The 144,179-nt window shown below is 43.1% G+C and overlaps 1 protein-coding gene across 3 annotated transcripts; it reads left to right on the top strand.

Moving 5' to 3' along the window:
- Positions 1–76,877: 76,877 nt before the first annotated feature.
- On the top strand, positions 76,878–125,980 carry SPATA13 (spermatogenesis associated 13). Of its 3 annotated transcripts, XM_075266031.1 has the most exons (13): positions 76,878–77,169; positions 78,898–80,610; positions 96,093–96,458; positions 99,487–99,631; positions 109,701–109,837; positions 110,682–110,861; positions 110,952–111,137; positions 111,480–111,659; positions 113,131–113,363; positions 116,285–116,414; positions 117,804–118,176; positions 123,055–123,129; positions 124,829–125,980. In XM_075266031.1, the coding sequence occupies exons 2-13, from the start codon at positions 79,030–79,032 to the stop codon at positions 125,008–125,010; spliced, it is 3,768 nt and encodes a 1,255-aa protein (XP_075122132.1). In that variant the 5' UTR covers positions 76,878–77,169; positions 78,898–79,029; the 3' UTR covers positions 125,011–125,980. The 3 variants fall into 3 exon arrangements, with proteins under 3 accessions (XP_075122132.1, XP_075122133.1, XP_075122134.1); XM_075266032.1 differs by lacking the exon at positions 96,093–96,458 and having other exon boundaries at positions 76,880–77,169; XM_075266033.1 differs by lacking the exons at positions 76,878–77,169; positions 78,898–80,610; positions 96,093–96,458; positions 99,487–99,631 and adding an exon at positions 102,999–103,065 and having other exon boundaries at positions 124,829–125,649.
- Positions 125,981–144,179: the final 18,199 nt, after the last annotated feature.

Genomic DNA, 144,179 nt, shown 5'->3' with positions numbered 1-144,179 from the left:
ACAGACACCTGATGGTCTCTTGACTCCATTGGTGTCCAGTATTTTAGCAGTCCATTCGTCCAATACGTTCCAAAACAGACACTAACTGCATATGTGAACTAAGTGTAAATAATATGGTTCAAGTAAATGGGGCTTAACCTCACTGACCTCCAACATTAAAAAATCTGCACCGTATTCTAGGCATGCTACAGATTTTTTTAATCTGAACGTCTCTCGAACTGGACCAATGGCGATCTACTGATCACTGTGATCGCTATCTGGTTAAAGGTAAGTGGGGTTGTCCATAACAGACAATCCCTTTAATATGATTTATATGTATGTACGTATATGTTCACACGTGGAGGTTCACAAAACAGGGAAAACAGGTGAAAACAGGGTCCGCACGGTGGCTTAGTGGTTAGAACTGTAGCCTTGCAGCACTGGAGTCCTGGTGTTCAAATCCCACCAAGGGCAAAAAACCATTTGCAAGGAGTTTGCATGTTCTCCCCATGTTTGCATGGATTTCCATCCCATATTCCAAAAAAGACACATTGATAGGGAAAAAATGTATATTGTGAGCTCTATGTGGGGCTCACAATCTACATTAAACAAAATAGGGAAAACAGTCGTGTGAAAAAGTAATGAAACCCCATGTCATAGCATAAGAGTTTTTTCTGCCCATGCAATTTTTTTTTATTATAAAGCTATGAAACGTATAAAACATATTAGTTATGCACTTAAAAGGCTTTTCCAGGACTTTTTAATTCAGGATAGGTCATCAATTGAAAATCCATGGGGCTCTGTTACCTGTGAACCTTGAAAAAAAGGTAAATTAGATGCAAGACATTAAAAAATAGAGCAAGCGATTAATAAATTAGGGAAAACATTCCAGAATTTTATCGAACAAAAACAATTATAAATTGTCCCCTCTTTGTTCTACATAGCTAACAGTTTTACCTTAAGAACATACAGCAAGACCTCATACAGAAATGTAAGTGGAAAAAAAAAATATGGCGCTTGGAGTAGAACAAGGGGAAAAATATGGTGTGGGCTTAAGGGGTTAATGCGTAGCGTTACTGATTCAGGACTGTGGGTTAGAACTGAACAGAGTTGCGACATCACCGTGGACATGGAGAACAGTAGGTGTGTTGAGTACAATGTTGTTATTTTGAGGTCACCGCATTCCCCTCCATGTGTCCAGGTAACTACAGCATTTTCACACCATTTATCATCGCAACGACTGGATCAACATTCACGTCCCTAAAACACTGGCCTGAGTCAAAGGCATTAATTGTACTTTGTGAAAGGTGAAGACGTGCGCCAGCTGGCACTGTATACGCTATTCCTAATGTCCTGCTTGTGGCATTTGTAAACCAGCTGCTTGTGGGGTCCACACTCAAGGAAACGTTACTTAATGGGTGACATCAGAATACGCCATGTAATTCCATCCATTATGTTTCCTATAGGTGAACGTCACAGCGAAGAGATCATGTACATGCTAAAATTATGAATGCATCTTGTTCGGATCACATGACATCCATATTGTACCACTGTGGAGCCATTGAACCTCAATATTCCTCCATATTTTTACATGGAAAGTAAATCTGAGTATACGGCATCCCATTGTAGTATAAAATTATATTCCCATACACCAGTGAGATTTGCCCACCCTTCCAGGACGTCAGGAGATTACTCAGTTTTGCAGATGGCAAGTATAACATGACAAATCTATAACGCCGCCATATTTACAACCACAATTGAAATATTTGTCATCTAATTTACCTAATTTGTCACTCAAATTTACCTCTCTGACCCAAAAATTACTTTCCTGCCATCCAGAATTCCATAGTCTCTATGAACAATATTCTTCTTCTTGTCTTCCCGTTTTCTAGAACCTGGAGAGAACTGAATCCATCCCCCCCTTCATCAGACCCCCTACCTGACCGATCAGTCACTGTTAATGAGTCCACGCTTTCTACAGTCTCACAAGTCTGATGCCTCGGGGTAACCTTTGGTTCAAACAGCATATCCAAGCCTGTAACACCTCCTGCCGCCTCCATCTATTCTCAAATCTGTTCTTTCCTCAGCCTCGAGCTCTACAAGCCCCACACACCCAGATTTTGCTTGACAAAGGTCGTAATTGGACAGAAACATTGCCTATTGATCTAGATACTGGTTTTCTGAATTATCTCCCATATGTCAGATGCTTACATCCTATGGAACATTGCATGATATCTGCCTTACACAATATATGTGAGTTATCCCATACATCAGACTGATAATTTGCATTTGCTAAAGAGTGTTTGCTGTGGTTTCTTCTCTTGGTTGCATTGGTTTGGTGAACCCTACTACACCAGCACTGCACCCCCAGAATAGTACCATCGATATTTTACTTCCTTTTTAGGATGTGACTGGCACATAGAGTGCATTAGTTGCCTATAAAATGACTGCAAGCCCAGGAGATTTGCTGTTTCGGGGAGGTCACCCATTTTTTCCAGGAGCCTCCTGGATGTTCCAGGAGAGTTGGCAAGTATGGCCTGGACGCTGGAGTCATCAACATGATCTAAGTGTCTTTTATAGCAGACCTAAAGTGTCACTCTGCTCCTCCATAGATTCCAACTGGATCCCGGGGATTCTGGATTTTTTTTAATGCTAAAAATTTAGAAGGTTGCTTAGAGGGGTTGTTCAGTCTAATACCAATATTAAGAGATAAGCGGGGGCAACACGGCGGCTCAGTGGTCAGCACTGCAGCGATGGAGTCCTGGGTTTGAATCCTGCCAGGAACAACATCTCCAAGGAGTTTGTATGTTCTCCATGTGTTTGTGTGGGTTTCCTCCCAAAGACATACTGATAGGGAAAAATATACATTGTGACCCCTATATGGGGCTCACAATCCACATTAATAATAAAAAAAATATTAAGGGATGAATGTTATTATTTCCATTAGATAAAATTCTACAATTTTCCAGTATACTTCCTGTATCAATTCCTCAGTTTTCTAGATCTCTGCTTGCTGTCAGTTATTCTGCTTACTTCTAATGGATAAAAATCAGCCGATGGTCATGGGATGTACAGTCCACGTTCATGTGATGTATAGTCCATGGTCATGGGATGTACAGTCCACGGTCATGTGATGTATAGTCCATGGTCATGCGATGTACAATTCATGGTCATGTGATGTACTGTTCATGGTCATGTGATATACAGTCCATGGTCATGTGATGTATAGTTCATGGTCATGCAATATACAGTCCATGGGCATGCGATATACAGTCCATGGTCATGTGATGGGCACAGGTGAATAGCTTGTTACAGTCACAGCACAGTGATCAAACATCTGTCTGGTAACAAGCTACGTACCTGTGTTCATCACATGACCATGGACTGTATATCACATAACCATGGACTGTACATCACATGACCATGGACTGTATATCACATGACCATGGGCTGTATACCACATGAACATGGACTGTACATCACATGACCATGGACTGTATATCACATAACCATGGACTGTACATCACATGACCATGGACTGTACATCACATGACCATGGGCTGTATACCACATGAACATGGACTGTACATCACATGACCATGGACTGTATATCACATAACCATGGACTGTACATCACATGACCATGGGCTGTATATCACATAACCATGGACTGTATACCACAAGAATATGGACTGTACATCACATGACCATGGGCTGTATATCACATGACCATGGACTGTACATCACATGACCATGGACTGTATATCACATGAACATGGACTGTACATCACATGACCATGGACTGTATACCACATGAACATGGACTAATTTTTATCCACTAGAAATAAGCAGAATGAATGAAAACAAGCAGAGATCTAGCGAGGGATTGGAAAACTGTACAACTTTCATCAAAAAAATAATAAAATTTGTCTCTTAAAGGGGTTTCCCCATCTTCTTGTTTCAGCTTTGCCTGCAGTATCTGCTTCTTACTTCCTGTATTCTCCCCTCCTCCCTTCCTGCTGAACAGGACACACAATCCTTCTGCAGATCAGATAATATGCAGATGCTTGTACAGAACAGACTCAGTATTATCTGTGTGTTTACATAGAGAGATAAAAAGACCAGTCTATATCAGCAAGGTGCAATTAGCTGAATGGACTACTCTGCCCAGTAAGTGACGTCACTTGTCCTATCTCCCAGGTCCATGGTTATGGCAATGCAGTGTAAACAATGGAAGGAATAAGGTCACATAGCAGGCAAACAAAGCAGCATTTCTAAAGCAATATATTTAGGAAAAGTCTTCCATTTACATAAACTACCAGTATAGATAGGATCCTTGAGATGGGACAACCCCTTTAATATTGGTCTGAAACTGGACAACCCCTTTTAGATACAAACCCTGAAACTGGACAACCCCTTTTCTGTGATGGTAACAATTTTTCCATAAATATCCAAGTCTTTATGACATCTTTCATGCTTTGCTCTGCTTTGGAAATTCCGACAGTATGACCGCCTGCTGAGAGGCATAGAGCACAGAATAGATGTTCCAGCTGATGGAGCAGATTGTTTTGTTACCATAGACGCATTGATTATCATGTATTATGCGTTGACATTCTCATTACTAAATGCTTTCCATGTAGAACATTTTCACTTTCTTGTTTTTGCATTTGCATCTGAATAATAATGATTGATTTATTATATCAGGCTCTTCACTAGGCAGGGTCGATGCGCATTTAGCTGCAAAGACTGTAACAATGACGCGCTGGCGATCTTCAGATGATGAAATCTACAGTGATCATCTCTTATCATCAGGGAAAGTTGTAGACAGCCAAACATTTCTCCTACAATGGTCACAGCAGGAGACGTGTTATTATATTGAGCTCATTTACGCCAGGCTCACACCAGCATTCACGCGAATCTGCATGAGACTTCGCTTAAGGCTAGATTCACACCTGTGCTGTGCTCTCTGTCATTGGTATACGCCGTGGGACCCGAATGACAAACAGCCTATCCGCTAAAACAGCGATTACATGCGGACACCATTACAGTCTATGGGGTTCATAGGTTTCGGTGGCTAACTGCATCTTTAGGCAGACAGGGTTTCCATCCTTCGGGCCCCTATGTGGGCGAGCGCTAGTGTGAACGTTCCTAATTTGCATCATTGTGCCGAATCCTCCAGAGAGGTATTTGCTCTTTTTGTTAATAGACAAAAGTCCATGCTCCAATTCAGAAAATGGACAAAGGTTATACTATAAGGAAAATCCCTTTAAATATAATTTAGTTTATTATTTTACCCATAATGCATGGTGTTCCTGCAGCGCAGTCCATTGGATCTTCTAGGTTGTTGTCAAAGTCAATCAATGGACACTGAGATACAGTATTGGCCCCCAGCCACGATACAGGGCATGGAGCCAACTGCTTCTGTTTCCATGCAGTGTATAGTATGGGTGTTGTATGTGAGATGGAATGGTGAAGCCATATTTGTTTAATACCTTATCAATAGGGTTGGTGGTGCATCCAAGATTTATGTATCTATGTCACTCATAGGAGAACTAAAAGGAACAGATGTGCAGTATATAACAAATATTGTGTCCTCAATAGCCATACATCCTGAAATCAGGACTTAAAGGGGCTGTCTAGTCTTGAAAAAGACTGGACAACCCCTGTAAAATAGGAACATGTAAGATCCAAGTCTGGTTGCAACCTCAGACTACCTAGTTCTGTCACTAAAATTAGTTTAGAATTAGACGTTTTTTTGGCTAGGGCAATCCATTTTTTCTGTGACCGCTTCAGTAAATTTGGGACAGTTGGCAACTTTACACAAATCTAACACAACCCTTTCCAACTATGGTGAATTAGAATCCCAGCAGGGGTGGTGTGACACTCCAATGGTAAAATGGGAATATGTATCAATGTCAGCTCTGTCTGTATTTTCCTGTCCACCATTGAGGCTGCAGCTAGTGTTATGTGTGCCACAGTAAGAAAAGGAGAAGAGCTGCAAAGAGCTCAGTGTAAGTATAACTTTTTATTGGCATGGCCCAACTTGTGTGGGGGGGGGGGGGGAGAAAGGGAACGTGTTCTCCAGTGGCCTCACAGTATAGGTTTCAACTTTGGCCCTCATACAGCATTATGGATATATGGAGAATGATACTTTGTGGGGGCAACTGAGAGGGCATTATACTGTGTTGTGGCAACTAAGTGGTCATATATAGAGATGAGTGAGTAGTACTCGATCGAGTGGTTATTCGATCGAATACTACGGTATTCGAAATACTCGTACTCAATCGAGTACCACTCTCTGTTCGAATGTAAAAGTTCGATGCAGAACCAGCATTGATTGGCCGAATGCTATACAGTCGGACAATCAACGCTGGTTCTTCTCCTACCTTTAGAAGTCTTCTCCGTGCAGCTTCCCCGCGGCATCTTCCGGCTCTTCATTCACTCTGCCAGGCATCGGGCCTGGGCAGAGTCGACTGCACATGTCTGCTTGTAGTGCGGGCATGCGCAGTCGGCTCTGCCCAGGCCCGATGCCTGGCAGAGTGAATTCAGAGCCAGAAGACGCCGCGGGGACGCTGCACGGAGAAGACTTCTCGGAGGATCCAGCCCGACCCTCACTCGTGGACTTGGTAAGTATAATTTGATCGAACGTTGCCTACCCCTGAAACAAGCATTTCCCCCCATAGACTATAATAGGGTTCGATATTCGATTCGAGTAGTCGAATATTGAGGGGCTACTCGAAACGAATATCGAACCTCGGACATTTTACTGTTCGCTCATCTCTAGTCATATAGTGTGTAGGGGACACTAAGAGAGCATGGCTATGGCACATTTACTGTGAGTGAGGGTGAAAGATGAATTTTGATATGTATTGGGTGGGTATAGGATGATAGGAGAGGTATAGTGCAGAAGTATAGTTTGGAATTATTTGATAAGGGTGCCCCAAATCTCATAAGGTTGGGATCTACTGATCTAAGACATGAGATGAAATCTGTAGACATGCTCTGTCACTTTAGCTCTATTAACATCAAGAGCCTCGCCATGCTTCAGCATAAAATCTAGAACAAGTGGCCGTTGTCTTCCAGTAAGTGGTGATACACAGTCATTCATTTTCGAGAACGACCACAACTCTGAACGAGTCTTACAGATTCCTTAAAGATATAAGTCTGAAATGCTGGCTAGGACTTGTCCCAATTACACTTACATCATATATAATGGGTCTTCCTAAGACGACTTCTTCAGTTCTATAATGAATATAGGGCAATGGCCTTGGATAACTCAATGTCATTTTCAGTAATATAACCTTTGAACTGTATTTCCTCTCAAAAATATTTATAGACAGATCCAAATATCGTCTTGTCCTGAATGTTGTTACTGTGGAATGGTCCCAAGACTAGACTTAATATAATTCATCCAAGTGACTCAAGCTACACTGAGGTTACTATATGGACCCATGTAGAGCCATCTGGCAGTGGGGAGAGGCAGTATGGCTTCTAAATATAGTATAATATATAATGTAATATAATATAATATGGCTTATAGAATCGTAAAGATTTGATATGCTGATACATATATACTGGGGGAAAGTTATTAAGACTGGAGATTCTTACGCTAGTCTTAATCACCAGGTGCACAACTTGCTAGATTTGTGGATTCCTGGCATCGGTTAAAGTAAATCTGGCAGATCGGTGTCACCTACATTACCATCCCACTCTGCCCACTAGCACAGAGGTCAAAATCCAAGATGCCAGGTTGAGGCACATTTTTGGCCACTTTCGAGGTACATAGTAAACGCAGGCCACTGTATTCAAAACTTTCATACGGCATCTAATGGAACATACCGCAACATTTTTTCTATTGGATATATACAGAATACTCTCCACATCTTCACAACCATGGTGGCCCTATTACACCCTGTACCAATAAAGCTGTACCGTCTGAATGAGGTCTAATACTGCAGCCCAGACCAGACCCTTTAAAGGTATTGTCCAGGTTAGAAAGATAGCTCTGCGTTTTTGTCCAGGAACGGCGCTACATAACCATTGGCAGTGACTGGTATTATATCTGATTGGTGATGGTCGAGAAAACTGGCACAAGCCATGGACAAAAGTGGCACTCCTTATTCATGCAAAAAAAGGAAGACCCTCTTCTCCAAAACCTGGATGACCCCTTTGAAGGAACACTAAATATCAAAATGAATGATAACAGTAAACAGGACATAAGTTCTCAGTTTGTCTGCCTGTTCCTGAAAGTGGTAGATACTCTACAGAGAACACAAGGATTACCGGCTGACCTGTGTCCTTACTGGCTGGAGAACAGCTGGGGTAGGGCCTAGGTAGGCAGGGTTTAACAATCTTTGTGGAGAGAGAGCAGAGGGGGGAGGCTCCTGCTGCAGCCAGTTATTTTTCAGCCAGACATAGGACAGTTAGGAGGTGTGCTTGAGTTCCAGGTACACAAGGAGAAATTTTTTTTATTGAACATACCTTTTTGTGTCAAAATGCTGACGAGAAAATCAACTTTTCTATATCAGATCAGCTTTTTGGCGTTTGGGGTGTGGCCACACCTGCCAAAGCATGTTTTTTGTTCGGACCTGTTAATGGAAGGGGGGGGGGATGTTCCTTAGGTCACTAACTTCCCTTAGAGCAGCATATAGGTTTAGAAGAGATTTTGGTGAAGGGCCCATGTGTGAAAACTACAGCAACCAGTTAGATTACGTCTTCCACTTGCAAAAAATTCTGTGCGATTGTTTATCTGAAACGGGGCTCTTTAAATGTCCCTATTTTTAGTAGTTTTTAATAATGCCATAGTGTCATGAATTACCCTTGGTTTGTGGAGCATTTTCTAGCTTGCACAAGATTAGGTTGCACAGGGAGTTGCTGCCATTAGGGATGAGTTCAGCACCGTCCAGCTGGTCAGCCTTCCTGTTTACAATAGACGCGGCCACATATTGCTGAGAAATATGCGTCGCTCCCTCATAAACCAGTCCACAATTTGGTCTGTGTATTATGATTTGTTTTCTTTCATGAAGCACCCATTGGGCACCCTCACTTATTAAAGGAGGGATGACTGTAAGGTTATCTATTCAAAACCAAGTCGGGAACATTCCATCATGACAAGTGCTTCTAGTTACAGAATAGGATGTCTTGGGAAAACATATCCGATAAGTGCACATCATACATATTCCCCTACAAGGACATGGCGATGTCATTCATTCAGTGCATTCACTAAATATCTTTATTTATGAGACCATAGACAAGGGATTACTTTGGCTGAGTCAGTTCAGCCATTTAGTGGTTTGAGAACCAGAATCAATCAGAGCTGTATTTCGGCGTACAAACAAGGGCTGATGCAGATATTTAAAGGGAACCTTTCACCGCCAACCCCAATTCTAGTTATTAACATCTGTTAATTGTCGCTGCTCCACTGATTCCAGCACAGTTGGAATTTTCTCTCTAGCCCCCACCGTTCCTGAGCAACAAGCGCAGTTATTTGGAGTCTAAATTGTGCTATTCAGACTCTGTACTGTCAAGTGGGTGGTGTCAGGCAGGGGGTGTGACTCAGAGCTCCAATCAGAGGCAGCCATTGTCAGCACAGAATCACACCCATTGTCTGCTCCTGCCTGATACCGCCCTTCAGGGTCGTTTTAACACATTGGTGGACCCTGTGCATGGGTTTCATAAGTGGCCCCCACCCCCATCACCACCACCACCTAGAAATATCTGACATGCAAAAATTCTAGTGCTCCCCCCCATGGCCATCACATAGTATAATGTGGCCAATGCCTCGCTGGTGGCCCCATAATGCCCCTCATAATGTCCTCCTTGAGACTGCCCAACAGATTTATTTCCCCCATCCTCCTGGTTGCCACCACAGAGTCATGTAAACCACAGCAGGTTTTCCTAACAGTATCTTGTCTCCCCAGGTTGCTCCCACAGTATCATGTCCCCCCAACTCCCAGGTTGACCCCACAGTATGCTTACCCACACTGTCATGTACCCCTCAGGTAGCCCCCAGTATTAGGTCCCCCCACCCCTCAGATTGCCCCCACAGTATGTCCCCTACAGTGTCATGTCACCTTTCCAAAAATTTCTTCCACAGTTTCATGTCCCCACTGTATATAATCAAATTAAAAAAAAAAAAAAAAACCTTATCACTAGGGTTGAGCCGATCTTGAAATTTCAGGATCGTTTTTAAAATCTGATTTCCGATCATTTTCCATTCGAACCCAATCCCGATCCCATTTACGATCCCAATGCAAGTCAATGGGATTTTTTAATAATCGAAGATCGGATTTTAAAAACAATCCTATTCACTACACAGCATGTAGTCCAAAAATTGAAACAATTTTTGGACTCCACGCTGTGTAGTGATTAAAAAAAATCCCCCCTGGTGTCTGCTTACCTGCACAGATCCGCTGCCGCTCCCAGTTCTTCTTAGTCTGGTCCGGCCTTGGTCTCTCCTTCACAGGCCTTCAGGGTGCCGCCACCTCCCTAGGCTAGTGTTAAAGATGATGGGAGTAGGCAGGGCTTGTTGTGGCTTAGGAGAGTGTGGGCGGTGAGATGTGAGTGCATCACTCACGTCTCCCGTCCTAGTACCCGCCCACACTCTCCTAAACCACAAGCCCTGCCTTCTACCAGCATCTCTATAATACTAGTTTAGGGAGGCGGGGGGGCACAGGGTGCTCTGAAGGCATGTGAAGAAGAGAGGACCGGATCAGAAGAGGGCAGCGGCAGCACTTCTGTGCAGGTAGGTTGAGCGAAGTTCGCTAGTAAATAGATACTACTACTAGTAGATAGACAAGTCAATGTACAGTAGTATGTATCTACTCGTGAACTTGCCTCGTCATCCTCACAGCAGCGCAGCACACAGTGTTTTACCGCAGCCTGCCACTCTTCTGCTTCGTCCCTGTTTTACCGTTTATTCAGCTGAGTATACAGTATACAGGGACGAAGCAGAAGAGTGGCAGGCTGCGGCAAATCCATAGGAATGAATGGACGCAGCCAGTACGCAAGGGGTTAAGCGGCCGGTCGCTTCCATTCATTCCTATGGGTGCTAAGCTTTTCCCACAATGATTGGCCAGTAGCTAAGCATTGTGGGAAATAACCTCCGATCTCGATCCCGCCCGAAAAGATTAGGATAGTGATTCTGATCACAATCATGAAATTTACTCAATCGTCGATCGGAATCCGAACATTTGCGATCGCTCAACCCTACTTATTACTCACCTTTTCTCGTTCCCCCATTTACTCTTGTCTCTGGTTCCAGAGTCTTCAAGGAGCAACATTTGCTTCCAGGACACCGGTAGGAAAGACAGAGGCTGGGTGGTGAAGCAGGGTGCAGACCACCACCTCCAGACGTCGATGAATTGGTGCAGACTGGACCTACTGCCCTGGACAGTGGGACAGAAAATTCAGGACTGTGCCGCTGTCCAAAGGGGGCCTCCGTGACCTTAGGGCCTGGTGCAAGTGCTCAGCTTCTACTTCCTAGGCCATGTAACATCACATACACAGGTCATATGGCCTGATCATAGATCAGTCCTATCCAAGTGAAAACACAGCCGATATACAAATGTACGGCACTGTGATTGGTAGATACTGAAGACACTGCAGGGCTAACCCAAATGCTGCAGCCTCTCCAAATAGCTGATCGTTCAGAGCCCCAAATGTTGGACCTCTGACAATATTTAATTGACACGAATAGCCTAAGGAAAACCCCTTTATGCTAAGGCCCCACGTAGTCAATCGTAGCTAAGAATGCACTGCATTTTTTTTGTGCAACATTAAAAAAATTTTCATTATTTTTCTCTGCTTTTTTTCTTCCCTTCAATATTTAGGGAAAACACTTCCCATTCTGCTGCTGACATTAACATGCTGCGATTTATAAAGATGCAGCTCTTTTTTACCACGATGGATAAGATTAACAAAATCTCATTCATTTTGCTTTTATTGTAAATCGCAGCATTTTTTTCTGCTGCATTTCTGCTACGTGCGGCCATAGCCTTAACATGCAGAGGCTGAAAACCTTCACGAACCTAAAAGTAGCTATATACCTTCAATAGCTGTCGCCAGAATAGCTATTCCTTCCATACACGCGCACACTCGGCTCAGTAGGGAGAGGAGAATAAGCTACTGCCAGACATCTGGTAGAGACAAAGAACAAAGAATCAGACTATAAGGAATACATTACAAAGGTGGACATACCCTTTAAATCTTCAGTCCTAAGATATTAACTCTGACTGTGCTGGAGGATTCCTGCCTGGCATCATGTCTGGGTATAATTACAATAGCACAGTTATTTCTGACCTTACATATGTTTACTAAGAGTGCAAAATATTCACATAAAAGAATTTTCATTGAAGTTAAGATCCATGAAAGTGGAATACACAAAAGCCATCTGCCGCATGACAAGAGGAGAATCCATGGCTTATTATGTGCAGTCCCCAAGTCACCCGCTCCTCACCACATTTGTACAGCATATGTACGGTGACACATGGCGGTAGATGTCTTCTACAGCAAAGGTGATGGTTCCCAGATATGTATGTTCATATACATAATACTGAATGTTTATACTCAATGTTGAGTCAGGGTCTAGTCAGGGGTGGTGGAATCTCCTGAGCAAAATTAAGATGATCTTGCATATAAATGGTTAAAGCTGGCCATGCACTTGAGATAGTGGTCACCCTTCTTGGCCAACAATTATTCCTTTCTGCTCCTTTGACCAAAGTGAGCATGCATGTGTTCTCAACAGGGAGAAGAGAATTGTTAGGATAACAGATGCAGTTCTGAGCTAATAGTGAGATCCAGTACTACAAGTACCAGATACACTGATCACACGATAAATACGACGCTGTGTGTCCAACCCCCCCCCGGGGGGCTGTATCAACTCCAACCACTCAGTGGTGTTCAGCACAGTCCCAGATGGTGGGGATGGACTTGGCTACACTGCTGGGCAGAGCGGTACGGGTCGGGAACCGCCAAACACACAAATCACAGTAGAATCTGACACTGAGATCTCTTACCAGCAGATGTTTTGGGTAGCGGTGCAAGTCCAAGGATCCAGAAGGCAGCAGCAGGTGGTCAAAAGGTGGCCGAATAAAGTCAAAGCGTAGTCATAAGGTCTGGGTCATCAACAAGAGGGCAACGCAGTACAGTGGGAAATCCAAAGGGAAGGTCAGGCAGACCGAGTGGGTAACAGGAGAGCAGTAGTAAATCGGTGTTCAGGAAACAGAGGTCTAAAGGCAAGCAGGGGTCATAAACAGGAGCAGGCACGGTACACAATCAAGAGGCAAAAGGCAAGGTCAGAGGTCTAAGTAAGGTGTCAGAGCACAGGTGGAACGCTTACTATCAGGATCACGAGGAAACACTGAATAGCCAGCGGCAGTCTGGAGCCAGAGCCATCATTAAATAGGCTCTGGCCCACTGCTAGGCCGAAAATCACAAGTCTCCTGTCCAGCATTGGAAGAGACCTGCAACCCCCGCACATCGCTGCCAAAGGTCCAGCCTGCCTCGCGAGACCAGGAAGCAGAGGGCTGGCAGTCTTCGCACAGCGCTGTGGATACTCCTAACAAGAATAAGGTATATAAGGGGAATCATGGTGGCTCAGTGGTTAGCAATGCAGCCTTATAGTGCTGGAGTCCTGGGTTCAAATCCTGCCAGGAACAACATCTGCAAGGGGTTTGTATGTTCTCCCCGTGTTTGCATAGATTTCCTCCCATTCTACTAAGACATACTGATAGGAAATAAAAAAATGTACATTGTGATCCCTATATGGGGCTCACAATACACATTTAAAAAAAAAGCCATTGAGAGGCCCTTTTGGTGGCAGCTTATGACCCTGGAGAACGAGAAAGTCAGGCGTATTTCAATCTGGTTGCACAATCCTTCTGTCCTCTTATATCTGCCATTGGAAAAAAGACAAGAATCCTTCATATTCATCAGATAGTTGATCGTTGTTGACCATTCTCATCACACCATTCAACTAATGTGCATGGACACCTAATAGGGGTTGTCCGTTACAGATCCCTATCCACATTGTCAGATTTCTGGGTGTCCAATCACTGGGACCCCCAGTGATCAGGGGAACAAGGGCCCAAAAGTTCTCCTGAAACCTTCTTGTGACTGCACTTGCATGGATGACACTCCATTCATTTCTGGGGAGTTTTCAGGACTGCAATATCCGGCAGCCCCATTACAGAGAATGGAATTCTGATCTTGCAAGTACATTGGGGTTTCATCTACAAGGAGGCGTCAGGAGTCCATGTTCTCCTGGTTGCTGGGGATCCTATTGGTCAGACCTCCAGCAATCTGACACTTACCCCCTACCTTGTGGATATGGCACAATCACTCCTCACCTTCTATTGTAACAGGTGAGGCCACACATAATCGAAATGTCGTGTCCATCCAAAAAAAAAAAATGTTTCCCCACGGTAAGGCCACAGACGGATACCGGCGGTTTGCTTTCCTTTCAACTAAATTGGTTTTTAAAACTGACCGCTGGGAAGCCGTCCCCTATCCAGTTTCCCCAGGGAATAGGAAGGAGACCCAGTGGGCGGACAGGGTCGCAAGTGTGAACAGACAATGTCTAGGGTAGATACAACTGTAGCAAACCTTCAGCTGTGAGAAGTATTAGGTCAGTACCGGTAACGCATATTCTATTATAATCTCCATTGAACCAATGCCATACATATTGGACGGCAGCACTACTGTGACGACGGCTGCAGATTTCCTGTATCTTATTATGTACACTAAAGACCAATTATTACAGGTCCCGGCGGTTCCTCTGGAATCTCGCAGACTACTTATTTGAATGAAGACTTCTTCCTTCTTGTATTATGACAGCTGTCCGGGGCTTGGCAGCTGACACACCAGAAGTCAGTGGCCCAGGATTCAGGTCTTGTTCACACAGCAGGTTTTTCTCAGCATGATCATATTTGATATTCTCACTTCATCTGTTCATGTATTTTCCTGATATAAACATATGGCAACTTCTTGTCCGCCTTATTTTATCCTTCCAGAGTTCTCGCTGTGTATGTAGTGTAACACTACCGCAGGCTGGCAGTGAGGCGGCTGGCAAAAAAGTGGCATCAGACTCTATGGGCATCCATAGTATGAGCATTATATTGTGTATGGGGAGCTTAGTCGCCCCCTCTCTGATAAAGTCAGTCTTGGAAAAATCCTACATACCCCCCTGCTTTCCCAATTAAAGAAAACAATGGTTAATGGGGGTCTCTCATAAATACAATCATCCCTGGAACCAGCTGGCTTTTCTCCGGTAACAGATGTCAGGGATAATGGCGGAACTATGGCTGCTATGGGGCCCACAACCTTAGGGGGCCTGGTGGGCCCTCACTGCTTTTTTTGTTTAATAGGCCGTTACTTGCTAGTTTACTCCAACAGATAACAGCACCTATTTTCTTACCGATCCCTGATACTGCCCATGGCTCCTGCATGTGTAGGCGCGATGTGATGACGTCACATTGGGCCTATAACTATGTGAGTGGAGTGAGAGAGCGGCGGGGGAGCATTGGAAGGTGAGTATAAGTATTTGTTTGTGTTAAACATTCAGGGGAACATAATGTAGGGGGCAATGCATGAAACTGGGGGAAGATGAGGGGGGGGGGGCAGCATGACACCGGGGCAGATGAAGGGGGGAATGGCATGACACCGGGGCAGATGAAGGGGGGAATGGCATGACACTGGGGCAGGTGAAGGGGGGGAATGGCATGACACTGGGGGTAGAGATGGGGGACATGAAACTGGGGACACAGATGGGGAGGACATGAAACTGTGGTCAGAGATGGGGGGACATGAAACTGGGAGCAGATGAAGGGGTTATATGAACTGGGGGAGAGATGGAGGGGGGGAATAGAATTTACAGGTGACTGTAGAAGGATTATACTGTGTGGGGGCACATAAAAAAATGAATGAGAATGGGCGGAGTCCACATAAATGTGGGCGGAGCTAAGTTTGCTGCGGCGTGCGCCGCATATTTTGTCCCTCTTTCATCTCTTCGAAAGTTGGGAGGTATGCACCACGCACAATGTTGTCGGCATAACACATCTGATTGCAGAGGCCGAATTATAGGCCTCAGCAGTCTGTAGTTTTATTTAAGAGGCTAAAGACCCTCGCTGGAGCCCAGGAGAGGTGAGTAACACAATTTTTTATGTTTGATCACCGCCCCTGTGCCTTCACTCTAAAGAGCTCCCAGAGTATAATAATAGTGGTGGTGAACCCCAAAAATTATGGGTTCAAACTTGAAAATTTTGCAAAATTTGTAAAGAACACCATAGGGGCCACTAGGAACATTATATTGTATGGGTCATTATACTTTGTAAAGATGCCCGTATGGGACATTATATTGTATGGAGGCCACTATGGGACATTATACTGTGTAAAGGGGCCACTATGGGACCTTATACTTAGGGAAGGGGCCACTATGAGACATTATACTTGGGGAAGGGGCCACTATGGGACCTTATACTTAGGGAAGGGGCCACTATGGGACATTATACTTGGTATAAGGGGCCACTATGGGACATTATACTTGGTATAAGGGGCCACTATGGGACATTATACTGTGTAAAGGGGCCATTATGGGACCTTATACTTAGGGAAGGGGCCACTATGGGACATTATACTTGGTATAAGAGGCCCCTATGGGACATTATACTTGGTATAAGGGGCCACTATGGGACATTATACTGTGTAAAGGGGCCACTATGGGACATTATACTGTGTAAAGGGGCCACTATGGGACATTATACTTGGTATAAGGGGCCACTATGGGACATTGTACTTAGGGAAAGGGGCACTATGGGACATTATACTGTGTAAAGGGGCCACTATGGGACATTATACTTAGGGAAAGGTGCACTATTGGACATTATACTTGGTGAAGGGGCCACTATGGGACATTATACTTGGTATAAGGGGCCACTATGGGACATTATACTTGGTGAAGGGGCCACTGTGGGACACTGTTCCCCATAAAATCTGTAGGGAATTAAAGTGATCGTCTTGGTAAGAAGACCCTATAAAATTAATCATACCATAGCCATGTTTCTAAGGTGAGTGAGAAAATGACATTGTGAGCCCCAACAGACCTGCCATGAATATATTACAGCCAAGATGTCAGACTACAGACTTGCCATGAATACATTACAGCTGACATGACAGCTTACAGACCTGCCGTGAATATATTACAACTCTGCAGACTATGTCGGTGCTATTTATGTATATAACAGTCATCCTGGTTCACTTTGTAATTCTAGTCTTTATATGAGTTCAAGATGCGGTTTTCATAGTCCGGCCACCATTACACATAGAAGGTCACATGTATATTAAGATTCCTAACACTTCACCTTCAAAGCCTCTGCAGTTGTTTTATCTGCCAACAGATTTTCGGAAACAGCAGAGGACTATTATTATCCAAACTGGGTTCAAAGGGAAGGAAATGCTTCTTTCTCAATGAATTTCCCAGTGACTGTCTTTCATTTATGGATCACAGAGATGGCATCAGGAGTTTCTGAACTGAAAACATATTTTGTGATCAAAGTGGAAGACAAAGGGGTCTCCTAACATTCATATGAGCCGTGACTGAAGAAGGGCATCCACCTCCAGGTCTACAGTGAAAGTTCACCCTTCAATCATTAACTTTCCCAGGGCTCGCATGTAACAGTATTAGCACAGGACCTTGCTTTTGTTGGGCACCATCAGTCACTCTGTAAATAATGTCCTTTCATGAGTTTCATAGGTTACAATGTTTGCAACGGAGAGAAGAAAAGAAGAACATTGTCCATGCTGTTCAATGCAAGCTATAATATTGAGTGTTTGTATGCGGACAATGACAACTTGGCTGATGTGCCATATACTGTAACAAATAAAATCGCTGCATTATATTAGTATAAAGTGTCATAATAAGATGTCTGAGTGAGCGCTTTGTGTTGGCACATTCCATAGTCAAGTCATTTAGAGGTGTTTTCCAAACCCTGACAGTAAACACTGTACATAGATAAGAAGGAGTTAAAATTAGGGGTAGTTCACACAGCGGAATCATAGGCTGATTTTAAGGTGGATTCTGTGACAAAATCAGCATTAGATTCTATCCTGATTCTGCCTCCCATTGTTTTTAGTGAGAGGCAGAGACCGACATAGGATGCTGAAAAAATAAACGTCCTACTCAATGCCATGGATGGTGTCTGATTCAGATGTAGAGTCCGCGGCACGAGACTCCCTTCTAATTAGGCTCAGAAAGACACTGAGTGGTCCCCCACTCACCCCATTATATGCTCCACAGTGGCCCCTCCACCCGTGTTATATACTCCTCAGTGGCCCCCGCACAGTATTATATGCTCCACAGTGGCCCTCCCACACACACACAATATTATATGCGCCACAGTAGGCCCCACACACAGTATTATATTCTCCACAGTAGCCCCACATACAGTATTATATGCTTCACAGTAGGAAAAACCTGGATAGCACACTGACTCACTTCTAATTAGGCCCAGAAAGACACTGAGTGACCTCCACACAGTATTATATACTCCACAGTAGACCCCCACACAGTATTATCTGCTCCACAGTAGACCCCCACATAGTATTATATGCTCCACAGTGGCCCCCACACACAATATTATATGCTCCACACACAGTATTATATTCTCCACAGTAGGAAAAAACTGGATAGCACACTGACTCACTTCTAATTAGGTCCAGAAAGACACTGAGTGGCCCCCACACAGTATTATATACTCCACAGTAGACCCCCACACAGTATTATCTGCTCCACAGTAGACCCCCACATAGTATTATATGCTCCACAGTGGCCCCCCACACAATATTATATGCTCCACACACAGTATTATATTCTCCACAGTAGCTCCACACACAGTATTATATTCTCCACAGTAGGAAAAACCTGGATAGCACACTGACTCACTTCTAATTAGGCCCAGAAAGACACTGAGTGGCCCCCAAACAGTATTATATGCTCCACAGTAGACCCCCGCACAATATAAAGTTGTATAACATTTAAATTTTATGCCTGGTTCATATCTGCGTTCGGTATTCGGTTCAGGGAGTCCGCATGGGGATCCCCCGAATGGAATACCGAACGCATTGACAAGCGGTGGGCAGATGTGAATCGGGTCTTAGGCTAAGGCTGAGCCCACATGTTGCAGAAAATCTGTTTTTTGTTACCAATTTGGTTCCACATTTTTCAGTCCAAGAATATATAAGAAATATAAAGGAAGTTCTTATACTTCTCCCTTCAGGCTTTGGCTCAAAAACTTTGTTGAATGCTACAATACATAGAATATGTATTTCTCATGCGTAGAAAATGTATTCAAACATTTCTCGGAGGAATAATAGAGGAACGGGACAACGAAGACCTATAAATAAAGATATTCCAGAATTGTTGTGCCATGAGGAATACAAGTAATTAGTTAACCAGACATGTCAGGAGAGGGGACAGATTTAAATTTTGATCCACAAATTATTCCTAAGTCTTTGCATATATTAGTCAGCACTAGGGGGCAGTATTTAATATGGTTGTCATTTGCTAATTCATTAATGTTAATGCAGCCCCAGTGACTTATACACAAGCTATGACAATGTCTCTGCTCCCAGCTCACGTGCACATGGTTTCACAACCTTACCACAACTACATAAAGCTTCCATTATAACACATGGTTGCGGCGAGCTTGTTGTGGCATCTTCTGGCATTACTACATTCTGTTGCCATGGCTCAGAACCGCTTATCATGGCATTAGATACTGTGTGAAACTGGATCCATTTCAGACCTAGTTGGACAAGTTCCAGCTGTGGGACACATTCTAGTTTGTCAAGAGGCTTCAATCAATCATTACACAGGTCAACAAAAAAAAAAAATTTACTGGTGTCCAAAATATTTTAATGAATTTGGGGTATTTTTGGGGTGCTGATTCTGAATATGCTATCAGTTTTGCCAGATTGGCTCAAGTTTTTGAGATTTTTGGTATCTTATTTATAGCACTTGTTGGTAAATGCGACGCATCATCTCATTAATTTCTTTGGATTAGTACTTGAACTGAGCAGTTCTCAATATAGTTTTTTGTTAATTAGTGTTCTAAAAGTTTGTTCATAGCTTGATTTTTGCACTAACTTTATGTTGTTGTCTGTTTTCCAGTGAAAAGCATGAGCTCATCAAGAAGAAGTTGTCTTAACGATCCAGACTCATTCTGTTACATTTGTGGTGAATATACACTGCAAAAACATAGAAGAAACATAACAGACTTCATAAAAAAAGTGTATTTGGCCTATTTTGAGGTTATGCTTGGGGACCAAGACAAGTCTTGGGCACCACACATAGTGTGCAAAGCATGTATCGAATTATTACGAAAATGGAGCAAAGGACAAAGAAAAAGCTTCAAATTTGGTGTTCCAATGGTGTGGAGAGAGCAAAAAAATCATCATGATGACTGTTATTTCTGTGCAGTGCAAGTGCAAGGATTCAATAAGCATAAGAAACGAAAATGGGAGTATCCTAACATGGAATCTCAAATCTCAAAAACTTGAGCCAATCTGGCAAAACTGATGACATATTCAGAATCAGCACCCCAAAGTTACCCTAAATTCGTTGAAATATCTTTGGCCCCAAAAATGCTGTTGACCTGTGTTATCTTCACAATATAGAAGTAATATTAACCCTTAAGTACTATCATGGTGTCTATCATAATGATATGTGCATGGTAGTGGGGTATGATAGACACCATGATAGTACTTAAGGGTTAACGCCACAATAGGAACAGATAAGTCCAAGGGCAGACACTGAATTTTCCATAGTGGATTTACTGGGAGCACAGTACAAAGCCCCCTCGATGTTCCACATATAATAATACCCCCTCGGTGGCCTCCACATATAAATCAACTGTTCTCAGTAGTCGATATGTACAGAAAATGGAGCAGAAAGCAGGCAGCTCTGTTATCTTTGTAGTGGCCAAACCAACATGGGAAGAATATGCAAATCGGACTTCCATGATGTAATTAGGATGTCAGTGCCTCAGGCATGCACACCAATAGAGGGCGCTGACTGAGAATGTGCAAGTCTATCTTCCATGATGTAATTAGGAAGACAGAGTCTCAGTCAAGCAAACCAATAGAGCATCATGCCGACCTTCTCAGAGGCCTTTGTTTGCAATGATGTTGGGATTATACCAGATCCAGTCTTCTCAGCCAAGGACAGCTGTTTCAATGTATTTGCATCTCGTCAGCTTGGTGCAGAGAGGACTGATCTAGCAGAGATGAGAGGCTTAGACAGGGTTAAGGGGATATCGTCACTCCATAAGGAGAGACCACCATATAGGCGTGTGGAGTCTTATTAAGCCATGAGCGCTCCACTGCATACTTGAGGCACTGGCATCCTAATTACATCATGGAAGTCAGATTTGCATATTCTTCCCATGTTCCTTTGCAGTAGAGCGCTCATGGCTTAATAAGACTCCACACACCTCTATGGTGGTCTCTTCCTATGGAGTGACGATATCCCCTTAACCGTGGCCAAACCAAGTCAGTGCAGCTTAGCTGCTATTCAAGTGAAGGGAGCTGGAGTGCAATATCCTGGTCTGGCCACTACACATAGAACAGCGCTGTCTGCTTCCTGCTCCATTCTCTCTATATTGACTGCTGAGAACAGCTGTGGTGGGGGCTCTGAATGTCTGATTTTCACTGATCTGATATTGATGACCTATGTTTAATGATCCAGGGCCATCAGCCTAAATGATTTTCTTCTTGGACAAGGAGTAACTCAAGCATCTTATGCGCACAGCTCCATCTCCTTCCTGTGAATAAATATTAATTGACTTGTCACATGAGATTTCAATAATCCTACCCGGAATAAATCATTAACTAAATCTCTGGACGTGAGCGACAGACACTGCTGAGAGCTGGAGCCGTATAAAGTGAAATAATCTGTCCACACGATCAGAAAGTACAATGATAGTGTAAGCGGAGCACGTTCCTGACTATCGGCGGACACAATAAATCTAGATCTCTGCCAGCTATTACACAAGTTACTACAACACAAAGTATACAAAGAGTCATGGTCATGTAATATCCCACAAATTCATAACAAATCGTGTGGTGTTTGCTGCGGATCGTAATGGCGACTTCACTATTGTCCCAACTACACCACATGTGAGGTGCATGCAAGAGACTGTAAGGAGTCACGTGGAGTTCTGCAGAGTAACCTGAAGTTCCCACGCACCAATGCCAAATCTGTAAAAGGACCCCCTCTACCAATTTCTGGTTTCTTATTGAGCAGGGGGCCCCCTTCAGGCACAACGGAAAGGTACGACTGCTACATCTGCTATGGGTTTTGGAGATTCTGTTGCAGATTCCATCAAAACAGATTGGAAAATTTTGCAGGCATGGGCACCATAGTAGATACCTTACAGATCCCACTATAATCAATGGGGTCCGTAGGGATTCGCTTGTATCCATCAGTAGCATCATTTTATAAGGGGTTATGTATTTGTCCTCCATACTGTGCCTGGTGGTCCAAAAGACTATGAACAATACTCCAGGAGAAGGTTGGCAATGCCTTACGTATTTATGAAATGGATTGTCCCTATTAATATGCATGGATGTAATAGAGAAGCTAGCCCCCTATTTGGAATCAGTGGTGAACCTAGCCCCTCTGCTGCCTGAGGCAGGTGATCAAAAGACGCCCACTCCGAGGGAAAGAGGGGGTTGGCATGATATGGTTTTTCTTTTGATCGTCCGCAACAGGCAGCGGGGGGAGGGAGGTGCTAGCGGTAACATTAAAGTGAATACAGTGCAATAATATGTATTTTGTTACTTACAGGAGATGTCTTATAGCAGAAGGAGAAGCGGGGAGCGGCCCTGAGCAGGCCTGGGGAGGTAGGTACCATATATACTCGAGTATAAGCCGAATTTTTCAGACAGACAACCAAAACACCCTCTCCCCTTCCCCAGCACCCAGCAACTACTGCAACTACTACCCCCCCCCCACCCACCCTCGGCTTATACTCGAGTCAGTAAGTTTTCCCAGTTTTTTGTGGTAAAATTAGGGGTCTCGGCTTATATTCGGGTCGGCTTATACTCGAGTATATACGGTAAATAGGTCGCCTCTCTTTGCCTCATTAGAGGTGCGGGCCTGCTTACCATGATGAAAGTTCTCTTTGCATGTGCTAATGATTGATATCTGTTATATGACACACACACCATGGGATCCAATAGTCACTAGACATAAGATGCCATGAACCAGCAAGGCTACACTGAGGGCTTCTCAGGAATGTCTTCTCTCCTCCGCTTTTACAGCTGGCTTGCATTCTCTTATCTTTTAGATGAGGTTGTAACTATTCCTGAAATTGATTCTGATCTGGAACACAGGTCATTGCCTTTTGGAATTGTGATGCTTGACTTGCGAGAGTCAGTAACATCTGGGTACTGCGCTTATAAATAGAGTCTATGTGATAGGAGGATCTGGTCCTATTACGAGAGTTTATAATGTACTGGCCAAATGAATTAAAATGTAACTCCAGTAAAGCCTATGTGTCATTTCACTTGACTGTCCTGGATAAGGTGCCATGTGTGTTTACATGAGGAGTTACGCTATTTCTGGCTTAGACTTTGCACTATTTAGCAGTTGTCCCCTATGTAGGCTCTGTCTGTTTGAAGTTCTCCCTGAGCTGGTGGATGGATACTATCTGCCATAGTATATACAGTACACAGATAAGAATCTGCTCCATGATTGCCTCTCTCTTACTGAGTAACTGCCCCAGGACCATGCAGGACATATATGGAGAAGTACTGACTGACTAAAATACTTTGAAAGAATCCCCTGTTTAGCTCCCGTGTTTTTGCCTCTATCTCTCTATCCCACTCCTCCCTCTCTCCTCTCCATAGACTTTTAGAATAATGCACTATAAGTCATGTGACCTGCAGTACATCTGGACTCAGAGAACGCAGAGATTTTCAGAGTGCAAATCAGTTTATCAGTAGAATTTTTCCCTTCATGGCATTGGAACTGATACCAGTATTAAAAGTGAAGTCATTTTCTGGGTTCCAATTAGGTAACGGACTGATCTTTTGTTACAGGAAGGTAGCAGGAAACTAAAAATTAGGAGTTAAATGAGTTCTCTGCTTTGGACAATCCATACTTATTAGAAGGGTCCTTTGACATCCAGGCATTGGCGCGAGACAGAATGGGCACTGGAGGTAGGCAACAGAGTCCCTGGGACAGGTGAGTGGGCTTTTTTAAATGTATTTTTGTAGCTATTATGCTGAGGCCCCACATTGCAGAAATGCAGCCTTTTTTTGTTGTTGCAGATTTTGCTACTTTTTTTTTGAGCCGAGGTCAGGAGTGGATTGAGTAGCAGAGAAAAGTATCAGAACTTTCTATATATTTTCCATTTCTTTTGTAGCCATTTTTGGCTTTGGCTCAAAAAAATGCAGCAAAATCTGCAACAACAAAAAAAAGCTGCATTTCTGCAACGTATGGCCTCAGCCTTGAACCAGGTATCAGTATTTTTGGCAGTGTGGGCAGTTGCCAAGTCCTGCTGGAAGGGAGCATGAAGTGCTCTATAATGTCCTGGTAGACCGTGACGGCTGTGCCGACTTTGGACTTTGGATATAACACAGTGGACCAAAATCAGCAGATGACATGGCTCCCCAAACCAGAAACTTCACACTGGAACTCCAACAACTTGGATTTTGTGTCTTCTCTCTCCTCCAGACTCAGGGATTTTCTATAAAAAATAAAAAATAAACACGGACAACCCCTTTAATTTCCAAATGAAATTTAAAATTTAATTTAATCTTAAAACAGGATATTGGACCACATTTCTCCTCAGCCCAGATAAGAAACCTGCTGAAGCACCGTGACCTCTTCATATACCATATGTTTTATATATCAGCTGCATATGGTTTCATTATTTTTTTTATTTATTATGCTTACTTATATAGCGCCATCATATTCCACAGTGTTTTACAGACATTATCAGTCACTGTCCCATATAGGGATCACAATCTACATTCCCTATCAGTATAGAATACCTGGAAAAAACCCAAGGAGAACATACAAACTCCTTGCAGATGTTGTCCTTGGCTGGATTTGAACCCAGGACTCCAGCATTGTAAGGCTACAGTGCTAACCACTGTAATTACTGCCTTGTCCTATGCAAGTAAACAGGTTGTAATCACATTGCACAGTCATCCTAACACAGATGGTGTGTAGGACAGCATGGTGGGTCAGTGGTTAGCACTGTAGCATTGCAGTGCTAGAGTCCTGGATTTGAATCCTGCCTAGGGCAACATCTGAAAGCAGTTTGTATGTTCTACCTATGTTTGTGTGGATTTCCTGCCACACTCCAAGGACATACTAATAGGGGGGAAACAGGTAGTGTGAATAGGGTCACAGTGCTTGTGCAAATTCTGCAGTTCCTTCAGCTGATCAGCAGGGCTCCTGGGTGCTGTACCACCACTGATCGCTTACTGATGACCTATCCTGATACTAGATCTTTAATAGTGAGGTATTAAGAATACCCCCTTTAAGGGGTCATCCAACTCTTAAAATTGAAGATAGGCTATCAAACTTAGATCCTGGCTGTCAGGAGCCCTGCTGTTTGCCTGTTCCCCAGAGCCTGCAGTTCCCAGTATTGTTGTGAGTACTATGGATTTACGTCTTTCAAGTCTATGGGACACCGCTATAGCACCCATAACCATCACTAGTAGAGATGAGCGAGTACTGTTTGGATCAGCCAATCCGAACAGCACGCTCGCATAGAAATGAATGGACGTAGCCGGCACGCGGGGCGTTAAGCGGCCGGCCGCCGTCAAAGCGGAAGTACCAGGTGCATCCATTCATTTCTATGGAGCGTGCTGTTCGGATCGGCTGATCCGAACAGTACTCGCTCATCTCTAATCACTAGCAATAATAAGCTATAGGGATGGGGTAAGGAGCCCCAGGAGAAGTTTGCAGCAAGATTTTAGCTATGTCACTGAATAAATGTCTAAAGATGCCCAAATTTATCATATAGGGCGACCAACTGATACATTTGCCTAATTTGTCTAGTTTTAAGGTGTCTAAATGTGAGACAATATTAATATACTGTATCTGCCCCATTGAATATAAACTGTGTGATCCCTCTTGACCCTGTTGTCACATGTATCCCGGACCTCGTTCACATCATCAGGTCAATGCTCCTATATAGTCAGCACATTTATGTCCTCCTGTTATGTCCATTCCAATGATGGTACAAAAAAACAGATAACTGGTAAAAACATAAGTGTGTCCCAGTGCAAATGTTATACAAGGGCACTATGTACAAACCAGTGACTGTAGGTGTCACTCATACACAGGAGATCATTGCATGGTGGTTGTTTGTCATTGCCATCATATTTGATAAGGTTCTGGGGATATTATCACTAGAGATGAGCGAGTACTGTTCGGATCAGCCGATCCGAACAGCACGCTCGCATAGAAATGAATGGACGTAGCCGGCACGCGGGGGGTTAAGCGGCCGGCCGCCGTCAAAGTGGAAGTACCAGGTGCATCCATTCATTTCTATGGAGCGTGCTGTTCGGATCGGCTGATCCGAACAGTACTCGCTCATCTCTAATTATCACTAGATCACCTTCACAGGCGTATGGAGACTTACAAAAGCCTTTTTTGCTCCTTTGGGGGAATTATGGGAAAAGTATTTTGCATATTTTTCTCATATGTGATTTTGATACTACCATGTGCATGATGATAACTGGCACAGAGACTTTAAGTATATAGACGTCTGCCCAGGAAAACGGGTGAGTCTGGCAATCCTCAAGTTGAACTAATAGTTTGCAGCTTGGTATTTTTACAATATCCCACAAATCACTTAGTGGCCTTGGGAACCCAATGGTTTATAATGGAGCGTCACAAGCCAGGGGTGAATACCAGGAATCTCCAGACACAAGGTCTAAGGTCACTTGCAAACTGTAAACACTCATATAGATTAAGCCAATGGCTTATATTATAGAGTAAATGTATATACGTACAACAATAGTAAATATTTAGGTAGATGACAGCGATTAGGACGGCGAATGTCATTACCATAAACAGCGCTGCAGTTATCTACCATAAAGCAGTGTTTATTGGAAAACTATTCATAGTAACTAGAGATGAGCGAACACTATTCGGAACAGCCGTTCCGAATAGCACGCTCCCATAGAGATGAATAGAAGCGGCCGGTATGCAGACTTTGCCAGTGGCCGGTTGCTTAACCCCCCGCGTGCCGCCCACATCCATTCATTTCTATGGGAGCGTGCTATTCGGAATGGCTGTTTCGAATAGTGTTCGCTCATCTCTAATAGTAACCCCTTTAAGGATCAAGCAATATTTCATTTTTCCTCCTCGTACTGTCATCTTTTACATTGTAGTTTTTAAAGTGAAGGTGTTAGCAGTAAAAAAAACTATTGCTTAAAGGGGTTTACGGGATAATCTATATCTATCTATCTATCTATCTATCTATCTATGAGCTGGAGATACATTGAAGACAACCTGCCTTGACACAAAAATTTCCTGCCTGGGTCCGAGTGTTCCCGACCATCAGCCTCTTACTGTAGATCACTAGAGATGAGCGAACAGTGTTCTATCGAACACATGTTCGATCGGATATCAGGGTGTTCGCCATGTTCGAATCGAACACCGCGTGGTAAAGTGCGCCAAAATTCAATTCCCCTCCCACCTTCCCTGGCGCCTTTTTTGCACCAATAACAGTGCAGGGGAGGTGGGACAGGAACTACGACACCGGGGCATTGAAAAAAATTGGAAAAAGTCATTGGCTGCCGAAATCAGGTGACCTCCATTTTAGACGAATAGTGGATTTCAAATCCAGGTCATATGAGAATGTGAACTTTGTGACTATGAGACAGGGATAGCTGTACAGGCAGGGATAGCTAGGGATAACCTTTATTTAGGGGGGAATGTTATTAAAAATAACTTTTTGGGGCTCTATCGGGTGTGTAATTGTGATTTTTGTGAGATAAACTTTTTCCCATAGGGATGCATTGGCCAGCGCTGATTGGCCAGAGTACGGAACTCGACCAATCAGCGCTGGCTCTGCTGGAGGAGGCGGAGTCTAAGATCGCTCCACACCAGTCTCCATTCAGGTCCGACCTTAGACTCCGCCTCCTCCAGCAGAGCCAGCGCTGATTGGCCGAATTCCGTACTCTGGCCAATCAGCACTGGCTAATGCATTGTATTGGCGTGATGAAGTAGAGCTGAATGTGTGTGCTTAGCACACACATTCAGCTCTACTTCATCGGGCTAATAGAATGCATTGGCCAATGAGCGCTGGCCAATGCATTCTATTAGCTTGATGAAGCAGAGTGTGCACAAGGGTTCAAGCGCACCCTCAGCTCTGATGTAGCAGAGCCGAGGCTGCACAAGGGTTCAAGCGCACCCTCGTACTCTGGCCAATCAGCGCTGGCCAATGCATTCTATTAGCCCGATGAAGTAGAGCTGAATGTGTGTGCTTAGCACACACATTCAGCTCTACTTCATCGGGCTAATAGAATGCATTGGCCAATCAGCGCTGGCCAATGCATTCTATTAGCGTGAACTGAGTTTGCACAGGGGTTCTAGTGCACCCTCGGCTCTGCTACATCAGATTGCTACATCTGATGTAGCAGTGCCGAGTGTGCATCAGATGTGTAGTTGAGCAAAACTGACTCAGCACTGCTAAGTCTCTGCATTCGCATAGGAATGCATTGGCCAGCCTTCGGCCAATCAGCGCTGGCTCTGCCGGAGGAGGCGGAGTCTAAGGTCGGACCTGAATGGAGACTGGTGTGGAGCGATCTTAGACTCCGCCTCCTCCAGCAGAGCCAGCGCTGATTGGTCGAGTTCCGTACTCTGGCCAATCAGCACTGGCCAATGCATTTCTATGGGGAAAAGTTAGCTTGCGAAAATCGCAAACTGACAGGGATTTCCATGAAATAAAGTGACTTTTATGCCCCCAGACATGCTTCCCCTGCTGTCCCAGTGTCATTCCAGGGTGTTGGTATCATTTCCTGGGGTGTCATAGTGGACTTGGTGACCCTCCAGACACGAATTTGGGTTTCCCCCTTAACGAGTTTATGTTCCCCATAGACTATAATGGGGTTCGAAACCCATTCGAACACTCGAACAGTGAGCGGCTGTTCGAATCGAATTTCGAACCTCGAACATTTTAGTGTTCGCTCATCTCTATAGATCACGTGTCTGTGTGTAGGTGGCCGTCAGTCTAATCCTGGCTGTCAGAATTAGTATTCTACACATTATAGACCAAGTTTGTCCTTGTCACTTATTAACCAATTACTCAAAGTTAGAGCACAAAACAAGTCAGAGTGACTCAAGTGCAGACTAAAGTTCAATGTTGTGACTGTTCTGTTTCTGAAGGGGGATTGTTCGTGAGCCAGAATTAGATAGTAAGCATGGTAACATAGCGTCATCCTGAGAGCTATGCTGTGGCCATAGGATTAGGATAGTTATTGAGAAAACTGGTGCAAAAAGTTGCTGTTAGCAGTAAACGTGTCCTCTATAGACACCACCATGTGTATGGACCCCTAGTAGTGTTGTAGTACTTTTGGACTCCTGAGGCTCTGGCAATTATTACCTCTGTACCCCCTATAGCTACACCCCTGGTCATAACTGTTAAAGAGGACCTTTCATGGATTTGGGCACATGCGGTGTTATATACCACTGGAAGCCGACAGTGCGCTGAATTCAGCGCACTGTTGGCTTTCCCGATCTGTGCCACGGGTGAAGAGCTATTGGTACCGGAACCGAAGGGCGTTTCTGACACTCTGTCAGGAACGTCTTTCTCCATAGCAGCGCCAATAGCGCTGTACTGTGTGAGCGGGGAGGAACGCCCCCTACCCCTGCTCACAGTGCTCGTCCATAGACGAGTATTATCAGGAGAGGAGGGGGGGCGTTCCTCCCCGCTCACACTGTACAGCGTGATAGGCGCTGCTGTGCAGAAAGATGTTCCTGACAGACTGTCGGAAACACCCTTCTAACTGTGAAGAGCAACGGTACCAGGACCGCTAGCTCTTCACCCGGGGCACAGATCGGGAAAGCCGACAGTGTGCTGAATTCAGTCTTTCCAGCTGCATATAACACTGCATGTGCCCAGATCCATGAAAGGTCCTCTTTAAGACTCCTCTCCTCTGTGCAGAGAAGTAATTTGAAGCTCCGGGGCCCCACAATGCAAAATCTGGAATGGGGCCCCTACTTACCATGTGTTGATGTTTTCGTATATTCTGCACAGAGAACTAAATGATCCTGAAGTCTTCCTTCCTTCTTTCTTCTCTTCCTTAGCTGCTATGGACTCCTAGTATATCTTCTCTTCTCAGCATATGTGTGTCTACTTCTGTAATATATTACTGTGTATTATCCTGTATCTGTATTACTATGCTGCTGTAACTATGCTGCTGGGACTATTAAAAGATTATCTTATCTTATTGTAAGGGCTACCTCTGCATCCCCTATAGCTATGTCCCTGCTTCTATAATAGATAATCAGATGGTCGCCATATTATATCTCTATGTATATTAATAGATCACAGAGAACAAGCGCTTTGCTGATCCTTTCTGACTTTGAGGCTGACCCATAACAGCCCTGATGTCAGCATACACTATATGAAAATATCGCTATAAGAAAGCGAGGGAAGAATGAATATACACAGTAACGTCTAGTTCTGTGCATTGACATGAGGATGACATCTCATCTGATGGGAATCAGCTGCATAACTTCTGGGAAAATCGTGACCTCTGAGATCGAAGACAATTCACTGCCCCGACTCCTTCCAGAAATGTCTTGATATCTCACTTGTGTAATGATCCCTTATATGTAGACTGCTTGGTCAGCCAGAAAAATCACAACACACAATAAAGAACAGATCCGAGGTTACGAAGATATAGTGTGGGGTTTCTACTAAATTGCACCATGTCCTATTTGTGGCCATTTGTGTCCTTTGCCATTGCCCATTCAAAGGAATTTTAGGAACATTTCCTAAAACCGCTTATTAAAGAACAAGCCATAAAATCGCCACCAAACCACAGAATGAGTCTTATGGTTAACCCATTCATACATGTAATAAGTGATACTGAAGAGACCTTGTATGTGTTACTATAATAGACCCCCTTAAGAGTGCTTAAGGGTCCTAAAACCGACAACCAGCTAGTATTACCGCAACAATTGAGTGGCCGCCCTCTGGTTTGCTGATGGACCCATTGGCCACATCCACTGCTCCTTTTACAACATTAAAAGTTTATTGAAAATTTTTCATTAACACATATGTGGGGATACATCAGCAGAGGAAGGGGGGGCAGGGGAAGGGCATAACCTGGAACAGGAGATAAGAGAGGGGAATCGGCAAAACGGAGCTGCAGGGGAGATAAAGGGAACAACACAATACACTGAGGCAGCAGAGTCAAAATACAATCATGAATATAACAGGTAGGTATCAAATGAACCAAAAAGAAAAAACCTTGGTGAAAGAGAAGACTCCAAGTGAAAGAACAAAGTCAGGGAGACACAGAAGGGAAGAAGGAATGGAAATCAGCGGAGTAGTAGAAGTGACACCACAGGAGCCATGACTGTTGGTGCACTCTATCGTCCTGGTGAAGCTCAGCCATCATGCTTTCCATAGAATGTAAGATAAGGATTTCCTTAAGCCAAGATAGAAGTAGGGGGGGGGGTTGGGGACTTCCATAACCTAGTGATGACCGTACTAGCTGCGACTAGCATGAACCCTATAAGTCTACGGGTGGCTTTCCTGAACTCACGGGAGAAGATGGAAAGGAGCAACAGAACGGGATCGTCCCGCAAATCGACCCCCGTAACCTGTAGGATAATTTGACAAACTCCAGACCAGAAGGGGAGAAGGAGGGGGCATCCCCACCAGATGTGAGCCATCGTATTGCGTTCAGTGTGACACCTCTAACACCTATCAGAAGTGGAAGGGTAAATCTCATGGAGGACAGCCAGAACTCTGTACCAACTAGAGAGTATTTTATAGTTAGTCTCTTGTGCCTTGCACGATATGGAAAACTTGTGGCACGCTCGGAAGGCAGAGAACCATGCTTAGTGGGAGCGAGACCCCCAACTCTCTGTGAACATAGGCAACGCACCATCAGAATCCTCCACCAACCAACTGTACAGAAGGGAGACAGTGGGGGTGAGAGGTAGAGAGGAAAGACAAAGATGTTCAAAAGGGAGTAGAGCCCACTGCTCCTTTTAAGACCACTTTCAGATGACCCAAATGCCTGGCCCATAATCGTCTCTCACTCACTGGCCACATAAGTAATAAGCCCCTAATCCCTGGGTGGTCCACCTCTGGGACCCCCATGGATCATGAGAATGGGGTCCCTTGTTTGAATGGAGTGATAGATGTGCACGAGCTCTGTTGACCCATTAAAAGTCTATGAGCCTGATGTAACTTGTAATGTGTTTTTTTGGGGATCCTATTCAGTGGTTACATTTAGTGGGTCTCTCATGGTTATAGATGACCTTTAAAGGGGTTTGCCCACTAAAGCAATATGATAGGGGATAACTTGGCATCCCATCACTTACACCCCTCACTGATTAGGAGAACGTGGAACTTTTATCCCTATTCTGAATGAAGTCATTTTAATTGGAACAGTTGAAGTACAGCGCTCACCATCTCCTGCGCTCCCAATTAAATAAATGGAGTGGTGCATGTGCCGCCCGCCCACTGCTTTCTTCAGAATAGGGAACAAAAGCTCCGTGTTTTCCTGATCTGACTGTTCAGACCCCCACTGATCTGCAAGAAAATGCGTTTCAGGATTTTTCATTGCGTTTTTTCTTTCTCTATTAAATCTATAAGCAAAATGCAAATGTTTCCGCAGGAGTAATTGACATGTTGCATTTTTTGAAAACCCAGTTCTTCGCAGTGTGTGAATGAACTTTAAAACACAGCATTTTTTTTAGCTGTGTTTTCCTCAGAGATAGTGCAAAAACAAAACCCATACTCCCCTGTCCCCGCTGCTCCGCCGTCTCCCAACACAGTCCTGTCCTTTTGATCCTTCGACTTGTTTTGGTGGAAATCCTCACCCCGGGGACAGGTGAGTATGGACAGGACAAAACATCGGGGACAAGTGCAAATGTTTTTCTCCAGCTTCCTTTTAAGTTAGGTAAGGGTTTAGATTCTAGAAATGGGCGAAACACCCAAAATTTGTTTCAACAAATATTCATGAAGTTTAGGGTTCCAGTTTGTTTTGCACCAAACCTGTTTGCATAGAACTGGAAATGCTATTATTATACTATAGGTTCTCCGCAGATCCCTGAGTATAAGTGAAGGCCCAGAGGAGGTGAGGAAGGATAACACTTATCTTCACCTTGCCTCACTTCTTCTGGGTATCCTTGTAGTGTTTAGCGGACTCCCTTCATCTTCTTCAGGCCTCTTCCAGGCTCAGGCTGATGTTCCAGGTCTGGGACTGGGCCTCAGTGGTAAACGTGATGGCAACCAAAGGTTGAAAGGGGCCTGCAGAGGACGCCATGGAACCGCTGGATACCCAGGAGAGGTGAGACAAGTGGGTATAAGTGTTTGTTATCTTCTCTAACCTCCATACATTATAATAAGTGGATCTCTACTTATATTGTGGGTTGTGAGGAGTCCTCAGAGTATAATAGTGTTGTATTTGTGATGAATGCCAAAGGTTTTTGTCAAATCTGTTTGCAAAAACTTTTGTAAATTGCGGGTCGATTCCAGTTTTTTAAAAAAATGGATTTACTGATCCCTACTAGATTCAAAGAACTGAGTCTCACCCGTAGTATAATCCTTATGGGACAATATGTCTCTGGGCGGCAGGGACTCCTAGCAGCGTAGATGAGTTTTATGCTCGGAGTCCCATGACTGAGTGCGCAGGCTGAGGCTCTACCAATGGGGGGTCCTGGGATGCTGCAGGTCCTATCCTGCTCCATGAAAGAATAGAACCCCACACTGAAATCAATGGGGGATGAAGGTTCATGGATGACACTCATGGATGAGTAGAAGAAGAGGACTTAAATGGGACTGAGCTTTAATACCAGGCGCAGCACACAAACAAGAATGGCACTGTTTCTAGGGGCAAAATATAGATAAAAAACATTTTTTTCTAGATTGAATGCTAAGAATGGGAACAAGGTAGGGTACACATTAATAAACTTTACATAAAAGGAGAATTCCCCTGTAACATCTTCCAGATGATACTGAAATGCGTGGTATTTGTTACATTCCCCCGCCATGCTGATCATGTTAGTTACATATAAATTTCAAGAACTTTTCTGACTATTTCCACTCTTTCCACGGAAGCTACTTCATTCACAAGATTCTGGCCGTCGATCATTCATTTCATGTCGTCACACTCCTTAGTCAGGTTGTTTCTAGGCAGCGATTTACGACCGCGACTCTCCCGTATGAACAGTAATGTGTCTGGAGTCTTTATTGGAAGCCATGCACTTTGCCTTTAACTAGTAAGGTCTTATGGGGTCACATGTGGCGAACATAAAATTTTAAGGTCTGTAAATTCCATGTTGTATATTAGAGGATACAGAATGCCATAAAGCGCTAATGGTCCGCATATAGCCTGGAGGGAGTACGATCTAAAAGACTATGATGAAGGCAACACAGATGAAGCAGAGCTAGATTTGTAAGAGGTAACTGCGCAAAAGATAATGGGGTAGATTTATTATTGAATTTATGCCAGATATCACGTTACAACAATAAATGTGCATTTTCGTGCCTCCCACGCCACTATTGCCCACACGCTTCACCAGCTACCAGCACAGGTGTACGGCCCGGTGGGAAAGCCGCTATAGTTACGTAGAGGCGTGCGTCTACTCATTAATGACAAGGTTCTTCCATCAGCGCCGGGGATATAAATACTGGAGTTCAATAGGACAGACCTCCTAAATATGCCCCAATGGCTGATTTTCTACAAAAAGTATTACACCTGTCCACGGGTTGTATGTGGCATTACAGTAGAGCCCAAATCACTTTAAAGGCAAGAATGGAGGACCGTTTTTCCCCACAAGATGAATGTGCCGCAAAGGAAAAGGACCCCAGTTCTCAGGATTAGTGGATAGAAGACAAATACTTTTCGTGGCATAACCCTTAACTGAGCAGAGCTGCAATACCAAACATTACCAATGGACAAAGTGTGGCGCTGTTTCTAGAAGAAAGCAGACATGTTTTTCTAATCCCGTACAACCTCTTTGGAATCCCATAAGTGATGATTATAGGGTTCAACTGTCTATGGTCCTACAAATTTCTGCAATATGGGCAAGGCATTAAAATAATACACAATGTATACAGGATATTAGGATATGTCTGTATAATAAAGGCCAACACAAACATTACATTGTTGATAGTTAGAAATTGTAACGATTTTGGGGAGAAGTGTGAACCATCACTACCTAATACTTACAGGGCTTTTCTAGGAGTGAAGACTTAATGGTTTATCTATAGAATAGGTCATCGATTGAAAATCTGTTGAGGTCTGACCCCCGGTACCTCTGCAGATCAGCTGTTTGGAGTGACAGTGGCACTCCCTGAGTGCTGCTTCCGCTTTACAGGCTATATTCACATTCATTGGTCACATCGCCTGATTGAAGATCAGTCTAATTCAAGTATACAGGCTGAGCTGACAAGCACACAACAGTGTACAGTGATCTGCTTGGTGAGTACTGAAGAGGCAGCAGCACTCCCCTGAAACTTGCAGCCTCCCCAAACATCTGATCAGCTGGGGCCTGGGTGTCAGACCCTGCTGACCTTTAATTGATGATCTAATCGAATGATAGGTCAGCAATTATTTAGCCTGGAAAACCCTTTAACCCCTTAAGGACCAGGCCATTTTTTGGTTTCGCATTTTCGTTTTTCCCTCCTCACATTTCAAGAGCCATAACTTTTTCATTTTTCAGTTCACAGAGTCACATGATGGCTTATTGTTTGCGGGACAAATTGTACTTTGTAATGGCATCATTCAATATGCTGTGCAATGTACTGGGAAGCTGGAAAAAAATTCAGAATGAGGTGCAATTGGAGAAAAAATGCATTTGCGCCATTTTCTTATGGGTTTAATTTTTACAGCGTTCACTGTTTGGTACAAATGACATGTTACCTGTGTTCTACGTGTCAGTACGAACGCGGTGATACCAAATTTATATAGTATTTGAAATGTTTTGATACTTTTAAAAAAATGATAAACTTTGCAAAATAGAAAAAAAATTTTGTGTCATCATGTTCTAACACCTGTAACTTTTTCATATTTCCATGTATGGAGCTGGTTGTGGTGTCTTTTTATGCGGGACAAGATGACGTTTCTATTGATACCATTTGGGGAAAGATCTGATGGTTTGATCACTTTTTATTCAATTTTTTATAGGAGGCAAAGTGTTGAAAAAAAACGCTTTTTGGCTGTTTTTATTTTTTTTTGCCGCTACGCCGTTCGCAGTACGGGATAAATGTTTTAATATTCTAATATTTCGGGCATTTTGGAGCGCGGGGATACCTAATATGTTTATGTTTAATGTTCTTTAATTACTTTTATAGCTAATCTAGGGAAAGGGGGGTGATTTGAACTTTTATATTTTTTTTATTTTTTTAATACTTTTAAAAACTTTTTTTTTTCTTCTGTTACATTTATGATCAGACCCCTTAGGTACCTTGAAACCTAGGGGGTCTGATCGCTCATACTATTCACTGCAATACTACAGTACTGCAGTGAATAGCAGAATCCCAGCACTTCTATTAGAGGCTGCCTCTGGCATCGTCTAATAGATCTAGTGCAGAGACAAGCCTGGAAGCCTTCAATAGGCATCCGGCTGTCATAGCAACCGATCACCGCCCTCATGTGACGTTCAGGAGGGCGGCGATCGGGGAAACATGGCGGCGCCCATGCCGCCTGCGCTGATTACACGCTGCGGTCGCGTTTGACCGCAGTGTGTAAAGGGTTAACAACAGCGATCGGCTCGGGCACCGACCGCTGCTGTTATTGGCAGGTCCTGGCTGTATTATACAGCCGGCATCTGCCGTGTATGGAGCGAGCTCAGCGTGTGAGCTCGCTCTATACATCCCCATGCGACCCATGACGTACAGTTACGTCAAGGGTCGCTAAGGGGTTAAAGGGCTGTGGCACTGCAGTGAGTGCTAAGTCCCTTCATTGTTTACATATGTATGGGTACCAGTATTTGGCTGACAGCTATTCCTTCCAATGCCATCATACACATGCATGCTCAACTCAACCTGAAATCTGCCACTGGGGTAAAGTCACAACACCCCCATACACCTTAAACTGTCCATTATACTGTCCTATTGGTATACATTAGGAAAAAATGAAATACGTGTAACCTAATAACATTGTACTAAGAGTGACTATTACCAAACCCCCATTAGTTGGCCAGAAAGGGAAAGATAAGAAACATCAGCAATGGTCTCCAGTGTGGATAGCGTATGTAAAAGAGCATATAGGGAGGATGAACCTCAATTGCCATGTGGTTACTTGGTTAACTGTTGCAGATAGCCCTTGGGAGTGCTGACCGAAAGCACAGAGCAGCTGTTGAGATCCCTTTGCAGGAACCTTATAGAGTAGAGTTGGGATACCCAGCAGGATGTTGCTGCAAAAGATGCTTATGAGCATGACCACTATTGAAGACATGATTTCATCCCCACTTTGTTTGGCAAGAACATGTAGTCTCCAAAGTCATCATGAAAATAGGATGTGGGAACAAGGGCCACCTGGGGAAGGTAGCTTGATAGCAGCATTGGTGTGGACCTAACCGGTCAGAGACAGGGACACAATATCTGGTGCAAACAGCAAAATAAATTAACCTTCACTTCAGGTACAGAATAAGCAAAAAAAAAAATACAGCCTTAACTTCAGGCAAAAAACATCAAACAAAACCCTACTTGTCCGAGCACTAACTAAACAGTAAAAAACTAACTATACGTGTGGCTTACTACCAATCACAGGAACAAACAAAGTAGCACAGTACAGTCTCACCAGACTCACAGTGTCAGGACAGACCCAGGCGCCTCCTCTCTCTCCCAGGATCTGCCCTGAAGTGCAGGCTCTGCACCATTTTATGGCCAGTAATGAACCTGGGACATGGGCTGAGGCCTACTCAAGACCCACCCTGGACCACACATAGATCAGAAACCTGGGGGAGATATAACCATGATTCCAGTACTTTCTCACAGTGGTTAGGAGTATGTTGGTGTCAAGTATCTCCTAAAAGTGGTCTTATTTTCACCTTTGCTATAGGCTCATGCTCTCATGTACCATGTTTAGCTGATGTTTGATACAATCTAACATACTAGAAAATATGGTGAATATATTGAACAATAACATATTGGTCCACACAACTCTATCTGAAGTGCTTGGGCTTAGCTGTCCTGTAAATCACTGTTACTGCTCCATGCCCCGCAGATGTCCTCTGATAGATTGACAGGCTCATATATTAAGAATGAACGGCTATTGTCCATTATTAACTTTCCCTTTTACAAGACACCATCTCCATAGATATAGCAAAAATAGATCAGACCAACAAAAGGCTTTTCTTGCCCAGTGTTCTGCACAGACAAGTAACATGGGATGGAAGAACGGATGAATGCTCCATTTATGAGGACAAGATGCCATATCCGACCATGGCTGGAACTGAGGTCATTGCCGCTCTATGGACTTGTGTTTTGGTTTGTTTATTGCCATGATCTCCCATTAATAGGCCGTGATGAATAGGATAGATTATTATTTCTTCCACTGCCACGGCCTATAACATCATTCCCAATGGTCGCTAGAACCGGAAAAAAAACTTACGTCTCCGATTTATGACACATTTTAGTAAGTGGATTTTATATGACATTACAGGAAAGAACAGCTTAATGTTACTAATGTGTTCCATTCCACTGGAGCGAATATCGCTGAGCGGGGACGTAAATCTTACCACGTATTTATTAAGCATCTCAGATGCTGCCCACACAGGCTGGTTGTTCATTGCTTGTGGCACGATACCAGAAAGATGTCAGATGTTTTCCATAATGCTTTGCAGAGAAAAATGAATGTTTTCGATATATTTGCACAGCTATGAGCCCCATTTCATAGTTTATATATAGAATGAATTTATATAAAAACTTGAGTCGCTTTCTAAATACATAATTTCTACCACTTCACCGTTATAGCCTGTATGATCATCCAGAGCTGCGCTCGCAATTCTGCTGGTTACTAGTGGTAACAGTCAAAGAGACGGTCAATAGACACACCCATATTATTGTTATTATTAGCATTATTATTAGCATTAATGCTTTGGGGCAGTTCTTACTGTTGGAGAAATCACTACTATTAATAATAATATTTTTTTATTTAGTATATAACGCCAAAATATTCAGTATCCACTTTACAAATCGTAGTGTTCATGTACGAAATGAAACATTACAGGGTAATAGAGCTATTCACACAATAGGAGTGAGGAATGTTTCAATCTGATTGTCCGGGGTAGAACATTCCAGAGAACTGGTGCAACCTAAGAGAAGGTTGGATTATAGAAGATGATAGCATTATATCACTAGTAGAATGGAGAGCATGGTTTGGGTGGTAGACAGAGATAAGGGAGGAAAGGTAGGTAGGTGCAGAGCTCTGGAGAGCTTTGTGGTGAAGGTGATATTGTATTATATAGTGGACAGTGAGCCAATGCAGTGACTAGCAGAGAACGTAGGCATCGGTATAGCATATAGGCATAAGGGCAAAATAGATTATATCCTGAGGCCTGCAACTACAAAGGAGGGCAAGTAATTTCCCATTTCTTTTCCTTATAATCTGACCTTATAATGAATTGTATTGGCATGGGAATCTACTGGAGGACCACTATACTTTGTGAAGAGGCCCCTATGAGACCATTATACTGTGTGAAGAGGCCACTATGGGGCATTATACTGTGTGAAGGGGCCATTATGCGGCATTATACTGTAGGAAGAGGCCATTATGGGGCATTATACTGTGTGAAGGGGCCATTATGGGGCATTATACTGTGCGAAGGGGCAATTATGCGGCATTATACTGTGTGAAGAGGCCATTATGAGACATTATACTGTGTGGAGGGGACACTATGGGGCATTATACTATATGAAGGGACCACCATGGGGCATTATACTGTATGAAGGGGCCATTATGGGGCATTATACTGTGTGAAGAGGCCACTATGGGGCATTATACTGTGAAGAGGCCACTATGGGGCATTATACTGTGAAGAGGCCAATATGGGTCATTATACTGCATGAATAGCATTTTTCTGTCACAAGGCTCTTTGGTGTGAATTTTGAGGGTGTGCTTTCTGAACAGCCCAGGGCCCATAGTACTCGTAACCTGCCCCTATGTCCTCTGCTATGTGCAGAGGCAGTTTAAGAGCAGATCTCCTACATATCGTAGCTCAATAGGGCAAATATCATTAGAACAATAATCTCATGAGAAGGAAATGATATCAGAGCAATTACTGATTTCCTTAATTGTACTTGAATATGTTCTCCAGAAACCTGTCCAAGCAAGTTATTGGCATGTGAAGGGATCACGTCAACTGTTTATTCTACCCTGATGATAAGAATGTGTCAAAATTAAACCTGCAATGTATTAATGATTAGTCATTCATTATAGTCATTCATGGAAAAAATATTTGCATTTTACAAACATAGATGTGCAGGCATGTATAAGTAAATGAGGAACAGGAGTTACAATGTAGACGTAGAACCAGCATTACTAACATAGAAACATTCTAATCAAGTCCAGAGATGTAGCTAGGGGCTGAGCACAGGGGGGCGAACACATCTGAGTGTGCCCCTTTAATTAATAATACTCCCTTAAATTAATAGTGCCCCTCAAATAACAATGCCCCACATGTGCCCACTTTTTAATAATGCCCCCTAATTAAAGGAGTTGTCTATGTCTTATTTATTAATGACCTATTAGATCAATGGGGGCGCAAGAGAGAGTGCTGTGCCATCTGTTTTATAGTGACCGTGTGATGTATTTACTGCCTTGTCATAGAAGGTAATGCGACGAGGCTGTGATACGATTGCCTTCCTGTCCCCTTAAATCAGTAATGACTAAGTACCACCTTAAAGTAACTTTGCCCAATTCCCTCTAATACCCCCTTATATTATCCCCTTGATGCCCACTTACATAATTACTGCCCTCCTACTCGCCACCTTATACAGTTAGGGCCAGAAATATTTGGACAGTGACACAAGTTTTGTTATTTTAGCTGTTTACTAAAACATGTTCAGAAATACAATTATATATATAATATGGGCTGAAAGTGCACACTCCCAGCTGCAATATGAGAGTTTCCACATCCAAATCGGAGAAAGGGTTTAGGAATCATAGCTCTGTAATGCATAGCCTCCTCTTTTTCAAGGGACCAAAAGTAATTGGACAATGGACTCTAAGGGCTGCAATTAACTCTGAAGGCGTCTCCCTCGTAAACCTGCAATCAATGAAGTAGTTAAAAGGTCTGGGGTTGATTCCAGGTGTGTGCTTTTGCATTTGGAAGCTGTTGCTGTGACCAGACAACATGCGGTCAAAGGAACTCTCAATTGAGGTGAAGCAGAACATCCTGAGGCTGAAAAAAAAGAAAAAAATCCATCAGAGAGATAGCAGACATGCTTGGAGTAGCAAAATCAACAGTCGGGTACATTCTAAGAAAAAAGGAATTGACTGGTGAGCTTGGGAACTCAAAAAGGCCTGGGTGTCCACAGATAACAACAGTGGTGGATGATCGCTGCATACTTTCTTTGGTCAAGAAGAACCCATTCACAACATCAACTGAAGTCCAGAACACTCTCAGTGAAGTAGGTGTATCTGTCTCTAAGTCAACAGTAAAGAGAAGACTCCATGAAAGTAAATACAAAGGGTTCACATCTAGATGCAAACCATTCATCAATTCCAAAAATAGACAGGCCAGAGTTAAATTTGCTGAAAAACACCTCAAGAAGCCAGCTCAGTTCTGGAAAAGTATTCTATGGACAGATGAGACAAAGATCAACCTGTACCAGAATGATGGGAAGAAAAAAGTTTGGAGAAGAAAGGGAACGGCACATGATCCAAGGCATACCACATCCTCTGTAAAACATGGTGGAGGCAACGTGATGGCATGGGCATGCATGGCTTTCAATGGCACTGGGTCACTTGTGTTTATTGATGACATAACAGCAGACAAGAGTAGCCGGATGAATTCTGAAGTGTACCGGGATATACTTTCAGCCCAGATTCAGCCAAATGCTGCCAAGTTGATCGGACGGCGCTTCATAGTACAGATGGACAATGACCCCAAGCATACAGCCAAAGCTACCCAGGAGTTCATGAGTGCAAAAAAGTGGAACATTCTGCAATGGCCAAGTCAATCACCAGATCTTAACCCAATTGAGCATGCATTTCACTTGCTCAAATCCAGACTTAAGGCGGAAAGACCCACAAACAAGCAAGACCTGAAGGCTGCGGCTGTAAAGGCCTGGCAAAGCATTAAAGAAGGAGGAAACCCAGCGTTTGGTGATGTCCATGGGTTCCAGACTTAAGGCAGTGATTGCCTCCAAAGGATTCGCAACAAAATATTGAAAATAAAAATATTTTGTTTGGGTTATGTTTATTTGTCCAATTACTTTTGAGCTCCTAAAATGTGGAGTGTTTGTAAAGAAATGTGTACAATTCCTACATTTTCTATCAGATATTTTTGTTCAACCCTTCAAATTAAACGTTACAATCTGCACTTGAATTCTGTTGTAGAGGTTTCATTTCAAAACCAATGTGGTGGCATGCAGAGCCCAACTCGCGAAAATTGTGTCACTGTCCAAATATTTCTGGCCCTAACTGTATCAATAATGCCCACTAATGACCCTTTTGTATTTTGTACCATTACTATTGCCCCCTTATATAAGTGATCCCTATTTATATTGTTCTGTATAAACAGTCCAGTCACATTAATGTGGTCACCTGTCAAAATCCAGAATAACCAGTACTCCCTTGGCCAGCAAATTCCCCGGACTTGGACCCAATCCAGAATCTGTGGGGCCACCTGGATCGGGTTGTTCACACCATGGATGCTCAACCGCGTAACCTAGCGCAGCCGGCCACGGCACTGGAGTCGGCATGACCCAACATCCCAGTGACCATCATCACCACATCCCCTCTCTTCCTGCAAGTCTCGCAGCGGTCTGCTCTCCCAAAGGGGGTTATTCTGGATTTTGACAGGGTGACCACCGCTCTTCCTGCCCCCTACTACCACTGATCAGGACTGTCTACAAAGTTGACTCATTTTTCATTATAGCTATATAGGGACATGCAAATTCTTACATTTTCTATAATCGTTGCCAATTTGGTATTTTCCATTCGCTTGCCTGAGATTTATCTCTTTTCAGTGATAACATATTACATCTCAGAGAAATCCTTCTGTCCGTTTACAGAACGTTGGATTATAATTAGAGAATAAGACATCTCAGGCTGCTCCCATAGTTCGCAGCTGTCGGGATAACAGAATGTGCCGGGACATGGCTGGTGAATCATTGCAAGATTACAGAACATTTGGAGAACTGTGAACATGGACTTTAATTATTGGAGCTTGGAAGATAAGACGGAGCGAACATTTGGCTTATATAGAGATTCATAGGTGTGATGTAATTAACCCTGCGTTGCAATATTTAACATTACAAAAGGCCCTACCAAGGCTCTGATGGTAGAGCATTAATGAGGAGAAATACATGTCCACAAGATATTCCAACATGAAGCATGCCAGTATTTCACATCACATATGGACGTGTCATTGTGAATGTAGTTGTCTTTTATTAGCACTTCAGTGCGTTCTGCTCAATGGATGTAAAAATTGGATGTTACTTGGTTAATAGCTTTTTTCCAAAGAGTGTCATTTATTCCATTAACTACTTAAAGACCTCCCCATAAAAAGATTTCGCTTTGGGCCGTGATCCAGGACTTCAGTGCAGATAATTCTCTGGATAAATAAAGGTTAAAGTAATATTCACCAAAAAATTGGTGACCCAGGGCTATAGGACAAAATGCATTCAGGCGGTATTAGACTGGGGTTCCTAGGGCTCACCAGTATAATCCATTCCAGCAGACAATTCCCTGTCTCCCATTTTTCAGTATTAGCCTGCTACCTAGCCCTTGCCTTAGATTAGGGGACCCTAAGACAATTGGTAATGGGGGCCCAATAGTAGCAGTAAACAGATGGATCCCAGGAGGGAGGATAGAGTTTGACTTGCCTCTATGCCTAAATTTCATTTCAGCCACCAAATGCATCTATATTTAATAAACTGGCTAGCTACCAATTTGTAAATAATTTACCCAAATATGGTATATAGGCTGCCTGAGATGCTATATACTACCCATATATCTGTATGTAGTCCACGGTGTGGATTGTGTCATGCACCACTCTTGCAGGGGTTGAAATAATAAGGAGTTACTAGGCTCCCTAGATCAGGGACCCACCAGGGGATTCACCAGCTCCTCGATGGGCCAGTACAAGCTTTTGGACAGGTAAGTGGTGGCTGGCAATGGTCCGATCACATAATAGGAAAAGTGGAAAAAAATGAGTAGAGTCAGCAGTCCAGGAGACACAATACTAAAAAAACGATAGGGCAATGGCTAAAATGTTTGGTGACATGTAGCTCTCCACTACCAGCCGAAGGTGAATGTAGCTCACAGGTTGGGGACCTATGGCGTACACACAGTATAAAATACTTATAGAAGTAAACACAGAACGTTATCCAGTGTACATAGATTTATCTACATAAAAAGTTCAGTCACTGTGCTTTGTAAATACATTACATATCTTCTACTGATCCTGACTTGCAGTCTATACATAGTTCAGAACGACAATTCTGCCACATTTCTACCAATTATCATTGGAGACAATTTGTTAACAGACGTACCCCTGACAGTACTTTGCCTGGATGTGCTCTGGTTGCAGAGATATATCTGTGCTGTTAGTTTCAGCACTGATATCTCTCCGCTGTCAGAGGGGCCGGTCTTACAACTCAGCGTCATGGCTGGGCAGTGAGATACGATCCCCTGATGGTACTCTTCCATACCCCCCATATTGTCAAGGGGGCATTTCTCACAGCCCAGCCATGATGCTGAACTGTAAGACTAGCCCCTCTGAAACTAACGACACCATTATCTCTGCAGCGGAGGCACATACTGACAAAGCTAACACAGCACTGAATTCAGTACACTTTCAGCCTCATAGAGGTACAGTCCTATGAAAAAGTTTGGGCACCCCTATTAATCTTAATCATTTTTAGTTCTAAATATTTTGGTATTTGCAACAGCCATTTCAGTTTGATATATCTAATAACTGATGGACACAGTAATATTTCAGGATTGAAATGAGGTTTATTGTACTAACAGAAAATGTGCAATATGCATTAAACCAAAATTTGACCGGTGCAAAAGTATGGGCACCTCAACAGAAAAGTGACATTAATATTTAGTAGATCCTCCTTTTGCAAAGATAACAGCCTCTAGTCGCTTCCTGTAGCTTTTAATCAGTTCCTGGATCCTGGATGAAGGGATTTTGGACAAACAATTCAAGTTCAGTTAAGTTTGATAGTCGCCGAGCATGGACAGCCCGCTTCAAATCATCCCACAGATGTTCAATGATATTCAGGTCTGGGGACTGGGATGGCCATTCCAGAACATTGTAATTGTTCCTCTGCATGAATGCCTGAGGATTTGGAGCGGTGTTTTGGATCATTGTCTTGCTGAAATATCCATCCCCGGCGTAACTTCAACTTCGTCACTGATTCTTGAACATTATTCTCAAGAATCTGCTGATACTGAGTGGAATCCATGCGACTCTCAACTTTAACAAGATTCCCGATGCCGGCATTGGCCACACAGCCCCAAAGCATGATGGAACCTCCACCAAATTTTACAGTGGGTAGCATGTGTTTTTCTTGGAATGCTGTTTCTTTTTGGACGCCATGCATAACGCCTTTTTTTATAACCAAACAACTCAATTTTTGTTTCCAAAATGAAGCTGCCTTGTCCAAATGTGCTTTTTCATACCTCAGGCAACTCTATTTGTGGCGTACGTGCAGAAACGGCTTCTTTCTCATCACTCTCCCATACAGCTTCTCCTTGTGCAAAGTGCGCTGTATTGCTGACTGATGCACAGTGACACCATCTGCAGCAAGATGATGCTGTAGCTCTTTGGAGGTGGTCTGTGGATTGTCCTTGACTGTTCTCACCATTCTTCTTCTCTGCCTTTCTGATATTTTTCTTGGCCTGCCACTTCTGGGCTTAACAAGAACTGTCCCTGTGGTCTTCCATTTCCTTACTAAGTTCCTCACAGTGGAAAGTGACAGGTTAAATCTCTGAGACAACGTTTTGTATCCTTCCCCTGAACAACTATGTTGAACAATCTTTGTTTTCAGATCATTTGAGAGCGGGCTGTCCATGTTCGGCGACCATCAAACTTAACTGAACTTGAATTGTTTTGTAGAAAGAAATGGTCCAAAATACCTTCATCCAGGATCCAGGAACTGATTAAAAGCTACAGGAAGCGACTAGAGGCTGTTATCTTTGCAAAAGGAGGATGTACTAAATATTAATGTCACTTTTCTGTTGAGGTGCCCATATTTTTGCACCGGTCAAATTTTGGTTTAATGCATATTGCACATTTTCTGTTAGTACAATAAACCTCACTTCAATCCTGAAATATTACTGTGTCCATCAGTTATTAGATATATCAAACTGAAATGGCTGTTGCAAACACCAAAATATTTAGAACTAAAAATGATTAAGATTAATAGGGGTGCCCAAACTTTTTCATAGGACTGTATATAATACCGCTAATGTCAGAGGGCATGAAAAGTCCAATTCCAGTTCTTTGAAACCTTCAATAGTTTCTGCTCTACGGATTCTGGAGCAGTTGTTATATTTTCGCTAGGCCTCTACCATTCTGGTTTCAGCACCATTATACTCTTTAGGCCTCATGTACAAGACCAAGTGAGCAGGTCAAGGGAGGATCCAATTTTTTAACAGAAGATGTCATCCGAGTGCTTTCTGTGTTGCATTGGTTCAATAGGGAGTTCTGTTCTGTTTTCATGGAGCTGGTTGGACATGCTCCATAGTTCTCAGAACTGATCATTGGAACCCCAATAGGACTGCACTCTTGGTCAGAGGAAAAGACAGACAGGGACCACCCACCTGACAATAAGTTTATGGGACACTGCAGCCGTTAAGTAATGCTAGGAGCCGTGTGCTTTAGGAAACAGCTGATCTGCAGGAGTCTCAACACTTGGACCCTTCCATTCTAACACTGATGGGTTGAGATGCAATACCAGACACAGTCAATCTACAAGAGTGGTGCTGTTTCTTTAAAAATATCGGACCCTTTTTTCTATTATCCGTTCAGCCCCTAGTTCACTCCTCGGTACGTAAGTTCCCATTGTAACTGCGTCCAGTTTTGTCCTACATAGAGGATAATGGATTCTGGAAACTGGTTTGTCCAGTCCTGAGGCCACCGAGCACATGTACTTTCTCTAATCGCACAGCCCTCAGTTGAGAGACTTTTGTGTGTCCAGACTGACAGGTGGAAAATAGTCCATGTTTTTCCAGTTTGTGTGGTTTTAGACCCATTCAGATAACTATACATCTGACAGCTCCTTCTGTACATCTACAAAAGCATTCCTACAAACCATGGAGCCCAACTGCAAACACAAAGCACAATAGTCAGCGGTAAGGCCTAAGTCACACACCTATATTAGGTCCATGGTAAGGGGCTCCATTATGGCTACAACAAGGAGACCCCAGATGATCACAGAACCCCTTGGGAATCAGTTACCTGATTTTATGTTGGGTTTTATTCATTGGCTTGGAAATTATTTTCTTAAATTTACCAAAAGTGAACATCATTTTGATGTTCATGGTAAGGGGCTCCATTATGGCTACAACAAGGAGACCCCAGATGATCAAGTTGGAAAAGCAATTAGCAAATCTGCAAAATAATTTGCTAATTTCTTGGTAGTCGGACTGCACGGCATTGTCTGCATAGAACACATGGTTAGACTAACTCAGTAGAGTAAGGCCTCATGCACACTACAGTGAAAAATGGCCGTGTAATGGGTATTTCTTTAGCGGCCAGCACAACACTGAATGTCTATAGGCAAATTCACACATCTATTTTTTTTTTTAGTGGATGGGCCATGAATAACATCCATCAAAAAGTAGGACTTTCCATGGCCTGATGGACTCAGTACAAATTTATTATTCAGCTTATGCCAGATATCTGATATTAAAAAGCATATTTTCTCCTCGCACACCACTTGTATGAACCCCAAAACTGTATGAGAGTTGCACTACATATATCATCAGATTACTGGTGCAAATGATCACTGAGATCTACAGTAGCTACAAGCTGGCGGTCCGGTGGAAGAGCTGCCATGTTCATGAAGAGGCGTCATAAATGAGGACGCTCTTCTTCCAGTGCCAAGGACATGAAGACTGGCGTACAATAGTAATTCTTCATAACTGCGCCCCAGTGGGTCTGATTTTTAATGTTTTTGCGTCTGAGTAATGGCCGTTGTAAAACAGATCAATGGGTTGGGTCAGGAAAAAAGACCAGATAAGTGCAGGTTCATTTGTGCGGGCAATGCACGACAAGCACATGGACCCCATTATAGTCTACGGGGTCCGTGCGCTTTGAAAGCACAGCGCTTGCAATTGCGATTGTATTCCGTACGGGGGTCTCCATGCGGACTCTCCCCAGACGGAATACATACGCTAGTGTGAACCAGGGGTTAGTGTCATAGATTATAAGTAATATTATCAGTATAATAATAACTGTTCCATTCTGAAATTGTAGTTTTGGTGAATATCTTTGCAACACTAATAGCTTTTCACTATACGAACAATAACATTTGCAGAATATGGATAACCCCTTTAATTTGTTATCTAGCCGAGCCTACCGTAACATTCACTTGTATGATATTAACTTGCCTTATTGTACATTATATGGTAAGTCTGAGATTACATGACTAATAGGTTCTGTCTAGGGAGCGGTATGACAGAGGAGGGGAAACGTTAATGGCTGTGTTGTATACTCTATCGGCGCATTACAGTGATTGATGATGTAGAATTCCGACTTCTTCAAACACTGAACTTTTTGTTACAGACAGGCTCAGTGTTGCGGGTCTGGAGCCAGCGCTACAGTAGTTACTACACATTAGCTGCTACAACATCTCAGCCATTGACAGCTCTATAATGGCCACCTTGAACATGCCAGTGAAAAATCATCCATCACATGGTGTCTAGTGATTCCTTACCTTGACATTCTTTTGATTATAAGTATTCAAAATATACAGAATACATGTTAAAAGTTGTATGAACCATATAAACAGAGTGCAAATACAAAGTGGACCCTACAAGGTGGGACTTATAATGGTCCATAAACATTATATAAAGAGAGGTTCAGTGGGTGCTCGCAGAACTCCAATGTAAGTAGCTAAAACATAAGGACTGGGGAACATAGTAAGGAGATACAATAAGGGGAAGGGGAAGTAGTGGGGTGAAAGACCTTATAGGAACACCTCTGGTCAAGGGAGTTTCCAATCCAGTGTTGCAGGTGTTAATTATCCATTAAGTGATCATGAAACCCAGAGGGCCACTAACTAGTGTAGCTTGTTATGGAGAAGAATTGTAAGATGTTCCTTACTGCACATGTCCTCAATACTCATGTACAGATCCAGGACAGTCGGCATGTGAGGCGGCTTCCATCTGTTTGCAATGAGCTATTGGGCATCTGTGGTGAGATCTAGAGCTTACTTGTTTTACGACCTACTTGCACATTCACTAGATAAAACATGGGGTGTAGAGGGATCTTCGGGTAGAACACAAATTGCATCAAGGTTTTAATTTCCAACTAGAAAGATTGTATAATTGTGCAGGACCAAAATATGTGATTTGGGGTACCCTCTGATGGACCAGAACAATGGGCAAACAGACTGCTAAAATAACTGACATATATGGAGCCCGACAGACCCCAATGACTATCATGGGGTCCATCGAGTGTCAGTTTTTCTTCCTGTCACTTCCCAACTCCAGCAGGTGCCAGTCAGTGAGGGGTTTAAAGGGGTTGTCTGGGGAGTAGTCATTCCCTTACTTGTTCTGTATTATTGCAGATGATAGACCCCGGGATTATAGCCATGTCACGACCCCTGGATTATTTGATCTGAAGCAGTGTTCAGCCTCCTGGGTCTCTCTGCCCCCCCCCCCCCCTTAATTCATTACCTGTGCTATGAGGACTGGCTGAATATAATAAAAGTGGCCCCCATTGCATAGGTAATTCATTACATGTAAGATCGGTGGAGCAAGGGGCAGAGCGACCCAGGAGGCTGAACAATCACATGACATCGGGGTCGTGATGTGGCTGGAACTCATCATCTACACAATAAACCAGGCCAGCTAAGGGAACCTGGCCCAGTCTCCACTTTAGCCAATCCAGCAGGTTTCCATCTTCTGCCGTGAGAAACAGGACAGGAGACGGAAATCTGGCAGTCAGTTTTCAAATCCATTCACTTGAGTGGGTTTGTAAAGTGACCGCCCATGTGCTTCTTCTGCCTGTCCACAGCAAAACAGTTTTTTCTAACCGGACACAAAGTCCTGCATGTCCGACTTTGTGTCTGGTTTAAAAAAGCGGTTTCACTGTGGAGAGGCAGAAGATGCACACGGGCGGTCACTTTACAAACCCATTCAAGTGAATGGTTTTGAAAACTGACTGCCAGGTTTCAGTCCCCTGTCCAGTTTCTCAGGCAGAAGATGGAAACCTGCAAAGTGGAGACCAGGCGCTGGTGTGAACCCACCCTATACAGTCATTTTCAGCGATATCACAGAAGACAACAAGAACCAATGAGGGGTTATTGGAAAAACATTTATCAATTACTTTTCATTGGTTTTTGTGATAAGATATCAGGCTGCAGAAATGTAACCAATTGCAGAAGATCAGGTTAACGCTGCTATATCTGTATATTTAAGGGTTGTTACATAATAACATAATACTTATCTCACTGATCCATCTCCTCTCCCATTCCTACACTTTGGCCCGGTTCACATCCACCAGACAAAGATGTCAACCCAGCCTTGCCAGTCTACTTCTGGTCTGCTCTTTATGGACCAGGCTTGATACACAGGAAATGCCAAAAACTAACGGCTCTGCCGAACGCAGATGTGAACATATATATATATATATATATATATATATATATATATATATATATATATATATATATAGTCTCTTCATACATGGAATTAACAAGAAGTATTAGAAGTAGATTTATCAAGGTGCTTTCTGTAGACAATGACCTCTCCATTGGGTATTTACGGGTACTTTCCTGAGTTAAGTCAGGGAGGGTCAGTAGGAGTATACAGAATATAGTTGTGGATGTGTATTCTGTATTTGGTCCTCATATATTCCATCTCCAGAACAAGCTCCAAAGTTTGAGCCTCTGTTTAAAGGAATGTATCGCCAATTTGTTAAAATGTATTTCTTAAAACCATATATTGAAATATATCACATCTTATAATCTATTGTTAAATCTGTTTTTATTTTCTGAATGTTTTTTTTTTAAATTTTATATTCTGTACATGATTATGGGGCGGCCATCTTGCCTGAGCTTCTCCTCTGCACTGTTAAAGGCGTTTACTGACATGCTTTACAGCAGTGGCGCAACTAGGAATGGCGGGGCCCTATGGCAAACTATTGATATTGGCCACACACCCCCCCCAACCGATGCCAAAGACCCCGGCCGACCCTCCTCCCCCCCACCCCCCCACCCCCCGCATTACTGCGCGCTCTATTATGCCCCATAGTGGCCCCTGCACACAGTATAATGTCCCCCAATGGCCTCTTCACACAGTACTTGGGTGCATTCACACTGAGTAAACGCTAGCTTATTTTGTAGAGTAAAATTACACTTGTAAATTTTGCTATCCCATTGACTTCAATGATATTTTTTTACAAGTGTAAAAATACGCCTGTAAAAAATACGCCTGTAAAAATACGCCTGTAAAAATACGCCTGTAAAATGTCATTGAAGTCAATGGGATAGCAAAATTTACAAGTGTAATGTTACTTTACAAAATAAGCTAGCGTCTACTCAGTGTGAATGCACCCTTATGACGCATAGTGGCCTCTGCACACAGTATAATATCCCCTAGTGGCCCCTGCACACAGTATTATGCCCCATAGTGACCCCTATACACACTATTCTGTCCCATAGTGGCCCCTGCACACACTTTTATGCCCCTTAGTGGCCCCTGAACACAGTATTATGTCCCATAGTGGCCCTTGCACACAGTATTATCCCCCATAGTGGCCCCTGCACACAGTATTATGTCCCAAAGTGGCCCCTGCACACAGTATTATGTCCCATAGTGGCCCCTGCACACAGTATTATGCCCCATAGTGGCCCCTGCACACAGTATTATGTCCCATAGTGGCCCCTGCACACAGTATTATGTCCCTCAGTGGCCCCTGCACACAGTATTATGTCCCATAGTGGCCCCTGCACACAGTATTATGTCCCATAGTGGCCCCTGCACACAGTATTATGGCCCATAGTGGCCCTTGCACACAGTATTATCCCCCATAGTGGCCCCTGCACACAGTATTATGTCCCATAGTGGCCCCTGCACACAGTATTATGCTCCATAATGGCCCCTGCACACAGTATTACGTTCCATAGTGGCCCCTACACACAGTATTATGCCCCATAGTGGCCCCTGCACACAGTATTATGTCCCATAGTGGCTCCTGCACACAGTATTATGTCCCATAGTGGCCCCTGCACACAGTATTATGCCCCATAGTGGCCCCTGCACACAGTATTATGCCCCATAATGGCCCCTGCACACAGTATTATGTCACATAGTGGCCCCTGCACACAGTATTATGTCCCATAGTGGCCCCTGCACACAGTATTATGCCCCATAGTGGCCCTGCTCACAGTATTATGTCCCATAGTGGCCCCTGCACACAGTATTATGCCCCATAGTGGCCCCTGCACACAGTATTATGCCCCATAGTGGCTCCTGCACACAGTATTATGTCCCATAGTGGCCCATGCACACAGTATTATGCTCCATAGTGGCCCCTGCACACAGTATTATGTCCCATAGTGGCCCCTGCACACAGTATTATGCCCCATAGTGGCCCCTGCACACAGTATTATGTCCCATAGTGGCCCCTGCACACAGTATTATGCCCCATAGTGGCCCCTGCACACAGTATTATACCCCATAGTGGCCCCTGCACACAGTATTATGTCCCATAGTGTCCCCTGCACACAGTATTATGCTCCATAGTGGCCCCTGCACACAGTATTATGCCCCATAGTGACCCCTATACACACTATTCTGTCCCATAGTGGCCCCTGCATACACTTTTATGCCCCATAGTGGCCCCTGAACACAGTATTCTGTCCCATAGTGGCCCCTGCACACAGTATTATGCCCCATAGTGGCCCCTGCACACAGTATTATGCCCCATAGTGGCTCCTGCACACAGTATTATGTCCCATAGTGGCCCATGCACACAGTATTATGTCGCATAGTGGCCCCTGCACACAGTATTATGTTCCATAGTGGCCCCTACACACAGTATTATGCCCCATAGTGGCCCCTGCACACAGTATTATGTCCCATAGTGGCTCCTGCACACAGTATTATGTCACATAGTGGCCCCTGGACACAGTATTATGTCCCATAGTGGCACCTGCACACAGTATTATGCCCCATAGTGGCCCTGCTCACAGTATTATGTCCCATAGTGGCCCCTGCACACAGTATTATGCCCCATAGTGGCCCCTGCACACAGTATTATGCCCCATAGTGGCTCCTGCACACAGTATTATGTCCCATAGTGGCCCATGCACACAGTATTATGTCGCATAGTGGCCCCTGCACACAGTATTATGCTCCATAGTGGCCCCTGCACACAGTATTATGTCCCATAGTGGCCCCTGCACACAGTATTATGCCCCATAGTGGCTCCTGCACACAGTATTATACCCCATAGTGGCCCCTGCACACAGTATTATGCTCCATAGTGGCCCCTGCACACAGTATTATGCCCCATAGTGACCCCTATACACACTATTCTGTCCCATAGTGGCCCCTGCACACACTTTTATGCCCCATAGTGGCCCCTGAACACAGTATTATGTCCCATAGTGGCCCTTGCACACAGTATTATCCCCCATAGTGGCCCCTGCACACAGTATTATGTCCCATAGTGGCCCCTGCACACAGTATTATGTCCCATAGTGGCCCCTGCACACAGTATTATGTCCCATAGTGGCCCCTGCACACAGTATTATGGCCCATAGTGGCCCTTGCACACAGTATTATCCCCCATAGTGGCCCCTGCACACAGTATTATGCTCAATAATGGCCCCTGCACACAGTATTATGTTCCATAGTGGCCCCTGCACACAGTATTATGCCCCATAGTGGCCCCTGCACACAGTATTATGCCCCATAGTGGCCCCTGCACACAGTATTATGCCCCATAGTGGCTCCTGCACACAGGATTATGTCCCATAGTGGCCTCTGCACACAGTATTATGTCCCATAGTGTCCCCTGCACACAGTATTATGCCCCATAGTGGCCCCTGCACACAGTATTATGCCCCATAGTGGCTCCTGCACACAGTATTATGTCGCATAGTGGCCTCTGCACACAGTATTATGTCCCATAGTGTCCCCTGCACACAGTATTATGCTCCATAGTGGCCCCTGCACACAGTATTATGCCCCATAGTGGCCCCTGCACACAGTATTATGCCCCATTTTGAACACCTATGAACAATTATTATACTCTGGGGTCTTTTCAGACCCCAGTGTATAATAATCAGAGACCGAGAAGGAATACCAACATAAAAACCACTGTTACTTACCTATCCCCGGCTCCTCTGCACTCCTCGGTGGTGTCGGACATCTTCAATAACGTCCGGGATGTGACATGACCCAGGACCCAGGCACTGGTTATGTGACATCAGGGACGTCATAAAAGTAGGCCTGAAGCCTGTCTGGAACCCGGAGAGGTAAGCAATACTGTTTTGTATGTTCCCTTACTTCTCCTGGGCCTCCGATTATTATACTCCAATGGGTTTTCTTGCAGTTACTCCAGTTTCCATCCACACAAAAACATATTGATAGATTATTGACCCATAGGTTACAGGGACTGTTACTACCCATGACAATATTTGTACAGCGCTGCAGAATATGTTGGCTACAAAATGAAATAAACTGTTGTATGTCTTATATAACATAACCTCCGGGTAAAGAATATCATGTAAGGTGAAAACAATTAATGGAAATGAGATGATGACTTATGATATTAGCACCATTCAGTACATGGCCATAAGGCATATGCGAGTCTTACATAAGAACATGGTGTTATGTAGCTTTAAAAGGAAATGGAATTGTTAACTTGACATGAATATTCACACTGATGTATGGAAAGAAGAGATGGGAATGATAAAGCACATATACCTGAGGTCACAGCCTCGCAACCACTGCTGTATACATGGAAACTTGCCATACATAAATTTCTCCAGTTGGTTTGGATTTCATAGACGACTTTTAAGATAATTGAGTGATTAAGTAAATCTTACATAATACCATGATGAGACCCCTGGGGCTTAGGGTATATCTCAGGAGGCTTCATACAGTGCCCTTTCGTTAGAAGTGTCACCCTTTCCCTCCTCCTCCCCCCCCCCCCCGAAGAAAACAAAAAACACATCATTGGTTGTTATAGGCACCCTAGCTATCAGATGTAGATATGAGTGAGTAGGTATTCGATAGAATACTACAGTGGTCGAAATACTCGTACTCGTTCAAATACTACTCGCTGTTCGCAGTAAAGATTCGATTCAGAACCAGTGTTGATTGGTCGACAATCCGCGTTGATTGGTCGAATGCTATACAGAGTATAGCATTTGGCCAATCAACGCTGGTCAATGCATTCCTATGAGAAAAAGTCAACTCCTGCATAACCACAAGCTGCCAGCTCTCCCGACTAGCAAGAACGAGCCTGCTGCAGTACCAGCGTTGATTTGCCAAATGCTATACAGTGTATAACATTCGACCAATCAATGCTGGTTCTGCAGCATGAGTAAGGGTCGGTTCACATTAGCGCTTGGCTCCCATCCGGAAGGAGTCCGCAGGAGGACCCCCCCGAATGGAATATCAACGCAACTGCAAGCACTGTGCAGTTAAAGCGCATGGACCCTATAGACTGTAATGGGGTCCATGTGCTTGCCGCGCACTGCCGCACGAATCATTTGTGCGGGCAGTGCGCTGCAAGCACATGGACCCGTTACAGTCTATGGAGTCCGTGCGCTTTAACTGCACAGCGCTCCTTCTAAACACTCTCCTCTTGCTACTCGTAGATTTGGTGACTCTACTTTAGTCGAATAGTGGTTTCCCCTGAAACGAGCATTTTTTTCCCATAGACTATAATGGGATTCAATATTCGATCGAGTAGTCGAATATTGAGGCTCTACTCGAAACGAATATCGAATCTCGAATATTTCACTACTCGCTCATCTCTAATCAGATGTAATCTGACAGCAAGTGTTTAGTTTCCCTACAGCGCCTCTACAGGTGAAACTGAACATTAAATGGTTTTCATTGAAACTTTTGTCAGTGTATTGCATGGATATGAGGGGGCTTCACGAAAGACAGTATTGATCTTTAAATGGATAATGTATAGTCAGATAAATGTCTCATATGTCATGGATACATGACAAGATAACAATAAGTAGGATCTAACAGGGCCCAAACAACCTTAAATGGTTTCCAGATGAACTGTTGTTTGGCCAACAGCCATTACACCCATTTACATGTCCACGCTCAGCTAAGTGTACATGTGTTTTTAATGGGGGGTATGCAGTCGTCAGATATCTCTGGTGGGCTCTTATCTCACCAGGGGATATAAGGAGCACATACTAAAATTCATAATGGTCAATCCTACCTTCCTCTAACATCATCTATTGATAAAAAAGGTACTGTGTCTCAATAGGGAGAGACTGTACAGGCAGAAGCATAGCTAGGGGTATAGTCTGGCCCTCAACTCAGGTCTACCAATATTACCACCATACAGTGACCATATAGTGGTATATACAGGTTCCACAGACCATATGAGTGAATTCAGTGTGGGAAAATTTACTTGGTTACTTATAGGTAATTGTTCAGATTTTCTGTCTCTTCCATCTGGACCTTATATAATTAAAGTATTGGTCCTGGAGTTAAAAAAAGCCCCCTTTTGAAGGTATGCCCCCTATAGAGTAATGCAAGAATTAAACAAAAATTTTATAAAAAATAAAATAAAATAAAAATTGGAAATAATAGCTAAAGCAGAAAAACAGAATAACTCCTCCAAAAAGAAGAGGTTCCATCCACAGAGGTTGTTGCCTCGTATCAGTGGGTACTAGCTGTGTGAGAGGTCTAAGACATGGGGCAGAAGGCGTTCTATGTTTAATTAGGGAGAGACAATATAGGGACCTATTAGATCATACATGCCCTGATAAGAATTCTGGGTAAGGAATATGCAAATAAGACTTCCTTGAGTTGGAAGGACCCATGCACATAAAACAGCCAGTCCTGGCAAAATGAATGGGCTCTATATTGTACTAAAACACCTCTCAGAAATTTCTTAAGATGTTCCATAGCATTCTAAACCAATCGCGTAAAAACAAATGAACAACAGCTTGGCGTGCAATAAAACTTAAATTTGGTAAGGAAAGAAGTTGACAATCCTCGGATTATGGTATAATAAATCTCAGCATTCAGCAACCTGACATTGGTTAGTATCTAAAGGCAACCTCATCTAGATATATATATATACCATATGGTGCCTACAATCGGTTCCCATCTGCTTGTTAGCGATTAGCCGGTAAATCTTTAGGTGGAGGAGGTCGCTTTAGGATAGTGGTTGACATATCACGGCCATTTATTAAACTAGTCCAAAGCAGACTCCCCGAAGGGAATACCGAATACAGATGTGAACCAGGCCTTATTTGGAGGTGACTTTGCTAAACCAGACATCCCCTTTAACATTTACAATGACCGTCGCTGTGTGAATAAAGCGATCTAACGATTAATCTGCAAAAAAACACAAGCATTCCATTAATGTGTCAATGTAATAACGTCCAGGCTAAGGATGACCGAGTCGTACACTTACACCTACATTGCTTACAGCGTGCTCAGTGTGTGGCGATGCCCGCAGGATTATTGACCATACCAGGAATCAATACTCCCTACACATCAGACTCTTCAGTTCTTATTGACTTTCTACAGGGACATGCTGAGAGTTCCAACTGGATTTAGCTAACGCTCTGTTTTACTATATTCTTGTGTCACATTTAATAGGACTCCAGCCCTGACACAGCGTTAGTGATACAAGATGCTTCGCCATTGATTCTATCAGTTAATGAACATTCAATCTTTATCTGAGGTCAGGGAATCATATATACATCCCAGGAGATATCATTATAAAAGCATATGGACATAAAGACATAAGATTAATGGGTTAATTTAAGACTTGGCATATGAGATTGTAGCGCCCCACAGGGTGGATCACTATAAATGTCATCTTATGTGATCTACACTGTGTACTGTGAAGGTATAGTGGGATCCAGTCAACCTGTGAGCACACACAAAGTTCCACATCTCTTTAAGAAAAGGGGTGGAGCTACAGACTGGAAGAGGGTCTCTCTTTTAGTTCCAGATCAGAGTGTGTGGGAGAGAGGAGCAGGTGTGTGGAGGTGCAGTGTGTGCTCCAGCCGCATGGTGTGATAGAACAGCACAGGAGGCCGGAGACCTGCAGAGGTGAGATGAGACCTTGCAGGGACGGAGCTGCAGTTATAGGACCATCAATTCCTAACTAGTGTGAGAAACACTTAGAAAATTGAGAAACTCACTGGACTGAGGCCTAGTGAATGCAAGATTCCTGGAGGCTCAGTAACATATAGAGTTGGGGTGAGTGTATCCAGCATCCCAAAGAACTCGCGTTACCTGCTGTCCAGAAGGGGGATCTACCCAGTTGTAATTAACCTTTGAGCTCCTGGAACCCAGGACCAGAGGAAATCTATTAGAGAGTTTGAGCAGCAATGGAAGGCTGAATCATACTAATGGTGAAAGGGAAGACTGGCACCTCACTATACTGGAGCAAGGTGAATCCTCCTGTAACATCTGTTATCTCCTGCTGACTACAGAAGTAAACTGTAAGTGTTTGGTTAACCCCTGTCTGGACTGTATTCTTTCATCGATCCTCTGTTACTCCTCCTGGAAATCATCCCTTCCTCACCTATATCATCTGGCCCTGGGACCTGCCCTGGTTGGGGAGGGTATAACATCTGGCACTGCATCACCACCTATTCCCAGAGGCCCTATCTACAGTGCCCAGCTTCACCTCAAGCCGAAACCCCAACTGGCGTCACGACAAACTTTTATTTTTCTTTATTTTTCTTTCATCCATTTTTGCTTAAAACTCCCCTTTTTCAAGGCGCTGCCGCCCCCGGTGTCGGGCCTGCTTGCACCGTGAATCTACATAGGCCGAGCCGGGGCGACTCACCTTTTTGGCGTCACGAACAGGATAGCGAAAGTGCGCAAAACTTTTATTTTTGTTGAAAAAGACTGTTGCAGTTTTCAAAATTTTCCCTGCTTTCCAAAATAGCAATGAACAGCAGTTGTATGATTCAAGTTACATTGAGCTGCAGGGTTGGTGTCTTTTTCTTGCAAGCCATGCTGAGTGCAGAGAATGTGACATGCCTGTGCAAGGAGCAATGAAAGATACAGATTGCATCATCCCCAACTGCAGTCTACCCCTGACAACTGTAGGAGTCTCTGTAGCAACCGGACCAGCATCCCCTGCAGTGATAAGTGATCCATCCATCTGGATCAACGCTTCACAGTATCAAGTCCGGTGAGTGTGGCCCTGCTGGGGTTAACAAGGGGGGGTGATATGTCAAGCAAGTGGATCCTCATCCCCAGGCCCCTCTGATTCCCCCATAGACTCTAACCGTGGTCACAACCAAGTAACTATGGCACCTATATTACCGCTAACAATGCCGTACATTCCAGGTGCATCCTGGCTGCCCCAGTATACAGGCGAGTCCCATAGCCTCAGAGACTTTAAAGAAAAGCTGAGTATCCTGTTTGACCTTTACCCTATGACAGAGGAGCAAAAGGTTGCAATATTAATAATTCAACTTGGTGGTGCAGCACAAAGGGAAGTGAAATCCTGGCCATTGAGTGATAAAAGAACTGTAAAGGACATTTTTACCAAACTCAGGATCACCTTTGACACCCGCACCACAGCAGAGATAAAAATGCGGTTTTTCAGCTGTAGGCAAAAACCGCAGGATACTGTGAGAGATTTTGCCCTCAATCTGCAAGAGGCCTTGTGGGCTATTAAACAAGTGGATGATGTACCAGCGCAGATTCCAGTAAGCCCGATTCCTAGTGAAAGTATGCCTACCGTTCCGCTGATGACTCCAGTGAGTAGAAGATTGTCAGGAATCCCATTTCTGTGTAGATCTCAGCGCAATACACAGGGACAACTCCCCATACGTTATAGGGACAGTCAGTAAAGGTGTCCTAACCCAATGTGTTTACAGATAGTTGAGTTGTATTTGTATATGTTGAATTGAGTTTATGCAACGTTAAAGGTTTAATTGCAGTGCCGCCTCCCTAACGGATTGCACTAGTAGGCGAGTCAGAAATACGGACTGTGCATTAATACTTACGCTCCTGAGCATGGCGTTACCAAGAGAGAATGGACTAAAGGAACTGTGCCAGTGCTTAACATGTTTAGTTTTTCAGGGTTCCTACCACAATAACTTTCTTGTGGGATTGAAACTTTAAAACTTCCGTTTGTCTACCAACCTCTTCAAGTGCATGGAATGCAATTTATGCAGGTGCACCAACGCTCTCGGGGGATGGGGGATGTTTCAAATATGGTGGCCTGTCGGATAGGAGCCATCAAAACAGCTTGTGCAGTGAAGAATTTTCAATGTTCCAAGATACTCCGCAGCTGCACTCGGAGTTAAGGAGGTGGACTAAGCGGTTTGGGGCTGTAATCCGCAAGGAAAGCAACAGTGAATGTTGCTGGGTTGTAAGGAATACACAACCAGAGACTTTAACGTGTTACAGAAATTGTGTTTGCTTGAACGTTTTTGTTTGTTTGAAAGTTTAAATTGATCTTGAGTAAGTTGCACTTTTCTCCTTAGGGAATTTACTTACATATGAAGTTTACACTTGTATGTAATGTCCTTCAAACACTATGATGTTCATGTTACCGTCTACTAACCCTCTTCTTAGTTCACCGGAAGGGTAGCCCGAGACGTGCTACTTTTAACAAGGGGGGAATGTAGCGCCCCACAGGGTGGGTCACTATAAATGTCATCTTATGTGATCTACACTGTGTACTGTGAAGGTATAGTGGGATCCAGTCAACCTGTTAGCATACACAAAGTTCCACAGCCATTATCTCTTTAAGAAAAGGGGTGGAGCTACAGACTGGAAGAGGGTCTCTCTTTTAGTTCCAGATCAGAGTGTGTGGGAGAGAGGAGCAGGTGTGTGGAGGTGCAGTGTGTGCTCCAGCCGCATGGTGTGATAGAACAGCACAGGAGGCCGGAGACCTGCAGAGGTGAGATGAGACCTTGCAGGGACGGAGCTGCAGTTATAGGACCATCAATTCCTAACTAGTGTGAGAAACACTTAGAAAATTGAGAAACTCACTGGACTGAGGCCTAGTGAATGCAAGATTCCTGGAGGCTCAGTAACATATAGAGTTGGGGTGAGTGTATCCAGCATCCCAAAGAACTCGCGTTACCTGCTGTCCAGAAGGGGGATATACCCAGTTGTAATTAACCTTTGAGCTCCTGGAACCCAGGACCAGAGGAAATCTATTAGAGAGTTTGAGCAGCAATGGAAGGCTGAATCATACTAATGGTGAAAGGGAAGACTGGCACCTCACTATACTGGAGCAAGGTGACTCCTCCTGTAACATCTGTTATCTCCTGCTGACTACAGAAGTAAACTGTAAGTGTTTGGTTAACCCCTGTCTGGACTGTATTCTTTCATCGATCCTCTGTTACTCCTCCTGGAAATCATCCCTTCCTCACCTATATCATCTGTCCCTGGGACCTGCCCTGGTTGGGGAGGGTATAACATCTGGCACTGCATCACCACCTATTCCCAGAGGCCCTGTCTACAGTGCCCGGCTTCACCTCAATCCGAAACCCCAACTGGCGTCACGACAAACTTTTATTTTTCTTTCATCCATTTTTGCTTAAAACTCCCCTTTTTCAAGGCGCTGCCGCCCCCGGTGTCGGGCCTGCTCGCACCGTGAATCTACATAGGCCGAGCCGGGGCGACTCAAGATACTTGCAGAAATGCATTAAAGGGAACCTGTCATATGGAACATCTGTAGGCGGCATGTTATAGAGCAGGAGGAGCTGAGCAGATTGATATATATTTTAGGGGGGGGATCAATATAACTTATCATTTATCCAGTGAAATCTCTATACTTAGGAGACCAGGAGGCGGTCTTATTAGTGGGACCCCCTCCTGATAGCTCCGCCTCCTGGACTTCTCAGCATACAAAGAGCAGAGAATTCAATGGATAAATGACAGGTTATACTGAATCTTTCCTCACAAACCTATATATTAATCTTCTCAACTCTTCCTACTCTATAACATGGTGCTTGTATTTTCAATGCGACAGGTTCCCTTTAAATTAAGGGAAGACATGAAAAATATGGAAATATAATATGTTCATGTCATGATATCAGCAAAATAACAGTAACTAAATCCAATGCAGGTATTTCTCAGACTCTGTGCTATATACTGTTCCAATACTGCACCAATGTGTGAGGTGCTGTTTGGTAAGATGCTTATGCTGGAGTTAGTGGTCACCGGTGTTACTTCCCCTGACCAATATAGTAGCTTATAAGACCTAATAAGATTCATTCACACCATAGGCTCCTTTCTTTTACATCTCTTCCTTTTTGGATCTGATCCCAGTTGGATAGAAGACAAGTTGAAAGCAAACTGCTGCACCGTGCCACAACCACGCTATTACCTTAGTGTTAACCCTTCACTATCATCTGTCACCCTTGGGTCTGTATTATGAGCGCTCAAGACCTCAGCTTCCTATACAGTGCCATACCACCCCAAATTCTGGGGTTAATTGTAGTCAAACCTGAATTTTTCTGGCTTCCTTATCCTATAAACCGATATAAGCATCTACATTTCCCTATTGAAATAAACATGCATGCTTAGCCAAGCTGAGCATGCATGTGTATGGCAGAACTAACCCAAGGCTATAGTATCGCTCCCGTATGTGACCAGTTTATATAAGGACATGAACCCTTTGTTGTTTAGGCAGTGACTACAAACAGGATATACAACTTGAAAGGCTTACATTGTTATCCTGTACTTAGACATCTAACGTGGTTGTCTTCACAATGCGAACAATCCAGTTCTACTGTTTATTTCTCACACCCTGATCTACAACATATCATCATAGTTACAAGGATTTCTTTTTACTTATTAATTGTTGTTATTATCATTATTATTATATAGTCTTGCACAATGGACCCCATATCCTCCTCCACGTGCAAGATGCGTTATAGTGACTCAAACATATAAACAGTCTTATTAATAGGTAGAAATTGGGCAAATTTCAATGAGGCTAAAAGACTATTCGCATACTGATCTGCCTTAAAGGGATTGTATGAAATTAGAAAGACATGGTTGTTTTTATTCAGAAACAGCGCCACTGTTGTCCAGTGGCTGGGTCTGGTATTGCAAGCATGGGCTAGATTGGCACTGTTCCAGAATGACAGCAGGTAGCCAGGTATTGTGGAGAGAGGAAATAGTAAGCCTAACCAGGAAAACATTCATATCTCTAAGAAAGTTAGTATATGATGTCATACAGATCGGCTATCATCTACATAATATATGATGTCATACAGATTGTCTATCATCTAAATCTTCTAACATCTAAATCTCTGCATCTCTGTGTGTAGGACACTAACATAGACATGATACCAAGTGAAGGGCATTTTACTGTGTTTGAGGCCACTAAGGGGACATTATACTGTGTTTGAGGCCACTGAGGGGGCATTATACAGTGTAGGACCACTGAGAGGGCACTATAATGTGTGTGGAGGCATATAAGGGGGGGGGGCATTATACTGTGTAGAACAATAACATAGGCATGATAACAAGCGAAAGGCATTATACTGTGTTTGAGTCCACTAAGGGAGCATTATACTGTGTTTGAGTCCACTAAGGGGGCATTATACTGTGTTTGAGTCCACTAAGGGGACATTATACTGTGTTTGTGTCCACTAAGGGGGCATTATACTGTGTTTGGGGCCACTGAGGTGGCATTATACAGTGTGTGGCCACTGCAGGCCTTATACTGTGTTTGGGACCACTGAATGGGCATTATACTGTGTTTGGGGCCACTGAGGGGGCATTATACTGTGTTTGGGACCACTGATGGGGCATTATACTGTTTTTGGGGCCACCGAGGGAGCATTATACTGTGTGGGGCTACTAAGAGGGCATTATACTGTGTTTGGGGCCACTGAGGGGGGCATTATACTATATTTGGGGCCACTGAGGGGGCTTTATACTGTGTTTGAGGCCACTAAGGGGGCATTATACTGTGTGGGGCTACTGAGGGGGCATTATACTGTGTTTGGGGCCACTGAGGGGTGCATTAAACTATGTTTGGGGCCACCAAGGGGGCATTATACTGTGTGGGGCTACTAAGGTGGCATCATACTGTGTTTGGGACCACTGAGGGGGTATTATACTATGTTTGGGGCCACTGTGGGGGCATTATACTGTTTGGGGCCACTGATGGGGCATTATACTGTGTTTGGGGCCACGGAGGGGGCATTATACTGTGTTTGAGGCCACTAAGGGGGCATTATACTGTGTGAGGCTACTAAGGGGGCATTATACTGTGTTTGGGGCCACTGAGGGGGGCATTATACTATGTTTGGGGCCACTGAGGGGGCATTATACTGTTTGGGGCCACTGATGGGGGATTATACTGTGTTTGGGGCCACTGAGGGGGCATTATACTGTGTGGAGACACTAAGTAGAACATTATACAGTGTGAGGAGTCTTCCTATCCCCTGGTCATTAGTTGGGGGGCTCTGACAGCAGGATGCTGTAGGGGTGCCAGAGCCTGAAAACTACAAGTCCTGCAGGAGGGTTCACAGATGAATCTTTGGTAGAAGGGCGTCTCTAGATTTCTGTAACTGATGTATATCAGACAACTGCTCACAATGCAATCCCCCTAATGCGTTTTACTTTAAGAGTCTCTACCATATGATGCTTGTTTAAACAGCTGCGATAGCTTTGCGATAGGCACAGTCATCTGTGATATAATGTATTTGCCATCTGATTCGCATCTGTTCCTTATCTAGTTACTGCTGTTTCCTTCATGTCACGCCAATGTGGGCAAACCATTTATACAGTGTATGTGAAGGGAGTTGAATTCTCAGATAGGACGTTGAACCCAAACACAATTCCCTGTGAAGGAGGTGACAGGCGCCTCCCACATCGCACACTGACACGAAAAAAACGAGTGACACCAAATGAAACACCTAGCGCAGGGTACCATAGAAACAAGGATTGCAAACACACGAGCAGACTCCCAGCATTTCACAGTACATAGAAATAAGTTCCTTCTGCGAGAACAATAGCTGCCAAATCTGCACAATGAGCAATGACTGAAGGAGACGGGTCCAGAGAATGTGCAGGCATAAGATAGAAAGTCATGGTAGGGGCGTGCAGCAAACATGGTGGATTACTGCATTAAATGTCAGGAAAAAATATTCCTGATATTGGGAATGTGCAATGTGCAAGCTGGTCCTATGTCTATAAATCTGGCCAAAGAAGACCTGTCAGTCAGTACATGTCCTATACACGGAGTCCGGCAGCAGCTGCACGGCGAGGATGAAGTCACCAAGCTCTGGATTATTCTCAGCTCTTATTTGCATTTAACTCGCCGTGTTTGTCTATAACCTAATCCAGGCAGAAATGGAGCAGGAAAACCCAGACATGTGTAAGCACATACAGCATTGGACTAGACGGTTCTTTACGTCCACCATGGGAGCCCACCCTTCAACAATCCCTAGGAAATAGACCATAGCACCCTTCAATTTTGGGTGCCTTCTGCTGGGCCATTATTGTGTTAGGCCTGGTTCACATCTTCGTCGGTAATCTTTTCGGATTGGGACCCCCTGAACGGACTACCAAACGCATTTGCAAGCGGTGTGCAGTGAAAGCACACGGATCCCCATAAACTATACAATAATTGTGTAGACAAGAAAGTACTTCACAATCTACTTTCCTGTCCACGTGATTCTTGCAGGCAGCACGTGGCAAGCACACGGACCCCCTTATAATCTATGGGGTCCGTGTGCTTTCACTGCACAGAGCTTGGCAATGCACTTGGTAGTCCGTTCGGGGGGTCCCCATGCGGACTCCCTGAACGGATTACCAAACGCAGATATGAACCAAGGGTTAGGGCTAGAGATAGGCAGACTAACTGACTTGTACTGAGCCAGGATCAACCAGAATATTCCAAATAGTTTGGAAATGGAGATTCATCACGGGTGAACTAAAATGGTCGCCGCGTTATACTCTGGGGTATCTTCAGATAGGTGGAGGTCGGGAGTAGGTGAGTAAAATAAAAAAATAAAATTCATACTCACTTTCCGTTACCTCTTTTGGGCCTCCTAATGACGCTTGTCCTATGTGACCAGAGCCGCGGAGCGGACATCCAGCCCAATGCAGGAATGGAAAGGAAAGATGCAGGTAAGTATGAATGCATTTTTATTTTATAGCCTTCCCCTATAGACTGAAATGTATTTTTTTAGTTTTGGACAACCCCTTTAAGAGATATCAGAGGGTAGGGTAGCTACTATATCTCAAGGACAGAAATCAGCCATCTTTGGCCATATTAGTGCAGAATTAGTATATAAGTGGTGTACAGAAGTCATGCAGATACAGATGTCATAGTCAGACTTTGCTGGCCATTGCCATACCATATAAATCCCCGATAACAGAAAATCATTAAGAAGATGACGAATTCTTGAATAAAACAACATCCTGTAACCGTATCCCGCCGCTCTATAGTTCACTGTGTCCTGACCGGGATCTCCCACAGTTTAGGATGTCAGTAGAGCAGCAGGTTTAGTTACAGGCCCTATTGTTTGACACAGGTTAATCTATTATCCTGAACAGAAGAGAAGGGTGTAACATGTCTGTGTACTGTGCCCATAAACCCCGACTGCTATGATCCCTGGCAACTGCCAGGAGCGGACAATGCCATGTCCACAATGAGAACCATTTACAAGAGCGGGATGTATTCACACTGGAGGGGAATAGGTCATAGATTGACCATAGTGAAGTTACTGGGCCTGTAGCACAATATTTCAGGCTACGTGTTGAATCCATGTACGGGAGGAGGAGGAGGCCATTGCTCCCAAACTCCACTGCTGGTGGCTTATCTCCCCCAGAACAATAGGATTGGACAATTGAAATCCATTAGCCACATCCTTATTAAGAAAGAGCTAAGTTAAATTCAGATAAGACAAGATAAAATAATCCTTTACTAGTCCCACCATGGGGGAAATTCAGTGTGTTAGAGCAGCATGGATAATACAGTAATATATTACAAGAAAGACGCATACACGCTCATAGCGGATAAAGAAGATACTAGGAGTCATTGCAACTAAGAAGAAAAAGAAAGACTTCAGGATCATTTAGTTCTCTATGCTGAGTGATCTTCGCTTGGTCTGATGTAGATTATACAGCCTGACCGCGGTTGGGAGGAAGGATCTCTGATAGTGCTCATCACACTTGGGGTGAAGCAGTCGGTCACTGACAGTACTGCCCAGTGCTATCACGGTCTCATACATGGGATGGGAGTTGTTCTTCAGCATGGAACTCACAGTATCCTTCTGTCACACACCACCTGTACTGGGGTCCACTGGGCCTCCCTCGGACAGAGCTGGCCCTTGTAACCAGCCTGTCAAGTCTGTTTCTGTCCCTGGCTGTATGCTACCAGAAGGCTACTCCGAAGAAGATGGCTGATGCTACCACAGAGTTGAAAAAGTCCCTAAGAAGTGCCCGCTGGACCTGGTCCTGATACATGAAAGCTGTGAAGGGTTGGGCAACTAGACTATTTTACAGTGCAAAATTAGACTATTCAGTATTATGCTTGGTTCACACTAGCGTTCGAGTCTCTGTATGGGACTCCATCTCACAACAGAATAGTCATCATTTTATCTGCCCCAATGGGCAGATAAATGTACCCCATACAGGCATAGAGCCCAGATAAATCAATGTATTGTACCAACTTATATGAATGTTACCCATCCTGATTTTCTAGGAACGGGCAGGGGTTCACCACAAGGGTGCAATTCCCACCCATGCCTGGAATCCAAAGAAAAAGCCGGAAACACTACTTTACTGAATGGAGCCCTGTGATCCTTGATCCTCGTTCTTCTGGTTTAGTGGAACCTATACTAAAATATTAAATGGGTTGTATGGGAATGTAAACTATATATACAAAATCTTCTCATATGGTTCAATAAAAGAAGGACAATAATGCATATAAGACTAAAAAAGAGACCTTGTACTAACCTACGCTGGGCCCAGAGTTTACAAGCGGAGCAGCGGAAAGTGGTTGGAGCTGTGTATAGTAAATGACAGATTTATACAATGCAATCTGTGCAATGCTGAGAGACATGGTGCTCTGTGAATGATAGGAACTGTAGTACTTTCTAATATGTCCTTGCATTGCAATGGTGATTACACCCAATACCCTAATCTAGCACATCATTTCTGTGGTCACCTACCCTACTATGGGTCATCATTATGCTAAGCTGCCTCCATGTACATTACTGTACAATGACAAAACTTTGTCTGGCCTATCTCCATACAGAAGAGGTGTAGAGCACTTAGTGGTGTTAAACAGGCCAGGGCTCAGTAGTATACCTCACCGGGACAGTAATTATACGGCTTTACACAATTCACAACATAGTCACCAAACAGCCGCACGTAACAGATCACTACAAATACTGTAGTAAACTCATAAAAGTAAATGTTCATGGCTCTGACTATAATATCACCGGGCACAATATGTCATTTTTCACATTATCCTGGTACTGTGATATCGCTGTATGTATTATCCCTGTACTGTGACATCACTGTGTGTATTATCTCTGTACTGTGACATCACTGTGTGTATTATCCTGTACTGTGACATCACTGTGTGTATTATCTCTGTACTGTGACATCACTGTGTGTATTATCCCTGTACTGTGACATCACTGTGTGTATTATCCTGTACTGTGACATCACTATGTGTATTATCTCTGTACTGTGACATCACTGTGTGTATTATCCCTGTACTGTGACATCACTGTGTGTATTATCTCTGTACTGACATCACTGTGTGCATTATCCCTGTACTATGACATCACTGTGTGTATTATCCTTGTACTGTGACATCACTGTGTGTATTATCCCTGTACTGTGACATCACTGTGTGGATTATCCCTGTACTGTGACATCACTGTGTGTATTATCTCTGTACTGTGACATCACTGTGTGTATTATCTCTGTACTGTGACATCACTGTGTGTATTATCTCTGTACTGTGACATCACTATGTGTATTATCCCTGTACTGTGACATCACTGTGTGTATTATCTCTGTACTGTGACATCACTGTGTGTATTATCCTGTACTGTGACATCACTGTGTGTATTATCCCTGTACTGTGACATCACTGTGTGTATTACCTCTGTACTGTGACATCACTGTGTACATTATCCCTGTACTGTGACATCACTGTGTGTATTATCCCTGTATTGTCACATTACTGTACAAATTATCCCTCACCAACCACAAGTTTTCCTCAACATGCCGACTAAATCAGTCATGCATGGTAGGCCGGTGTCCCATTCCATGTGTTGCTATGGGGCTCTTGGTTGCTTGTTACACTCCTTATTTGACTAAACAAGGTTTGGTGAATGATCCTGAGAGTTCTTCCGATAACTCCGCACTCTTATGAACTGACTGTATTTAACTTCTGCTTTTCCACATTCCTACTATATACCCTCTTGGTATTAAGGAAATATCAAGACATATATATATATCTACCCAAACGTTCCCTTAGAGGAGAGTAATAGCGGTGGGCCACCAGTGGAGTGTAAAAACTGCAGTTGTTCCCAAACCTGTCACCCAAGCATTGCTGCCAGTCATAGTGTTGTACCTAGCATGGATGGAGATGACACTATATGTCTGCATAGCAGCTGGGACATGCTGGACAATGAGTGATCAATACAGGCATGTCATATGGTTAGCTGGATGCAGATCCAGATTAGAGAGACCAACCCAGTCATCTCATGGGGATCTGCAATCTGCAAATACCTGGCAAGTGCAGAGGTGTAACTAAGCCCATAGACCCAAATGCCAGTTATAATATTGGGGCCCCCTTATGTGGCAGATGAAATGCTGGGCCCCCTTACGCAGCAGCACTTGGGTGACCATAGTACCTTTGTACTTTCTATAGCTTTGGCATGACCCAATGGGGCTCATAGATTAGGACGGGCAAAAGCCCAAATGGCCCAGGTTTTACCAGGGATGGTATATGCCGTACTAGATGCACACTAGTATTCGGAGCCATATTATACCAGGCATAAATTAAAGGAATCCTCTAAAAATATAAATGTTTAGTTTCTTTTTCTATAAATAGGTTGTAAATTATAAATCCTCTATTTAGTTCTCCTGTATCCACATTTTACCATCAAGGCCGTGATAAGAAAATTACAGACGGAGTCGCAGGCGGCTTGTCGGCGTACAGGCACTTATCTGAATTCAGGCTTTTTATTTTTAGCCCCTGCAGTGTCACACATTGTGTCTCGCTCACACTTCCAAAAAAACTTCCCAAGTCAGTTTTATACCTACTGCAAACCAAACCAGCAATCCGGACTAGGCCTGCTATCCTGCAGAATGCCGCCATTCAGGTCTGCATTATAATTGCTTTGAGTATAAATACGTATATACGCAAACAATGGTCCTTTATTAAGACAGATAAATGGGTGCACGTGTTATGTGATAAACAATGGGCTGCCCTGTAAATTCTGCTATAAAACCATCCCCCGGCGTTCACAATGTTCATTTCACGGCTACTCATTGGATGGATAGGGAGCCCAATATGGATGGACATTAAAGGGGTCTCCATACGTCCTTGAATTGGTCTACTTTGTGAGATTGTTAAAGGGATATCAACAGCAGAAAGTTTGATATCGAACTAGCCACAGTAAGGCCTCGTTCACATCTGCGTTTGGTAATCCGTTCGGGGAGTCCGCATGAGGACACCCCCCACCCCCACCCCCAACGGAATACCAAACGCAACTGCAAGTGCTGTGCAGGGAAAGCACACAGACCCCATAGACTATAATGGGGTCTGTGTGCTTACCGCCAGATCTCTGCACAGAACATGCGGACAGGAAAGGAGTTACAATCTACTTTCCTGTCTGCATGATTCGTGCGGGCAGCACGTGACAAACACATGGACCCCATTATAGTCAGTAGGCTCCTGAAGGGCCGAGGTGGATCCATACCAAATGGACATGAAGCTCTGAGGGTAGTACAATAGCACATCAGCCGGAGTTCACTACATTGTAAATCACTATTCACACAGCCAGGTTCTGTCTGGGAAATATGGCTGCCTGTAGATGTTTTTCCCGGACAAGACTTGGTCATGTGAATCTGTCCTTAAAAGGATTGTGTCTACTAGAGATGAGTGAACACTGTTTGGATCAGCCGATCCGAACAGCACGCACCCATAGAAATGAATGGAAGCACCTGTGACACCGGCCGCCCGCCCGCCGGCAAAGTTGCTCATCTCTAGTGTCTACCCTTTTATTGAGAAGGATCCTACAACAATAAACTGATCACACAATGTTCTGTTACTAGATCCAGCGATCTGTGATCTCCCTCTTACGCTAGTAGTAGATGTGTTTCATTTCTCTGCAGCGCCACCACAGGGAAAATGAAGCAATACACCCAATCAATAAGCTGTCCATGTAATGCATAGGGTTATTGAGTCCTTCAGAGATGCTTTTTGTAGCTGCTATCCATTCTAGCAAATAAATCAGGATCCCAAATGAGGAACTTCAGCTATAAGCTCAAAACAATAATATAGTTTATAATATGAATAGAAAGTCTAAATGGGATTTATGGGGGTTCTCCAGGCTACAAATATTGATGACCTATCCTAATGATAATTAATCGACCAGTAAGGGTCCAAAACCCAGTATTCCCACTACCCACCTGTTCTCAGTAGTTGACACAACCTATGGAGCAGGAAGCAGACAGCACTGTTCTCTATTTAGTGGTCAGACCAGGAACTGCAGATCAACTTGCATTGATTTGAATGGGACCCATGCTGTAGTGACTGAAGTCTGCCACTACACAGGGAACGGAGCTGTCTGATTCCTGCTCTATTTTTAATGTATCAGCAGCTGACAACATGAATGAACATGCTGGGTAACCTCGACCAAAAAAGCAGTTCTCTGCGGACTTTCTGCTTCCATTATACCTATAGGGAAACCGCCAACATATCCGTAGGTTAATTGACATGCTGCGATTTTCTGCTTTTTTGCTGTATGTATTTTTATGCAATGTGTGGATTGGATTTACTGATTAAAAAGCTGCGCTTTTTACGTGCTTACGCCACGTGGGACCCTAAAGTGGAAGTTATCAAAGGCATGTATTTATTTAATTGTAGACCAGTTAGCAATGAAGTAATGGCAAAGTATTGGGGTATAAACTGGGCTACAGATAAGATTTGTGTCTGCTGCAATTGCTAATACAACCTCAGCACAAGAGTGGCGCTGTAATCATTTCTGTAATCATATCCAAACCTTTAGGCTGAGGCCCCATGTTGCAGAAACGCAGCTTTTTTTCTTGCAGATTTTGTTGCGTTTTTTTGAGCCAAAGCCAATAATGGCAACATAAAGAATCCTATTAATATTATAAATGTGAAAGTTTGTGAGTTTGTGAGTTTGTGGGTTTGTGGGTTTGTGTGTTTGGATGTTTGCATGTTCGGATGTTTGTTCCTCAATCACGGAAAAACCGCTCGACCGATTCGGCTGAAATTTTCCACAAACATAGTTAATACACCCAATTAAACAATAGGCTACTTTTCGTCACAATAGCGCACATACGTTTGTGCCAGGACCCCAACAAAACCCAAACTCACACCACCATCTCTGCAATCTCACACACTTTGGACCATAGCAAGCCACAAAATATTGCCCTCTACAGCCTCGCCCCTAACACCACACAATCTCATATACATATACTTTACCACTTTGCCCCTCACCTTAACGATTCTCCAGGAGGCGCTCTTTAACGCTCCGGAGCAGCCATGTTTGCCCCCACCGCTCTGACAATCCGTGACACCGCCCACCCATGTCAATACCTCTAGGCGGTCTAATAAATGCAAAAAAAAAAGTTTAAAAAAAGTAAAAAAAATATAAAAAAAATAAATAAAAAGGATTAAAAATTCAAATCACCCCCCTTTCCCTAGAACACATATAAAAGTAGTTAAAAACTGTGAAACACATACATGTTAGGTATCCGCGCGTCCTAAATCGCCCGTTCTACAAAGTTACACAAATATTTTTCCTGTTCGGTAAACGCCGTAGCGGGAAAAATGGTCAAAAGTGCCAAACTGCCATTTTTTCACTGTTTTGATTCTGCTAAAAATTTGAATAAAAAGTGATCAAAGCAATAACATTTCCCAAAAATGGTAGAACTACAAAGTACACCCGTTCCCGCAAAAAAAGACGCCCTATACATCCCCGTACACGCAAGTATAAAAAAGTTACGGCTGTCGGAATATGGCGACTTTTCAAAAAATAATTTTTTAACACAGTTTTGGATTTTTTTTAAGGGGTCAAAATGTAAATAAAACCATATAAATTTGGTATCCCCGGAATCGTAACGAAGCACAGAATACAGGGGACATGTCATTTTGGTTGCACAGTGAACGCCATAAAACCAAAGCCCGTAAGAAAGTCGCAGAAATGCATTTTTTCTTCAAATCCACCCCATTCTGAATTTTTGCCCTGCTTCCCAGTACATTATATAGAATAAATAATGGTGGCATCATGAAGAAAAATTTGTCCCAGGAAAAATTAAGACCTCATATGGCTCTGGGAGCGGAGAAATAAAAAAGTTATGGGGTTTAGAAGGAGGGGAGTCAAAAACGAAAATCAAAAAATGCCATCGGCGGGAAAGGGTTAACTTCAAATCCTTCTGTCCCAAAGTCACTATGTAAAGTTTCTCACAACACCGTATAGCAGCTCAAATACAAATTAGCTTCAACACAAAAGTCTCATGTATTCTCTGAATTACAGCAAAAACAAGATACAAACTTACATTTCATATCCCATACCATATACACAGTACGAAAACCTTACCCCTGCCTGTATATACCCACTGCTACAATCACCGCAGATGAAGTCGCGGGTACCAGCTAGTGGGATATATATAGGAAGTTCTTATATTTCTCCCTTCTGCTCAATCCAGTTCTGGCTTTGGCTCAAAGAAACGCAACAAAATCTGTGTTTCCGCAATGTGGGGCCCCAGCCTTAAAGGGATTTCTAAGTGGTTTGCAGCAGAGAAAGGTGTAATTGTTCTGGGAAGTGATTGTAGATTTTGTTAAACACTTCTATTCAGATTTATCAGGGATGAACAAAGGTAAATGTAACAGCATTATTGATAGCAGAGTCAGCCATTGTTTCTCACTGTAATCCTGGAGAATAGTTTGCAGATGTAAATGAGCAGAAGAAAGAAAACATAGAATTTGTTATCTCGTGCACAAAGCTATAGGATGTTTCCCTCTAAATACACATGATAAACCCTGAGGACACTTCTATACATCCAGCATGTACTGTATATTCTCATATGGGAGGAGGAGAAAGATAGTACGTAGAATTATGGTGCTATGGGTAAGTTATGGGGTCTATAGAGGTATGCTAGTGACCATCATGCAAAAAATAAAACAACATTTCTGCTTTTTCTTTTTTATGTATTGTGAGACTTAAAAATCACAATGTCAGATTTCAGTATCATATCTAATAAATGTCAGTGAGTATGTGTGTGACCTGCGACCTTACACGACAGAGACACATCTATTGCAAATCCATCTATACTAGATTTTTCTCATTAGGTCCCACCAATGCCACCTAAAACCGACAACCGCATGAACTGGATATCCCACATCAAGGCAATTCGCAGGACAATGAAAAATGGGCGTGGGGTGACTGTTTATGTAATGGCCGTCCAATGCCTGTTTTTAGAACACATTAAGGGTGCATTCACACTGAGTAAAACACGTTCAGAATAAGCGGCGTCTAAAGCAGCTCCCCATAGAAATGAATGGGCTGCTTCTTTCACTCCGTGCAGTCCCATTGAAGTGAATGGGGAGTGCCGGCGTATACGGCAAGCTCTGCTCATGCCGGAGCGTACACGCCGGCACTCCCCATTCACTTCAATGGGACTGCACGGAGTGAAAGAAGCAGCCCATTCATTTCTATGGGGAGCGCTCCTATCCCCGCTCCCATAGAAATGAATGGAGCTGCTTTAGACGCCGCTTATTCTGAACGTGTTTTACGTTCAGAATAAGCTAGCATTTACTCAGTGTGAATTCACCCTTAGGAGATTAGGTAGATGGGGATCTGCTACAGATTTTGCACTAGAGGGGCCACATGGTGGCTCAGTGGTTAGCACCACAGCCTTGCAGCACTGGAGTCCTGGTGTTCAAATCCTGCCAAGGGCAAAAAAAACCCAAAACATCTGCAAGGAGTTTGTATGTTCTCCCTGTGTTTGCATGGATTTCCATCCCATATTCCAAAAACGACATACTGATAGGGAAAAATGTACATTGTGAGCTCTATGTGGGGCTCACAATCTACATAAAAAAAAAAAAAATTGCACTGGAGGACATAGGTCACAAGATGTGTATCAAAATGTTATATATATTCTCTTAAAATATATATATATATTTATTTCTTGCCTGTTTAAAGGATATATATATATATATATATATATATATATATATATATATATATATGTATATATCAAAGAAAAATAGTTGCAGCAGCACCAGCAAATCCGGGGATTATCCCACAAATTGCATGGCAGAAACCCCTCTCCAGGCAAATATATATATATATATATATATATATATATATACACATATTACAAGCTTCATTATTGGATTGTAGACAGGAATAAGAAGGAGACATAAGACACCATACATGCTACATCTTGAACACATAACTTGTAGGAGACCATAGATCCTATCCTATCCCTGCCTACAGTAGCAGGCAGAAGCCAAGCTATCCCAGTTGCTTTGGGGTATTTAACCGTCTCCTATGTAATCTCCTATAATAACCTATTAAAGTGCATTGTGTATGACACAACAGCTATATTACTAATAATCCTAGTGCCATGATAGACATGCCTGGCAGCTCTGCCCATGTAAACAGTAAATCACATCACTGTCATGTGTAACACATGGGAGCAGTAGGGGCAGGGCTCTAATCCCATCTTCCCTCCTTCCTGCCATTCAATGCAATAGATCAGACTGCTGTGATTAAGTGTGTTAATAAGTAAGTGCTGCTTCCCCCAGCCCTAGTCTTACACTAAGGACCAGGCTTGTGTGGGAAGAGTTGGGAACAAGACTCCCCCTTCTCACAGCTTCTCCTCCCTCTCTCCAAGTCTACACCCTCCTCCTCCTCCTCAGTGCACTGCCTGCTGCTGGCTGCACAATTCTCCTGTTAGCTGCTTCTCATGTGAAGGCTGCACATCACACAGCTCCCCTGGACTTTGCAAGCAGCTATGGACTCATTGACTTCTCCAAATTCATAAGGATTATATATCACCCTCTCCTCCAAATGACATACACTGGAGAGAAAGACAAGACAGAGGAGCTACCTCCTTCAGCAGTGGAGACCACCAGACAGACTGTCTGTAGGCACCTTGCATCAGGTAGGTCTCAGCTAGCCATGTACCCCCTATAGATCAGCCACATCTCCCCTATAGATCAGCCACATCCAGCTTCTCATTGACCCATCTAGAATTCCAGATCTGGATAATGATTTACTTTATAACTATATCATATGTTATCTCATGGCTGTCTGTGGCTGCTCCTAACCCCGCAGCTTTGTAGTACAGCATGCAACCTCCATAATAATAGGGTTATTTTAGCATTTTTCTATCCATCTGAATTAATTCATATTAAATGTGAGATTGTGGAAGAGCTTAGGAAGTGATCTGTATGCTGTGACCTCCCTTGGGGAGGTGTAGATGTGAGCTGGCAGTGCACCTGTTACCTGGAGGTGGATGATAGACACAAGCTACAGGGTGGATATATACTGACTAACTGCAGCCTTGGCCAAGGTATATATACAGTATATAGCTAACGATTGCGAGACTACAAATCCCAGCATATACTAGGCTAGATATATGACCAGGTTACCTATTCATTGTTACTTTGTAACTCATATACCATAATATAAACAATATCTCCTAGACATTGTTACCTTGTATCTCCCGTATTATAATATTGATATTTCACATACATTGTTGCATTGTCTTCCAATCCTGGATGATAGATGAGGCTGTGAGACACCAGGTCTAGCCTGGGAAAGCTTGTTATCTAGACCAGTCAAGTGTGTGGCCAGTGGCCCTCCTGCTGGTTTTGGGTACTTTTCTTGTTGTTGCTAAGGGGGCTTCATTTCCTGTGTGTCCTGTCCCAGCCATGAAAGCTCCCATGGATGAGTCTTGGTCATTATTGAATTGTAAATGCAGCATACTTAACTTCCTATAGATCTTCATGCCAGTAACCCCTGGGGAGCTTTACTTATTGTACCTTCTTCTCTACCACCTAGCTGACTTTGGCGTTTGTATTTTCCACTTTACAATGTCATACTGTATGCAGAAGTAATTCGGGCACTCGACGCTAGCCCTGGATTAGGTGTATCACCCAGCAACCACTCAGTAATGAATAACCGGCTTGTAAATAAATCAAGCAGTGTGCCTTTCCTCCCCTGCCCCCTCCTGTGTCATCATACTTCAGGCTAGTTTGCTCTGGCATGATTTTGGCATTTTCGAACAACCAAGTAAATATCCGTATGAGGTCTTAAGTTTACTTTACATTTTATTAAGGATGGTATTAAAATTCACTGCCGGTGTACACGGCTTGAGTAGGTTTGTGAACAGAGGGCTTGTTCAGGTCCAGGATGATGGAACTTATATTTTGAGTTCTTACGCAGTTTTTCCAGTGGCAGTGTACGTCTCCGAGTCCACCCTACCTAAAATTATCCTGACCGTCTTAATATTTCCTGACGTAAAGTCTGATGGTATTTCCTCCACTTTGCTAAGGACTCAAAATAGTCTTCTAGACAGTACTGCTATGTCTATGATTGACATAAGATCTCCCAGCTTTGTTCCTCCTTCAGAATTGCCCCACGATGTCAGACTTTTCACATGGCCACTTAACAATGAGATGAAAGCCCGTTTTCTAAGTTCACATTCATTAGGAGGTTACTGCTCCACTGTCTTTCTGCACTGCTGCAACTTTAACTTTCCAAGGTCTCATGTGATAGGGTCTTAATAAAGCAAGACGCTCTCCCCTGCCCCCCACACCACCACCACTTGGGTAGGATTGTGCAAAGTGAAGGTTTTCCTAAATGCTGGCTTTGTTTTGTTTTTCAGGGCGAGCGGAGGGCTTCAGTTGGGAACCTCCATGCAAACAATAGACGGGAGAAAGCAAGACACAAAAGACTTTCAGCAGATGACACTTTGCTGTGGCCGAGCACCATAGATTGAATTTATCCTGATGCTCACATGGTTGAGAGTATGACGTCACCCTCCAAGGGCTGTGGGAACAGTCCAATAGTAACCTCTCAAGGTACAGACAAAAGTGTCTCAAGGACTCTCTCGGGTGGCAGTTGTCACAATGGGACATCTAGCAATAAAGAGGACTCCCAGGATGATCAGGGATCCTTCAAGTCATCCAGCTTCTTCACTAGCCCGAAACAACGGCTAAGTCCTAATAATGAAAGGCCCCGTTCCATGATCGGTGTGGGAAACTCATCAACCTGGAATGCATTGTCCTCTCTGAGGAAGATGGGCTCTTTCAAAAAACTTAAGTCATCTGTTTTGCAAGGAATTCAAGCAAAAGAAAACTCTAACATCAGAAGTGAACGTAGATGTGATGTACAGAAGTGCTTGTCTTCCGAGTGCTTGAGTTCTCAGACCACTTGTAGGTTGCCTAGTTCAAAATCTTCGCCCGATCATTGCAATTTAGCAGACGGCCTCCAGTCTGATGGATCTGATATGGAGGAGCCTGATAACTCCTTCCTGAGAAGCACTCATAGATCCCGGAGCATTAGACGTGCCTATGGAGCTGGCCGAATCAACTTATTGGACAATGACAAAATGCGGGTAGTCCATAGTCCTCTAAGCTTGTCCCCTGTTGGAAAGGATCAAAATGTCTGTGAAATCATAGTGAAGGACCTGGAGAGCAACAAAGTCATCTACAGACGAAGTAAAAGCACAGACAACCTCAACTTTCTCAAAAAAAGCTCCTTCAAAAGGAAATCTACCTCAAATCTATCGGATGTAAAATCCGGCAGTGAAAAGGAGATCCTACAAAAAAGTGCTCTGAGCACGTCTGCGGACGCTGATCATCTTGGTGGGACTCCTGAAAGAAGATCAAAGCGGTGGAGAAGTCCTATCAGGGCAAAGGACTTTGACAGAGTATTAAAGATCATGAGCAATGTTACCGATGGACACTGGAAAAAAGATGGCAGCACTAGCAAGTGCAGCTCTCCGACTCCTGAAGAGGGCCACAGGAGCAGGCCAAATAGTCGTCTACATGACGACTATTCCAGGAGAGTTTCTAGCAATGCTGATACCGAAAGGAAGAGGTGTATATATAACCCATGCTCTTCTGAAACTACAGTGCCACAGAATTCCACCAAAACCCACCCGAACAATCATGACACCCATTTGAGCATGTCCCCTTCCGAAGGCCTTTCTGAGACATGTAGTCCATCGCCAACTAGCAGTAGCTTGAGCCAATTGGCCAGCGATGTCTTTTATTCAGATTCCGAGGAACCTAAACCGATCCCTCATTCTGCTTCAGATTTAGGAATTCCTGGAACGCCCATGAGGCCGACCGCTCCCAAACCGCAGAGCCCCAGTACGTCGATCGTTTGTACGAACCGCAACAGCACTTTATCGTTGAGTTCTATGGAAAGCGATGAAAGGGCTGAATTATGTGCCATAAAAGTGGACAGAAGTCCACAGTCCTATAAGGATACCATTAAGCTTACTTATTATGACGATGGCAATGAGGATAGCGGGATCAGTAGCCATTCTCAGCTGAGCCTCAATGTGGTCAATGAAGAAAAACATGGCGAGGTAAGAACAATTCCTTATATCCTAGTCACGACCCCTACTCAAGTCAATGGTTTATAGTATGTGACCATGTAAAGAGTGCTATATAAAAACTTGTGTAGGCAAATATGGAGGTTTTGTTGATGCAACCAGTTAGGTCATGGGGCTGCATTCCAAATTCCTGTAATAATCAACTAATTTCTATACATGAGGTCCTAGTACTCTAGTAGGTCATGGGTACCAGTGCCCTGTTGTATTTTGTGTAGAGCCCGGTAGTTGCCATGCCTTGTCTCAAGGTGGAGCTTACATAGGAACCAACATAAGGCCCATGCTGAGAGTTGACACCCTTTAAGAAGTGTCATGAGCGACACCCTGCGACCTGCATAGCATAGACTCTTTGTAAAGTCTCCAAAAAACGACATCACTTTTTTGATTTTTGCTATAATTTACACCAGAAGACGTATACAGATTACGGCTGAAATCATCTATATCACACGGGCCCAAGATGGGCTGCAAATTTTATAAAGACGCATAAGCCCCTTAATAATTGTGGTGCATTTGCCCTATTGCACCATGTTATACTAGCCACATTGGAGTTGGGACTGTATTGACTGGTGGTCTTAAGTTCCCAGCTGGCATGAGATGTGCCTGTTAGTTAAGCGGCTCTGGCCTCTTAATATTTCGGGTGCAGTGTGGGAGGGCCGGTGCACCTGAATTGAAAACTATAGCAGTCAGATATAAAGTATAATAAATTGGTTGGGCTGAGGCATCCGCCATTGGCCTGCCTTGGTCTTCATCTAGTCCACCAACTTAGTGTCACAGGCTGCAGAAGGAACACTGTTGCTCATTTGTGGCTCAAGAAAGGGCCATGCACCAAAAATGCACCACATCTTACACCCATCTATGCAAGAAACCTGGAGCCACAATGATGGTGTGTGAACTGAGCCTTAGTCGGATCATATGGTTACTGATCAGTAAATGGAGTACCACTACCAAAATCTCTTCTATACCACTTATATGCCGTTGCAGGGGCAGTTAGTAACAGAGGGCATAAGTTTTTATATCAAAGTGCAAATTTACTGGCGAGAAAATCCACTTTTGGCCTAAGGTTCCAAGTAGCGAAAGGCAGGTAAAGTCACTGCTTTTCCGTAACGTGGGGACTTCTCATCTGTATACGCACATAGGCTCAGTTTGGAGCACCAAAGCTGTGACTGCTGCACCTATTATCATATGTGGTCATTTCACATTGGGAGCTGCCCATCTTAGTATTAGGTGGTGGCACTTAGTGAGGAAATGGAAGCTTGCGCAGGTGCACTGGACTCTTCACTGAAGTCACCAAGTCACCCCTATGACGCCATATACAAGGTTACATATACAAGGACTCCCTTTAATACCAGTATGCTATGCTCTACCGACATGAGACTATAACACTATCCTATGTACTGATTTTAGAAGAATGATACAAATATCCTGATGTGTCCAGACTGTAAATCTTTACTCGCTGACAGTTCTCAGTTCTGTACCCCTCTATTTATTGTCAAGGTCCTTCCACGGAAGTCTATAGGCTGATCTCACCAGTCTTCCATTTTGTGCTGACATCCTATAGACTTGAATAGTTTTTTTGGTCTGTAAAGAAGCTACAACTTCAGATCCTTATCTATTCCCTTGTTCTAGCCTTGTCTCTAGACTTATATGATTGTATAGAGGAAGCTGAGATTGTTTCCTGTTTGTTCTGTTACAGCTTTGTTATCCTTATTTATATAGAAAGAAGTCTTCTAGATGCCGGAGCTCCTTATTTTAGCAGTCTGTTACTTGGGCAGCTGATGTATATGGTTTACTTGCATCATTAGGAATGTGATCAAGCTGGTGCATTGTTCAATGGTAAATGTAGTCATCCTGTAGCTGTGGTACCCTCTAGTGGGCATATGGCATAACTGCACTAAAATACTGGCCATGGTTCATATTACTAAGATTCTTTGCAACTTGCCTTCTAAGGTTGGTATTGATTTGTAAATGATAGAATGGGTTTTAATAACTTTACTAGTTACTGATAACCTGGTACCTAGTATGTGTTGTGCCCGTGCCAAAGTTTGGGTGCGAAAAGTGGGCAAGAAGGGGGGGGGGGAACAATTGTAACCCTTGTCTAGTTTCCCATGGTTGTAATATGTTCACATTACTGTGTTAAGCAGAGGTATAACTTGAGACTCCCCAACCTCAATGCAAAATCTGTAGTGGGGCCCCTACCTAACTGTGTAATTTATAATTGTGGGACTTTGGGGTTGCCCAAGAGTGCAATAGCGTCTGCTATCGCTGTTATGAAAGAGTGCCTTCCTCTGGGTGTGCATAAAAAATGTACATTTATCTTGAGCTACATTCACACTGAAAAAAAAAAAAGCAGTGAAAATCATACGTTTTTTTTTTTTTCTCACAGACCTTTAGCATCCGTTATGGACATCATACTTACCTTCCAGGCTTCTACCTGCGGGATGGCCCCTCCTTTACTGACATTACACAGTATTATACGCTCCGACCAGTCTCCTCAGACCCCAGAGTATTAATAGTTTGGAGGCCCAGGGAAGGTGAATAAAAATAACACACTAATACTCACCTTGCCTGGGCATACTCGCTCCGGATGTCTTCAGCATCTTCGGCCATCTTCTGACATCCCTGCTGAGGCCTGTGATTGGTCCTCAGCAGTCACGTCATTACGCATTGATGTCATTATGCCGCTGTGCCCCATGTGACTGCTGGGGCCTAATCACAGGCTTCAGTCACATGATATAAGAGCACTGGAGAAGACGCTGAGCCCAGGAGAGGTGAATATAAGTATTTATTATTTTAAGTCACCTTCCCTGGACTAGTATCTATTGAAAAGGGGCCTGGTGACAAGCTGTGGCACCTTTTCATTTACAATATGTATAGCAGGGGCCAGGCCATCTCCAGCTAGCCGTGGGCCCTGTACCCCGCTGGGCCCGGTCGTGGTCGCACCCCTTGAGACAACGATAGTTACGTCACTGAGTAAAGAAGGAGGGGGCATCCCGCAGGAAGATGCCTCGGAGGTAAGTATATAATGGGGTCAGAAGTTGAGCTGAGTAGGGATGGGCAATTAGAGAGTGGGATAGCAAGAGAGACAGGGAAGGGTTGTATGGGGGGAGGGGAGAGGAAGGAGGGGAGTGAGGTGAGAGGGGTTAGTGTGGAAGTTAAATAGCAGGAAGCTGAACCTAGTAAACAAATTCAGGAGATACCAGGAGCTCCCAGAGACACCCAGACATCACTCAAAAGATAGGTAAAGGTATATGGGTGCATTTATTAACCCATTAATGGCACTAACAGACATTTTTAAAAACATTGCCCACAAAACCCCTTTAAGCCTTTCCAAAGGAGAACTGGGGCTATTTCTGCTGTTTGTAGGTAAATCTTGAAAGCAGACCTGCATGATATCTCTTAGGCCAGATCTACACAGAAGGACGAGCTTGGATATTCAATATATATCTATTTAGGTCATAGTCAATGGTGTGTGCAAATGCATATACTAAGGATGCAGCAGGGAATGGAGGATCTGAGCTCGGCATGAGAGAAATTGAGCATGAAACGTTGAGAGCATTCTTAGTACTGTATACTACTGCTTTCTGTGTAATGGGAAGTACTCGGCACTTCTTCTTTACCGGTTATTTTGGGAACACTCCAGCTTATTCCATTGCTCTATGATCTTTGGGGTCTGACTGCTGGGAGCCCAACCAAACCTGAGAATAAAGTGGATGTTGTGCTGCTCTATACCTTGTAACGAAGCAATTGTAATTAGACTAGGCCAGGTTTATTTTATATGTAATTTTTGATATATTAGAATTTGTCTTGTCTGTGTGTCTTTGCAGAAGTGTGTCTTGAAGCAATCTTCTGCAATTAAGATCTTGATGATCTAGCTATCCGGATCAAAATTTTGTGGGTCTGATATCCAGCATCCTCTCTAATCAGCTGATATCTGCAGATGCTGGAAAGGCACAGTGTAAGTGGTTGGGAGGACACAGATCTGTACACTTTGGAGTAGCTGTCGGGTTACTGCTGCTCAGATCTGTACACTGTGTAGTAACTGTCGGGTTACTGCTGCTCAGATCTGTACACTGTGTAGTAGCTGTCGGGTTACTGCTACATACATAGTTACATAGTAGATGAGGTTGGATCTGTACACTGTGTAGTAGCTGCCGGGTTACTGCTGCTCAGATCTGTACACTGTAGTAGCTGTCGGGTTACTGCTGCTCAGATCTTTACACTGTGTAGTAGCTGTCGGATTACTGCTGCTCAGATTTGTACACTGTGTAGTAGCTGTCGGGTTACTGCTACTCAGATCTGTACACTGTGTAGTAGCTGTCGGGTTACTGCTGCTCAGATCTTTACACTGTGTAGTAGCTGTCGGATTACTGCTGCTCAGATCTGTACACTGTGTAGTAACTGTCGGGTTACTGCTGCTCAGATCTGTACACTGTGTAGTAGCTGTCGGGTTACTGCTACATACATAGTTACATAGTAGATGAGGTTGGATCTGTACACTGTGTAGTAGCTGCCGGGTTACTGCTGCTCAGATCTGTACACTGTAGTAGCTGTCGGGTTACTGCTGCTCAGATCTTTACACTGTGTAGTAGCTGTCGGATTACTGCTGCTCAGATCTTTACACTGTGTAGTAGCTGTCGGGTTACTGCTACTCAGATCTGTACACTGTGTAGTAGCTGTCGGGTTACTGCTGCTCAGATCTTTACACTGTGTAGTAGCTGTCGGATTACTGCTGCTCAGATCTGTATACTGTGTAGTAGCTGTCGGGTTACTGCTACATACATAGTTACATAGTAGATGAGGTTGGATCTGTACACTGTGTAGTAGCTGTCGGATTACTGCTGCTCAGATTTGTACACTGTGTAGTAGCTGTCGGGTTACTGCTGCTCAGATCTGTACACTGTGTAGTAGCTGTCGGGTTACTGCTGCTCAGATCTGTACACTGTGTAGTAGCTGTCGGGTTACTGCTGCTCAGATCTGTACACTGTGTAGTAGCTGTCGGGTTACTGCTGCTCAGATCTGTACACTGTGTAGTAACTGTCGGGTTACTGCTGCTCAGATCTGTACACTGTGTAGTAGCTGTCGGGTTACTGCTACATACATAGTTACATAGTAGATGAGGTTGGATCTGTACACTGTGTATTAGCTGCCGGGTTACTGCTGCTCAGATCTGTACACTGTAGTAGCTGTCGGGTTACTGCTGCTCAGATCTTTACACTGTGTAGTAGCTGTCGGATTACTGCTACATACATAGTTACATAGTAGATGAGGTTGGATCTGTACACTGTGTAGTAGCTGTCGGATTACTGCTGCTCAGATTTGTACACTGTGTAGTAGCTGTCGGGTTACTGCTGCTCAGATCTGTACACTGTGTAGTAGCTGTCGGGTTACTGCTGCTCAGATCTGTACACTGTGTAGTAGCTGTCGGGTTACTGCTGCTCAGATCTGTACACTGTGTAGTAGCTGTCGGGTTACTGCTGCTCAGATCTGTACACTGTGTAGTAGCTGTCGGGTTACTGCTGCTCAGATCTGTACACTGTGTAGTAGCTGTCGGGTTACTGCTGCTCAGATCTGTACACTGTGTAGTAACTGTCGGGTTACTGCTGCTCAGATCTGTACACTGTGTAGTAGCTGTCGGGTTACTGCTGCTCAGATCTGTACACTGTGTAGTAGCTGTCGGGTTACTGCTGCTCAGATCTGTACACTGTGTATTAACTGTCGGGTTACTGCTGCTCAGATCTGTACACTGTGTAGTAGCTGTCGGGTTACTGCTACATACATAGTTACATAGTAGATGAGGTTGGATCTGTACACTGTGTAGTAGCTGTCAAGTTTTACAATCTTGTAGGTCAATTTTATCAATATAGAAGTTGTAAGATCTTGCATAGAGATGAGCTTGCACTAGAGTATGTGATTCATATTTGCATAACGTAGTTCCTGTTCCGTATGTGGAAGACTTTCATACGTTGCTGAGCTTTCAGCTCACTGGTATGAAAGTCCTAGTGCACACATCTGTCTGAGCTGGGTAGGAAGGAAGTCTTATTACACATTAAAGACTAATTGCAAAACTTAAGATGACAACGTTGACTTCACACATTGGCTCTGTGGGAGGAATTGTTCAGTTATGTGTCACATCTTCATGCCAGCTGCATGAGCGCTCTGTGTGCTGCACCCCTGGTATACGTCTGGGTGGGGAGTTTGGGGACCATCTACCAGACCCCTATAATCTGGGTGATGACGGACCAACATTTAACGCCTGGGAGAAGGAAAATCCCTACACATTTGGTGAGTAACCAAATCTGAGCAGTGTAGAGATGACGCTTGGAATATTGTGACTTAGGAGGGATATGTCACACGTGGCTGGTATGCTTTGCACGGTGCTGCAAAATATTTTGGCGCGACATAAATAAAATGTATTCTACATTGTACCAGTCTTCTCTTGTTGTAGGTGTTTGAACCCATGTGATATTGTTAGCATTCTGGTTTAGAAATGGCGCGTTTAGTCATGCAGTGTTACCTTAGAGCATGTTATAATGAATGCCACATCCAAGAGCAAGCTTAATACACCTGCATATAGTCATGCCACCATGGCAAACCTAAAAAAACATCTGCAAATCGGGATGACTATGCTTCTGCTATGGTCAGCTTTATGTAACTTGTATAGTGCAGGTATGAACTTGGGAGTTTGACTCCATCCACATGGGATGTGCAGCTGCCCATTAAGGATGGCCGAGAAGTTGGGAGTAGTAGTAGCTGTGGTCACGTAGGTAATGATCTGTAACTGATCCTCTGGCGTTTCTGAAGGCGTGGGCCTGCAGAGTTTATGATGGTGGTGATCCTCCTTGAGTCTGTTGGTGGTTGGTAGGCACATGATGGGGAACGCAGGATTAAAACTTGGGAGACGGTGTTGTAGAAAACCAAAAAGTCATGGTTTACTGATGAAAAACAGGTGAAAACTGGCAACTTCATGCATATAATGGAGGTACAGTTCTAAGATTTTAAGATGGTCAGTGTGTGTCTACCTTTTACAGTCTTCCTCTTGTACAAAGTGCTTTCAGTCTCTATTATCCGTAAGAAGCAGTTGCAGGGTGCAGATCCAAAAAGGGTTGCCTTGTCTGACCTAAAGCTAACCGTCATAGCTATAAGGTCCATATAACATTATCCTCATCGTCGTCTTATGCCCACAAATGAGCAGGGACTACTCCCATCTCCTGACTGCTGAACGACACATTGGCTGACATCAAGCTAATTTGGGCCAGCCTAACCAGGGACTCTGAGAGGTTCCTTTTATTATGTCGTCCTCCTAGCTCAAGGTGAAAGAAAGTCTCCTCCTCCTTCCTAACTAGAGATTCCTCTGAAATGGGTCATACCAACTACTCCGCTCCCATTGGTAAGCTACAAAGGTACTAACCACAAGGGATTAGATGGCGGCTAATTGGCTGCCCCATACAACACTGTTACTCCATGGCTTTCAACTTTTGCCATGCAAACCTGCTGCAACTTCAGCAAAAATGCCTCACCCAATATTTGGAGCGGTGTCTGATAGGGATTCAGCAGCAGAGTTATTTTGTGTGGAGATCTGATGCCCTGTGGGTTTCCCACCACATAATTCTGTGAAGGCAACCGCGTACCGGCAAAGTGGATGAGATTGTCAAATAATGTTCTCAGTATGTTGCCGGGAAAAAAAAAAATCCCATTGTAAATTCACCTGAAGTACGTACTTTATATTCGCAGCACGTCCATATGTGTTACAGGTTTTCTCTGCAGAAGCCCTGAGTGAAATCTGCAGCAAATCCACAGAAATTTTGCTATAATACATCATTTATATTAACGTTAGGAAAAAAAATTTACCCTATTTTAAAGGGGATGTGTCACCAGAAAATGACCTATTGTTTCAATCACGTTTTATGTTAAACGTATTTTTAAGAATTTTTGATGATTTTTAGTTTTCTAAATTTATTATCTATATTAAAAATAAAAATTCTAAAAATCTTGCAATTCCAACTTTGACACTAAGCCTAAAACTTCTCGTTTCCTCTAGAAAGCACCATGAGCCGTAGACACAATGGACTGGAGCAGACCCCATGCACTTGTATGGGATAGTTTTGTAGACATGCTCTGTGACCTGAGTAGAGGTCATTGTGTAGAGAGGGGAGCATATCCGATGTGAAATCCCCCTACTGTTACTGGTGGATTCATGATACATGATCGCTGTGATCATGTGCTGTAAGTCAGGTGACTGCTGCAAAGAAATCTCATTCAGAAAACGGGAAGTCTCAGCATATTATATAGTATAATGGACAAAGTCTGAACTGCAGGATTGTTAGGAATTGTATTTAATATTGAAAAATTTTTAATATGGAAAAAATTTTAAAACGTCATCAAAAATTTATTTATTTTAATGTAGATTGTGAGCCCCATATAGGGATCACAATGTATCAGTATGTCTTTGTAGTATGGGAGCAAATCCACTCAAACACAGGGGGAACATACAAACTCCTTTATATGTTGTTCCTGGCAGGATTTGAACCCAAGACTCCAGCGCTGCAAGGCTACATTGCTAACCACTGAGCCACTGTGTTGCCCACATCAAAAATTCTGTAAAAATCTGGTGACACACTGCTTTGAAGTGGCTGAAATTTTTTAAAAAAAAAGAATTAATTTGACTCGGAGCTTGATTTTTACTGTATGGAGTAAAGCGGCATACAATTGGTTTGGCATATGAGGCCTTAGAATTCTGCCCAGAATGAGGTTGGTTTCTTCAAGTTTCAAGGAACTAACTGAAAATGAAACCCAAGTATGTGACTTGGTTAAACGAAAAAAAAAAAAAAAGTATAAAACTGCACTGATCTATGTGGTGTCAGTAGGGCAATGTGCACTTCCCCTTTATTTTACAACTCCTAACCTTCGGCTCTCCTGACGTTTAGAGGCCTGCCTGTTCTGCTTGTATTCACAATAATTTAGTAATTATTGGGCATCTTTTCTATTGTTTTCTGTTCCTCTGTTACTACTCCTAAAAATTTGATACACCCCCAACTACTAGGGACACACCCAGTTGTCAACAGGTTATACAGAGGAACAAAACAATGGAAAGTTGCTCCAGAATTGTCATTTCGTGGAAGATATATATGTACTAAAATAGACCTGTTCAGAGAATTGACCGATCGTTAGAGATGAGCGAGTACTGTTCGGATCAGCCGATCCGAACAGCACGCTCCATAGAAATGAATGGATGCACCTGGTACTTCCGCTTTGACGGCGGCTGGCCGCTTAACCCCCCCACGTGCCGGCTACGTCCATTCATTTCTATGCAAGCGTGCTGTTCGGATCGGCTGATCTGAACAGTACTCGCTCATCTCTACCGATCGTGTTAAAAATGGCGCCTGAGAGGCGCTCTGCGCGTTAGGATTTTACCTGCGCCTGACGGAGGGTTAAATTGTGATGTCAGATATTCCTTTCCATTACTGTAACGTACTCTATTAGATTTTGTCAAAATTGTGGTGACAAGAAGCCACTACCATGATCATAATGATAGTCCTAGTGATCAATAATATATTATTATATGCAGAGAGCCTGAGGGGGTGGGCAAAGCAGGATGTCTGTAAAGGGCAGCTTCAGCCAATAGCTGCAGATTTGGGCAACTTCTCTTTTACAGTCAATTTTATTATTCCCTGTTATATTTCAGACACAGTATGCAGGGACTGATGGTTCCACTCACCCCCAACCTCCGAGAAATTTGTACTTCTGAGTGTCATCATCAACCTGCAGAGTGTTAGCAGCAGCAGATAGTGAAGCCCATTGATGGAAAGCAACGTCCCTATAGCCTTTTTCTGTTCATTTGCATAGGGATAAAAGGACAGTTTTTACAGGCATGGAGCAATGGTCCTGAATAATAAATACATCATTGTAAACTTTGCTGACAGTCGACAAGGTACAGCGATTAGTTTATATTTCAGTTTTCTGCGGAGGCTCGCTCTTAAACTAAGGGGCCCTATGAGGTTTTTTCAGAAGATAGTCATTTAGTTATTGGCTGTCAAGTTACACTTTTCTCAACTTTAGAAACCTATAAAGTCATTTCTTAGTGGAGCCTGTTGCCCAAGTGTGAACTATATTTCATGGCCGCTCCCAGACACTCTAATCCATTTGTGACACTATTGTCTTGTATGCACTAGATAAATCCAGAGCAAAAATCTCATTTCTGTCCAATAGCATTAGTACTGAGTGATTAGTCTGACCAGGCTATGACCTTGGGAAAAGTAGGATAGTGTAGGACAATATGTAATACCGAGCTGTGCAGGCGCTCTGCGCCTGCGAAGGGTATTGGCTATGAAAGGAATGAAACGTCTATAGAAGAATAATAGAATATAATGATCTAAATATAACACTATAAAACTAGTGACTACTGCATGTCATAAACCAATAGATAATTTCCCAGTACAGAAGTGTCAGTGATTTCTCAGGCCAAAGTCTGGTCTATTATGGTCATGATGCAGAGATTCACTTTGCAAGCATTTATCTGCAATCTGTTGCATTGTGCAGTTTTGATATAACTTCTGCCAATTTTGGGATTGGATAAGAAAGACTAATGAAAGGAAATGAAATGATGCTTTCATATTTAACTTCCATTATAAGATCTGTTGCTGGTTTTGGCTAGAAAAAAAAAGTACAGCAGCTGGATCAAAATTGTACTGTCTAAACTATGCTTCAAGGGGTTGTCTATTCTGCAAAACCTATAATGTATGACTTCTTAGTGAATAGTTAGCGGTTCAGGTTCCTTTACCTATGAACCAAAGTGAAGAGTGGTAGCAAAGAGGGTCTCTCACTTTGGAGGACTCAATATATCCAAGATTTCCAAGGATAGCCCATTGGTTTAATAGAAGCTGTGCAATACTTAATTTCACCTGTGGCGGTGCTACAGGGAACTTTGAATACATCCTGATTTTTCTCCCACAAATTACAGCTAATAACTGGGGGGGTTGTTGGCATGACATGTTCGTGTTGGCACTTTTTGGCTTTTCCAATGGTTATGTCTCGGATACTACTGAGCCCTCCTACTACTAGCAGGAGGGCCCGGCTTCACACGAATGGAGATATATATATGTTTGTGCAGTGGCCCCAGTTTTGCACTGGTGTATTTTGTATGATGTTTGTGTATGTCCATAAGCGTCGTGTGATCATGTGTATCTCAGTTGGTATATTGGTGACACAACCTGCGATCGGTTGTTATGGATACCTGGAGTAAAGCTGTGTGAATGTGACCTTGTGTTAGTGTCATCCACAGTGCCCTGCCCCTTTAAATCTAACATACAACAGTGAAGAAAAATTGCTGAGTTGCTATGGAAACCTGGAGTAAAGCTCTGTGTGATACTGTGTGCTGAGCCGCATATCTAATCCTCTGATGTGTGGTACTGTGTGCTGAGCCATGTATCTAGTCCTCTGATGTGTGTATCTCAGTTTGGATATTAATGTTGGCTTGTGCATGTGGAGTGACTGTGTGTATGGCAGTTGAAATGTGAGTGGAAGACTTGCAGGTTTGTATTGGCTAATGCAGGTCATTGTTCTGGGAATACTGTATCTCAGGAAGGGTACGTCCGAGAGAGTTGAGGCCCAGTCTAAAACCTTCCCGGACACCTGATGTATCTGTGTGCCAAATTTGGTGGTCCAGTCATTTGGTCGCGCATTAAGAACAGACAGACAATCTAATATTTATATATGAGAGTGCCATTATACTGCCATTCTGTGCTCCCCTCATCTGCCCTATGATGAAGTCTACTGGCCACATTCAGTAAGGGTTGTTTCCCGTGAGCACGTTAAGGGTCGAAAAAAAAGTCTATGGATATGTTAGCGTGTCAGGGCAGTTCACATTCAAGATAATAAATCCAGCTGATACCTGGAAACAGACCTAACACTAGGGCTACACATTGATTTTTGCCGTGGCTCCTGTCGCGAGACCAAAGATCACCAGGTCGAACATTCGATGGATCCCATAATAGTCACTTTTGCGTGTGGCTTCGTTATTTATCTTGTTCAGCACCTATAATGCAACAGAGCAATAAAAATATTAGCTCAAAGGTGGAGGCGCAGCTTCTGTTTAGAAGAAATATCACACAGTCATTCACAGCCCATATATTTGGGAGGCTGATGTACTGTAGCTTGACGTTTCGGGCCTCATTATGAAATCTGTAATAGGACCAACACCAACTATGCGCCATTTGAGATACTCTTCTTATGACTGTCATGCCCACTTTGGACCTTCTGAGGCACCAGGGACTGGGTAGTAATGCTACCTCTGCATCCCATAGGTGTGTCCTGCTTTACGGTAAACAATATGCAAGGAGACTTTATTTGTTACCTAACCGCTCAAGGGCAGAATATGGAGTAAAAAAGGTACTACAATGGCCTGCCAAAATTTGTGTAAGATTTATGTACAGCCGAGGACCTCCAATTTTGTATAGCTCAAGACATCTACAAAAATCAAAAAAATCTTGTAAGTGTTACGTGTAACAAATAGGACTTTAGCGTGTAAAATCCAAGTGGTGGTGACAGTGTGATGGTACAAAGTCTAGTTGGCAGTACAGTGCTGACTCTAGTGCCAAGTGAGGCAAGTGATGAGGCAAGACATGGTGACCTCTGCCAGTCGTATATTGGAGCCTTTGACACAAGTCTTGTTGACACCGTGTCTGGTATAGCAGGATTTGTTTGTTTTTTTTTTCATGTCTTGACCATGATATTAATGGCCAAGATTCTATTGAATCTTTCTCATGAGCCTGGTCCTCCAAGGAAGATGGCAAGCATGTATAATATATGATAGAACTGAAATTCTATCACAGGAAATTTTGGTCTGCGCAAGGCAATGGCCTATGTAGTGTAAGCTATAGTGCTTACCTATAATTCAGACTTTCTGACATTAGAGACTTACCCATGGATCATAAAATCAAAAACTTTGAAATAGATGTATAATTTCATGTTTTTGTAAGAATCTGTAGTTTTGTTCAGTTGCCAATGAGTATGACAATGAATGCAGGAACTTCCTATAGTCTGAGACTAGTCAGAAACCCAGCCATGATGTCCTTATTGTGTCCGGGATATCTTCTCATACATGTACAGGCACCTAAACAATAAGCAAAACCTGGCTTCTTTATTCCAAATAATAGCGCCACTCCTGTTCAAAGGTTGTGTGTGGTAATGCACTTTTAGCTGCAATACCACATATGATCTTTGGACAACAGTGGCGCTGTTCCTATGATGAGAAATAAAGGAAGGGACTTTGTAAAAGTTGACACTACTGGCTAACTTGGGTTGTCTCAGTGACATGTCATAGTCCTTTGAGATAAACCGCAACCAGGGGTGTCTGACAGTGGCTTATTCTCCTCTCCACAAGAAAGATAGCCACTGTCTACCATGTATGTTGGGAACTTTCTATCATCAATGTTTCTATTGTGGATAAGGTAAATAAGGGGATTCACAGTGTGTGGCTAGGGTGACATCTGTGTTGAATTTCCATTCTTCGAGGACCCATAAAACGGAAACCCAAGCCCAGTTCTTCTGGCTTGTCTTAACGGCGGATCCCGATGAACCCCATTGTCTATCCATTGTTTTCTCCCTGACTTTGCCAGACAAAAATATACTGCCTGCAAGACTTTTGTCTGCAATTTCAGACCTACACCGTGTCTGACCTTGTCAACTTTTCAGCAAGCCGTAAAGGAAATGCTATTATGCAGTAACATCTATGTATCTGTAATATGTTTGTGTCTACATTGTATCAAATTGACCCGTTGTGTGGAATATAGAACTTGTCTGAGATAATATTCTCCTGTGTGCTGGCATTTTATGAGTTAAGAGCTCAGATAGAGGAGCTGCCCTGTGAAAGGTACAAGGTCCACCTGCAAACATAGCAAGCAAATATCAAGGAGGAGAAAATCTGTTACTATATGTAGACACGTCTAAAGGAATTACCTGGCATTAAGTGGTCGGGGGTCAGAATGCCGACAGTCAGCTGTCTCTTGTTTCAGTGCGTCTGTGGGAGCCCCTTGTCTGTTACAGATAGTAAGGTATTATAATCTATTCCTCGAAATCTAATACGCTTTCATTTGTATCTGTCAATCTGCTAATATTAATGTCTGTTGTTCTGATCCTCTGACAGATCTGAATGGCTCTAAAGATGGTCATGTAAAAGTGGTCTAGTAATACCTATGGCAAATATAGGCCTACAAATTTGCATCCGGTTAAGGGAAAGTGACAGTTTTTAGGTTTTATTGTATATTTTTTATATTTCTGTAGCTTGTAGTGATATATGGTTGAAATATTTATGACGGGTAAAGTCAGATGGACACGATGCATCATTCATGACTATATTATATATATATATATATATATATATATATTTATATATAATTTTTATTTTTTTATTTTTTTTAAGGGTATGTTCACACCTTGCAATTCAAATGAGCTTGATCACTACAGTAAAACCAAGGACTTGAAAATGTTATTTTTATTCTTTTTAATGCAGTTTTGGACTACATAAAAAATTCGCCAGAGGTCTCTTGTGTGATTTTGTTTATAGCAGAAAAATGGGTGGTGACAAATATGGCACAGGTTTTAACTCCTACCTTTCCTAGCCCCCGAGAGAAAATTCTTCTGCCAAATAGCAGTGGGTTTGGGTAGCTACGTAACTAGAACACAACACATAATGTACGCGTACATTTTTTTTTTTTCCTATCAGTATGTCTTTGTAGAATGGGAGGAAATCCACACAAACACGGGGAGAACATACAAACTCATTGCAGATGTTGTTCCTGGCGGGATTCGAACCCAGGACTCCAGCGCTGCAGTGCTAACTACGGAGCCACCATGTTACCCTGGTAGCCCATGTGCTATGCCCTTAATCATTTCGGGAAAGTCTTGCTTGGTCTCATATCCTTTGCCATTAGGTAGAGGGAAGCCTTCTCTGGACAGAACTATGGTTTAGGCACATGGGATGGGGAAACAAATATCCAACCCTTCAGTCCCTGACCCCAAAACCTGCTCTAATGGGGCCCAGTTTGATCTCTGCCATGGGACCTGTTTGCATTTGATGGTCAATAACTATTAACTTATAACCTGAGTTAGCAAAGTAGAATCTGAATGATAACGTATAGTTACTCTAGGAGTCCAATACATAGTACACTTTTCCGCCTTCATGTAATTGTTACTAGCTCGTACCTGTTATTTAGGTATTAGTCACAAATGTTACTTAATGTTTAGTATTGGAGGTAAAATATCATTTCTGACCATTGTAAATTTTGTTTTATTTTTGGGAAGTTTGGTTACAACAGCTAGAAATAACTTAAAAAAAACATAGCGTGGACTATTGATCCTTCAGACTCAAGTCCTTGTCATTGTCATTTTTCATTTTTGCTTTTGTTAATGGACCTAACATTCACCAAGTTACCTCACTTGCATTGTTCACATTTTAAAAAAAGGTTACGACTGAAGACTCCTGGACCAAACCTCCACCTCAAGATGAGGAAAAGACAGAATCTCAAAAAGTATCGCCTCAGAAATGGGTCACTGGAAAAAGCCGGTGTAGGCCAAGACCTCTTTCGGACTATGGTCAGATGGCCATTCGCAGTTTCTCCATCCCAGAAGACGACGTTCCTATGGATTGCCAAAATGGCGATGGTTCCACTTCTACATTTCCCTCACGTTCTGTTAGTGAGGAACCAAAAGATGGCAAACCTAGTATGGAGTTCAGAGGGAACTATAAAAGAAGACCCATTTCTGTAATAGGTGGTGTCAACCTATATGGGACAAGCGAGGATGAAGAGAATGGAGATATGCTTCAAAAAGTAAGCCTTGGAGCATGACCTCTGCAGAATGAAAGACCGTCCGAATCTTCTCTTGAATTGTCCTAACAAATTCATCTCCATTACAATTTCTTTCCTTCACAATAAAATGTGCACGCTCTTGGACTAACTCCAGTTTCTTGGCTTTCCTCACTAATTGTATTCACTTTTTACAACAATCTTGAGACATCAATAAAATCTACACTATGGTGTTGATTCGGGGCTGTCGGGAATCTGCATGCAATAGAACATTAATCATTTATGATCTATCTACTAATCATCTAATATTATTGAGTTTCTGTGGCCTTGTGTGACCTGCTCAGAATGGCGAAAAAATATCAGTAGTCTAAATAACAGATTATAGGAGTAATCTTTCTTTTATTTTGTTCCTCTTGGGCAACCCACTACTACAACCCATCCCTACTGTAATAATGATAGCTCTAGAAATTAAGTTGGCCAAACGTTCGTCCAACCTACTGCTAGTGACTTATCTCCTTATCTCCCTCCCCATCTCCTCTTCTGGATGTAGAGAGAGGTTGTAAGCTTCTGCCAGATACCTTAGGGCGTGGTTTTGCTCCCCAGGATTAATAGGATCAGGCATGTTGAAATTCAGCATGGATGAAAGATATAGTTAGTTGACCAATCCAGTCCAAATTGTCTCCATTCAGAGTCTTCACATTGTTCATCAGAAATCCCAGGTGAAATTCTGACCTTTTTTTGTCCAATTTCAGGGCAAAAAAAAATGGATGCCTGAGAGATTCCGTTATAGTCTATGGTGTCCAGCGGCATCCATTGTCTATCCTTAGGATAGGTCATCAGTATCTGATTGTCAGGGCTCTGGATTAATCTGAAAGGGAACTAAGCTTCATAAGCATCAACTTCCAGCTCTTTGTTCCCAACAGCTGATCGGTGGAGGTGCCCAATGTCAGACCACCACTGAACTGACAATCTATCCTAAGAATAGGCTATCAATATCCAGTCTACAACAAACCTATAAACATTGCCTTAGACCCTTTGAGCCATGACCATTATCTTTATCCAGTTCCATCAAAGGAAGGATCATCGAGAGGAAATTTTCCAGCATATTGCTGAATTTTATTTATTTTTGTAAACATGCTATTGAATACTTCTGCCCCATTCTTTGTATGGCTTCATTCTTTACTTTAGCCTGCCTCCAATGATGATGATCCAGGCAATAGTTACCTTGACAATGGCAGCTTGGAGACCTTCTGGATGAGAATGCCATAAGTTAAAGGGGATGGACCACCATAACATTTGTCACATCCACTGGGTAGAAAAGTGTTTGTGTTTGATCCATTAACGGGAATGCCCAAAGATCACGAAAATTGGAGTCTACAATCCCCTGTGTGATTTGAGCAGCAGTCACGAATGGGCGCAGCTGCTTTATTCATCATTATGGGTCTAAGGAAAAGTAAATCTCTATCTCATATGGAAGTACCATAGAATTGAAAAGAAAGTCCGAGCACATGTGTGGCTGTTGCTTCATTCACATTGGGTAATTGGGACCCCTGTTCTTATCATTAGTGAGGATTCCTAGCAGTGTGAATTTCCCCATTTCACGCCCCACAATGATCAGACCTTATATCACATAACCATTGCATAAGGGATAAGTTATTATGATGGTCCCATTTGGTGTTCCATTGCTAGGATCAGAATGATCATTCCTCAAGAAAGACTTTTCAGCCAAAGCACGTAAACTCGTGTCAGAATCAGCACTTCAAAACAGAATCCCATTGACTTCAATGGATTCCATCTTACAGGTGCTACACATTGAAATCAATGGGAGGCTTTTTAACCCATTGATTTCAATGTGTTACAGGCGTTAAATGGAACCCATTTAAGTCAATGGGATTCTGTTTTGAAGTGCTGATTCTGACACGAGTTTACGTGTCAGAATCAACGCCGCATTACATCGTGTGCACAGGCCCTAACATGGCAGATCTACGTTTTGCGTCTGCCACCAGTCGTAAAAAGATGCCCATAGTCAACAGAAAAAGATCTATATTGGCTTCTTGAACCTTCTGCGATCTGTAGTAGTGAAGCCTATGTAAGCGCTGCTTGTCATTTTTCACGCTAGAATGAATTGCACAGAAAAATTTGAATGTCCTTTCTATAGGATGTAAATAAAATTAAAATGGCGTGAAATTAAAAACCGCAGCCCCGCCTTGTTTTCCCATTTTGAAAGGTCAGAAAAACTTTATGTATAGTCAATTATCTTCAGTAAAGGGGAGGGAGGGGGTACGGGATTGTGGATTACAGGGAGTGAGATGAGGAAGCCATAGCACATATACTAGGGCCAGAGGCTTTATCCTGAGCTCCTGGGCCTCAGTGCCAAATCGGTAAGGAGGTCCCAACCTGCCTTGTGCCATCTGGAATAGTGGGACATTTTATGTGGACCCTACAAGGCTGGTAGGGACTGCTAGCCGCGCACCTCCTATAGCTATGACCCTGACTTCATCCCACCTCTACGGAAGGAACTTGGGGCTTATATGTCCTAATCTCCCTTATATGATCCCTATATAGATTCTCACCACCCATTGTTACGGTATAAAACCAAACTTGGTCCCTGGATGGATTTTCCACTATGATCGATATACACCCTTGGTTTTCACACACATCCTGGTCATTGAAGGATAATAAAGAATTGCTGTAAACGTAGTTTCCTAATGAGGAAAAAAAAAATTTGCCCAATTTTTTTTTTTTTTTTTTTTTGTGTGCGAACCTATAAATACGTACGGTAATACAGTATATGCAAAATGAAATATTATACTTGCTGTTCTAATCCATATAGTTCCCTGGCTAGTCTATGTCCACAGTGCGGCAGTGGTGACATACTGTGTCTACTATGATTGTGGCAGCCAGTCAGTGTGATATGTCAGCCTTTCCGACACTAGTGCAGTCAGTATTTCATGAATATGGAAAGTCTTTTAGTGTAGAATTTAATGGGTTTTATAGTTCTTTACGGTTTCTTATAACCAGTGATATTTTCCTTTTTGTGCCCCATTTGCAGCCAATCCCTCGGCCTCCTGTTCCATCACACAAAGTGCCTCCGTACAAGGCTGTCTCAGCTCGCTTACGGCCATTTGCCTTCTCACAAAGCACACCAATTGGCCTTGACAGAGTTGGACGCAAACGGACTATACGGATTTCTAACAGTAAGTTGCATTTTTAGTGTTTTTGCCTTTATGTATACTCATTCATTGGTGCTTTTTAATCTTAACTCCCAGGGTGAATTTTCTAACGCTCTGATGTTGTTGTGTGGTTGAAGGATTTGTGATTTCTCTGGAAACTACAAAAACTGCTACATCGCTATCCTTCCATTTTGGAAATTACATGGACAAAGCTTTTCTACCTTTTTAGAGGGGGTGCCTCATCTCCACATATTCACACTTGTAGTTTGAGTTACGTTAACTGAAATGTTTTACCCAATATATTGCTTTATCTTGTTCCATTTTACTCATTCTACCACCTCTGGTCACACTGTTCCTGGCCATCTACATTCTCTTCTGTTTCTTGCTTTCTCTGCAAAGTGTTTTCAGCTGCTGAGCCCTATATGTGTGTGTTACCTCTGTGTGGAAGTCCAAATTTAGAACAAGCACGAAGTATCCTGCTGGCGTGATCTGACAAACGGGAAGTGGAAGGGAGGGGAGACGCAAGGACAGTCAAAATCCTGAGAAGGCGAAGACCCCTTTTAAGGCTTTTTTGGTGCTGATTTTGATTGTGTGTTTTTGAGCCAAAAGCCAAGAGTAGAATAGGCCCTCGCTCTTCAGGGCCCGCCATTACAATAGCCTGAGCTTGTTTATGGTTTATACTGTATATATGAATCCTGACCAGAATGAAATTTGCACGCTTGGTCAGTGCTTTGTTCCAAGTAAGAATTTAGTGTAGACACAGTGATATCTGGAGGTTGGTTATAGAATAATGGGACCTCTTCCTGGTCTGTAAGAATGCTGAGTAATTTGCCCTTTTCTATGTTGGTTTTGTGGTTAAACTCTTCATTGTCAGATTTTCTTACACTTTAACTCTGTTCTATTTCTAAGGGTCGGTCACACAACCCCTTGTTCAGAGGCCTAGCTTGAATCCCCTGGGCTCCAATGCAAATTCTATAATGGAGCTCCAATATGCCTTCTAGTATAGTGGTGATTTACGTGGCAGAAGGACCTTTAGCGTTCCCTAAGGTTCCAGAACCTGATAGTGACAGCTACTACTGAACCCCCTATAGCTACGCCCCTGCCCTTGTTGAATTTGAAGCTGCGCCTGTTCCTATTACTGGGGAAAATGCGGTCAACTATTCCCTTTCTATGTAGTGACTACTACAGGGAAGTGTAATATTACATGGTGCATTATATTGCTGAGTTAGTGGGTGCAAGAGCTGTTGTTTTTGGGGCACTGTTCATTCTGGCTCATAGAGTAGAAGGGGTAGTAGACTGAACCCCTTTATCACATCCGTATGTCCTAAAATAGTTAAATATGGTTCTATAGCAGTTTATTCAATAGGTAAACCTTCCATTTCGGCATCACTATATATCATTTTGAAGATTTGTATGTGAGTCCATTGTATGTACATATTATGAAGTTATTTTAGGCATAGTTTACATTTGCATTGGAGGTTTCGTTTTTAGTTCACATCAGAGTTTGTCCCAGCTCAGCATACTGCATTATATTATGTCTTGGAAATTGGTAGAATGATGGAAGTCCAATGAACTCCGTTGTCAACGATGAGATCCATTGGATATTTTTAATTTGGCTTCTTTCCATGTGCGTAATGAAAATCCTGGAAGGCCGAAGGGCAGATTTGTGACCTAGGTCCCCAATCATTCATATTAGGATACATAGCCATAGAATACTGCCATATACAGCCCATATATTATAATCCTACATATAATGTATGCAATCCTACAAAGCTCAAGGGCATAGAAGTATTTTTCATGCACTTAAGGCTGGCCATGTTCCTAAAATAAAATTCCACTTTAATGGTGGGTTTGTTGTACGAATGTCACCAACTGCTGGAACAGGAGGGGATTTACAAAAGATGATAAAAATCGTAAATTATCAGCCAATAATATCCAACAAGATTATCAGGTTTTTGGTTGTCAGAAGTCTGCTGTCCATCGTGGTATCATTAAATTATTGTTCACTTTGACCAAATTTTTTTATCTTTTTTTGTATAAAAAAAAAAAAAAGTATCAGACTAATGACAATATATTGTAGGGCGGTTTCTACACTTTCCAAAGATGTCTGTCGTCTTCTGCATTGCAGCTCCATTTTCATGACAATCAGCATTTTCTTATGTAAAGTAGCTGAAAAGTGTCTTCTCCATCCAGAACTGGCTATCAAGAGCGGCGAGTGAAGCCCCAGTGTAGATATTATAGGAGAAAAAAGTGGCGAAAGTCCTTTTCAGCTTAGAGCGGGTTCACACCTGCACACGGTCTCCTCTTTGTGGGTTTCCGTCTTCTTCCCGAGAAACTGGACAGAAGACGGAAACCCGGCAGTCAGTGTCCGCCTGTGAGCGTCTTCTGGCCTCCGCATCGAAACCATGTTTTGGTTTTTTTTTTTTTTTTTTAACCAGATACAAAGTCCTGCATGTCTGACTTTGTGTCCGGTTAAAAAAATCCTCTCGCTGCAGAGAGGCAGAAGACGCTCACGGCAGACACTTTGCAAACCCATTCAAATGAATAGGTTTGATACCTGACTGCTTGTTTTCGTCTGCTGTCCAGTTTCTCGGGCAGAAGATGGAAACTCACAAAGTGGAGACCGAGCGCAGGTGTGAACCCACCCAAATTTGCATAGAAATAAAATCCTGATCTGCATGAACATGGAGCTGCAATGCAGAATAAGAAAGGCCTCTTTGGAGTATGTAGAAGCATCTCTACAAGGTACTGCCATTAGTATGATACAGATTTCCAGCTGACAGGCTCCCTTTAAGCCTACATCCCTATAGGCAACTATAAAGTACATATTGTATATTGATCTCTATATAGACTTTGTGATACAACTCCCTGCAGCTGTAACTTCTCAGACACCAAGCTTTGCACATTATATCAGCTTACTCAATATGCTTCTTTCCAAATGCAGGATACCCCTTTAATTCGAGAAGACAACAGATCCCCCCCCCCCCCCTAAAATAAACTTTAAAACATTCTGCAGCTGGTGCTTGGAGTTTCTATGTGACTCCTAATGCTTGGCTGTCTGGTTGGCAGCGGAGGCGGCTGGTAGACTGCATTCATATTGATGTTTAGTGTTTTCACTTCCTCCCTAAGGGTACCCCATGGTGTCGTCATTTAAGCAACCAAATTTGCAGCAACACATAATGTTGATCTGTCAGTTCCCTCCTAGTGTCTGGCCTGAACTGCAGGCGTGGAGGATGGAGGGAATGAATAAGCTCTTTCCACAGCCGGCTTATAGCAGCAGCCTCTCATTTTGACAGAGCGCCTCTCCTCTCTTTTTGTAGCTGCTGTGTATTTGCTTTTGGAAAAACCAAGCCCCCTTTTTTTTTTTTTTTTTGTGCATTTTTTTTTTTCTTTTCCCAAAAGCATGGTGGCCCGAGGGGAAATGACACGATTCTGGAGTCTGGAAAGTCTTCACATGGGTAGGTGCACGGATGTGGGGGGTCTGTCTGGCTTTGGGAAAGTAGTTGCTTTAGATGGGGAATGATTTGGGATGTGCTGCACATGGATGTTCACTGCAGACAGAAATCTGGATTAGGATTTGTGCTCTGCGTTACTGCCTGGAACAGCTTTACAGGGAGGGAAGAGGAGAATCAATTTCTGCGCTAATTCCAGATTTTATTTCTCCATTATTAGAGGGCGTCTGTATACTGTTAACTCTTTCACTGATCTTGTATTGGAAATCTGAAGAGGTGCAAGTGTAAGACTAGATTTAAAGTAAGCTGCACCTTAGTAGAATCGTGGACCACTAACTAATACAGGGGCCCCAGGATATTTTAGGTCCTGAGGGGGGATCAGTTAGTCCAAGAAGCGGCAGTAGATGCACTACAGGTTTCCCAACCTTACTCTTCATTGAATATATTCTATATAATAGGATGATGAAACCCCTTCCCTTTAGACACCTCTGGGGCTACTGGTTTTCATTGAAGAGACTCAATCGTGTATTTTCAGGCAATGCTCCATGGGAAAGGGTATGCAAATTCTCATATTAGCCAAGTCTAAAGGAAGAGTGACCCATCTCGAGACAGCAGTTTTTGGTTGGCTCTGTAGGTTTATTTACAGTCAGATATTATATGGCCAACTAGCACCCTACTGTGTACTGATGAGGGGCAAGAAGCCCAAAATGCTGTCCGGTATATTTAGTCTGTTGTCAAATTGTAACCCTACATATGACCGTGCAAACTGGATGACGGCACAATAAATGAATACCGCACATATACCAAGTAGTATAGAAGCATAGCAAGGTAATTCCATAGATCCTACTCTATACATGACACCCATGCAGTAAACCAGTAATTTTTGGGTTCTTGTCCCTCATTGGTACAGAGTAGGTTACAGGTGAACAAAATGGCATGCCTTAGTTGCAGCTCAGGGGTGTACTGGTTTTCATTGAAGAGACCCAGCGGTGTATGGAGCTATTTATTTACAAGCGTTATTCCATAGGAAAAGGTATTCATGACTATAGATACTGTAATGACCCAATATACCTTGTTGTTCCATCCAAAGACTAAAGGCTACTGTATACAGCAACCTGTGTCCCATCACCAAATTTTGGGTATGCAAAGCAAGTGTATAGAGTGTAGATCGCAACTGCTTTGTATAGAATGCCTGTGTGATTAATTATCTATAAGGAAATGTTCACACTGGAATTTGAGAAGGAAGCCTAAAGCCTCCTGATAGAAATGGAGTCCAGAACATATATTCCTGTATTTCCCACACTTGTGATCTATAATGCTAGGAGTCACTGCCTCCCCATGACTCCACTATCCGGTATAGGATAGTAGAGCTGTGGGAAACAGAACACTATAATGCAGGGAGTCTGGGTCTCCAGACAAGATTGAGCCCAGAATATGTGACCAGAAACACTGTCACCCCTACCCTTTGGCCATGTCTGGTATTGCAACTACACTAGGATAAACTGCCATACCTACCATTCACAAGAGTGGATGTGCTTATGGGAACATTGGGTGTTTGTGTGTGTGTGGTTTTTTTTTTTTTGTTTTTTTTTTTTGTTTGTTTTTAATTTTACATTTCCAGACAAACCTTTTTTAAGTACACTGTGCATAGGTGATTTTTTTTTTTTGTCTTATTAGTACAGAAATGGCTGAATTACATTTTCAGTAAATGAGCCAGACGCTGTGTTGAGGATTCACAAGCTTCCTGACAGATGTGCTGCACAGTGTATTAAGATGTAATCCATAATGGGGGTCCGGTCACCATGCACGGAGCGCTGCCAAGCTGTGTATCACATATCTTGGCAAATAATTCCCGGGCGATCTTATCCTGCAGGTAGAAGTGGGGTGGAACTAATGGCTCTCACAACATCTGCTATAGCATTGCACATCATGTCAGGGCTTTGTTAGCTGTTAGACGTTTTTCACACCTTTCACATTGCTGCGGAGGGGGCAGTGCTGTTTGTCAAGGACTTTGGTTAGTAGGAGTCAGTTTTGGGATACATAAGAGAGTGTGAACAATCATAACACTGCTGTAGCGAGAGAGCGGCCATATTGGAGGCTGCGGCCTATGCATTAGCTGGGAGCTTATTCTGAGAGTGAGGAATTTGACACCTTGGTAATGTCATTATCCCCTTGAGGATCAATAAGATGTTATCATATCTGTTCCCCTGGAAGTTTCCTTCATGAAGGAAAACTATTCGGGATACACTTATGAATGGGGGCCTGGTTTCAGTTATATGAGCCATTTCTTAACCAATTTAAGGTGAGATAGACCAAGCAACTATATACAATGTGATATAATTTCCAAATACCTGTTAGACTGCTTGCTCTGGGACTTGTTAGGTCAATTTTAAAGAATTTGAGGTCCCAGGGCAAAAAATTTTAAGTCACCCCCCTTTAATATGTTTTAACCTCCTATAGAAGAGGAACACACACCCCCTCCTATTATTTTTGAGTGGGACTGAGCTTCATTACCAGACACAGCCACTGCCAAATATACAATGATGTGCTTGGTAGGTAATAAAGGATAGATTGTGCTCGGCAAAGCACAATGGCGCCTAGTAGGGAATCGAACCCCACTGATCAGATATTGATTTAAAGGGAAAATCCCCTTTAAGGGGTGATTGTTACCAGGACCCTATATATCATACCAGCCCCATAGATAAGTTAGGGTCACTTGAATCAAGTGGTGTTTTATGTTGCGATTAGCTAAGACATTGTGTGTGTTTGTTTGTTTGTTTTTGTCAATATGCAAATGGACTTTTGGGAGCAACAGGGGGCGCTCTATTGCACAAAGAGCTCATCTGTATATCTTAGCAATGGAGGTGCCAGTTTACAAGGGGAAATGGTGTTTAGTTCAGGTGATCCTAACCTATCTGGGTTCTGGTGACAGACTCCCTTTTACCTGAGCAAGCCTCTATAGCCATAATATATATATATATATAATATGGATGTGTATACTCAGACAGATAGATTTTAAGGAATATCATGGATACATGGCATAGATTTCTGATATCGCTGGGGCCTGTAATACCACACCATATAAATACACTCTGGCAGCCCTGTTTCTTAGGGGCACGATTTCTCTGGCTTTGTGTGATCCTGGTGCGGTGCTGCAGTATACTGCAGTACGTTCAGCCAGCGGCATGTTATATTCTGGCTCCTTACTGCCTGGAAGCTTCTCACTCATTGTAATGGATTGTAGCTTAGCTCTATAGGTCAGGAAAGGAAATCATTGCCATTATATTTAGTCTTGTGCTATAGAAAGTCCTGCTTTTCTACAGTTTTAAGGGTTAATTCAGTATGATTTTATCTTAATACTGATAAGGCAGAAGATCTGGAACCTACTACTCCCATCCATATGCTATCCATGCTGCCTCTTCCCTTCTTTAAGTACGTGAACGTCGATGCCTTGCAGTCCATACATTGGAGTTGGAGTTGTCCACTGGACCGAACTTGTAAATGTGTAATAGTTTTAGGTCCTATGTACAAGGTGTCCAATGAATCATCTGGGAATAATCGTTTCACAGACAGTCATGCTCAGTTTAGTCTATCCCTGCTGTTATAGCCCTTCATCTGCAAAGTTTCCAAGAGTCCTGAATTTTCCAGGGCTGTACTGAAATTTCAGTAGCAATCTCGACAAATTCAGATTGTCCTGGCTTGAGAAGGAGCAGACCTTGTGAAACTTTCACCTAAATGTGGTTCTTCCTGGGTAGGTAGGAGGTGGTCGGTCCTTGGGTAGGGGATGAAACGCTCTGGAAATAAGGTTGGTACACATACAGATTGGCCATATGTGCTCCATGACCATGGGCAAAGGAAAAACACACTTTTGGGAAATGTTCTTCTAACGAAGGGACTGATGATGGGGCCCCAAAAATTTCAGCCATGGCCAGATTCTAACATGATGGCAGTATGTTGTAGGTCGGCTAAAGAAATTGTTTAATTTCATCCAACAAACATTTGTTATGGTTGAAATGTGTCAATTTTTATTAACTTTAGCCGTATATGGGAACTTTTACTGCTTTCCCTTATGATGACCTCTTTCGTGGCCCCATCATGTATAAGAATTTTTCCATTGTAAGAGGATTTTGTAGGTGCGGTGTTGCATTGTACATTAACTTTTAACATCAACGTTCAGATGCAATCTGTAAGGGACCAAGTATTGTCATTAAATGGTGGATGAGAATTTTTAGAAGTCGTTTATAATACCCTTTTTTTTTTTTTTGCAATTTAATGAGGTTTCTCACCATGCTGCATGGTTTTTCCCGGGATCGGTATTTAGTTGTCCTGTGTGCTTTTCCTCTTCTATATCCAATATTCTGTTTTCATTGTTTGTTCTTGCTTCTGTGTGCACAGATCTCCAGATTCTCTGGCATAATGGGTACATATTAGTCTATTGCCAGCTTTGATCATCGTATTCATGTGTCATCACAGGCAGAATGAAAGCGCAGGGTTCTCCGGTATCTCAGGGTAGTAATGAGAAGCTCACGTCAAGTAGATGCTGAAGACGTCTACATCATGAAGGCTGATATGACTAAAGGATAGTCACAACAATGTCTTATAAATCACTATATGTCATGGCCTCCTTGGCTTGTGTACGGCTCTTGATGTATATCATGTCACGTAGATAGAATTGTCTGAACCGCAGGCAGCTCTTCTCTTATCGGTCTGAGCTGGAGATTAGTATATAGATGTAGATTTACTGAATGATCATTAACATAAGGAACACAAAATATGACCAGAGAACAAAGCGAAATCTGTAACTGAGCCCTGTTCTCATAGCCAGGAGATAGGGCCCCTGAAATAATCTGTGCTTCTGTGGACATTAAAGAGTAAGGCTATAGTCACACGGTGGAAAATGAAGTGGAATTAGAGGCAATGTCCATATTAGACTGCCCTTAATTCCCCCCCCCCCCCTTTTCCGTAGCATTGTATCTGTTTCTGCCCCGATTGTGTCCATATATCTGTCTCAAGTCACGGACTTGATTCCGAAGCAGAATCCGCCCTGTAATCTGGCAGAGGTCGGAGCAGGACACTGAAAAAACAAGCGTCCTGCTCCAATCTCTGCCTCCCATTGAGTACAATGGGAGGCAGAATCAGAGCAAATCTGCCACTGATATTGGGAAAAGCACTGATTGATATGTAGGGGGAACAATTACTAAAGCGATTACCGCAGTATATACTTTCATTGTGTGCTGGCTGCAGATCCCCTATTAGATGGGACAATAGTTTTACTAAAGGAACGCGCCAGGCAAACTTTCTCGGTGTTATACCTGGGGCAATGCCTAAGGGTCCGAAGCATGTCACAAGGATTCCCTTTAGTGCCATCTCAATCCTTCTCATGTTCTGTCCCGCACCACGTATATAGCTATATAGGTCATAACTTGAGGCTTACAGAATACCTCTTCCCACTTTGAGGAGACCGGTACCATATAAGATAGACATAGTTGAGTGGGGTCTGGCACAGATTTTGCACTGGGGGGCCTAGGAGCTTCATGTTTATACCTCTGTTTGGACTGATCCGCATAACCATTGCCTAAAAATAATTGTTCCTAAAAACTCAATGTTTATCTGGAGATCTTTGTATATACGATAGCCATATTTAAGAGGAACATAACTTGCAGCCCTTGGGCCCTTTTGTGAAATTTGTAATGGGGGAACCCCATCTACCACGCGCCATTTTATAACATTAGTCCTAAGACCCCTCTGCCGCTTAAGACACCATCTCAGACACCAAGGCCTGGCTATGACTGCTACCTCTGCACCATTAGAACTTCAACCCTGTAAAATGGATACAACCTATACTAATGTGGATAGTCTTATTCCTATTACTAGAGAACTGTCTTTTAAAGGAGTTCTCCATTTTGGACAATCCTTATTGGTCACAAGGTGTCCCACTGTTCTAACCCCTCAGTGGTAAATATCCAATTTTCCTACAGCTCCATCCACTGGAGAAATGAAGCATTACACAGTGTCCATTTAACTCAATGGGCTGTCTTTGTATTGTTAGACAGGTCCTTAATAGTGAGACACTCTTTAGGGATCCTGATTAGAGACATCCCCCCCCCCCCTTTAATTCTAAATTCCTTAATAGGGTGTATGCAAATTAGCTTTCAATCCCAGACTTCCCCTTATTAAAGAGGTTCATTACAGATACACAGGGTGCTTAGCTTCAAATTAAGGCCAAAGTCTTTTTATTCCTTTTTTGGGGGGAGGGGGGTGGACAGGGGGGAAGCTAATGATCTACTATAATTAATTTATAACAGGATTCCTCTCCTCATCCAGAATACTTGATATCTCCATTGTCTTCTTTGAGGTGGTGATTTGATCTTCAGTAAGACGCATACAATAGAACAGAGCCTTGGGCTAATCTGCTGAGGTCCATATCTGCATGTACTACTTAACTATAGAGGATCAGCAGTCAGAAGGTGCTTGGCTACAGATGGTTGTTCTGATCAATTCTAGCCCCCTTCTCATTGGTATGCTGACCATTGGGGAATATTCATCAGCCTTACAGCCATGAATAGACCTTCTACTTGGATAGAGGGTTTAATAGGAAATATCTATGGTGATCACCTATTAACCACTTGGATCTTCCTTAGTCTCTACAGATGGAGGAGCGGAGTCCACAACATTGGTTGACGACAACGGCAGTGAGGAGGAGTACAGCTATGATGACCGCTACCAGGCCAATCCAAGATATCTGCAGCCAGGAGGGGAGCAGCTGGCCATCAATGAGGTATGGATTACATATTCCGATAGAAGATTCTAGATTGTAACTAACTTTTCTAATAGTTGAGTCAAAGGCATAATGGGCAACTTCTAGGCACAACGCAAAACTTGTAACAGGCCCTCCGAACCATGTACTTTGTGAGGGAGGGATTTTGGGTTCCCTAAGTGCTAAGGCCTAGATGCTACTATATATAATATAAAAAATATATATATATATATATATATATATATATATATATATATATATATATATATATATATCCTATAGCTACACCCAAGCTGTATAATATGGTGACTAATACTAGGCCATAGGTAAAGCTTTCGTGTATATATCTCTACTGGTTTGGTCCATCTCATTCAATGTTCTAGCTCTATCAAATCCTAGAAGCATAGGGTAGTATAACCTTCTCACTCAGCACCACATGGCGCTCATTCAGATTGGCTCCTGACTGTGTAATACCCTAAAGTCTCCATCGAGTAAACAAGACCCTTCTCTTTAAGCAAATATACATAGCAATATTGGATCAGATGTCAATTATTGGGTATCTGGCTAACATAAGGGGTTGGCTTGTATCTGTTTCATAATGGGGTCACATCAATTGTAGTATAACCTGCAGCCATATTGATCTTTTTGATACATACATGGCACCTCTATAAACACATGGCCTCAATCTCTAGATGGACCATATTCTTCAAATGGATCTTTATCTGATGTGTTGATTATAGCATGGTTGGTAGTCTTCTTTATGACTACCTAAAAGACCACCAATTTATTCCATGACTTAAGTATGTTATTGCCGCCCACCTACTACATACTGAGTAACTTGGTCATTGATGTATCTTTTTTTCAGTTGATAAGTGATGGTAGCACGGTTTATGCAGAAGCATTATGGGATCATGTCACCATGGATGATCAGGAGTTGGCCTTCAAAGCTGGAGATGTCATTCGAGTCCTTGAAGCTTCAAATAAGGACTGGTGGTGGGGGCGAATTGGAGACGCTGAAGCTTGGTTTCCAGCAAGTTTTGTCAGGGTAAGGCATTTACTTGGACATCTGAATGTCATTCTCCATACCATAACCTTGGAGTCCAGTAATAAAGATAATTACTATTTACATTTCCAGTTACGAGTCAATCAAGAAGATGTTTCAGAAAACTCTGGTAGTCTTCAAGATGAAGATCATGACCCAGATGTTGCTAAATTTCGTCTCAAGAGCCCAGAAAACAAGGATCAGATGCGAACAAATGTCATTCAAGAGATAATGAACACAGAGCGGGTCTACATTAAACATTTGAAGGACATCTGTGAGGTATACTACAGGATCCCCTCTCCCCGCTCCAACCATATATCATAGATTAACCTATATACAGTCTGTGGATTTGATGTCTATGTTGGTGTAGGAGGAAATTATGTATTACTCTTACATGGAAATGCTAATTCTGCTGCAACACAGGAATATTAGAATTGCTCTAAGTGAGGGGAAAAAAAGTTCTCCAGGGCTGGTCCTAGTGCGAGTTTTTGTAACCTCTCATCCCATCTGCAGGGTACTTTTAATACAAAATGAGTTTATATGCAATGAATCCTGATGGCTAGTTATATGGCGTGTTTTGGAAATAGGTAATAATGTTAATAATGTAATTCTCTATTTCAGGGCTATATCAAGCAGTGTCGAAAACACACAAGCATGTTCACTGAAGCACAACTCAAGACCATCTTTGGGAATATTGAAGAGGTCTATAGGTTCCAGAAGACTTTCTATAAAAACCTGGAGAAGCAGTACAACAAAGAAGAGCCTCATCTCAGTGAAATCGGGGGCTGCTTCCTTGAAAATGTGAGTTGTGTGAACTCGAATTTCATAACTTCCCTTTCAATAATGTCACCTCTCCCCAGCAAGTTTCTGATTTTCTAAAACCCTTAAAGGTTGGTTTGGCAATAAGTTATTTAGAGTGTTATTCTCATCTCAGCAAATTGCTTCTTTACGACGTCCATGTAACTCCCATAGAGGAGAATGGGAGCTGTGGAAAACTGTGCTACACTGTCTGTAACTTCCATTCTCCTCTATGGGAGTTGCGGAAACATTGTAGAGCAGCTCTGTTTGCCTGTTCCTGTAAGTTCCGCCATAGGAGTTCTTGTCAGCAACTTGTAAAGATGGGAATCTTTTATCTACGGGCAAAGTTATGCTGTTCAAAGATGAGCAAACTGCTTTGGAACAAACCAGTTTGGACCTGAATGTAACAAAAGTTTCAGGTTTGACTGAATCCAAAACTTTTAGGGTTCCATGAATCACCATTATACTCTTGGGATGTGGGACTGATGAGGCCTATGATTGGGTTTCATTGGTCACATGGACTATGCTGACATCATGACACTGGTGTTATAGTGCCATGACGTTGGCAGGCGTCACATGAGCGCTGAAGCCAAATCTCAGCTCTCATCAGTCCCCATCACCAGTGATGTCATCCAGGAGGTCATGGAAGTTGACAAAAGAGAATCCTTAGGAAGCCCCAGATTCCTCAAAGAAGCCAATATCCGTGCTTATTCTTCCACACCTCCCTTGTGCCTTCATCTTCCTTGGGCTTCATCAAAAGAAAACCCAGAATATAATAGAACAAAAAAACTACTTAAATAAGGGAACTACAAATGTATAAATCAATACCAACAATTTCATATTTCAATCATACATGGTACATACAAAGAATGTGATCAAAGTGCTTTATAGGTTATGGTAACAGGACCTCTGGTTTAGCCTGAGATGGAACAGGTGAATGAACTTTGGGAATATTCACAAAATAAGTCTTGTAAAGTTTGCCAACTATAGTACTTTCTGTAGGAATTCTCTTATTTTTCAAGATCTCTGTTTGCTGTTGGTTAAAAGGATCTCTCTTTAATCCAAGGAGTAAAAATCTGGTCACATAGTGGACGCACAGGAGCACGACGCCTTACAAGGTGCAATGCAGTTGTAACAACAAGCTCAGACAAAAGCAAAATGGAGCACATAAAGGCTTTGTTGTATAAATATGGAAAATTTGTTTATATAGAAATATATTCGTTTCCAGTTTGTGCTAGTGATACGGACAGATTCATTGATGCTGTAGTGGTTTATTATAGTGGTTGGATGTGTTTACTTGTAACGTTCCATGCACCTGTGTGTCCACCATAAGGGTAATCTCTCCAATAGGGACTCATTCTAAAATATTTCCATGAAAGGCAATGGAATATATTGTAATGGCTGTGCATCTATATGACCGCTCCACCTGGCAATGGAATATATTGTGACACTTTATTTTTTTTTGCACACGTAGCATGATGGTTTTTCAATCTACTCTGAGTACTGTAACAACCACCCCAACGCCTGCCTGGAGCTCTCCAACCTGATGAAGCACAGCAGATATCGGCACTTCTTCGAGGCCTGCCGGCTGCTGCAACAGATGATCGATATTGCTATTGATGGCTTCCTGCTGACTCCAGTCCAGAAGATCTGCAAGTATCCTCTGCAGCTAGCTGAACTGCTCAAGTACACGACCCAAGACCACAGGTGGGTAGTCTGCTGCTAAATGACTCTCACTAGGGGGCGCCTACTGGAGGAATGTGAAGCAATATGAGGGATCCATTTATTAGGATACTACCGTGATATCTTTGCCATGTTGTATGGTTACTATTCCAAATCCTATTAGTAGGGGCACTTGGAGATTATATACTGGTTATTTATTACTATTTATTGCTCTTGCTTTTATAGCGCCAACGTATTCTACAGCTATTGGCATCATTCGCAGTCCCTGGTAGGTCTGAGTCTAAACTCCATATGTCACATTCAAGCTAGGATAGAATGTAGAGATGGCTACACAGACACTGTGTCCTCCATTCACGCACATTGGAGTTACGTGGTTGCCTCACCAAAGGGTTGGGAATTAAAGGGAGGGACCTTGTTGTGCTGTACCCCATGGCCAGTAAATAAACTTCAGCTACAATCACTTGATTCCTGGGATCGGCCACATCCTAGGTGCATGTTGTACATATTGCCAACCTAATACTGGAAATGAACTGCTACGATGATCAGCCCATTTGAAGGCCCTGAGCACTCTAGCCACAATCTTCATATAGCCCAGGTCCCATTGTAGGCTAAATCGGCCCCTGCCGAGTAGGACCGCCCATTGGACTCCAAAACTCACAACAAATTGGAATCTAATTGGATAGATAATAGTGATGTTGAATCTATTTTCATAAACCTATCTATCCATCTGCTCCGCTCCTCCTCCTTTATAACATTCATCCTGCAGATCAGACTGCATATTTGATGTGACTGGTTGGATGTGGATCCTTTTTAACATAGTGTAATGGAAAGTTCAGTCCTATATGTATATCTGATATACTACTGCATGTGTTCTGGCGTCTATAGGATTATGCTTAGAGCAGCGCTGGTGGGAAGCAGGGATAGCACAGATAGGAAGCAGCGCTGGGAATCGGGGACTATCTGACTACAAGACTTCTCATTTAAATTTTACGGAAAGAAAGATATATGTCTCCAGTACACAGGCTTTGTTGTGTATCTTCTCTGGAACAATCCCCAAGTCATTTCTCAGCCCTAAGTACAAACTGTCAGTGTTCGCTGCTGAATTGACACATTCTTCTCACTTGGCTTTTAACGTTGTTTTGATGTCTCTCATTGCGGCCGTTCCCTTCGCCTCCAAATGATATCCTTAATTTCTCGGCCTCTTATCACTCCATGCTTTTTGGTGTATTGTGTGACCGCGGACCTCCCTCTATCTGGGCTAACGGATGGTCCTCTCGGGAACACAATGGGAGTAGTGTTGGGCTGTGCTGGTGCTCAGCAGGGGAAAGTGGAGAAGGTCTGCAGTGTGACGGCTGCAAAAATAGAGTATTCTTTCTAGGCCGGGAAAGAGCGCAGCTTTCCTGACCCTAACCCTTTAAGAATTTCTTTATGGGAAAATATGAATATATTAGATATTCATGGGTTAAATACCAGCTAGAACACAGGATCCAGTCACAGCTATGGCATGTACATATCATTCATAACTTGGAACATTCAGCTCCCAGGCGCTACATTGTCTGCTCATATTTATGGTTGGAATCTAGAACTTTTTTATTTATTCTGATATTCGATTAAAAATAAAGTTGCCATACACTTTAGATAAATTTGACCAGATCAGATGACCATCCAATATATGTTTTAGGTGCCCTGACTCTTTCATGATGGTAGATGAAAACAGGATTGTGCATGTTGAATTTTGTTATGCCCAATCCTTTGTTCTCCACCAGAGGTGTCTGGTAATGGGTTACTTCCATCTCCCTATTCAGAACACATGCATGCTTGGCCAAATATGGCATACATGTGTATGGAGTAAGGAAGCATTGGCCACAGCTGACTGATGTGTATGGCCAGCCTGTATCTCACAAACCCCCAATACACCTATACATGCATGCTCAACTCTGCAATATATGTATACTGAATAGAAGAGGGGCTTCTCTGGTAGTGGCTCTTCTCACCATGAACAGAAGGGTTGAAAAGTTGAAATCCATCTATTCTGACATCTGCTCTCATGAGCCAGTGCTCCAGATGGAGCACATAACTTCACAATAAAGCCGTCAGTAAGTTATTCAGTAAAATTACACTAAACACATGCTCCTGTTCGAAGGGCAGAGGATTGTAAGTGAGTGTAGGCGGAGGTAAGCCTTAAAGGAGTTGTCCCACAAATGACACATTAACGTGCCTCTAGCTAGCTGCCTGTGTTGAGACTCTGAGAACCCCACTAATCTCTAGAATGTAGACCAAATTCCCCATTTTTTTTTTCCTATCAGTATGTCTTTGTAGAATGGAAGGAAATCCATGCAAACACGGGGAGAACATACAAACTGATGTTGTTCCTGGCAGGATACGAACCCAGGACTCCAGCGCTGCAAGGCTGCAGTGCTAACCACTGAGCCACCATGTTGCTCCGGGTTTTCTATGTTAGAAAACAATTCTTTGAGGGGTATAGTTTGGACTTGTCCCCAGCAGCTGTGACCACTGCGACCCCTCAAGTTATGAGTTATTTCAGTGTTTGTCTATGACTGTATATTATTATTATTTTGAATTGGTTGTGTGTTTTTGCAACTACTAGAGATGAGCGAGTAGTATTCGATCGAGTAGGTATTTGATCGAATACTACGGTATTCGAAATACTCGTACTTGGTAGAATACCACACAGTTAACGCCTTTTACGTTTACTGTGTGGTATTCTACAGAGTACCTACTCGATCGAATACTACTCGCTCATCTCTAGTAACCACCACATTGAAAAAAAAAATAATAATTCAGATTCCCCTTTTTTCCGACTAACCATAAAAGCAGTGACCCGATTGGCTGCATTGGTCCGACCCTTCACATAGTTGAAATAAACCACCCTCGTTGCGATCTGCACGGTGCGCTGATGTGACATCTACTTGTTTATGTTGCAGGGATTACAACAAAATAAAAGAAGCCTATGAAGCCATGAAAAATGTCGCCTGTTTGATTAATGAGCGAAAAAGACGGCTAGAGAGCATTGACAAGATTGCCTGCTGGCAGGTCTCCATAGTAGGGTGGGAGGTGAGTTCGTAAGTTCTTGCTGTTCTGCTCGAGGCGCTGGAAATTAATCAAATTACCAGGAAGTGAAAATTCCTTCTGTGATCAGTTTGGGATTATGTAACTTCTCTGACGGGAACTGCCTTTTATAATCCAGGTATTTTCAGTCTTTAGAAAGAGAACATTTCTCACAAAACAAAGTGTTCATTGTCCAATCCAGTGGAGCTACTACAAAATTATAGTATGTCACTTCCTTGTGTAATCTGATTTTGGGAAAGTAAAGTGACAATATGGCTGCCTTGGGCCCATCACCAATGACTGGCAATTTGTTATGCGGGGGTCTGGAAATCTTGGGTGCAAAGATGTAACTTGAAGTTCCATTACAGATTTTGTATTGGGGGCCCCTACCTACCTTGTGTCATTTAGGATAGTGGTGCATTTCATGTGTCATTTAGGATAGTTGTGCATTTCATGCGGCAGAGGGGCCTTTGGGGGTCCTACAGGATCCAGGACCCAATAGCAACTGCTACTGCTGCACCCCCTATAGCTACATCCTTGGTGAGTGACAACCACATTGAGACCTGTATTTATAGGCTGTTGCAGCTGACTGTTTGGAAATCAGAGAAGCTAAGCAATGGCCAAATAGAATATTTAAAGAGAACCTTTCACATCCTCATGCACATGTGGTTTTACACACCGCTAAAAAGCTGACCGCACACTAAATTCAGCGCACTGCCGACTCTCCCATTATGTGCTCCGGGGTTGGAGTTATCAGCGCTTTTGGTTTCAGCACCGATCTCTACCAACTGTCAGAAGGGCGTTCCTAACAGTCTAGCTGGGCTGTGAGGAATGCCCTGACAGTACTCGTCCATAGCTCTGTACTGTCAGAGGGGGCGTTCTTTACCGCCCAGTGATGACTCTGAGCTGTGAGGCACGTCCCCCTTCTGTTTGATCTCCTATTTATATAAGAAGCATCAGGCCAACAGAAGAGGCCAGTGCTCCAGATGGGAGCATATATTTACAATAAAACTATAGGTTATTGAATAACATTACAGTACACAAAATGGTGGACAAAAACATTTTTGCAGGATTACTACTTTATACTTCCACGAGTTCAAACAAAATGGTAGGATGTTCCTGTTTGTCTGCTCCAGTCTAAGGTCACCCACCAACAGTACAGAGCCTAACTAGCTGCACTGATGTCTTGGAAACAGCAGGGGTTAGAGAAAAAAATTCCAACTGCTCCGGAATTAGTGGAGCGACACTTATTGAAGGGTGCGAAGAGCTGGTCCAAATCCATGGCCTTTAAGCACCTCCATAAGTTCCAAAGTTTCAGTGCCAGGTTTGTTCTATAATAGTTGTGAACAATGACACTTTTAACTATTAATCCATGTCATGCTTTGTGTTTTTTAGGGACAAGATATTTTAGCCAGGAGTTCTGAGTTGATCCATTCAGGGGAACTAACAAAACTCTTCAAACAAGGCAAGAGCCAACAAAGGACTTTCTTCCTCTTTGACCACCAGCTGGTCTTCTGCAAGAAAGACTTGTTGCGTAGAGACATCTTGTATTATAAAGGCAGGATAGACATGGATGAGATGGAATTTACTGACGTAGAAGATGGAAAGGACAGGGACTTCAATCTTAACATTAAGAATGCTTTTAAGATGGTGAATAAGCAAACAGACGAAGTGCACTTATTTTGTGCCAAGAAGCCAGAGGACAAGCAGAGATGGCTTCAAGCATTCCTAGACGAAAGGAAGAGAGTCCAAGAAGACAAAGCTATGGGTAAGTTTAGTCTTCTTTTTGTTACCTAAGTGCCACAAAAATGTGTAAGGTGCTACTCAAAAAATGAAGAGGCTTTCTCAGGCCCAAGTGATCTCCCTGATGCAGTCAAAGAAAAGTCAGGGCAGCCAGTGGATTTGATGGCATTAATGTAATATATATGGTCACCTTAAAGTGGATTTTCATGCAGACCAACTGGATGATTTTAACCTAAATTGTTATAATTTTTTCCAACTATCAAATGACTTGGTTGCCAGACTTCATAAGACAAGAATCTTGGCATGATGTTGTCTTATGGATAATAGTCAAGGTAATGTTGAGTAGTTTCTAAATGGGAGTCCTAATGCAGTATATTCTACCTATTAATCTTTGTAATTATATAGTTACATAGTAGATGAGGTTGGATGAAGACCTCAGTCCATCAAGTCCAACCTATAACCCTACAATCCCCTACAGTGTTGATCCAGGGGAAGGCAAAAAACCCCATGAGGCTCGTACCAATTGCCCCATTTTAGGGGAAAAAATTCCTTCTCGACTCCAAGCTGGCAGTCAGTATAAAACCCTGGATCAACGTGTCTTTAAAATCTAGAGTCCATAACCTGTAATGGATCCTTGAAATTTTAGATCTAAATCTCTACTGATGTAATAAGAATATAATCCGGAGTGCAAATGGGATAATTGCCCCATGGCCTATACCACCGACAAAACCTCAGAAAACCACCACCATCCCATACATGTCATCAGTAAAACCTAATATGCCGCACGATAATGCTGCTGAAATAACATGCACTGACAGTCAAATGACTAGCCATGGCCTTCAGACTATGCTTGGGTTTCTTTTTCCCTTAACCTTGACCACATTGACTCTCCTTGTACAACTTGTTGCAACAGGTCAATGACGTCTTTTTGTTGTTGTTGTTGTTTTTTGTGTTTGCTTTTTCTTGAAATTTTTACTTTGCTTTTTATGACGCCTACACAAAACAACACCAAAAAAAAAAAAGAAAACCTCCCTTCTAATAACTAAGAATAGCAGTGGGTTTATATTTTGCCTCCACCTACATCCAGCTCTGGTTGTTGTAATAGTTGTTGTTTTGTGGTGGTTACTTTCTACTTTTTTGAGGGGGTTTCTAAGATTTTGTGCGAGACCTGTGTGAGTGATTCCCCAAATATGAGTATACATGAGCGGTGGCCACGTAAGTGTGTATAAGCTCTGGGTCATCTGTTTTGCCATGAACAGCAGTGGAAATAATTTGGAATAGCTGGACTTTCACAAGTGTGATAAGACTGAGTCATGTTTGGCTTCAGTATACATACAGTATTACAATGTGGAGGGGTTCCCTTACTGGAATGATCTGCCTGGTGGAATTTTTCCAAGTGAAGCAACCATAGACTAAGGATCTCCTCCCACTGTAATCGCTATATATACTCATGTCTGATACCAGAAGGCAATATTGTGCCTTGATTCCTCGTGTACGTTACCTCTGAGAAAATGCCGGCAAGCATGGGACTGCACGTGGCAACTTATATTGTCCTCCCCTCTGGTAACTATTATTCAGTGTATTTACTTGCCTTATATTGAAGGTCTTCTAAGCTGTGGATGTTTTCTATGTTATGTCTTTTGAGATATATATGTGTGTGTGTATATGTATGTATGTATATATATATATATATATATATATATATATATGTGTATGTATGTGTATATATATATATATATATATATATATATATATATATATATATATATATATATATATATATTGTTTATAATAGGCTTAAAGGAGCGTTTTGTAGCCTACATATCACTATCTGTCATGTTTTGGCCTGTCCTTTTCTGTGGCTGAGATCCCTGTGTATTACAATTCCCCTTCGGGCCTACATGGTGGGCTTCATTTATCAAAACTGTCTTAGTAACCCATAGCAACCAATCAGGACTCAGCTTTCAGTTCTCACACTGCTCTGGAAAAAGTAAAACGGAGCTGAATGGTTGCTCTGATGGATGAGGCCGCCTATTAGTTGTCCCCAGTGTTTCTTTGTCGTGGTGTTGCCTTTCTTCCATAATGTGATGGCATATTAAATCTATTGTGACTGACGCATAACATAGGGTTGTTGATGTTGACCGAATTACTTGTGCACACACCCCTGAATTGTGAGCTGTATAAGGGCTCGTTCACATCTGCGTTGTAGGGTCCTTATTGCAGGTTTCCGTTTCCTGCATAAAACAGATGCAGGAGACGGAAGCCTGCAGGAGACTTTCTCACCCATTCATTTGAATGGGTGAGAAAGCTGTCCGGCCGTGCGCGGCAGTGAGCGTTTTGCGCTCTCCGCCGCGAAACCGGGTTTTATAATCCGGACACAGAGTCAGACATGCAGTACTCTGTGTCCGGATAAAAAAATCCGGTTTCGCGGCGGAGAGCCTAAAACGCTCACCGCCGCGCACGGCCGGACCCGGTCTATGGTTTCCGTCTTCTGCCATGCAGAAGACGGAAACCATAGTACGGAGACCCTGAACGCAGGTGTGAACCCAGCGTAAGCAATGATCTCTTTCCTTATGTTAGTAAACATTCACATTTGTGGTGTTACAGTTTGTCTGATTCTTCCCGTGTGTGTGTGTGTGTATATATATACACATTGTCACACACAATATACTGTAATATATATATATATATATATATATATATATATATACACATTATATAATAGGTGTGTGTGATACACACACACACACACACACACACACACACACACAAGCTTGTGCTTGTAAAGTGCTTCGGAATATATATATATATATATATATATATATATATATATATAGTCCTATGAAAAAGTTTGGGCACCCCTATTAATCTTAATTTTTTGTTCTAAATATTTTGGTGTTTGCAACAGCCATTTCAGTTTGATATATCTAATAACTGATGGACACAGTAATATTTCAGGATTGAAATGAGGTTTATTGTACTAACAGAAAATGTGCAATATGCATTAAACCAAAATTTGACCGGTGCAAAAGTATGGGCACCCTTATCATTTTATTGATTTGAATTCCCCTAACTACTTTTTACTGACTTACTGAAGCACAAAATTGGTTTTGTAACCTCAGTGAGCTTTGAACTTCATAGCCAGGTGTATCCAATCATAAGAAAAGGTATTTAAGGTGGCCAATTGCAAGTTGATCTCCTATTTGAATCTCCTCTGAAGAGTGGCATCATGGGCTACTCAAAACAACTCTCAAATGATCTGAAAACAAAGATTGTTCAACATAGTTGTTCAGGGGAAGGATACAAAAAGTTGTCTCAGAGATTTAACCTGTCAGTTTCCACTGTGAGGAACATAGTAAGGAAATGGAAGACCACAGGGACAGTTCTTGTTAAGCCCAGAAGTGGCAGGCCAAGAAAAATATCAGAAAGGCAGAGAAGAAGAATGGTGAGAACAGTCAAGGACAATCCACAGACCACCTCCAAAGAGCTGCAGCATCATCTTGCTGCAGATGGTGTCACTGTGCATCGGTCAACTATACAGCGCACTTTGCACAAATAGAAGCTGTATGGGAGAGTGATGAGAGAGAAGCCATTTCTGCACGTACGCCACAAATAGAGTTGCCTGAGGTATGAAAAAGCACATTTGGACAAGGCAGCTTCATTTTGGAAACAAAAATTGAGTTGTTTGGTTATAAAAAAAGGCGTTATGCATGGCGTCCAAAAAGAAACAGCATTCCAAGAAAAACACATGCTACCCACTGTAAAATTTGGTGGAGGTTCCATCATGCTTTGGGGCTGTGTGGCCAATGCCGGCATCGGGAATCTTGTTAAAGTTGAGAGTCGCATGGATTCAACTCAGTATCAGCAGATTCTTGAGAATAATGTTCAAGAATCAGTGACGAAGTTGAAGTTACGCCGGGGATGGATATTTCAGCAAGACAATGATCCAAAACACCGCTCCAAATCCTCAGGCATTCATGCAGAGGAACAATTACAATGTTCTGGAATGGCCATCCCAGTCCCCAGACCTGAATATCATTGAACATCTGTGGGATGATTTGAAGCGGGCTGTCCATGCTCGGCGACCATCAAACTTAACTGAACTTGAATTGTTTGTCCAAAATACCTTCATCCAGGATCCAGGAACTGATTAAAAGCTACAGGAAGCGACTAGAGGCTGTTAAAAGGAGGATCTACTAAATATTAATGTCACTTTTCTGTTGAGGTGCCCATACTTTTGCACCGGTCAAATTTTGGTTTAATGCATATTGCACGTTTTCTGTTAGTACAATAAACCTCATTTCAATCCTGAAATATTACTGTGTCCATCAGTTATTAGATATATCAAACTGAAATGGCTGTTATAAACACCAAAATGTTTAGAACTAAAAATGATTAAGATTAATAGGGGTGCCCAAACTTTTTCATAGGACTGTGTGTATATATATATATATATATATATATATATATATATTCCATCTCTATATCTATTTATGTCATTACATATTATCTATTTATATATTACATAAATAGATATATATTACATAAATAGATATATATTACATAAATAGATATAGAGATGGAATATGAATATATATATATATATATATATATATATATATATATATATATATAATTATAATATTCCGAAGCACTTTACAAGCACAAGCAGTCAGTCACTTTCCCATATAGGACTCACTATCTAAAATTCCCCATCAGATCAGAACATACAAACCTCTTGCAGACAGAGACAAATTTATAGATAGATAGAATATATAATAAGAGAAACAAATACCTCCATAAGAGAAAGGAATGTTACGAATGTAAGTTAGGAATTCTTTGCAGTTTTGATAACTCCTTTATAATATTATTGTAACTTTTATGGGCTTTGTCTTTTTATTAGGAATGGAAATATCAGAAGACCAAAAGAAACAAGCCATGAACAATGCAAAGAAGTCAAGGCAAGGAAAGATGAAAGGTGGGTGGTGTGTTCTCTGGTCAGGACATATAGTAAACTGGTATACAGATGTCCTGCAGTGATATTGGGGTACAGTAAAACCTCTAAGATCAGGTGGTCCTGAGGTCGGTCTCGATGTCTCTATCTATCTATCTATCTATCTATCTATCTATCTATCTATCTATCTGTCTATCTATCTGGTATATCTCTTATATATGATATCGCTATCCTAATCCATTTTACTTTTATAAGTTTGTACAATTGGGCGTAGAACGCCTTTTCACCCCCTTAACCCCCCTTCCCCCTTATATGCTTTAAGAGTTGACCTGTTCATTCTATACATTTAACTGTTCGCATACACCACATGCCATAAGTGCACCAGACCTTGATACAATGTAATACTAATACTGGACACAAGTAAATCAATATATACATGGAGACGGCTCCTAATTATATTTGCACCGTCGGAGACTATTCCCAACATAGCTAAGGCCTGAGGCTGGATCTAACCCTGACATTGTGACATTCAGCAGTCATTGTTATAATTGGTTTATCCAGCATTGCAGTTGTCGGGGTGTATATGGAGTAACTCTCAGTTCATTGACAATTCCTCCTGTATTATGTAGTTTCCAAGCAACAACTCTCCATGTGCTAATGATGAGCAGGACACCGCCGTCCCCTCACCCTGCCATTACCAGTGTGTGCTAGATGGGTTATGCTTGTGTCATGGCGATTATAGTACAGTATAGTATATACTATTATATACTAGTATATAGTATAGTATTAGTCCTTGGTCCGGCCTCTTCAATACTCTTACCTGATCAAAATCTGCAAATGATGTACCCAGCGAAACCTCCATGTTACTATATTCCTCGACCCAGTAACCCATGCCCGACCAGGTCTTCGGATACTAGTTAGTTTTACTCCATCGTCCAGCAATTGATATAAATTAGGGTCACAGCAAATATTAACTAGTTCTCTTACATTTCCAAGAAGAATAACAAAGTGGACACACGGTGGAGATCCAAAATTATTTCATAGGGAGTGCAAGTATTCTGGGGAATACCGATCGGGACTCTTTAAAAGGAGTCTACCACCTCCTGCAAACACATTACCATTATATTACAGAATGTCTTGCAGTGTTAAACAACCACCCTTTGTATGTATGTATGTATGTAACATATCTACACTTGGAAAAGAAGAATTGTAAAATATTATGCAAATGAGGCAGTGGGTGCACTAGGGGCAGGCCTTCAGCTTCCTACAGAACTGTTCTTGCTGTTCACGTCTGATGTCATAACAATGGGCCAGATGTGATGGGGATCTGAATGGGAAGAGCAGTGCTCCCAGGGCATAAAGCTTCTAAGTTTTTATCCAAATCTACAATAGTGACCTACATGACAAGGGTATATTGTTTATCACTGCAATGTACTCTGTGACATGTGAGACAATTGAATATGCTTGAGGCAGATGGTAGACTCCCTTATAAGCGGTTGGTATACGTTAAGCTTTTCCCCTTGAAGTTGATGTACAGATTGTGTTCTCTTTACATTGTCCTGAATATATAGACAGGGGTTCTGGCAAGACATCCATATGGCGGTATGGTTATTACAGGAAGACCAAGTTTTTTAGGTCGTAGCAATGACTGATCTGACGTATTACATTACAAAGTATCTATAATATAGAAGATGTGACTTATTTTATCTATCTTATGCCACAGGTGTCTCTTACAATGGAATTCCTGCAGTCCCTCCTCATCAAAACTTGCATCCGATCCACCAGCGTCACATCACGGTGCCCACCAGCATTCCTCAACAGCAGGTGTTTGCCCTTGCAGAGCCCAAGAGAAAGACCTCGCCATTCTGGAACACAATCACTAAGCTCACGCCATTCAAGAAATGAGGCCCCTCCAAGACGAAGGAGAACTGCTGTATTTATGTGAAGGACACTTACAGTATTTTCAGATTGAAGGTTTTATGGTCACTTGTATTTCTAAGAAACTCAAGTCATGTTCTCCTAGAGGATGGATGAAAAAAGAAAAACCATAATGTGAAATTGGTGATATTGTGGGGTCTTGCCATACAAAAGTACTTGCTGTTGAATATTTTATTTATTCCTGGACTGGATATGATTTTATGGAACATTTTTTATTATGTAAATATATAATTTGTATTAGCCTGGTTCTAGTGAGATGTTTGGCTCTCCGAGGCTTCTTTCAGCCAGTTTGCCAAAAACACCAGGAAATAATCATGGCGGGTTAGATGGTAGTGTTGACTGGTGGCCATTGTCTTCTCATCAAGGAAGTGATGTTAATGAAGGAACCCAATAATTGCTATCTCAGACTATAGGACAGTAGGGCTTTGAGCAACATGACATGACTTTCCTATTTTCCCATTTGCCTACAACTCAAAAAGGTCCCCTGACGTGTAGTCAGAATTGGAAGGTGCCATTACACGAAGGTTACCTATAGCTCAAGCCTTATATTTCTTAGGTTGGTACTGTCAAAATCTCAGAATTTTGGACATATGACTGTAGATTAAGTTCTTGCTTATCTCTCCGAAATCTAGAGCGATCATAAATGGGTAGGTTTCTCAAATCCCGTAGGGAATATGATGGCTTTTGGAGTCCCTCCTCCTGTGCAATCTTTTCTTGCACTGTATGTGCGGCCATATTGGTTGTACCTTTTGAATGTCTCCTTGTTGGTGGAACATGTTGACCAATATGGCTGTACTTTTTTTTTTTTTTTTTTGTAAAATACAACAGAATTTGTCAATTTCACTAAAATATTCACTGATCCGAAGGACTATGACTGCTAGGAGCGTTGGGTAGGTGACTCCATATACTATATAGACAAGACTCCGGTTTCCACTCCTTACCAGAGCCATGACACTTGTTATGGACCTGTTGTATGATCGATCCCAATGACTTCCAGTGAGTCCATCTGGGCCCAGTGTAAATAGTCTTTATGTATACATTTACTTGCACAAATCTTCTTGCAGCCATTTTTCTGAAGGTCTTTATGTATGAGGAGGGTGTTGAGTTTTTTGGGTTTTTTTTTTTAAGATTTAGATTTTTAACTTGCACTGTTAGTTTCTTTGTCGGTTACACCATTTTCACTTTATACATTGGTGGTTGAATCTAATAGCATCTGACTATATGGAAGGTTGAAGAGTCTATACTGGCATTAGACCAAAAATTGTCCTGGTACTGATCTACTTAACTTCAGATAGCTGACAGCTATTCCTCCTGACCACTATGCACATACACACTTGGTTCAATTAAATGTGTTTTTAATGGGGGTGAAGGGAAGAAGCTTGGGTTAGAGGAGTCTAACTTCTTGGAGACCAAAAGTTTGGACATAATGAAATTTAAGATACTCGACCCTTCTGTTCAGGGAGATCTGAGAGGATGCTATACACGTTAGATGGTTGTTGGGTTTGGCCAATGCTTGGGCACCTTTTACACAGAGGAACATGTAGATAGATGAATACCCTGACTGACAAAAGGATACTTCAGCATGGACAATCTATCAGTTGGAGACCAGAAGAATGGCAACCTGAGGGTGGGAACCGCAGGATTGAGAAACCCATAGAGACCTGGACAAACCATAGGATTAAATAAACTTGAGGACCAATGTAGACCCTGTTCCCAGAAATGTTATGCTGATGCCTAAATTTGTGGGGACCATCTAGTTCTTACATTTTCTGGTATCTTTCAAAATAACTGAAATGGGGATGTCTACCGTTTTAGATTTCATGCATAGAATAGGGGATTCTTATAGGAATTACTATAGGCTATAACAAATGATCTTCCTTGAAGAAGAAATGGCCGCCTTGGTGAAATCATTGTACATCTCCAAATACTGCATCTAAAGTGTGTGTATCACCGGTCACTAGACGTGTTATTTATTTTGTATAGCTAACCATACAATTTTATTATTTTGTTGTCTATTTTTCATAATGAAAAAGTTGATACCCCAAACCATTACTACAAGGAGGAGACTCGAAGGACTCGCAGAAGGACCAGCCCATTCGGTTCCAGGATTTTGTTCACGTGTGTTAGCACTGGAATGTGTTATTTTCAGTTCAGTGTTAATATCAAACCATGAACCAATTTTTAACTTTGTTTGTAATGAACTGTAGTTTTTGTGACTTTCATGATGGACTTTATTTTACTGTTACATTTCTGCTGAACTTTTGATGAAGTTCTGGTTGGAATCTTTCTTAAACATGTAAAAAAAAAATGGCTTGTTATTTCTGCAAGCAACCTGTAAGTTCTTGTGATGTCTTTTTTTGGCTTTGTCCATTGTTTGCGTGTGTGTGTGTATATGTGTGTGTATATGTGTGTGTATGTATGTATGTGTATGTATATATATATATATATATATATATATATATATATATATATATATATATAATATATATATATATATATATATAATATATATATATATATATATATATATATATATATATATATATATATATATATATATATATATATGTGTGTGTGAAATGTTTGTGACTTTGGATGTTCGGATGTTTGGCGGTCAATCACGCAAAACCCGCTCCACCGATTTGGCTGAAATTTTCCACAAACATAGTTAATACACACGATTGCGCAATAGGCTACTTTTGAACACAATAACCCACATACGTTTTCGAACACAAACCCCACAAAAAACAAACTCACATCACCATCTCTGCATTCTCACACACTTTGGACCATAGCAAGCCCCTAAACTTCACATTACCCCCTATAGCCCAGCCCCTAACCCCACACAATCACATTCACATATACTTTCCCACTTTCACCCTCACCTTCACCATACCGCAGGAGCCTACCTCTTTCACTCTGCGGACCAGCCATGTTTGCCGACCCCCACCGCTGGGAGGATCTGTGGCACCGCCCACCACACTACTCCACTAGCTTCACAGGGGCATGCGCACTTTGCACACATAAACAACATGTTACTAGCACGCCATCATTTTGCACCTAGACCTTAGGCCGCAGCACACGAAATCCTGCCTCCAGCCCGCAACAGTGCCCGACGCAGCTATCACCTCCCTGCTGTTTCCTCTGTACGATCCATCCACCAGTGCGACACTGGTAAGTTCACGTACCACTCTAACACTGCCAGGACCTCTGCCCTCTCTACTCCGCTGTGCCAACACCCATACCTCCCAACTTTTGAAGAACTGAAAGAGGGACAAAATGTGCGGCGCGCGTAGTGCGCCGCGGTAAATTTAGCCCCACCCACTTTGGTGTTGACTCCGCCCACTCATTAATTTTTCATGTGCCCGCACACAGTATAATCCTCTTAGTCACCCGTAAATTATATGTCCCCCTCTATCTCTCCCCCAGTTTCATATACACCCTTCATCTGCCCCCAGTTTCATGTCCCTCTTCCATCTCTGCCCCCAGATTCATGTCCCTCCATCTCTGCCCCCAGATTCATGTCCCTCCATCTCTGCCCCCAGATTTGTCCTCTCCATCTCTGCCCCCAGATTCATGTCCCTCCATCTCTGCCCCCAGATTCATGTCCCTCCATCTCTGCCCCCAGATTCATGTCCCTCCATCTCTGCCCCCAGATTCATGTCCCTCCATCTCTGCCCCCAGATTCATGTCCCTCCATCTCTGCCCCCAGATTTGTCCTCTCCATCTCTGCCCCCAGATTCATGTCCCTCCATCTCTGCCCCCAGATTCATGTCCCTCCATCTCTGCCCCCAGATTCATGTCCCTCCATCTCTGCCCCCAGATTCATGTCCTCTCCATCTCTGCCCCCAGATTCATGTCCCTCCATCTCTGCTCCCAGATTCATGTCCCTCCATCTCTGCCCCCAGATTCATGTCCCCACATCTCTGCCCCCAGTGTCATGCCGTCCTCTCCTTCATCTGCCCCCAGATTCACGTTCCACCTCCATATTAAACTTACCTTCTCCTCCGCTCCCTCGCCGCTCTGCCCGCCTCTCCCTGACACATGCGGCTGAAGCTGCTCGCGTGCTCGCTTCGCCGCTGCGTCTCTCTCTCGCTGACACATGCGGCTGAAGCGAGGAGCTGACCTGTGTCAGCTCCTCGCTTCGCTGCTGCCGCCGGCTCCTGTCTTGTACATCGCGTCTACAAGCCAGGAGCCGGCGGCAGCGGCGAAGCGAGGAGCTGACACAGGTCAGCTCCTCGCTTCAGCCGCATGTGTCAGCGAGAGAGAGACGCAGCGGCGAAGCGAGCAGCTTCAGCCACATATGTGTCAGGGAGAGAGGCGGGCAGCGGCGAAGCGAGGAGCTGATCTGTGTCAGCTCCTTGCTTCAGCCGCGTATGTGTTCAACTCAGATCGGCGTCCTCTGGACGCCGATCTGAGTTGAAATCGGGACATACCTCCCTCCAACCGGGACCGCGGGACATGTCACCCAAATCGTGACTGTCCTGCGGAAATCGGGACGGTTGGGAGGTATGCAACACCTTACGCTCCATAATAACCTTACCCCTATCCCTCAATGCCCTATCCTTCCACTTCTCTTCCACAAACACACCTCACAGTCACTTGCACCTCACTTCACCCCCCTTGCTACGGCCCATGCCATTGATGTTCCTATAGCAACCGGCCGCCATAGCCGACGCATCCTTGCACACCACCGCTCACACTGCCTCTGCTCTCGGCCGCCATACCCCCTTGTACTACGGCGCATGCCGGCACTTTCCGTCTACCAGGTGGCCGGTAGCCGTACGCCTGCCATAGCCCTTCCCTTACACAATCGCGCTTACACTGCGCTACCCCCGTCATGTCTTCGGTTCCTGCCAACTATGCGTCCTCCGCCGCCTTCTCTTACCTGTCTCGTGGCTCCCGTCTGTCCCTCGCTGCGCGGAGGCATTCTCCTGCTCATCTCCGCCACCTACACTGGGCTAGGCTGCCACCGCGAAGGTTCCTATAGCAGCCGCTACCTCTCCCACGCCTCCCACACAGCTCAGTGTGTCCAGGCTGCTGCAGGCTATGCTATGTAGCCTGCAATAGCACTGGCACGATTATGCAATACATTACGATTGCAATACATTGCATTGTTCAGGACACCCCCTACTGGTGTACAATGGTATTGTTTTGCAAGCTGCTGGATGCAGCCTGCAAACCTCATTAGCATTAAAATAAAAAAAATTAAACAATACTGTGAAACACACATTACCTATCCCCGCCTCCAAAATCCCTCACTCTACTAACTGAACTAAACATTACGCCTGCATACACTCACACTATTAGGCAATGCATTGCAATACATTACTATTGCAATGCATTGCATTATTCAGCGCACCCCCTGCTCTCCTTCACACCCACTAAACGCCCATGTATTTGCTGAACATACACGTCTACAAATACACATGTAAGGGTCCATTCACACGGCGTAACGCGGCGCTCATTTGGTGCATATTTTTACGCTGAGCGCCGCGTTACGGGAGCGTTTGCGCCACGCTATTTACAGTGCGCATTCACGCCGCGTAAAGCCGATCGTAAAATTTCACCCGCGACTCGATTTACACACTTCTACAATCACCGCAGATGACGTCACAGGTAGCAGATAGTGAGTGTGTGTGTATATATATAGATATATAGATTATATATATATATATATATATATATATATATATATATATATATATATATGTGTTTACAAGTTTTTGAAACAAGATGGCAGGAAAAACAAAAATGTTACATTCCTTCTGTGTGTGGGCTGAGATGCGCATACTCAGAATGCCATACCTGAGGGCAATCTTGAAGTTGCTTGGACTGTCTTGAGTTTTCAGTAACAATCCCAGCACATTTTGAGCATGTCCTGATTCAAAAAGAAGAGTGTGCCCAAACTGGTGGACTTAAAGGAGTATTTTCATTCCAATCTTTCATGTCTGGGAATAGTGGTGGTTCTCTCCCTATGGAGTGACGATATCCCCTCAACCCTGTCTAAGCCTCTCACCTCTGCCAGATCAGTCCTCTCTGCACCAAGCTGATGAGATGCAAATACATCGAAACAGCTGTCCTTGGCTCAGAGACTGTATCTGGTAAAATCCCAACATCATTGCAAACAAAGGCCTCTGAGAAGGTCGGCATGATGTTAAAGGGAGCGCCCTCTATTGGATGTCTTGACTGAGACTCTGTCTTCCTAATTACATCATGGAAGATCGACTTGCACATTCTCAGTCAGCGCCCTCTATTGGTGTGCATACTTGAGGCACTGTCATCCTAATTACATCATGGAAGCCAGATTTGCATATTCTTCCCATGTCTGGGAATAGACATACGGTTAGGGCCAGAAATATTTGGACAGTGACACAATTTTCGCGAGTTGGGCTCTGCATGCCACCACATTGGATTTGAAATGAAACCTCTACAACAGAATTCAAGTGCAGATTGTAACGTTTAATTTGAAGGGTTGAACAAAAATATCTGATAGAAAATGTAGGAATTGTACACATTACTTTACAAACACTCCACATTTTAGGAGCTCAAAAGTAATTGGACAAATAAACATAACCCAAACAAAATATTTTTATTTTCAATATTTTGTTGCGAATCCTTTGGAGGCAATCACTGCCTTAAGTCTGGAACCCATGGACATCACCAAACGCTGGGTTTCCTCCTTCTTAATGCTTTGCCAGGCCTTTACAGCCGCAGCCTTCAGGTCTTGCTTGTTTGTGGGTCTTTCCGCCTTTAGGATGCATTCACACTGAGTAAACGCTAGCTTATTTTGTAGAGTAAAATTACACTTGTAAATTTTGCTATCCCATTGACTTCAATGACATTTTACAGGCGTATTTTTTACAGGCGTATTTTTACACTTGTAAAAAAATATCATTGAAGTCAATGGGATAGCAAAATTTACAAGTGTAATTTTACTCTACAAAATAAGCTAGCGTTTACTCAGTGTGAATGCACCCTAAGTCTGGATTTCAGCAAGTGAAATGCATGCTCAATTGGGTTAAGATCTGGTGATTGACTTGGCCATTGCAGAATGTTCCACTTTTTTGTACTCATGAACTCCTGGGTAGCTTTGGCTGTATGCTTGGGGTCATTGTCCATCTGTACTATGAAGCGCCGTCCGATCAACTTGGCAGCATTTGGCTGAATCTGGGCTGAAAGTATATCCCGGTACACTTCAGAATTCATCCGGCTACTCTTGTCTGCTGTTATGTCATCAATAAACACAAGTGACCCAGTGCCATTGAAAGCCATGCATGCCCATGCCATCACGTTGCCTCCACCATGTTTTACAGAGGAGGTGGTGTGCCTTGGATCATGTGCCGTTCCCTTTCTTCTCCAAACTTTTTTCTTCCCATCATTCTGGTACAGGTTGATCTTTGTCTCATCTGTCCATAGAATACTTTTCCAGAACTGAGCTGGCTTCTTGAGGTGTTTTTCAGCAAATTTAACTCTGGCCTGTCTATTTTTGGAATTGATGAATGGTTTGCATCTAGATGTGAACCCTTTGTATTTACTTTCATGGAGTCTTCTCTTTACTGTTGACTTAGAGACAGATACACCTACTTCACTGAGAGTGTTCTGGACTTCAGTTGATGTTGTGAACGGGTTCTTCTTGACCAAAGAAAGTATGCGGCGATCATCCACCACTGTTGTCATCCGTGGACGCCCGGGCCTTTTTGAGTTCCCAAGCTCACCAGTCAATTCCTTTTTTCTTAGAATGTACCCGACTGTTGATTTTGCTACTCCAAGCATGTCTGCTATCTCTCTGATGGATTTTTTCTTTTTTTCAGCCTCAGGATGTTCTGCTTCACCTCAATTGAGAGTTCCTTTGACCGCATGTTGTCTGGTCACAGCAACAGCTTCCAAATGCAAAACCACACACCTGGAATCAACCCCAGACCTTTTAACTACTTCATTGATTACAGGTTTACGAGGGAGACGCCTTCAGAGTTAATTGCAGCCCTTAGAGTCCATTGTCCAATTACTTTTGGTCCCTTGAAAAAGAGGAGGCTATGCATTACAGAGCTATGATTCCTAAACCCTTTCTCCGATTTGGATGTGGAAACTCTCATATTGCAGCTGGGAGTGTGCACTTTCAGCCCATATTATATATATAATTGTATTTCTGAACATGTTTTAGTAAACAGCTAAAATAACAAAACTTGTCACTGTCCAAATATTTCTGGCCCTAACTGTATTAATGTTGCTTCCTTCCTGAGGAGGTCAGGAGTTGCAGAAACTGCCAAACTCTAGTCTATGCTGTTCCATAAGTTGGTACAAGGTTATGACCATTTCCTTTTTTCATAAAGGGACAAGATTGTGCAGGGTGCTGATGATGTGATTTGTTTTTTTTCTCTCTCTCTCTTCTCTCCAGCATCCTGCTACGGTCTCTGCTTCCCGTTGAAAACTATGGTTGGAAAATTCGGGGTGAAATGTGCCATAAATTTGGAGCCGAATCTACTCCTATATACGTGGCAGATTCCTCAGTTGGAATGTACCCTAAATGTCTGTATTTCACACAGTGAAATGTTGATAAGGCAGAGACCCCACATTGCAGAAACGCAGCTTTTTTTTTTTTTGCAGTTTTTTGTGCCAAGACCAGGAATGGCTGCAGAAAGAATGGGACATATATAGGATGTTCTTATAATTCTCCCTTCTGGTCAATCCACTCCTGGCTTTAGCTCAAAAAAACACAACAAAAAAATCTGCGTTTCCACAACGTGGGGCTTTAGCCTAAGGGTTGGTTCACATCTGCTTTTGTATTCCGTCTGAGGAGAGTCCGCATGGAGACCACCCGACTGGAATACAAACGCAATTGCTGTGCTGTAAAAGCACACAGACTCCATAGACTATAATGGGGTTCATGTGCTTGCCGCTCACTACCCGCACGAATCATGCAGACAGGAAAGTAGATGGTGATCTGGCGGTAAGTACACGGACCCCATTATAGTCTATGGGGTCCGTGTGCTTTTCCTGCACCAGCACTTGTGTTTGGGGGGGGGGGTGTCTTCATGCAGACTCCCCTGGGTGGGATCCAAAGGCTGATATGAACGAGGGCTAAATGAGTATGGTGGCACATTGAAATATAGTACTGAAAGCTCCATATTGTGAAACAAGATATTATTAGGACAGACTCGGCAGCATTTTTGAAAAAAGAACAAAAGGTTTTGTGAAGGGCGGCTGTGGTTCTTCTACGGAAGTTGAGGTTATAGCAGGCTAAGTGTGATGGCCCATGTTCTTAAAAATACACTAGTTACATCATCTAGGTGTGCATTATACATTACAGATGGCTGTACAGATCTATGACCAAAACCACAATGGTTCTACATAAGAGATGTCACACAAAAATAAAATAAAACCTATCAGTTAGTGATTGTGGTAAATTGAGAGAACACTTTGTACCCCTTCTTGACAAGCAAGATTTCTATCCTTTTGTAGATTGATACACTTTCAGTACAAAAAGACTATTAAAGTTACAAAGACCTATCAAACATATAACCAATAAAGAGTAAAACATAACTTTTATTGTTCGTTTAAAATATCACCCAAGTGCTCTTTGTGAAAAGATAAAACACAAAACACAGGGTGTTGGATAATATGGGCATAACTTGATACTGAATTTGCCCTCAAATGTATCCAACCCCTTGATATCAATTTCCCATAACACCTGTTGATGGCTCAGGTTCAAGCTATTGATGCTTATATATATTTGATACAAATGGGTTAAATGTAACTATTTACTGCAGTGGGTGGCAGGGTTGCCGGGTATACTCAACAATCCTGCAACTTCGATCATAGGTCTACTTAAATAATATCCCCACTGAAATTATCACACATAGCTCCCAACTCTTGTATGTTGAAAATAAATAAACCATGTAGCAAATAGTTAAGCTAGTAAGATAAACTCTTTTGTATCATTTACTAACTAACTAGATAAAACAAGGCACAATGGCCATATATCCCTGTCGGTCCATCTCAGACCAGGGCTCTCCTCAACGCGTTTCACTAACGGCCCTTCTTAGTTCATCAGGAGGAAATTATGGTCACAGACCTACCATCCAGGACGCGGTTAACTGCAGTTTTCACTGCAAATCACTATTAGAAACAACTTTCCCATAATTTCCTCCTGATGAACTAAGAAGGGCCGTTAGTTAGGATCAGACTGGCCCATCGGGGTACCATGAATCCCTTGGTGGGCCTCGTACTTTTAGGGGGCCCTACTCGACCCCACCACCCTGCTTTTTTTTTTTTCTTTGATAGTCAGTGGTTGTTCGTGAAGGCCCTAATTCATATGCCGCACATTACGTCATTACAAAAAAATTATACTGGACAACCTCTGTAAAGTGTTAGGCATTAGGAGGTATATTAAAGGGGTTGTCAATGCAGAATTTTTTATGGTTTATTCTCAGGATAGGCCAGAAATACCTGATCTGTAAGGGGCCTACACCTGGCTTCTGGACAGATCAGCAGTACAGAGTAACTTCTGGCGCCCGTCCTGTACACAATATGAGACCAAAAGCAGAAAGCTCTGTCCGCTGTATATCAGCTGGCACCGTCACTGTATCTCAGCACATATTGAAGTCAGTGGGAGCTGAGCTGCAGTGAAGGCGCCGGGCGACTATACAGTGGATGGAGCTTTCTGTTTCTGGCCCTCTATTATGTACAAAACGGGCGCTGGAAGTGGCTCTGTACAGCTGATGGGTGGTGTGTCAGCCCCCTAGCGATCAGGTACTTATGGCCTGAGGATAGGCGGTAAAAAAAAAAAAAAGTTCTCTCTGGACAACCCCATTAATATCCCCCCACAGTTTAATGCACCCTCCACTGGATGTTAGCCCCCATCACTGCCCCCACACAATATAATGGTGCCATCACTGTTTCCCATACAGGTTGGCCAAAGCAACCCCTTTAAAGAGGTTGGAGTGACCACTGTGGTGGCCAGGGAGGTGTAAAAAAACCCAAAAAACCCAAAAAAACATAATCACCTGTCTCCAGCATCCCATTGTTCCCAACACGCACCTGTCCCCAGAGCCCTGTTGTTTCCCACCTGAGTTTTTCGGTCTTATAGTGGTGCCTCATTTCTAGAGATCCTATACCTAGTTGGTCTCAGCAGTCACATGAGGTGTAGGACTGCCAGCAAAAAGGAACTGGCACAAGACACTGGTGCTGGAGAGCCAGGGACAGGGGAGAAGGATTTTTTTTTTCTAAATTATTTTACACTTCCAGATCGCCACATGGGTTGCTCCAATTCCTCTACAACCTCTTCAAAGGATTTAGCAAGCTTTCTAATATTGATTGTCCTTAGGATAGGCCATCAATCTTATATCTGCGGGGATCTGACAGGCCAGGACCTCCGCAAATCAGCCATTCCAGGACAATGCAGGTAATGGTAACTAGGAGCTGCGCTGTTCACTTGCCATACACATACCTCCCAACCATCCCGATTTCCACGGGACATTCACGATTTAGGTGACGTGTCCCGCGGTCCCGGTTGGAGGGAGGTATGTCCCAATTTCAACTCAGATCTGCATCTGGAGGACGCAGATCTGAGTTGAATACATAGGCGACTAAAGCAAGGAGCTGTCACAGCTCAGCTCCTTGCTTTTCCGCTGCACTCTGGCTAGTGGCTGTGTAGGCGCGATGTGATGACGTCACATCGCACCCACAACTGTGTTAGCGAGACTGCGGAGAGAGCGGTGGGGGAGCGAGGAAAAGGTGAGTTTAAGTGATTTCTGTGTGTAGATATTGAGGTGGAACATGCAACTCGGGGCAGATGAAGGAGAGGACGGCATGACACTGGGGCCAGAGATGTGGGGACATGAATCTGGGGGCAAAAATGTGGGGACATGAATCTGGGGGCAGAGATGGGGGGGACATGAAACTGGGGCAGAGATAGGGGGACATGAATCTGGGACAGAGATGGAGGGGACATGAAACTGGGGACAGAGATGGAGGGGGGACATGAAACTGGGGGCAGAGATGAAGGGGGGACATGAAACTAGGGGCAGATGAAGGGTCTATATGAAACTGGGGGAGAGATAGAGGGGGGACATATTTACGGGTGACTGTAGGAGGATTATACTGTGTGGGGGCACATGGAAAATGAATGAGAATGGGCGGAGTCAACATAAAAGTGGGTGGAGCTAAATTTGCCGCAGCGTGCGATGCACGCCGCACATTTTGTCCCTCTTTCAGTTCTTCAAAAGTTGGGAGGTATGCTAGTGCAATTTATAAATTTCAGATTGGTGGGGACCAACTGGCGAGACCCCACTGATCATAAGACCTGGGTAGCCTTGTACTGTAGCTGGAATGGTATGGTGCTGCTTCTTGTGTTCAGAGTGGGGTACCAGTGGTTAAACAGCTACAATCTGCAATTTATACCCTATTCTGTGGATAGGTTACATGGGTGAGAAAGTCCCATAAGCCTTTAGCTACCATCCTGCACAAAAATATAACTGTCAGGGCATGCTGGGGATTATAGTTCATTGCTCTGCAACATCAGATAAATTTAGTTCTGTACACGGATCTGTATCAGTTCTAATACGAGCTGTTTGCTTGGATTCGCCAGTAATGCAATTACCGAGTTCTTAATACATGTCGTCTCTCTTCATCCCATTTATAATACATAATATACAAATTATTGACCAAATACATCCGGTCCATTTGTATCAGATTAAATATGCAGCAATGTTATGGAGCTGGGCCGAGGTGCCATGACCCCACAGCTCTGTCTTGTCATGTTCTGTTCCGCCCCAATGCCATGTTGTACATTATCTACATCTGAGAGATGCCCTTTAAATATCTACTGCTACACAATTCTGGCAGATTGTCAGCTACAATTTACTCTGAAATTTGACCTGTCAGCACAATGCGGGCTGTATAATTCATACAGACGGTACATGCAGAGCAGATCTCTAATATGCACGGCAATCTGGCAGCAGAACATTTACACCAAGTATGCAAATGAGCTAGCGAATCTTAGAAGCTGAACTCATGGACATTATATACTTTGTTTCCAGAGTGATTGACCTAATGCTCTAAAGCTCTAGAGATACGGCGTGACCACAGGCTTATGTATGGTCGGGAAATGTAGGATAGGAGGTTTATACATTGCGCTAATGGAATCCATCACAATGGAGAGTCTTGTTTCAATGGTGGTTCACTTACATACTGGAATGACTTTTTCATAATGTTGGCCCTTTGGCTACAATAACATGGTGAATCTGTCATTGGCAGTGTATGTGTGACATAAAGCTACACCTATGTTTTAATTCTGCCCCCTGTAGGTGACCGGAAACCACCATAGCAAAACAATGGGCTGACTCATTCGAAGGCTTGAGGCTATGGTTGCCTTGAATTACTTGGAATGGGATCGATCACACAAATCTATCTTCATGGACTTCACATTTGAGCACATTTGTCTCTACTTCAACAAATTTTAAGAAACGTATACACTGTCATTTTGGTAGGAGGCCTTGGCCTACTATGCAGGTCACCGATTTGTCTACTTTATGTGCGTCTGTTACGAGGGCACTTCATGGTTTGGCACTTCTTTTGGGTTATCCATTATGGTGGTCGTGGCCCACACAGAACTGAGGCTGTAGTGTAGTCATGTCAGATGTATAGATACTGGGGTTGTCCAGGATTAGGAAAACAAGGCTGATGTCTTCTTCTCAGGAAATGACACCACATCCATTGGTCACGTGGCCATGCTGCAGCCATTTATTCTGAACTGTAGCGTTGCCATGTGATAAAAAGCACAGTTACAGGACTGTTCACAAGAGACTTTAGTCACCCGAGACTCCATAAGGTGTCGGGTATCAGTCCTGTTCTCACAGGTGATGATCTCTTTGGCACTAGATCTCCAGGACCAACCACCAGCAGGATCATTCACTAGAGGGAAGGACAAAATCTGTGGCACGCAGAGTATGCCATGGCAAATTTATGTATATTAACCCCACCTATGCCATCTTCAGCTTCACCCAAACCCACCCAGACCCTTTGTGCCTGCAGACAGTATAAAGTCCCTTTAGTGGCCCTGACCAAATATAATTACCCCTTGTGGCCCCAGAGAGCACAGTGTCTCCCAGTAACTCTCACAGAGTATAATGTCCCCACCTTTTAGCCCCTACACTGTATAATGCGTCCTCATTGTGGTCTACACACACTACAATACCCTCTCATTGTGGTCCCACCCTATAGTGCCCTCTTTTATTACTCCCCATGCCATATTGTCCCTTCTTGTGGCCCCCATATTAAAATGTAGGAAAGGAAAAAAGACTATTAGGCATCGCGGTTCTTCCTGCAGCATTTTGAACAGAAAGTGCACAGGGTTTCCCTCCACGGACTTTCTGTTACAATTATATCTATGGGAAAGCCGCTGGCGATTCTGTACATATAATTGACATGCTGCGATTTCCAAAACCGCACCAGTTTTGGAAATCGCACCCTGTCCGTGCTGCGGTTTTAAATGCAAAATGGTCATGGGATTTGCATGAATCCCATGCACTTTGCAGTTACTGTACAACACCGCAATTTTTCACGTGGCATTTCCCGCCGCGGGCAAATCGCAGCATTTCCAGCCTGTGAAGCCCCTGCCTAAGTCACCTCTCCACAGGAAATAGAGGAAACCCAACAGACCCCATTTTAGTATATGGAGTCTGTAGGTTTCCCGTGGGTAACTGCTTTTTACCGGGCGCAGGCGTAAAGTGGTGTTCACACTACTGTTGTTAGTGTTCACTGTTAGGCTAAGTTCACATGGGGGCGGTACTGTCGGATTTTGGCATTTCCCCTCCGGAGCAGGCTCAAATGAATGGCCCAACTCCGGAGGTTGCTGCCGTCAGGCAAACGCCGCAGCTCAACAAGCCACGGAAGCCACCTGAAGAAAGAGCAGCATGCTTCTTTTTCCGTGAGCGGCAGACCACCATTGCGTGGGGGAGGATTATGACGTGGACTACGCGCCATAATCCGCCCCCTCTGTGCCCGTGTGAACGAGCCCTTAACATCCATCATATAATGATAACAATGGACAATAACAGATCTGTCCAAAATCTGTGAAAAATCCCAATAGAATTTGTTTTGTCATACATTAGCGTCCATAGTCAATAAATCAGTCACAAGTCCATTACTTTGGTATTCCCACGTCGCATACTCACCAGTCTTCACTGCTGTAAAATCTTCTTTCTTCCTGGTTGCAATGGACAACATCTGTTATTTATGTCTGTTTTTTCTGTACATGCTCAGAAATCAGAACAAAAGAAAAACCTGACGGTATAATAACAGTCATTGAGGAATGAATTTTGGTCTGTTTTTACTATATCTTTAATGGCTCCTCTTATATCCCCTGTTCCAGCAGTCTCCCTCCAGTGGCTGAGGACATAATTACACCGACTTTATTGAGTGTTGCCCATTTCAGATGGTAGTATCACACTCTATGTCTTTTAATATGGGACATTGTGAGTTGGTTTTATGCTGTGATTTATGGAATCATTTCTTTGCAGTCAGATTTATTGTACGACTGACCATCCGTCCAGGTATTCACATCATCTTGGTTACATGTGTGTCATTGTGATTTGCTGCAGTGCTCGGTGATCCATGAAGGGAAATGCAGACATTTAGAAACCCAATGAATTTTATTGGAGTAGGACTGAAGATTGAAGGTGTAAAACTAGATCAATGAATAAGCCTAGAGAGCGGCAAGAATATAACATCGGCCCCATATAAACCCTACCCGGCCAGAACTGTATAAAGTAATGAAGATGAGACGGACACAGCGCTGGACTGGGGAACCGGAGAAAGTGATACTGTAGCGTCCACTCTTCTCCTTTTAACTGCACGCTAACTACCATGTATGTTAGTAAGAAATCCAATAGAGGGCAATACGACTGCGGGATCAGACTGCATGGTCTATGGTGAAAACCAGCAGCATAAATAGACATACAGTAGGATCAGGCTACAGCTATTTGGAGACTTTGGTCGCGTCATCACAGATCGCCTGGTCACTTGCAACTCTTTCACTCAAGACACTAAATGGAGTCACACTGCGACCATGAGGTTCTCACGACCACAACTTCTAGTTGCAGGAAAGTCAAACATTGCTCAACTGTTTTGCGACTATATTCACGAAGGGGGCGTTCACACTACCGCTGCTATACGCCCAGGGGTTTCTGTCCTAAAGCCCAGGGAACCTAGACAGGCGGTTAGCTTTAAAATTCATTCATTTGAAAGGGTTTTTAGAGGTAACCGCCGGTGCCCATATGCAGCCTCTCCGCCTGGAATCCGTTTTTTTTTTTTTTGCATGGACACAAAGTACGACTGTGTCTGCGCAAAAAAAAAAAAAAAACGGTTTCCAGGCAGAGAGGCTGCATGCGGACACTGGCAGTCAGCTTTAAAAACCCCATTCACATGAAGAGGTTATAAAGCTGACCGCCGGCAAGCCGCCCCCTGTCCAGTTTCCCCAGGGTTTCGGATGGAAACCCCTGGGCGGACAGAGGCGGTAGTGTAAACGCCCCTTAACATGTTCAAAGGGCGACATGGCGATCTTTGATCACACAATTTGCTATGTAGCTAAAGCCTTAAAATCTGCATAATGTGATTTCTTGCCACAAGTAAATTTACAGTGCCAAGTGCACAGCCTGTCCTCCAGCCTTCCTTTATTCCTTTTGCATCTACCTCTGGCTTTGATTTTAAACAAAATGCATGAAAACTACTACAAAAACTTGTGACTTTTTTCCAAAAATGTTATGTGGCTCATTCATATGATCAAGTTTAATGTCCATGGATGGTCCAGTCTGAGGTTGATGGAGTAGACTCTGCACATGAACCCAATTATTTTTTTTTATTTATTTATTTATTTTTATTCTCGCCATTTTTTCCAGATCATTCATCAATAAGACATGTCCAGGATTTGCACCCTGACCATACTTCAATCTATATCCTTTGTGGTTCCCGGAGGCACCATATTGGATAAAATCTTGATAATTGCAGTACTTACTTATTTCCACTAGGTGTCACCATTGCAACTAATTAAACCCAAATCCAGTAATTTGTAAAACTAAATTTGGGATTGTGTTGGAGAACTAGGAACAAAATGTAAATTCTATCATAGAAACATTGCGTCTGATCCCCACAATTTCAGATTGTGCCCCTTGTCCTTGTGTTTGTTGTTTTATGCTCCAGACCCTTCACCATATTTCGTAGCCCAGCTTTGCACCCATTTCATTTTATCTATGTCTTTTAGTAGATGGGATCTCCAGAGCTGACACAGTTTTCCAGATGTGGTCTCGTCATCAGTAATTCAATCAAAATAAAAAATGAAAAAAAAATTATTATTCTAAGAAGCCAGAGGAAAAAATCCCCTATGATCATATTAATTTTCTTATTATATCATCTGAACATTTTTGCACCTAAAATAAGAAGGGAAGTAACCAAACAAAAACCGTTTATTAAATCTGTCCTATTGGTGTGTGTGTGTGTGTGTGTGTGTGTGTGTGTGTGTGTGTGTGTGTGTGTATGCAGCCCTGACACAAACCTATGTGTCTCTGTAACTACAGGATATCGCCTGGCAAGGACAACATAGCCCTTTTAATTTAGCAAATTATGGGAATTCTAGTAGTAAGACCCCCATTGATTGAAAAAAACAAGAACACTATGCGCCTTTTGTTTCCTCTGAACAAGCACTGCTTTACACAGGAGACATAAGGTTAGCTCTGTAAGTGTTACCCAAGTCTCGCTGTAGATGGCCAGTCTGCATTGTCAGGGCTGTCAGACTCAGAGCAAACTAAAACCCACTGAGGCACTGCAGTCACCTGTCCCCTGCCTAATATGCTGCAGGCTGTCCTCTTGCTGCCAAAATAGCGTTGACCTGTCAAGGTGTAGCGCGGCAGGATCTTTCCCAGGTCACTAGAGGGAACCAGTCTCCTAATAACCGAAAGAGAGTAAAGGAGACTTTAGATCAGGGGCGAAACTACCAGGGTAGCAGCTGCCACAGGGCCTGGGACATTAGGGGGCCCAGCGACAGCCGCAACCGCTGCGTTTTTGTTTGTTTTTTAAATTACTCCAGCCGGTAACAGGCCCTATTTACATACTGATCCTGGTTCGGTAACTAAGGCCACGGGCCCCACAAACACTATTGTTATACTCAGAGGCCCAGGGGAGGTAAGGGAACATAAAAAACATTGTTACTTACCACTTCGCGCTCCAGGCAGGCTTCAGGCCTACTTGAGTGACGTCCGTGAAATCGCGACGCAGGCCCTGGTCACATTACGTCCCATGCGTCATTGAAAATGGCCGATATCAACCAGGATTGCATTGGAGCCATGGATAAGTAAGTAACAGTGTTTTTTTTATGTTTTTATCCTCCTCTGGGTCCCCGATTATTATACTCTGGGGTCTGAAAAGACCTCAGAACATAATAATTGTTCATGGGTGTCCACGATGGGGCAATAATACAGTGTGCAGGCGCCACTATGGGGCAATAATACTGTGTGCAGGGGCCACTATGGGGCAATAATAGTGTGTACAGGGGCCACTATTGGGAAATAATAGTGTGTGCAGGGGTCACTATGGGGCATAATAGCTCTTGCAGGAATGCGCAGGGCGGGGGTGGGCTTTCGGTCGGGGTCTTCAGTGTCAGTCAGGGGGGCCCCATGTCAAAAGTTTGCCACAGGGTCCTGCCATTCCTAGTTACGCCACTGCTTCAGACTTGCACTAGCAGAGGAGGGCAAGTCAAGCCCCGAAGTCAGTGAGGGACTGAAGGGCCCAGAGCCCACCAGAGGAACTTGTTCTAGGGTCCAACGTACAGCCTCCTGCTAACAGCCTATACCTCAGCACCTTCATCTTACACATGTGCTGACCGCCCACCAACCATCGTTGCACATTACTGAGTAATTTCCCAATATCATCAACCCCTATAGTACTGCACACCCCCCAAAAGCTCCATAGCCGGTTCATGTACAGCACTGTATGGGGAATGACATGGCCATGGAGAACTTCACTTCAAGACTATAGTGAGGGAGCTATGAGGCAGGCATAGCACAAAGGGCTGCCATCACCCATCTCAAATTTAAGAGCACTATTCTGATAAAATGTGTATGTACCCTTCTCCTTCCCGACCT

Source organism: Leptodactylus fuscus, chromosome 2 (genome assembly GCF_031893055.1).
Source record: "Leptodactylus fuscus isolate aLepFus1 chromosome 2, aLepFus1.hap2, whole genome shotgun sequence".
Classification (NCBI taxonomy): domain Eukaryota; kingdom Metazoa; phylum Chordata; class Amphibia; order Anura; family Leptodactylidae; genus Leptodactylus; species Leptodactylus fuscus.
Note: the sequence above shows the minus strand (reverse complement) of the source record. Positions and strands in the feature narration are given on the sequence as shown.

Bases quoted from the DNA above. Each gene is read 5' to 3' on its own strand.
- SPATA13 (XM_075266031.1), top strand. From the start codon at position 79,030: ATGGTTGAGAGTATGACGTCACCCTCCAAGGGCTGTGGGAACAGTCCA. The intron at 99,632-109,700 runs GTAAGTTGCATT...GATCTTCCTTAG, and splicing joins GACTATACGGATTTCTAACA to TCTCTACAGATGGAGGAGCG. The intron at 113,364-116,284 runs GTGGGTAGTCTG...TTTATGTTGCAG, and splicing joins TACACGACCCAAGACCACAG to GGATTACAACAAAATAAAAG.